Here is a 144,179-nt window from a genome sequence, read left to right on the forward strand (position 1 = left end):
CAAAGTACCGGGACCCTTCCGGGAACCGGGCTCACTTCAGCTCTCTGGTGGTAAAATAGCCTAGCAACTTTAGCCATCAAACAGTGAAATAAGAATTTAGTTTAGTCCAGTAGGCTATAGTGATTTTCCTGACCACGAATAACTTATTTAGTGAAATAACCCGAAACACGAATTTCAAAATAAATAGGCTAATGTTCGTTTAAACTCAAAAACTGAAATGGCACAGGTAAGAAGATTGCTATCCCTATTTCTGCACTAAAAGTTAGACCAAAACCGCTTTTCAGATCGCAGCAATCAGCAAATGTTTGACCTTAGGCCGAAAAACCTTTCCCAAATCAAATTAAAACTTTCTGACCGTCTGCACTAACTTTGCTGTAAATTCTCTTCTAGTGAGCCTAGAATGACCAGTGAAACATCAATGGAATCGGGAAGTAATAGGCCTACTCCAGCACCATGTGAAAAATAAAAGTTGAAAAAAGCAACCTCTAGATCAGTGGTTCTCAACCTTTTTGTCTTGGTGGACCCCTTTTGGTGCCTTCGAAGCTGTCGCGGACCCCTAAAAAATTCTATTTGAAATTTTGCTATATCGCGTCTCCTTATGTAATCATAGGCTATGTTGCATAACGTTAGGCCTACATAAGTTTCGAAGCAACACACTTAGAAGAATTTGCTCTATTCGCAACGTAATTGATGAGATTGACGAAATTATGTTATGACTTATGAACTATATGTTGGCACACAGGATCAAACATCGGTAAGCTATATGCTCATTTGATGTTTTTCTACAAATTTTATCTAAAGTTAATAGAATACTTGCGACCGTTACAAAGAAATTTTTATTTGTAATCAATATTAGCTCGTTATAATCGCAGTCATTGCAAAACTGTGAGTGGTGATAGACTGCTGACTAACGTTTGCATTTCTAAGTTAATCATTGATCAACAACCTGATGTATCAAAAGAATCAAGTTGAACATAGCCTTATATTTTTAGTTAAAAAACCAAACCTTTGTGCCACATCCTTTGAAATTTCAAACGATGCACCAGTGCGTTGCGACTTACAGTTTGAGAATCACTGTAGGTTAATACATAAACAAAGCACAAACAACTTTTAAATTTTGTAACTTATCAATAATGCTGAAAACTCGGAAACTTTCGCGGACCCCCTGAAATCGCTTCACGGACCCTTTGGGGTCCGCGGACCCCCGGTTGAGAACCACTGCTCTAGATAGAGATAATTAAGTTTTGCGGTTTTGGAAATTTTAAAATTGTGCAAGATTTGTTAAACGACCATGCTTTTGGCATAGGCCTATCAGGTTTGATCTGGTCATAGAAAAGGTAAGGAAGTGTAATGAAGAGTAGCCGTTGCCTATGATGCAGATATAATTCAGATATATGCATTGAAGAATGTGGAAACTTATTTAAGCATGTATATTATACAGGCAAGTGTGGGGGTGTTCAGAACCGGAGGCAAATTTACAATTATTGCAAGCTGGTGTAAATTCGTTAGCAAGAGAGGTAGGCGAGTGGTTAGATTTTTTACATTTGGCGTGGAAGACCTGGCTTCACATCTATGGTTGTTTAACCCTGGTAGAGTTGACGATGATGGCTATCCCTCGTCTTTGAGGATGATGGCCCTCGCAATAAAATTAAAAAGCTAACGATGAGTTCTTAAATGGCTAATGAGTCCAATCCTGGCTTTAAAAGTTCGGTTACATTTAAGATCCTTTGGGAGAGTTGGTTGTGGGTGTGATTGTCGTTCTTTTCTTTGCAATATTTTTTCTTTTAACCTTTGAGATCTGCTCTTCTCAAACGTGGCAACACGTTCATGAGTGGCAGATCTCCAAAGCACCCTATCCTCTGCGGTTTCCTCCCAGTGTGTGTACGGTAATTGATGTTACACATTTTAAGATTACTCTTCAGTGAGTCTTTATACCGCTTCTTTTGTCCACCTACCGAATGCTTACGTTTAGCCAATTCCGAGTAAAACATTAGCTTAGGAAGACGGTGATCTGGCATTCGCACTACATGCCCGCACCATCTGAGTTGATTTTGAATAGTACGGGACTCAATGCTTGTTGTTTCAGCCTCTTCTAGCACCCTCAAATTTGTTCTTTTCTCTTCCCAGCTGACATTCAGAATTTTGCGCAGGCAGCATTGTTGCAATCTTCAAGAGTTGTAATATGATTTCGGTAGGTGGTCCAGGTTTCGGAAGCATATAGTAGTGTTGTGATAACTACTGCATTTTAGAAGGCGAGCCTTGTACTTTTTTGTATGTTATTATTGTCAAATATTCGTGAGCGAAGTTTTCCAAAAGCAGTGCTAGCACAATTTAAACGATGTTGTATTTCATCCCTGAAGGTCAACGCTGTCTGAAATTTCACTTCCGAGGTAGCAGAAGGTGTAGGCTACCATCGAGAAAAAATTCTGGCAGAGCACTGGTAGCCTACGGATCTTTAAGAAGTGGTTGAAAGAGGACCTGAGTCTTGTTAATATTGACGCTAAGTCCAAGCCTCTTGTATGCTTTTGTTTGTTTGTTTGTTTGTTTATCTTTATCCTGCATTGCGGGAAAGCGGACTTGAGCGCTATGCATCGGTGTACGCCTTCCGACGTACACCTGACCCACGCTGCAGCCGACGGCAATGTCTGTTTCCGGTTGTCTACTTTACTTATGTCTTAAATTTGGTAGGCTACTACCCATTACTCGAAATCGATCACTGGGTAGAGGCAATTATCGTAAAGTTTCTTGCCTAGAGAAACAACAGCAAGTGCGGGTGGCTGGAGTCGAACATGCAGGCTTTCGACTGTGAGCCCAACGCGCTAACCACTCGCCATTGCTGCCGAATGACGGCTTGATAGAAAGCATTCAGAATCTGCTGTAGGTAATTTTCACTCAGCGCTGCTACACAGTTATCATCGGCATATTGAAATTCCATGATACTCCGTGTTGTAATCTTTGATTTACTTTTAAGGCGAGCGAGGTTAAAAAGCTTTCCATCCATGCGGTAAGATATGTCAAAGCCAGATGGAAGGTCATGGTGGACTATTACCAAGATAGATGCAATAAAAATTACAAAATAAGTTGGTGCTATTACGCAGCCCTGTTTCGCTCCAGAGTTAACCAGAAAAGGTTCAGAACTTTTGTTGCTAGTCTGGACTCTGGCAAACATGCCATCATGAAGAAGACGCAGAATACGAAGAAATTTGTCTGGACATCCGCATTTAGAAAGTACATCGCACAGGAGATCTCTTGAGACGCGGTCGAAGGCCTCAGGGAGGTCAATAAACCACATGTACATTGATTGATGTTGTTCACGACACTTTTCTTGCAATAATTGTCTGAGGGAAAATATCATGTCTGTGGTACGCGATGGCCTGAAGCCAGCCTGAGCTTCAGGAAGGATCTTCTTGGATATCAGTTTGAGGTGATTGTTCAAAATACGAGCTAAGATCTTGCCAGCAGTTGCTAATAGAGAAATCCCACGATAATTTCCGCACTCTGATCGATTACCTTTGCGTTTGTATATGATGATGATATTAGCATCTTTGAAATCAGACGGAACAATTTCATTTGTCCAGATTTTGATTAGCAGAGCTTCGGTAGAGAGTTTGTCTTGGTGAACCATAGGCATACGAAGCCGAGTAACGTGATTAGCAGTTGATGAAGGTCATGTTGGATTAAACTGCCACCTAGTTTGTAAATCTCTGCTGGGATTCCATCAGGGCCCGCTGTTTTGGTGCTTTTCATGGCCATGATGGCAGTTTTGACCTCTCCGAGAGACGGTGTCTGTGAAAGAGTCGTCCTTTCTTGTGTCATGTTGGGAATGATGTCAACCACGCATTTGTCAATAACAGCTGTGTGGTTGAGAAGCTCCTCAAAATGTTCCTTCTATCAAGATCTTATTTGTTTCTACCTCTTGGCAACTCGGAGGGGATAGTCCATGCGTGGATGGTCCGTAGACTTCACTCATTGCATTAAAAAGCCATGTGGAAGACCTGGCTTCACATCTATGGTTGTTTATGCCTGGTAGAGTTAGTTTGATAGAGTTTTAGTCACGCAGAGCGAATCAAGATATTTGAAGACTTTGTCAAATTGTTTTAATTCCTCCGTGTTTCTTCTGCTGTGTTGTTGATTTTAATTTGTTTAATATATTTCGTCTGTGTGTAATGGCATTGATGAGTAATGTCATCACTGCTATTGTGTTTCCAAGCCTTTAAAATGTTTGGATTAATATTTCTTCACTAAATATACAAGAATTACGAAAATTGCTGATCCCGCGGTAATTTATATTGTCCTATGGACCAACTTTATCTTGTCCTATGGACCAATTTATATTGTCCTATGGATAAAAAGACTCGAAAAAGCCTAAAAATCGCTACATACAATGTCAGAACACTATCTGAAGAAGCTCACTTGGAAAAACTGTTGAAAGAAATCGAAAACATAAACTGGCATATAATTGGTCTTAGCAAAATGAGAAGAACTGGCGAAGGAACCATACAATTAAAACACCACCAGCACCTCCTGTATCACAAAGGCAAGAAAAACCAAAAGCTAAGTGGTATCGGATTTCTTGTTCACACAAAGATTAAAGACAATATTAGGGGAGCTAGCCCAAGTAGTGACTACTTGTCTAGCATGGCAAAACACAGGACCATGTTGCCGAAATCAACTAAACATGCAAAATGAAAATTCAACTTCTAGACAAAAATTTATCGCGCGCAAAGTTTGACCTAGAAAAAAAGGGGTTTAAATGTCAATGATCAACAAGAAATTTAAATAACGGCAGAGGAGAGAGCGAACGGTATGAGTCATGATGAATCGAATTGTGTAGCCTACGCACTACTGCATCATGTTATTTACTAAATGCCTGGTGAACAGCCTCGTTCAATTTTCTAAGTATGATTATTGTTATGGTGTTTACGAAACCGTTAGTAGCCCTGCTCGTCTACACGAGTAGCCTAAAGGTTAATATTCATCCAATCGTACTGCCTGATGGAATACAAGTGAAACAAAGACTGGTCATTCTTATTACAGTTTTCGAACTGATAAAGCTTATTGTAGCTTTATTTATTTTGTCGTAAGAACACAACAGTTATTTTATTGAAACGCATTTATAATAAAAAACAACACAAAAGGTGCTAAGTAACCAAGTTAGCCTAAAAATCACGGTATCACCTGAAACAAAATGGGAAAAAACCTGCTTATGGCAAAACAAAATTTCTTTCTGTAATATTTCATAAGAAAACTGAAAATGGCCGAGTTTCTTGATAAATTAAAAAAGTGATATTTCGTATTTTGATGAAAGGTTTAATAACATCACAGTCCGTGTATAAATGAATAAACTGACGTAGGTTACGTGCGGCTAAATAAGAATGAAACATGGACATTTCACTATAGTTTTTATCAATTTTTTGGTGAAATTATCGAGTCTTTTTGAATGCTTTTCCAAAAATAAATCATTCGTTGAGAACAATTATTGTGGCAGGGGTGGGGCATGGTTAGCCTAAATGACGCTATTCCTACCCGACGCAAGACCCGCATCGGTAAGATCAGATGCTGAACCAAACTTAAATTGGAGATGATATCATATCGCCACCTAGGGATATCAAACTGAAATTGATGCGAATGCTTGTCGATACATCACACAGATAGCGGTATGATATTGCCATTGTGCCAACCTATCTTGTTTCGATTTCAGCAAGTCTTGTTACTTCTATCTTTTTCTAGACCTCTGCTACGTTTGGCATATAGCCTACTGTTATTGGTTGTGATGGTCAAAAAAAAAAAAAAAACTGAAATGAGGTTCACTTTTTTCTAGGTTCATTTATTGGAAGAGGTTGCGACTCCACTGGCTAGGTTATGGTACCAACACCAGCTGTTCATCTACAGGTGCAAATATTGTGCTGATATCTGGATTTGGGCTTGTGAAAATCATCACGTTGTGCTGTAGCCAACTTGCAAAAATGTCACATTTTGGATTGTATAAAGCAGGGGTGTGCAACCTTTATTACAGGAGGGCCATATATAAATATCTCGGTGAAACCGCGGGCCACACGTTTATTTAACATATGTTTTCTAGTAGTTGCAGGCACAAAAAAGTAGTTTTTTTGTTATTCATGTTAATCTTATGGCATTATTAGAGGTTATCTCCTTGCAGAAATAATAAGTTAAGACACATAAATTTCTAAAGAAAACGGCTATTCAAATTTATTGTCACACCGACTACGAGTTCAGTGAGAAATTTGCAGCTGGTTTCTTTTCCGGACGACTTTTTCCAAATTTACTTTAATGGAAGTGCTCGCAATTCGAAGTCCATTTTCCAGGTGTTCGCCTGTCAGAACGGATCGATGGGGATATTTTATGACGCCCATTTTAGAACAAATCTGTTCGCACAAATACGTTTAGCCAAAAAGAGCCATTTTTGAAGTCATGTTTTTTTCAAATGTGGAAAGTCATTTTGGTTGAGATGTTTTCGGTAAAATCAAAAAATTTACGACTTATTTCCGCAGTTCGTAAAATCGTTGCAACATGCAGCCCTTGCTTAACCAACGCACCTCGGAAAAGTAAAGTAGATCTTTATGTGTCGTGTTGAGATTATCCAGAAACTTTTGAAACTGACGATGGTTGAGCCCTCGTGCTCGAATGAAATTACTGCCTTAACAACCGGACTTAAGACATGTTTGAACTTCAAGGATTTTGCGCACAGGTTTTGCTGGTGAATGATACAATGAAAAATTGCTATGTCATCATCGGTTTTTCTCTTCCTCAAGGTAGACTTCAAGAGACCTATGAATCCAATGCCAGTTCCGGACATGGATCTAGCACCATCAGTTGCGATTCCGCATAAGCTGGACAAGTCCAGTTCGAAGTTGTCAAAAGAATCAATTCAGTAAAAATGTCAGCACCAGTAAGTTGTCGTACCCTTCATTGACTGTAATGACAGAAGCTCTTCCGTTTCGTTCAAGTCTTTGTCCACTCCTTTTCAAATATGGCCAACTGTGCTGTGTCCTTCTGGTCCGTAGCCTACTTTCATCGATCGCAAAGCTCCATGAAACAAAGTTCTTCACCTTATCCTTATTGAGAGTGAGAGTGTCACTAATATCACAAGCAAGATCATCGATAGCCTACGCCTCGCTATCGTCCACCATTTTCTCGAACGCACTCTTCATTTTAGAGCACATTTCTTCTGGGACATCGATAAGACACTGCTTCACAAAATTACTGTCAGAATACAGTTTCATAGTTTGAGCTATTCTCTGTGCAATTCTGTGCCTATGATCTACTGACGTTCCAAATAATTAAATACAATCGGATGAGCGGTGGCCAGTGGGAGATTTCTAAAATAGTTAACAGAAGGTGCAAAATGTACAATAATCCACTCTATAATGAATTGTTCGCACGTACCAGGCTAAACTAAATTATAAACACGTTTCGCGGGCCGCACACAATTCAAAATTGCCACATCTTCGCGGGCCGCACAATTTTTCTTCGCGGGCCACATTTGGCCCGCGGGCCGTACGTTGCACACCCCTGGTATAAAGGGGTGAAGTACAAAATGGTTGTTCTGTTAAAAATACCGTATGATGTTTGAACATCCCATAAAGTTTAATTTCTAAATTCATCGACGTTTCAAATTAAGATCAAATGGCAGATTACAATTTTCTTACATTTTTTTATTAAGGCAGGCAAAAATTACAACACTAAGTGAGCTACATTCGTAGCATGTATGAAAACGCGTTTAGACAACAAAAAGTTACTAGTTTTCTTTTCGTCAATGGCGTTTGAGCGAAAGATAGATGGAGATTACGCAGGAATACTGTTTGCTATGATTGCAATGATGATGATCAACAAAACTGCGCAGCAAATCAGCATGATAATTTTTTTCTAGAAAAAGAAAAACAAGAATTGATGTAAGAGATACAGAATGAAGAACATGGCATTTGGAGCAGAGTAAAACTCACGCAGACTACAAACAACAAAAATAGCTTGGCGAGAGCAAGGACGGAGTCCGGATCAGAAATAAAGTGTGACTGTTTTAACAATCTTATACATTAAATTTAACAATGGTACTGAAATTACTTTAAGTATGTGATGTCGTATTTAAATTGCAATGTCATTGTTTACGCACAGCTCAGCAGAATGATTCTTGTTTCACCAAGACAGAATGTTCCATAAAATACTTTTTAAGAACAGGTCTAAGTTTCAAACTTTATATTACTGCTACAAGTATTGATAATAACATTACCTTAAGAGCCTATGCACGACATGCACTGATGCAAGATATATAAACAATCTTATCGTAACAAACAAACAACATCCATGCATAACTGGAGTCCCGTGACGTGGAGAAATGATCACTCGTGCAAATAGCCTACGCTCGTGCACTATCCAGCTATATCCTCCGGAATGGCCCGTTTCGGCGAGTCCGATTCGGCGAGAGCCTTTTTCGGCGAGTGCCCTATTCGGCGAGTTTTTGAAATTTTTAAAAGGAAACTATCGGGTACCGTAGCCTAATTACAATTGCCGTTTTCACATCGTTTTAACGTCGCTAAACGTTGAAATCGTGCAGAAAGGAATAAAAAGAAAATGTTTGAACTATTAAATTAAAATTCGTCATGTCAGTTCAGTTATTTTTATTTTTGACCATCATATCAAAAACAATACACGTCAACATAGCAAAGGTAGAAGCGACAAAACGCGAACGTTAAAACGTGCTTGAATTCGTCATGTCAGTTCAGTTATTTTTGACCATCATATCAAAAACAATACCCGTCAACATAGCAGAGGTAGAAGCGACAAAACGCGAACGTTAAAACGTGCTTGAATTCGTCATGTCAGTTTAGTTGTTTTTGTTTCTGATCATGATATCAAAAACAATTCACGTCAACATAGCAAAGGTCGAGAAAAAGGTAGAAGCGACAAAACGCGAACGTTAAAACGTGCTTGTGACCGAAGTAAGTTATTGAGTTGAAAGAAATTTGGCAAGGTTGCATCACCTTCAGAAAAATTTAAGATATGAAGGAAAAATAAAACAAAGAAAATGTTACAAAAAAAATAATGTTTATGTCTATAAGTTAGTACTTTTGAATAGTTAAAATCATAGGCGCCTAACTATTTTTTTGGCCGTGGGGGCGAAAGCGTGTTTTATCAGCAGCAACGTAAATTCAGCGAAATGTCACGCAGATGGATGACGTAATTATGTCGTCACACTAGGATTGCTTTTATTGCCACACTCGGAGTTATCGCTACGTTCGACCTGCCGTTAATTATTATCAGTGGCGTAGCTAGGGAATGTGCCGCCCGGGGCGGATTCAGATTTTGCCGCCCCTTCAAGAAAAAGCATGTGAAAATGAAATGCGTTTTTTTATCAGCATGGCAATACGCAACGTGCTATTTTCAATTTGCGGTGCAAAGTCAGACGAACGTACCATTATCAATAGCGTAACCAGGAATTGTGAAAGGGAGAGGTTTTGACGGCCGGCGGGCGAAGCCCAACGGTGTACTCGCCGAAGACGACACTTATCGGCGGGGGGTCTGGGGGGCCTCCCCCAGAAATTTTTGAAAAATTATTTTGAATTTGGTGCATTCTGAGAGCATTTTCAACAAAAATGTGGGTATAAATATTCCTGTAAAATGGTGCTGTCCGGTGGCATAGCAAAAGAATAAGATCATGTTTTCTTCGGCATTTTTCGAAAATAAAGCTGAAGTCTTTATGTTTTCTTGTTGCTAATTCCTGACTGAGATATTTGAATGTTTGGTATTGGAAAAACTAGCTCTTTTAATGCAGTTTCATTTAAAATTAGGCAAACTTTTTTTTAGAGACATAGGTTGATTGCTTTTTTTAGCGAGATTATTACAGTTTTATTATTTATCAATTTTCTCCTTAGTTGATCCAAAAAACGATCTTACTCCGGTAAGTCACTAACTTTTATATTTTAAAGTTAACCCGAAGTTTAAAAAATGTAACGTCATACATCTTAATGAGCGTCAGACAAAAAGCTTTGAGACAAAGAAATTACTTTATTTCTGATATATTCAAGTTTTGTATAACGAATCACTGGAATCGGGTATAGGCTATAAAAGGTTAGTGCAATTTTTCACAGCTGTAGATATTGCGGTGTTTCCATCGACTGCACGAGTTAGCTGGATACCATGGATACTGAACAGTTGTAGAGCGGTCACACCCTGCTATATGAATTATGAAAGGTCATTCGAATTATAAAGCATAATATGACACACAAGTTCTTACTCATTTTAAAAGATAAAGCACCAGAATTGCTTTAACATGTCGAATTAGTAGAATCATGCTTACAGCTAACAGCTATGAAAAATTCATCAACACAAGCAATAAGAATGCAAAAAATCATTGATACTGATGAAACTAAAGGGAAAAAGGAAGTCGACGAACCTTTTCACACATCTTGTTAATGACATCCTCAACAGTTGGGACCAATTTTCTATACAGATTAACCAAAGCCAAACCATTTAATCGGTTTTCAGAGGTTGAATTTCTTAAATAAGTTTAAGTCTTCGAAGAGCAGAAAAAGATCTTTCATTGGTGCAAGTGGTAGGCTAACTGGAAGAGTAACCAGAATGCGGAGTAAAATATTAATGTTTGGAAACGTTGACTGCGGGCAAAATGGCAATGCACTTACAGCACTTTTTGGCAAACTGGTTCGGGAAGAATTGAAAAGACATCGATACCACATATACGCAGTTCAGATATAATAGCAAGGGCGTTTATACACGGCAGATCTGCTTCGTAAAATTCAAAGAGTGATTCAGTTCTCTCCATTTAGTTTTTCTCAAAAGGGGGGGTTGAAACCCCTAACCCTCCCCACCCTTTGGCTACGCCACTGACCACTATAATTTAGTAATACTGAATGCAAAAGCACAAACACTGCTGCAGAATTAAAATAATCAATTTGTAACCTTTTACAAGGCTACCCAAATTTGAAGAGCATGTTTCCGCCTCTGCTTAATAAAGGCTAGTAGGAATTTTGTAACGTATTAAAAACATAACGGCAGAAAAATTCATGAAAATTTGAAACGTTTTTAGATATTTAAGATGTTTTGACAGGGCCGGATTTAGCAGTAGGCAGAGTAGGCAGTTGCCTAGGGCGGCAAATTATTGGGGGCGGCAAATTATTGGGGGCGGAAAAATATACGAATATATTACATTGATAAATGATAATACTGTACGTGAATATAATAATTCACAACAGATATATAGGAATTAATAAATATGTTATCACATCACATACATTTATAAACAGTGCGGCAAGTCATGTATGGCAAGTCATCGCCCCTAGAGTACTTCACGTTTGGTTGGTTTTCAACAATATGTGCTGCTTAGCGCTTGTTTTATTTTTCTGTCTCGCTTAGTATGGAGGACTAGGGTTTGTCTGTGCAATTTTTATTAATCTTTGTTCGGTTTGTTTCACTGTTAGTAAATTTAAAGGAGCCTAGAAAAAATGTTTTTAGTCAATGTTAGGTTGATGGAAAAGTTGCAGGCTATTTTGTGTACTTGCCTTGATGCTTAAAGTATGTAAACCATGAATGATCTCACATTTTTGAGGATTAACTCATCTTTACTTGTTTCTACAGACTTTGAAGAAATTATTGATCTGTTTGCAAGAGAAAAAGCCCGCTGCAAGCGATTTTAAACAATTAGTTCATTATACAATGACATTCATTGATGTATTCAAATAAACAGTGCAAATAACTTTTTTGTAAGGAATTGAAAATATAATAATTTTTTTTGGGGGGCGGCACTTTTCGTATCTGCCTAGGGCAGCGCTTAGGCTAAATCCGGCCCTGTGTTTTGAACGTTGCCATTCTGTTTGCTTTTATTTTTCGTGTACTTTTGCATTATAAAAAAAAACGTCCTGTCTGAAAGTGCCGCCCCCCCCCCCCCCCCCCCTAGCTACGCCACTGATTATTATAAACAAAGCTCGACCAAAACACATGCTATGCGTCTGCGTTGGCTAGCGGTTGATGGACTGCGACTCTTTAAGCTAAGCCCAACATAAAGTTTAGCAACGAACAAGAGACGAAAAGGTTTACTAAAAGGTATACTGTAAATGGAATGAAAATACTAACTTGATCATATGCTTGAAAATATACCTGTTGAAAGCAAAATCATTCATGTTTACATCAATTCAACATCACGTCACCTTTAATAAATTTAAAAGTTGCTGACATCCGTAAACAGCCCTTGAAAAATATTTACAGAGAGACGTTTGATTAAGTTTTCGACTTGACATTGCTCCCTTTTCACTACAATATCGCAACTTATGGCTGACCAGCGTTCAAGTTTCAATTCTCTGTAATACGCCTGTTTTCGTGTTGCAGATGAAACAAAAGATGCGCATATTCCCCGCCTTTGATCGGGTTTTTATGGCAACGGACGTGTGTGCGCCATGCAGTTTGCGCGAGTCCGTTGTTGTGTTGATTATGCCGCTTGTGCGACTGTGGGCAGTGCGGTTTGTACCAGCCCTTGTTACGTTAGTTAGTGGTAACCTCGGGCCGAGACTTCAAGTTCATTTTCACAGCAACCGATTCACTGCCGCGACAATTCTCTGCAGAGGTTTCGACTTTCGAAAGCGACAGCGAGGCTGTTTGCAAGCGTCTGCAGACGATAAATCAACGTAAATATGACAGATTTTTTTGTCTGGGGTGGGATTGTAGCATCGCTACTCGTTCTAGTGATTATTTACTGCAAAGCTGTTGCGGTTTGCATTTAAAAATGTTTTCCTGCTGCCGATCGCTAGTTCATCTATTGTTTTATGCGGAAATATGCGTGGGGGCCTGGCCCCCACGGCTTAGGCGCCTATGGTTAAAATGATTAGTTTGGATCAACAAATGTGTGACCTACACTCCTACAGCTTAGATCGAAAGGAAATTATCGGGTAGGCTACCGTAGCCTAGTTATCCCGACAAGCAAAAATTTGTTCCAAGAACCCAGTTAGCCTAACAGTTCATTTTTACATTGTAGTAACAGAATGAAAAGGCTAACCAAATGTGTGGCCTATCGTTTTAACGTCGCTAAACGTTGAAATCGTGTAGAAAAGGGTGCTTTTGCTGACTAGGATATGTTGAAACTGAGAAACATCCAAGCACGTTTTAACGTTCGCGTTTTGTCGCTTCTACCTTTGCTATGTTGACGTGTATTGTTTTTCATATGATGGTCAGAAATAAAAACAACTGAACTGACATGACGAATTTTAATTTAATAGTTCAAACATTTTCTTTTTATTCCTTTCTGCACGATTTCAACGTTTAGCGACGTTAAAACGATGTGAAAACGGCAATTATAATTAGGCTACGGTACCCGATAATTTCCTTTCAAAAATTTCAAAAACTCGCCGAATAGGGCACTAGCCGAAAAGGGCTCTCGCCGAATAGGGAACTCGCCGAATCGGACTCGCCGAATAGTAGCAGACCCAAACCCTCAAGCAGACAATGAAATGGAACAGCCTTGTCACCTGTTATCATCTTATTTTAAAAAAGATTTGAAAAGAAATGAAGATTTTCGCGTTTCGCACAATTTGTATCATTTTTCTGATTCAGCCTGTGTTTAAGAAATCAAAACTTCTATCGTTCCTAGAATGTGATAAATTTATAAACATAATGACGGAAAAAAAAAACCACATCGGTTTTAAATCAGCAGGTTCCTTACGGTGAATGTAAAGTAAAGCAACTTAAACAACAACCTAACGGCAGCACACTAAACTACGTTATGTGGATTTGGACGACACAAATACATCGAAAAATTTCTCTGCAACTTGCAAGATAGCCTATAAAAACCAGCTACAAAGAAACGACTTACAATAAAATCAAACAATCTCTATGGTTAAACACATGCAAGTTTAGGTGGCCCAAACTCTAAGAAATGGACAGTCCTTATAGAAATTATGGCATAACTCAGCCAACAATTTTAACATTTCAATTTTATTTCAAATATAGCTTTTATTGAACTGCTCAGCAAACCGTAGTAAATAATAAACTGTAAACGCATGGTACACCTATTTCATGCAACAGTAAGAGCTTAGAAAATCTTATAAGGCATAAATAACATCTTGTTTGCCTAAACTAAAGGTTAAAAAGCTTCCGAGACTTGGGACAGAATCATTTAATTTTTTAAAACTGTAATTTTCCGTACCTACTATTTTGACAGTTTCTTGAGGTGACTGCGAATACAAACTAACAGTGAAGTACAAAATATTAAGCATGACTGTCGTAATAAAAGTGCACAAACAACTCTCTTCAGTCCAGCCTGCAAAAACTTGTCGTTTTTTTTATCGTTTCAACGTCTAACAAGATTGAATCGATGTAAATAAGGCAACTTTGCCAGTTAGCATCAGTGCAGAAAAAGACCGAGTATCGATCTGGGGTTGTCAATTAAACAGAGCAACCAGAAAGCTTCCAAAGATAATCATTAGAAGAGCTATCCAGCCAGTAAATCAGACCTTTTTTCCGTATTAATAAATCGTCTGTTGACGTTGAATCAATATGAAAAAAACTGACTTACTGACTGCAAATTGACCACTCTTTAGAGTGCTTCATAGATCGAAATAATGAAATCATCGCTGTGCGCAAAAATAAAAATGCACAGACATGGATGAGTGCTTGAAGCAGGGTTGCCAGATGTGGCTAAAACTAGCCATTGTGGCTAATTTCTGGTGCGCTAGACTTAAAAAAAATTGAGTTTTAGCTCCTTGCTTTTTGGCTGATTTTGGCTAATTTACAGGGAGTTAGAGTGTTAGTGGAACTGTAGAAGTTTTCAACGCTTTTATGATGTATGAGGTAGGCTTGGGAATGAATGCCTGAAGTTTAGTTCCCTAATTGGTTTGTTTTCCACATCAAGTGTTAACAAGTAGGCTCTAATGTTGTTTTTTATTTGTTAAATGAAGTTTTGTTGCTGTTGTGAATTGAGAAATTTTTAATACGGTATTTGATTGCCATAATGGATAAGTCGAAGCCTAAAGCAGTTGTATTAAAAGCAAAGCACAGAAAATACAATAAAGCTTGGGAAGATGGTTGATGCTGAAGGACAATTTTTGTTATTGCTAAGGCCCGCAAAAGTCAATAAAATCAAATTTTTTTAAGGAACTCGTCTGTCCACGAATCAAAGAATAAAGTTGTTTTCAGCACCTAGAGGACTGTTTTTAAGAAGTTTATAGGTCAAAATAAAGTCAAATTTTTGAATAAAGTTAAAATTTGTCAAATTATCGCTTTTGACAAACTTTTTGTGTTTCTCGAGAGCAATTTTTGTCAAAATCCTCGTAAAAGCATTGTAAATCAGGAACTGCCACACAATTAAACCATAGTAACCCATAAAAGCAGGAATGCCCACTTGGATCAGAAGTAACTTTTATCGCAAATTGTCCATTGCTATGTATTCAAATAATTCTTATAAAACACTTCCTCTTCACAAACGTGGTCTTTTCGAAGATCAACAGTTTGGATTTCAAGAATAGCTTACTGACATTCCGTTATACAAAAATGCCTAAGCAAGCTAAATCGTCTTCAGCAAAAGTTAGACAGATTTGTCGAGATTTTTCTGATGAAATTAATGCAACTCCCGGGGGTGATTTAAGATGCAACTTTTGCGATTTTATAGTGAAGTGCGATAAAAAAGTATTTCGCTGAAAGCCACAAGAAAAGTAAACGCCATCAACCTGGATTGGAGCGACAACAAGCATCGCAATCAAGGCAAACTTTTATTGAACAAGCCCCTTTTATTGAACACGTTTGGGTCTGAAATCGACAAAATACTATGTTTGGGTAACTGGAATCAATTCAAGGAAAAACTGTGGCCTCTACGAATAAGCAACTTTGTTAGGTCAAAATAAAGACAAAATTTGATAAAAATAAAGTCAAAAAAATTTTTTTTAGGTCAAAATAAAAATGGCCCTAGTTATTGCAAACTATGTCATTGTTCAATTTTCCAATTTAAGAAGCATAATTTACTTATGCATGAGAAGACTCAAAAGCACAAGATACGAGAAAAGGCTATGAACGTGAGCAAATCAATAACAACATTTGTAAAGACACATTAAACGAATCTCTGAGAGTTTTTGATATAAAATTCAGTGCTGCTATACCCTGCCATTGCAGCATTCGTTCTGTTGAACATTTGATTGGTATTGTAAAAAAACACGGAAAAGGCAGTCCTTTGGAGGAATTAAAACTCAATAGGACAAAATGCACTTGCATTATTAAAATGTAGTGTGTGTAGGTTTATTTGAAGAACTAATTGATGAACTCAAAATTGAGAAATATTCTTTATTGATTGATAAATCAACAGATATTTCATTAGCGAAGCATTTGTGCTTGTGTGTGAGGTTCTTTTCCCATATAACCAATAATTTGAGAACTGAATTTTTGTGTTTAATTGATGTAATTTCTACTACAGGGGAAAATCTCTTTGCAGAGATTGAAAAGTTTTTGTCTACTCACAAGATAGATCTGAAAAACTGCATTGCATTTTCTTCTGATGGAGCTAACAATGTTTGTGGGGTCCATAATTCTGTTCTCTCAAGGCTTAAAGAGAAAAATCCGGATCTATTTTTTGTGAAATACACTTGCCACAGTTTGGCTTTATGCTGTGAATATGCCACCAAGAAATTGTCTTCAACTATTGACTATCTCATAGCAGAAATTGCTCATTGGTTTCATTTCAGCTCAATTAGGCAAGATGACTTCAAACAAATATTTTCTTTTTTGAATGATGGTGGCATAGATTCAGCAAAACTCATAACCCTATCAAACACTAAATGGTTGGTGAAAGGCAAATGTATTTCTTCAATACTAACTAGATGGGAAGAATTGAAAGCATATTTTAACTTACTTGTGGAGAAAGAAAGGAACTATCATGCAAATATTATTGTAAGTATGTTGGGTGATGAAAGACATTTTTTGTACTTAACATTCATGCTTCCTATAGTATTAGAATTTGAAAAAGTCAATGCCTGATTTCAAGGTACAAATGCAGCCCTTTGCTTAGTTTTCAAAGACTTGGACTTATTGCACGGTTCAATTAAACATAAAGTTACGAAAGTTTCCCTTGGTGCCACATTTGAATGCACGTTGAGTAATGCCATGATATCTGATGTGGAAAAGAAAATAGTTAAGGAGAGATGTTTTAACTTTCTAACTAAAGCAAATGAACAATTGGAAAGAAGGTTAATGGGAAATAACGATATTGTAAAGAGTCTTGAATTCCTCAAACCTAACGAAGTTTTATGCCAAGTGAGACCAACTTTCGAACAACTGCCTAAATGCTTTAATGTATTTATTAAAGATTTTGACACAAGAATTTTTGAAAATCGGTATGAAAATCTTCTCTTTGTCAATTGGATTAGAAGAATTTAAGATGGGTGATATACCATCAGATCCTATTGAATTTTGACCAATGATTGGAAAATACGAAAATTCTTCAGGAGAAAAGACATTTAGTGCAATTTCTCAAGCCATTCTCAATGCATTTTCAATTCCTGTAAGCCAGTGGTTCCCAACCTGGGGGTCGCAGAGCATTTTATAGGGGGTCGCGAAACTGTTGCTCATTAAACAACAAAAGTGAATGTAAGTAGGACGAAGTACTTTCATTCGGATTGCTTGTAGCACAACATTATTACATCAGTATGCGTCCACTGTGATGTAATAAGCGTGACTGTAGGTCCTACAGTCACGTTTATTACATCACAGTGGACGCATACTGTGTAGGACTATTCGCTGTAAAAGTGTAAATTGAAACTCTATTAACGAAGTAGCCTTGTATATTAGACAACAGAGATCAGTCAATACTCGAGATTGCTAAAAAATAGTTAAAGGGAGCATCGTTCCACGGAAAAAAAAACGAAAATACGTTGAAGAGTACATTAACCTTGGCTTTACTTCTTTATTGACCAATGGTGTTGAGAAGCCACAGTGTGTTCTCTGCAACGTTGTTTTTAGCACAGAATCATTGAAACCATCAAAATTGAAACGCCATTTAGAAACCAAACACCCTCAACATGCTAAAAAGGATGCAGCATTCTTTAAACGCCATGAAGCTGGTCTCAAGCGGCAACGGCTTGACGCTACTGGAAACTTTCATCAAGCAAATGTGGCTGTAATTCAGGCGTCCTATGAAGTCGCACTGGAAATTGCCAAAGGAAAGAAACCTCACACTATTGGGGAAACAATTGTGAAGCCATGCTTGTTTAAAAACGGTAAAGCTGGTTCTCGGGGATGCAAGTGCGGCAAAAGTTAAACGTTTTTAGTGCTGCCTTTTGTTGTATTAATTGTTAATAGTATACTTGCATTTAGGAAAGAACATAAGTGGGGGTCGCGGTATCTACGAAATTTTTTAAAGGGGGTCACCAAAACAAAAAGGTTGGGAACCACTGCTGTAAGAAATGCGTTTGTAGAATGGGTGTTTTCTTTTGTCACCAATGTCAAAAGTAAAAAAAGAAATAAGTTGAATCTCTCTACACTGGATTCAATATTAAGAATTAAGTCCCGGTTAACTTTAAATCAGAACTGCAGCAAAGATTTTAAAATGACAGCCAAAATGCTGAAACTGTTCAGTGTTCACAAACGATATGTATCAACAATCAAAGAAACAAATACAGGGAGATACCAGAACCAGTAATCTTGGAGAACTTGCTGAGCAAGAACGTGACGTTGTTTGTATGAAATTTTAATTGTGTCAGTTGTTTTAATTGAAATGTGTTTTAATTGTTTCATATGACCATTGATTTTCATTAGCGTCGATATAGGGACTGGCTAATTTTGTTGTGTCTTGTGGCTAAAAACGCTTTCAGCAACCTGGCAACCCTGGCTTGAAGTGCGACGTACAAAAATATATCTGAATTGCAAAACAATCCAAAAAAGGATGTCGTTCATAAGGAATAATGGACTGTCGTCAGCAATCTGCCTTGAACTGTACAGTATCGACAAATAAAAGCAATGAAATGCCTATTTTGTACTTTATCGTTATTTTACATCATAAAACTCTGTTTAGATGAAAAAAAAAAATATATATTCACACAAAAAAATCGTATTTCGAATAAGTAGACACTGTCAATATTAGCAACTTCTCGGTATCAGTAAACAAAGTACGTATGAACTTCTTCAATAAACTTGAATAGACAAGACTTGGCATTAGTATGACACGCGTGTCAAGAATCCACTAAATGGTCAAAGCAACTATTCTATAATGGCAGGTAATTCTTTTTCTACAATGCTATTTTACGAATGCTGCGAGTAAACTTCCATAAAAAAAAAAACAAAAAAAAAACGAAAAACACTGAATAAATGTTACGCTTGTAGGTGCTGCAGAATAGCTACAGAAACCCACAAACGTGAAGGAATTGAAAAGAGGTTTTATTGAACTGTATCAATCAACATCACATAACAAAGTGGACAACGAGTCACAAATATTTAAAAAGGTTTGAAGAAATACGATCATGAACAAATTAAATATAATCCCAATGACCTAGCAGCGCGAGAAGGGTTAAAGACAATAATAAGAAAAGACCGCGCTCACGTTGAAGAACACTTCTGCAAATATAATATAATCTCAGAAAGGGCAGGAACAGTTTTGAGAGTACGCAATCGCCAAAAAAATTCAGATATTCACAATGACAAACACTGTGTATGAGCTTCTTTCGCACGTACAGCAAGCTGATTATCACTTGGTATCCGCAGTTCATCGCAGCAAGGAAAAAGCTATTTGAAAACATGATGAAATAATATCAGTAGAAAACCAACAAGAAATAAACAGAATAATGAAAATGGTTTTGGCACAATATGAAAACACAAAACTGTGCAGTCCTATTTCTGCTATGTGGTTAAGACAAACTTGTTATCAAATAAGATTTGAATACTTACTAAACATCTGTGCAGCAGCTTCACACTGTCAGTCCAATTATAAGAGCGATGACCGCCAAAACAAGCACACAGATAACTATGAGAAGGATTTTCTTCTACAAAGCAAAATAAATATTGCACTTACAAAATGAGACACAAATAAAGAAACGGGTTAAAGTCGTTACATCAATATGGATTGGAACTAGCAAAAAGGCGTTGACTAATTTAGGATAATCCCGAAATTCATCTCTCTACGCTTTTCCTAAAACTTAAGTTACGAAAACGTAAAAAAGAATGCAGTCATTGTTAAATTTGTAAAGGACGTGCTGCACTAAACGTCAGCTCTGGCTGGCTGTGTACATTGCCATCAAATCAACGATATGTGAAATGATGCGATAATGAATCATAGTATGTAACATAAGCAAAACAATAAACTACGCTTCCACTTGTATTGTAGAATATGAAATAATGTACAATAGTATCAACGTCATAAGTAAACGCAACGCTGCCTGGTGGGCCTGTCTGTTCTTGCCTTGATGCAATGTGTGGTTTGTTCTCTCTGGTCACTGGCAGAGTAGATTTTTATCTCTGAGACTCACATTTCCTGCAGCAAACTTAAATCGCCATGCGCTTTCTATAGACTATACTACACTGCGTTTCTGCATTATCTGTTAAACTTTTTGTATCAAGACTTCATAGAAATATATATTGACAATGACAACGTCAATAAACTTTGCCGCTGCTTGCTGGCATGATAATTTAGCAAATGCTCTACTTTATAAACAAAAACGTAAAAATCTCCCATCAAACTTGTGAAAAAAAACAAACTGGTTTTAACATTTTAACAATAAAGAAACACCGTTAGCGAGAGGTTGGCTACCGATTCTTCAGTTTAAACTGACAAGGAAACAAAATCTAGACCAACTTACAGTTCCCATATCAGTAGGTTCAGGGCATTAACATACCGTGGTAATTTTTTTTGCCACCAAATACAGGACAGCAACAAGTTTGCAAGCAATCCACACTAAGTTCAACGACCAAGCCTTGATCAAACTTCAATTAAAGTAGTACGGCAATCCGTAAAGCAGTTGAATTCGATCAAAAATTTCAAGGTGAAAACTTATCAATTTGTGTGGGTGATGAAGTTCTGACCCTACGCCATAATGTACTGCTTAAAAACCTTGCAAGGTTAAGAATTTTATCATTTCAATTTTAAATGTAATTTTACAGTGGAAAATTTTTCTGGCTGTGCCAAAACATATCAGATGAATGTAGGCGTCTGCTTGTAAAATGATACTCATATTTTGATGTGTTGGTCATCAATCTACTAGAAAGAAATGTTTTTGCTTTCCTAACAGCGATCCGCAGCACAAAAAATATTTTAGTAACGTTTTACGTGATCGCAAGGTGAAACACGACTTTCAGGATTGTATACCAATGCCTGCAAGCAGCAAGATTGCTTAAAATCGTTTCAATCGAACATTTCCATCAATGCTAGAGCAGCAAGACAAGTTCGATCGGCGAAAATCCGGCATAGGCCAAAAAGTCAAAAATAAATACCGAAAGTAGCTTTCATTTCAAACCGATTGCGTAATCTGATTGAGATTACGCAATCAAGAGATAATGTAAAATGTTCGTTGCAGTCACAGAGGACATACCTTGGAGGTCGATATCGATTCATTCTCAGGAAACAAATCAGTCCTTTTGCATTGAGTCAACGTCTTTAAGTAGTAGTCTAGTAAGCCAGTTTTAATCCGGTGATGTTACGTTACCGAAGAAAAAAATTTTTAAACTCATTCATAAGAATAAAAACTTTAAATCAATGCAAAAAGGACTGATCTTCTGACTAGATCTGTGGCCGACTCGAGATGAGGCTGCGTATTTGATGTACTTTTTCTGCTGTCAGTTTCGAAAGGCAATCAACAGAACACTTGCATTGTTTACAACCGATTTAAACTTGAATTTATTTTTAATTAAAGGGAAACCAATGTTGCTGTCTCCCAAACACGTTATTAAGGATTGGATGTACTAATAGCAGATCATCCACGGATTTAGCTAATCGAAACAATTCATTTTTTCCGCATGCAAAACCCTGATCCACTGATTAAAATGACAATTAAGAATCGACAAAGGTGCTGTAAACAGTCAGGGTTGAGAAAAACCCGGGTTTTTTTGGGTTTTATTGGGGTTTTTTAAAAAAGATGCAAAAAAAGGTAGATTTATGCTTATTTCACCTCAAAACTACTTTTTACGAATGAAGTGCCTTTCACTCACAGTACATACTTGCATAACTCAATAAAATAATGCACTAGGGCTGTTGTTGCTTGAATGTTGCATCATCCATTAATTTCAAGATCAAGTTGGATGTTGCATCATCCACTGATTTCTATACCAAGTTGATGCTACCGTGGTAGAAATCACATTATTGCATCATTTGCTTTAGATTTGAAGGCAAGGAGCATTTATGCCATCATGTTTAAATATTTTTTATCATTTATATATATATTATATATAGTAATAGATGAGCAATTGAGCGATTGCGTGGCCAATCGCTATTTAGGCAAATGTTCTGAAACAGCCATGCGTTAGAATCCAGAATCTGTAATTGGTAAATAGCCTCCTAAATTGCATTTCACGTCATATATGCAGACTACAGTAGAGTAGTACTTTCACCAGTTTAACTATAAGGCCTTCTTGCATAAATGAGTTTTAATGTAGTACCATATACGTATACACAAGTGACAAAGTGGCATTACTTGATTTTTGTGTACTGTACAGTGTACAATATCCACTGCGTTTTTAGTTTATTCTTGGAAATTTACTTCACAATCACATCCTTAAGTCCTAATTTAAAGTTTGTTTTAAGTGCCTTGTAGTGTTTTTGTTCATTTTTTTAATTTTCTAATAAAAACTGGACAAATATGATGCTCTGGGTTTTTTTATGGGTTTTTTTGGGTTTTTTTAAGTGGTTTTTCTTGGGTCGGGTAAAATACCGACAACCCTGTAAAACAGTAGATTAGCAAATTTCGTGTGTAGTTTGTTTGTGGGTAAAGCTCGCCCAAGGCCTAATAAGTCTGGCTTAACGGCAAATAGTAGAATACTCAATACAGAAAATATGAGTCCTTTTTTTTATAAGTTTTTCCATATCATGCAACGATTAGCTCTTTCGAAATCTGTTAGCAGAAGTCTAGTAATCCTATTTGAAATACAACTGTATCATGACGATCGCCATGAACTGTATGCATATGACCTGAAATCTTTCAACCTAAACCCTCATTCAAAGGTTGTACGTACATTAAATTTTATGTTGATACTTAATAGTGGGGTGCCCACTGCCCAGGCACTCAGTCATTTCAACTTGATGCAAAAGTTTCGTTTTCAGTACCAATTTGAAAGTAAGGACAGAGATAAAACAAGTTTGGTTCGAGTGTCAAGCTGTCAGATAAAAAAAATAGCCGTCAAAATTCAAGATGGCCGCCAATTTTCACATTTTTTCACATAATGCTTGGTAAGTTTTGTACTATTGAACCTAAAATGGTGATTGTGGTCTCTAAACGTAGGTTTGTATGTACGAGTAATTCAATAAAAATAAAATAAACATGATTGGAGCAAAGAGTGGTAATTTTGGTGTCTCGCTGCTCGATCAGATTCTGTTGGACAACCGGAAAAATGCATTAAAGCCCTCTTGCCACTTTTCCACGAAAAAGCTGCCACTCCAGAAATGATTCGACATGGAATGGAACTGGTGAAAAAGACAACTGAGCACCTCAACCCACACCAAGTCCCTGTGTTGGTAGTGAATCAACTACTCTATGACCAGGGTTGGAAGTCGTTAGTCAAAAAGCAATGACTATTTCACTATTCGATAGTGCCCAAAAAAGCAACGACTCTCCGCTATCGATACTTAAAAAAAGCAATGAATAGCAATTACTAAAAATATTGCATTTGCGTATTTAATGACCAGTGATGCCAGATTTTTTTTTTAAACAAACAAGTGAATCTAAAATACAAGCCTAAAACAGGCATATCAACACAAAAACAAGCCCAATAATTTGCAACCAATACCAATTAGCATAAAGCACGCAGTTTAGCAGTTCAATTTTCAATATAACCTTTGCAGTCCATACATCACGTTTGTTTCAAGAATGACATTTGTTTACGCCATTCCAAGCAATAATTATTTTGAAAAGAAAGGATACAATGTTGACTACAATAAAAACCTCGCAATTCCAGTGTCAAAAACAAGTTAAAAAAAGTTTGACTGGCCAAAAAACAAGCAACCCACAAACTCAAAAAAAATACGCAAACTTGAAAACAAAAACAAGCCCAAACTTGTGGGAACACCGCAAGGTTGGCAACACTGTTAATGACTCTGGCATGGTTTTTCTGAACTGTGTTGCTGCAAACTTTTCCTAAACCTTTAAAGTTCGAAAACCGGAAGGGGACTAGGTCGGATAGTAATCCGAAAACTAAATCTCGAAAATTCGTTTTGACGACAAAGTAAGTGAACAACAAAAAATGATTCAGCAGTTCTCCTAAATATCGATTAGTGAAAAACGAATAATGATTTCGTTGCTTGCATAAAAAAGCAGTGAATAACGTTCATTCGATATTTATTTTTAAAAGGAATGGGTATGAGCATTCGATATTCAGAAAGCAACGAATAACGCTATCGAATAGTGACAACTAGTCGTTACTTCCAACCCTGTCTATGACATCGCCAAAAAAATGCAGTGGACCTTCTCTGACATTTTTGGGGAAGACAAGATTGTGGTTATGTTAGGTGGGTTCCACATTGAGATGGATTTGTGGAGCATCATGAGAGATCTTCTGCGTGTGTCTGGATGGCCTAAAACCCTGAAAAATTTTGGGCTAGTAAAAGCAGAAGCAGTAGCCACAGCTTTTCTGAAAGCATCCAATGTAATGAGAACAAGATATGCCCATCAAGTCACTGTTGTGGTACTTAACAGCCTTCTAAAACGAGCGTACGAAGACAGTGGAACCGAGATGGCTCTTGAAGATTAGGTCATTGTAGCTTCCCAACAGAGTCCAAACGTTCAAATTCTGGCTACTCATACACAAGTACCAACAGACCATATTCATGTTCATCGGGACACATCGGGAGAGGAAGCTAGAACTCATGGTTCATACCCTGCAGAAGCTTGCGCCTCTGTTCTTTGCTCTAGACCAGTGCTCTGCAACCGGTGTGCCCGGCACACCACTGTGCCGCGAGGCGATACTAGGCGTGCCGCGGGATAACTATCATCAGAATATACTTTTTGAAAAGAAAGGAGTTTTTATGTTTTAAAAATTCACGCTTTACCACTGCAAGACAACTCAAACTCTAGTTAGACTTCCCACAGTGCATTTATGATGTTTTTGCCTCGCAACTAAAGTTTTCGCAATGGGAAGGCTGCACTAGTTTAAAAAAAGGCTGGTTAACGTGGTTAGTGTGTTTTTAGAAGTCAGACTAGGTCATTTCGAATTGTCGGTCAGCAGTGTTTAAAAAAAAATTTCGTAATATTTTCGTAATATTAAAAGCACAGCTGTTAAGTGTAGTACGGTTTGTCAATGGCGACTCTATATCTATAACAGATGAGTATTTATTTTGCAAAGAACTTCCAGAACGAACGACTGGCCAGGAAATTTTTAGAGAGACCAACGAGTTTTTCATAACCCACGGTATCCATTGGAATAACTGAATCAACGTTTGCACAGATGGTGCTTCAGCAATGGTGGGCGAAGAAAAAGGTCTTGATGCATGGGTAAAACGTCAAAATCCAGCAATTCAACTTACGCAGTGTTGCTTATAAGGGAAGCCTTGATGATCAAGAATTTGCCAACAGAGATGATAGAAACAATGAACGACTATATCCAAATTGTTAACTTTATTAAAGCAAGAGCTTTGAATTCAAGAATTTTTTCATTGCTATGTGAAGAAATGGGTCAGAAGATCAATCACTGCTATTTTACACTTCTGTGCGTTGGCTTTCTCGGAGAAAAGATCTTGCAAGACTTTTCGAGCTACGGCATGAAATAAGTTAATTTTTATTAAATCAGAACAACCATGATTAGTATAAACATCTTGAAGATAATTAATCATTGAATTGCCAAACTTGCATGCATGGCCGACATATTTGAACATTTGAATGAACTCAATATTACATGCAAGGCAAAGGTGAAAACGTACTGACATGTTCTGACAATATAACAGGATTTAAAGAGGAAATAGTACTCTGGAAAAACGAGTTAAGAAGAGGATCCCTGAAAACGTTTCCCAAAAGCAACCTAAATAGTATTGATAAAGAATTGGTGTTTGATTTGGCCAAAGAGCACTTAACTTTGTTACATGAGAAATATGATATGACCATTACTTTTTCACAATTAACACGGAACATACGAATGGATCCGAAATCCTTTAGCGGTAATGCTGAAATATCAACGCAAGACTTGACTTTGCCTGTTAGAGAAAACTTTCTTGAACTACGAAATGACAGAACTTTGAGATTAAAATTCAGCGATGTTCCACTTGATGAGTTTTGGATTTGTATTGAAGAAGAATATAAGCAAATTTCGCAGGCTGCAAATTAAAATTCTGCTCCAGTTTTTTTTCTACTTTGGTATTGATCAAAAACGATAGAAGATCCGGCAAGAAATTGATGGTGAACTTCGAGTTGTTCTTTCAAATACTGAGCTGAACATACAGCGACTGTGCTCATTGAAACATTTTTTTTTACATTTTGAAAATGTGTCGGCCGAATTGTGCCGCAGAGTTTTAAAGAGTTTTTAAGTGTGCCGTGAGTAAATAAAGGTTGCGGAGCACTGCTCTAGACCACCACAATTACGCAAGGTGGATTCCAATCTTCATTCGAGACCTGGAAGGTCTTCCACATAGCATCCGGAAAGAATTTAATATAGGACACTGGACAATAACTCAAAGCAATCACTGTTTCTCATCCTTACCTATCGATCAAGCACACGAGCAAGCCAACAAAAGGGTGAAAGGAGTTGGTGCCATTATTGGTCTCACTGAGAATCGTGACATGTTGGAACGCTGGATATTAACTGGCCCAGAAATCAGCCGTGTCATTGAGGAGTTCAGTGGTGTAAATGCTCACGATGATGAAGAAGAACTCCCTCATCATGAGGAAGGATGTGCATCTCAGCACCGATTTCTACGCCATGATAAAGACATGATGGAGGTGCTGCTGAGCAGTGGGAACCCTTTTGAGTTCAGTGGAGACATGGTTACCGGTACATTAGTTAACAAGATCTGTGAGTCGGCGGTTGCTGCTGTATCTGTCCATAAAGTCGAGTCTCTGGAACAAGAGCAGTACAAAACTTCAGACAGAGTGTGCTTGAGTCCAATGACACATCTTTTATAGCGCCGATCAAGCGCAACAACTTAGTGTTCTTTCACGAGAAGAAAACACAAAAAGTCAACAATTAAGCCGAAAATGCAGCACTTCAAATGTCACACATAGCTTTTCAGGCAAGCTTTTCTTGTATTAGACAGCCGCAGGGGGAACTTGGAGAACTTTTCATCACAAATCTTCCCCATACCCACCTGCGTTGTCTTCTGAAGGGTCCCTCAACTCTTGTAATAAGTCAGATTTTCTGGTAGGTTATATAGCACGGAAGCCAGTGCAAGTAGCGCAATGTCTGTCGACGTGGAGTTACTTGCGCCAGATGTTTATGACTTCATTATTATTGACGGTGGAGTGCTGATACACTCACTTCCTGGTACAACTGTCCAAAGCAAGACCTTTGATTCACACTTCGACAAGGTATTTTGCGCAAGAGTTCGTCATGACTTGAACCGATTGACAAGAGTAGACACTGTCTGGGACCAGTATCGTGCACTGACGATCACAAAAGGCACAAGGGAAAAACGAGGGACAGGCATCCGACAGCGCGTATCTGATACTGCCAAAATCCCAGGAAAATAGCAGAAGTTCTCTTGCAAATGTTGATAACAAAAAGGAACTGTATTCCTGTCGATAACAGAAGAAGAGTTCCCTAATGACAAGAATGTCTACATCACTGCAGGTGATCAAGTCCACCATGTTGGGGACGGTCCACCAATAAATCAATGCAACCATGAGGAAGCTAACATGGCACGTGTGTCTTAGTACATCTCCTCCACGTCCTCCAATCTTCGTCAATTGGGATGGTGTATACTGGAGATACAGATGTTGTTGTAATCCTTCTGAGAATCACATAAAGGCTCCTGAACCCGGCAGCAAAAATTTGAATCTCATTCAAAGCGGGAAAGAGAACCTAATGATCTCCCTGAATACTATTGCCATAAACTTAGGCACGACAATATGCAAAACCATGGCCCTTTTCCATGCTTTCACTGAGATCAGACAACACTTCTTCTTTCAAGTTCAAGGGTAAGCGATCCTGCTGCACGTTGATGCACGAAGTTCCATCCCTTATGAAGCAATTTGCAACTATTGCCGACACTCCATTCCAAACATCCCCAAGGTTGAAGGAAGTGGCAAAAAACTTTGTCTGTAGACTGTACTCAAATGAATCTTGTAATGAGGTCAATGATGTTGACCTCGTCCGAATGAAGGTATTCTCACAGACAACTAGGGACGTGGAGAGAATTCCCCCAACTAGTGATGGTTTGGATCAACATCTAAAAAGAAGTGTCTTCCAAGCAAGCATCTATGCAACAGCCCACATGTCCATGATGCCTGTCATCAACCCAATTGACCATGGGTGGAAGGAAGAGGACGGCAGCTGCTTCCCATTTGGACCACGATGTGTTCCATCTAAATGTGAAGTGCACTTGCACAATTACCTGCTCTTGGTGCAAATGCGTAAAGACTAAGTTAAAATGCACACGTCAGTGCAAGTGCACATGCAAGAAATAGCTAGACTACTGAACAATTTTCAATATTAACATGTAGTCTATATAAAATATACATTATACAATTATTACAATACATGGGCCTTCGTTAATTTGTTAGCCATTTTCTTATTGAATGTATTGCTTCGAATAGTTTTTCGAGCAATTTTGCAAGCCTTTTGTTATGATTGAGTTTGCTTTATGACCCTAAACCAGGGGTCGGCAACCTTTTGAACGCAGCCGGCCAGTTTTCGAATTATGTGGCTATGTGCTAATGTTATGAGTTATTCGAGTGCCAAACATCTTTTTGGTGAGGACAGTTTTGCCCTAACTGCCCTGAACTATACTAGCCGAATCTGTATTGATGTGGTGATACACATTTTGCATTCTTGCGTGCCTTCGACTAACTGTCTGGTCTGCTCTGCATTGCTTCGCTATTTCGCAGTCATTCGTACTTCTAACGCAGAACTAACAACAAGATTGTTGCACATTTATTTGGAAGTTAACTCAATATAAGAAAACATATTGCTCCAATCGTGTTTATTTTATTTTAACTGAATTGCTCATACATACAAACCTAGGTTTCGAGATCAAAACCACCATTCTAGGATCAATAATATAAAAGTTACGAGGCATAATGTGAAAAAATCTGCAAATTGGCAGCCATCTTGGATTTTGGCGACCATTTTTTTTTCATCTGACAGCTTGACACTCGAACCAGAATTGTTCCATAGGCCTTTACCTTCAAGTTGGTACTAAGAACAAAACTTTTGCATCAAGTTGAAATGAAATTGAAAAAATACACAGGCATGGAACCCCACTATAATGATTATTTCAGCCGTTGTGCTGTAGGTACAGTATCTCAGTAAATTATCTGATGGATGGCGTGAAAAAGCATTGTGTAAAGAACTCTGCGTTGGAATGTGAATAGCACGAAAAGTGTAGGCATTTCCAACGAACAACCGTGAGCGTTCATAGGAATAGTCCGTAATCATAAACAATGAGAACTGGGAGGTTACAGTTGCGTTAAAATACCGTGTTTCGATGTTAGTCGACGCGGAACTACGTTCGACGACGTTGAGATTATACCGTCAACGTGACATTACGTATCGGTACAAGTATTAAGTATTGTTGTGATGGCATAAGTATTTCAATGGGCAAAGAGATCTACCCTGTTATGACAAGGTTTGCTGTAGCGGACAGACTAATCAACAGCATGAGCAATAAGAAATATATTTCGTACAAAGCAAACAATGTCGGACATGGAATTAACACCTAACCATTTGATTCGAATCCCAATGTGTATCTTTGTTTAAAACCGTTTGACGCTCCCAGCGTACGATCAATAATGAAACATGAAGTGCAGTAGACACACTCACCAGTCACACAACCATGCACAAGACTATCTACGTGCATATCAAGCATACAAAACACTTTGTGTGTCAGTTCAGTCTGTCGGTCACATTCAACAAAGAGCAATTTAACGTGAAGGTGTCAAGACAACATCTCACCACAACAGCACATCTCTCATGCTTTTCTCACCCTTCTGGCTTGGCTTTGGTATTTGACAGCTTTCTTGGTGTCTGAAACTGCCCTTTCTACGTAGTCCACCGAGTGCTCAACGTCATATTCTATTCTGTCGATGATCTCTCCCTTTCGGGATGATAAAACAAAACTTTATAAAACAGGTATCAGTCCCTGCTATGGGGCGTGACGGTTAAAGAGAAACGGAATGAATGCGACACAGTTACCTTTCTTGCTTTTTTTTGATAACCAAGCGCACCCCCCGTGTCTTCGACCGCCTTGCCGATGTAACTACTCGCATTCGCGACGTTATATTCAATTTGATTGACCATTTCCCCCTGAAACATAAAAATTTTAAAGTAATAAAACAAGACGTTTGATTTTATATACAGCATACCCAATGCTCCAAGGCGATGGAAATGAGATCGCAAAGGCGAGCATAGGAACGCCAACAAGTTCCATCAGATGTAAAGATAAAACAAAATCACTAGTCACGTGTACAATGACTACAATGTGGCCACTGACGGATCGTTGGAGGTCTTTCAACTACAGCTCGACCAAAGAAAAGCGCAATTTTTGCATCGTTTTAACGTCAAAATGTTTTTTTTTGTATTTTGGGGTGTAGCATGATCCGGAGCATTTTACATGGCATGCCTTCGAAAAGAATACAACCAGAAATAAAATGTGACAATATTATAGCATCTATAATACATTCTACATCCACTCAATCGCCTTTGGCTCAGTGGTATGTATAGTAGTATAGCTCAGAGAAACACATTTTCTACTCCAAGCATTTGCATGAAACAAATAAAATAGTGACAACATTGAAAAAAGATTGTACAACATGCAAACTACGTCGAAAGAGTAAGGCTGAAGCAAAGAAGACCATTATTTCGGTTTTCACACATAGTGAAAACGTAATTTAGTTTTGCTTTATCAATAACAATTTCTTGTTAAGAAAGGGGCGTCCTTCACGGCTATCAGCACAAGGCTGAGCACTCAATAGTACAGCGAGCAGTTGCGATTCGCTAACCATAACGGTGTAGCTTCCACGGTAGCCATTCAGACCATCCAATCAACAATATGTTTATTTATATATTCAACAATTAACAATATACTTAACAATAACAATATATTTATAACAATTTAAGTGACATTTATGAATACCTATTTATTCTGAAAAAACAAAATATTAAATCAGATTTCAGAGAACTATAAACGTTCCACGTATTTCTTTTACAACAACTTTTGCTGCTTAAACTAAAATAATGTCAAATCCTGTCTCGTTGATTGGTTTTACATCTCATCTAGCAAGAACAGTCATTTTTACATCGCTTTAACGTCTGTGAATATTGAATCAATGTAAAAACACTGATTTGTCTGACTAGCATGTTTGTGATTTAATGATATATATATTGCGTCAGCAAGATAGTAGAAAAAATGAGAAATCGAAACTAATTTATAAGTCGTGTTGTGAGAAAAAGTATCGGACTCCGATTCAATCTATATATATATCCTATATTCTCTGAACAACAGCAATTACAAACTCTAGGCAAGCGAAAAGAAAATGCCAATCAAGTGAGGCGATGTCATTGCTGGCTTGATTCCAGCATTAAGGAAAAATGTAGAGAGAGATAAGACGAAACTTGCACTTAATATTTTAAAGCAAATATGGAAGAGCAATAGCTGACTAAATACCAGCAAAGACTTCCATAGTGGGATAAAAACTGCACCCAAGCCAACAAAAGGTGTCGTTTTCATCATTTCAAGGCCGGGCAGCATTTAAACAATGCAAAAACGAGCAACTTCAGCTTGGTGATACAGACGACATCAACATTGACAAGCAGCACATGCAAATCAGCGCAGTGAAGGAGTGTATTGAATTAAAAATGTATAGAAATGTCATATCTAAAGCTGTGAAATAGGTTCAACTTTCAATCAACAATCGTGTTACCAAACAAGAGTACAATTACTGCACGACAAATTATTAAGAACAATTATTATATCAATAATATCACCTGGGCTTTTCCCAATTAACAATTCTCTTCGGGATCCGCGCTCAGCAAAAAGCAAGAAATAAAAAAGAGTTTTTACACCTGTCAGAACTCTTGTGTCAGCTACAATTTTCCATCAGAAATACGCATTAAAACTGTTTGATTAAATAAAAACTGTGCAAGCCAACAAACATTTAGCTCTATGGCCACCACTAAACAACTCGAACTTAGCTGTTCAGTTTGTAGGTTAAATGTCTCAGTCTACCGTCGAAAGCCGTACCTGTTGTTCTACAAGCATAGCCATATCCATGAACATGTCGTGCAGTTCACGGATGCTGGTTTCTAGCTTGATAATGTCGTTGTGGCGTGCCTCAATGTCATTCAAAGCTTGTTTCGTTTGCTGGGTGTTCATTATAATCTGCAAACGTACGAACAGTTAACGAGTGGAAGTGTAAAGAAAGAGACAGACAAAACCTTTTTAAAACGCTTGAAGATTCTTTTTCCTAAAACTCCGTAGCACATTCTTACAATATCTCCAAAGTTGGGAGCAAGTCTTTTAGGCGCTGACAGTTAGGCGCTGGTCTAATAGGCGCGCACACTGTGGCGTCTGGATATTTAGGTGCGGAGCACTGTGGCGCCCGGTCATTTAGGTGCTATTCCTAATAAAGTCTGTAGATTGTATCAGCTTGGTAGCTTGCCAGAAAATTATATCATGGCTTCAGTGAGTGAAGCTGCTAAAACCGGCAATGCTTTTCACACAAAATGTTATATTGAGCAGAAAAATATATTGTTGTTTTATTGATTTATTATTGTTTTATTTGTTGTTAGTCCAAGTTTGCGTTGGTTAAAGCTTTATCAATAAATTATTCAAGCTTCCGAACATTATTGAGTTCACTTTTTAGTTAACTCTTTTGCGACCACGGACGTATACACACGTCTTGGGATTTTTGCCATGATGACCAAGGAAGTATCCCTACGTCCAAGGTTAAAAGGTAGCCTATTTCAAGCAAAAAAAATAATGTAAATGATGGCAGATCCATAGTCTTTGCCTGTCCTTTTTTAACTAATTAAAAAAAAAAAATTTGGCGGTGCAGTTATCGGATGAGGACTTCTTAAAGATGGGGACACAGTAGATTTTTTTTTCTTTCATTCATTAGAATTGGCAGTCAAAACTGGCTAGGCAACCCCTTACTTTGGAATTTCTCGATCAAAAAGACTGTAGGCTAAATTACGTAAACTTTTTGCTTAAAATTTTCCAAATTTCTCCATAATCATTCTGCTGTACCTCCTAAAGCATTGCGCGCAGAAACGAAGTAAATTTTTTCTCATGTGCAGAATTGTTTTGGCATTCGATTAAACTACATATATTTTCAAATTATTTTATCATGCTTGGGTAGTAAAGATTATAATGAAGTAGCCTACACTTTTCTGCCAATTTTTAATTTTTTTAGAAATTAGAAAAAATACCGTTTGGAAAGTTGCTAGTTGTACATACAATGTTTTAAATTTTATTGCAAAGCTTTGCATCTTCGGATAGCTGAAGGTGTATGCTTTCATTTGATGTCAAGATTGTGCGTCTACGTCGATCACATGACATGTTTTTACCGCGTAAATACAACAGATTTGTGTAAAAAATGTCTGGTAATTTAGATTAAATATAAATTACTTCTGTTCGGGATGGATTGGCCATGTGACGAGAACGCGTAAGACGCTCTACTACTGTTCACATGAATACATTTCTACAGGGCATATAGGCTACACCTTGGCTACAAGTTGCAAGCATAATGGTGAGACTTCGCTCGTTATTAAACCCAGTCCGGGTTTTGACGAAAAACTAAGTTACTCTTCACTCAAGCCTACCGCCCTCTTGAGTACAGCCTATGGTACATTTTTTACTGATGTTTAGTTATTATTTGACCTAACTAAAAGTGAACTCATACATGTTCGGAAACTTGAACAATTTATTGATAAAGCTTTTGCCGGCGCAAACCTGGACTAACAACAAATAAATGCTGAACACGCGCATTAAAAAAACAACATATTTTTCTGTTCAATATAACATTTTATGTGAAAATCATTGCCGGTTTAAGCAGCTTCACTCACGGAAGCCATAACATATTTTTCTGTTCAATATAACATTTTGTGTGAAAAGCATTTTCGGTTCAAGCAGCTTCACCCATATATTTTTCTGTTTAATATAACATTTTGTGTGAAAAAGCATTGCCGGTTTAAGCAACTTCACTCACTGAAGCCATGACCAACAACGCACACGCATTAACAAAACAATATATTTTCCTGTTCAATATAATATTTTGTGTGAAAAGGATTGCCCGACGCCCCTACCTACCTGCCAAGCTGATACAATTTACAGACTTTACTAGGAATAGCACCTAAATGAACGGGCGCCCTAGTGCTCCGCACCTAAATATCCAGACGCCACAGTGTGCGCGCCTATTAGACCAGCGCCTAACTGTCAGCGCCTAAAAGACGTGGACCCCCAAAGTTGCCGTTTACCCCAAAAATATCATCAGCTGTACCCCCACTGTAAAGTTGTTGGAAGTCACGAAAGCTTGCAAATAATCGTCAAGCCTGCTGATCTGCAAAAACATCCTTGAAAAAAAAATTGAAAAATTATTTCTAAGCAAATAAGAACAGTATTTTTCCTAAAATCGATGAATTTAAGGACAACCTTAAAACTTTCCACAAAACTTCAGGGGATCATTAAATGGCCGATTGAGAATCACACCTACGAGAGTTATACATTATAATGTATAACAGTGTATAATACAACGTATCTAAAAAGGGTCATTTTAACAACAGTGTTTCGTGTTATAACTGAATAGATATGGCTGGATTGCTAATTTAGCGACAACAAGAAACTGTTGAAAAAACATAGTTTTAACGCAAAAAATAGACCTACCCCGCCGGTGAATATAGCTGGACTGCCATCTTTGCTGTTTTCGAGCATGTTTTCAAGCTCGTTGTCTGACACTTGCCGACCAGTTATTTCCAGTTGGCGCTGGATTCTAGCTTTGCATCGATCACGATAGTCATTTTGCGTCGCGTTGTAATCCGTCATCACTTCAATAAACTTACGCGTTAACGTGGAATGCTGAAACATAAGGTAGTGTTCAATACACCACAACCAATATACAAATGCCCTAGCACAATATACAGTCATGTTCAATAGAGGTCGAGCCATCAGAATCTACGGTTCGAACCGAAGCTTTGCATTAGTGCCAAGCAGTTCAATCGCTCTCAAATATGAGTGTTATTCTTCTTGTATAGAACAAAACATAGCCTAGCGATCTATAAACACAGGCCTTGTCAACGTGCCAACCAACAATAATGACTGGAGGCCAATGCAATTTTGATTTTAAACTCAATGCAAAATATGCTTTATATCATTTTGAAATGATAGTTTTGAGAATTCAAATTGCCAAAGTGTGATCACTAGGGTCAATAAAGTCAAGTATTTTTAGTAATTTATTGAAGTGATATTAACTAAGAGTTCTAGACACAAGAAGTAGGTTTCAAAATCTTAACTTGTTAGGTCAATAGAAATCCAATTTTTAATCGATTGGTCAATTTTTCAATTTTTGACACGTCCAGTCCAAATGTTTTCCTTTAAATGCTGAGAAAAACTAATAATGCAACAAATTTTTGTTCATCGATTTCAATTTGTGTTTCGTTTAGCGTCTTAAAATTAAAAACGCTGCAAAACAATGACGACATTTCTAGGATAATGAACACTGACAGAAAAGAAAGTTAATTAAGCGCCAGTTCGACAACGCTTAAGAGCATGTAGCTATGTCTATGGTGAGACACTGAGTCGATTGTGCAGTGGCACACTTTGACAATCGGAATGGCCCGTTTCGGTGAGTTCGATTCGGTGAGTCCGATCCCTTAACGTGGGATTTTTTCAATTTTTTTTTTAAATTATCGGGTACCGTAGCCTAATTATCATTGCCGTTTTAGGGTTAGGGATTAGGGGTTAGAGGTTAGGAACTCACCGAATCGGACTCACCGAATAGTAGCAGACCCTTTGACAATAGCTCGATTTCTCTCATGATTATCAACAGTAAGCTGCTCTAGGGAGAATTGCCCACAGCCCTTCCTAGAGGCTCTTTTTTTTTTTTTAGAGGGTCTAGACGAGAGCTATGGCCTACTAAACTGAACATTATGTTACATTTCAACTCTTGTTCTTGGTGAACATGATGTTTATTGTGGAGTGAATTGCCTCATGTGGTCTCCAGATGAGACTAAATATGTTCTGTTGAGGATTTCAATGTTTTTTCGTTGATTTAATTTTTTTCCTAATGTAGCATTTTTTCACATATAAAACACAGGAAACAATGGTTCAATCAGTCAAATTTTCGTTAGGTCATTAAAGTCAATTTTTTTTAATTTTGAAGTCAATTTTTTAATTTTAAAGTCAATTTTATTTTTAGGTCTATAAAAACTTGTCCTGTAGTGATCACTGAATCTCAAATCACTGTAAAACTCCCAGTTTCACTTCTAAAAATAACAAATCTTTCTCTATTATCAATGTTGCCAGATGCTCTTCGGATTTCTAGCGCAAGTGCTAAAATGTAGTCCATATTTGTACGGTAATAACAGCACATGAGTAACTGATAACCGCACAAAATAACCACACGAACACGAATGACGCAATCTCTAGGCCGCAAAGCACGAATGACGTAAGGCCCGAATGACGCAGACATGAATGACGCAAGACCTGTATGCCGCAATGCATGAAGGACTGTTTCGTTCTAAAATCAATTGTTCTTTTGAATGCGGTAGTAATTACATTTGTCAAAGCAGCAAACTCAATTTTCATTTTTATACAAACAAAAAAAAAATTTTTTTTTATGAGACCTGATTTTTTTTTACTAAAACTAATTGTTTTTTTTTTTCATGTAGTATAACATGGGATAATAATGTATATTTTTGTTATGGAGAAAATCAAAGATGAAATTGCTACCGTGACAAATGAAATTATTACCGTATTCAAATGAACGATAAATTTTAGTACAAAATAATCAAATCTCACATCATTCATGCATTGCGGCATTCAGGTCTTGCGTCATTCATGCATTGCGGCATTCTGGATTTGCGTTTCATGCCTTGCGCCCTAGGGATCGTGTCATTCGAGTTCGCGTCATTCGGACAGCGGCATCAAGTCGCGTACCCGCCATGGCACAGAATACATTATGCATTAACAAGTTTATATAGTTAGCAAAACCGACTTTTCACAATGATTCAATAGGTAGCTAGATGGTAGCCTACTGCGTGATTTATTTTCGTCCTCGAATTGTATCTCATCTTGAGAGAGCCTCTGACAGTATATTGGCATATTAACCTCATTTAAACTTGGTTGAGATTTTAACCTGTCACACGTAAAGACAGCTGACAAGCCAACTTTACAACTGAGGTTTATCGTTGACTAAGTTATTTCAAACAACACCAAATGTAATGGCCGCCGCCGCCACGCCTTAAATCTGAAATTGAAAATCAAGTATGACTCGTGTACAGCATTGAGCAATTGAGCAATGAGCATACCTGTGTTTTTTGTATTCTCCATTCAGCAGGAGACACCAATGAATTGTCGGAGGTATTTTCAATCGTTTGTTCTATTGCTTTTAACTTGTTGCGGACTTTATTGGCGTGAGCTTTAATGCTGGCCATGCAAGCTTCCATTTCCTCTTTAGTTTCTTAAAAAGATTGGCATAAAAAATTAACAGATTGTTTGGATTAAAGAGGCAATGGTTACAGAAGGTTAGCGAAGGCAAAATAACAAGATATTTACTAACAGTGATTGGCCCAGCTTAATGATATTGTATCAATTCTTGTGGTGATGTGCAAAAGTTAATGATTTAAAAAGTATCAAGGACCCGATGATTTGTTGACATGTTAATTAGAGGTTACGTTGCACTGTGGTAAAAGCTTGTTAGCAAGTTGGCAGTTTAGATGGATTGAGTTGCTTCGAGCATCAAACGTGAACAGGTTGACTTGGTATCCTACATAAAACGCTACAAATAAGAGAAACTATCTAGTAATCAATAATTCATAATAGTTTGATGCACAGTCGCCTTGATAAGCAACACAGCATCGCGGCTACAAAAGTTTCCGTCTTTATATCGCTTCAACGTCCAGCGATGTGGATAAGGAAGCTTTTACTGGCTGGGCTAGCCGTTTCAAGAACACACGGTTGAGCAAGAGTCGCAACTGTGTTTGCCATGGCTCTGAAGCAGAAACCAATGTCTTAGCACGCCAAACAATGTTTGGCCAAAAAAATACTTTTTGACTTGAATGAACCATTCAAATTACGAAACAAAAACAGAAAATCAATGCAACAAAAACAGAAGATGGGTGATATGATAGCCATAGTACAAACACACTCTAGTATCACAAAACATCTGTACTTCTGCGCTTTTTTTTCAAACTCGTACTCTATAAGCCTTTTTGGTGTTGAAAGCATGCGTTTTAGCTGAAATACGAGTTGTCCGACAGCTGAATATAATTTTCATTGCTAGCTTTTTTTTCAATACTGACGAAAATAAATCAGCGATATTCTTTAAATCCGTAATTTTCAAAGTGGAGGGCAAAAAAAAGTACCTGGCCGTCTAAACCTCTATTTTTAAGTAATATACTCACAGTAGATAGCTACAAAAATGATGTCAATTTTGAAACGTATATTTCACAATAGATGTGTTCCTGCGCAGTTGCAATTCTACAGCAAAGTTAACATTTTTTCATAAAAAATTGTTGCGTTTCTAGTGCCAGTCATCTCAAAAAATTTACAATACGGGTTCTTTCATTTATGGTTTCGCCGTTTTCGAAGGAAATTTAATATCTTTGAAAAACCTGCAACGATTGTCACACATGGTGCTGTGCTGCTGTTCCATGGTGCGAACTTTGGAAAGTAGAAACCCATTAACGTAATCAGACCCCAATGGAAGATAACAAACCTACACATGACGCGGTGATCTACAACCGTCCCCCTGCTGAATTTGTCCCAGCGAGCAAATTAGTTTTTTTTTCAGTTGGATTCAGCGTTGGCATTGGTTTAACACCCGCACTTTGCAGACGTTGAATCAATGCATAAATCACTGATTTTCAAGCTGTTGTACTCGCAGAGACAACTCAGACAATAAAAATCCGTCATTGTAAAAATAACGAGTTTTGCTATCTGAGAAGTTGTCTTGAACTGATTTTAACACAAAACAAAAGTGGCATCTGCCTTGCGCCTTGCCAACAAAACTTGTGGTTTCTCAACTAAAATGTGTAAACGTTAAGTAGTGTTGGGGCAGAGTTTTGTTGTGCATCACAGACACAGGAAGTCGAGTAAGAACGCAGGTTTAAGGCTCACATTTTATAATTTAAACTTGTATGCACAAATCAATATCTTTAAACAAAACAAAAATTCAGTGAACATCCTTCCTTTCGGCTGTACAAATGAAGCTTAGCGTTATCTCTATGAATGCGTCAGGTTTGCTCACTTTCTTGACGGAATGGCCCGTTTCGGCGAGTCCGATTCGACGAGTCCGATTTGACTAGTCCGATTCGGCGAGTTCCCTATTCGGCGAGAGCCTTTTTCGGCGAGTGCCCTATTCGGCGAGTTTTTGAAATTTTTAAAAGGAAATTATCGGGTACCGTAGCCTAATTACAATTGCCGTTTTTACATAGTTTTAACGTCGCTAAACGTTGAAATCGTGCAGAAAGGAATAAAAATAAAATGTTTGAACTATTATAATAAATTAAAATTCGTCATGTCAGTTCAGTTGTTTTTATTTTTGACCATCATATCAAAAACAATACACGTCGACATAGCAAAGGTGTAGAAAAAGGTAGAAGCGACAAAACGCGAACGTTAAAACGTGCTTGTGACCGAAGTAAGTTATTGAGTTGAAAGAAATTTGGCACGGTCGCAACACCTTCAGAAAAATTTAAGATATGAAGGAAAAATAAAAGAAAATGTTACAAAAAAAATCATGCTTATGTGTATAAGTTAGTACTTTTGAATAGTTAAAATGATTAGTTTGGATCAACAAATGAGAACCCATTGTAGTAACAGAATGAAAAGGCTAACCAAATGTGTGGCCTATCGTTTTAACGTCGCTAAACGTTGAAATCCTGTAGAAAAGAGAACTTTGCTGACTAGGATACGTTGAAACTGAAAAACATTCACAGAAACCCTACGATACATTGCATTTTTAAGATAATGTATTCAGACGTTGAATCAATGTACAAATGAAATGTTATGCTAAATGGGTTCTTGGAACAATTCGAAGGGCTTCTGTGAATGTTTCTCAGCTTCAACGTATCCTAGTCAGCAAAGTTCTCTTTTCTACACGATTTCAACATTTAGCGACGTTAAAACGATGTAAAAACGGAAATTTTTGCTGGTTGGGATAACTGGGCTACGGTACCCGATAATTTCTTTTAAATCCAAGCTGTAGGCCACACATTTGTTGATCCAAACTAATCATTTTAACTATTCAAAAGTGCTAACTTACAGACATAAACATGATTTATTTTATTTTTTTTGTAACATTTTCTTTGTTTTATTTTTCCTTCATATCTTAAATTTTTCTGAAGGTGTTGCGACCGTGCCAAATTTCTTTCCATAGGCGCCGACTTTTCAAAAAACCTTGGGGGGCGAGAAAGGTGATAACGTCATAACCATAGCGCTATGATATTTACTCAATTAAAATAGTCTTTGATTAAGCTTAGTGTCTTGTTTATATTGACAAATAGGTCGCAAACCGAATTTATTAGAACCGCTGCTTGAAAGGATTAGTTTTACGCACGCAGTACGCCTAGTCGTAAAAATTTTGATATTGTTAGCTCATAATTGGAACTGTTGGAAAACAAGCCGATTCATTTCCTTTTCGTGCGAGTGAACAACAACGATCAAGACAGTGAAGTTATCGAAATAAAACGCAAAAAATCATGATCTCAAGCAGAGTGAAAACCCGGTATCAGTTTTATTAACCTCGTTTCGCTAATTACTTACTTTCAAAGCGTTGACAACGGCGAAGTGTTTTCTCTTCTGTTTTTTATCGAAAGTCTTTATAGTCTTTTATTGAATACAGTAGGCTATACTCGAGTAAAGGTCGAGATGTTCGCAAGTGATTTTCACCTCAAAAAGACAAGTTCAACTAACACGGGACAAGCTGTTGTCTCCAGCTCAACAATTTTCAAAATGAACGCACTAAAAATCATTGTCGACGTAGATTACGGATTGTGAAATCGCGTCGGCTTAAGTGAAAGTTTTGAATACGTTTATTTGCAGTGATTCAAACTTAATTTTCAAATTCAATGATTTCTTGTCAATTCTAAACTTTATGCACTTGTTGAGCAATATGCAAAGCTCACGAGACAAAACAGAAAGAGATCATTTTTTTTATTTTTGCGTGTAGGATATAATCGTTCTTATTATTACGTAACATTCCATGATCGTTAAAGTCGATGTCAAACCTTAGCGGTCGCATAAAACAATGATGTCAGGTTAGCTAGGTGATAATAGCGGTAAGAGACGTCGTTAATGCAGGCAATATCTGCGACCAAGACCATTAAACACCTTTTCTTTTTTCGGATTTCAATTTAATTCTCACACATTGCAAAAACAATGCGTTCTGTTGAATCACAATTGATCTCACAGCGGGAAGACCTCGTTGAAAATAGCGCGTCTAATTTAGCTGGTTTACTTAATATTGCAGTGAATAGTTACGTGACTATTCCAGCAGTACTCTACCATCTACTTTGAAATTTCCATACCGTATGAGATAGCTATGCGATCAGCTGCTGTTGTGCGGGCAAGAGCAACGTAGGCTTTTCTTGCTTTCGGCATTCTTTAAGTCCGTTTAAATTATCTAAATCTCCTTCGCGAAGTGTTTTATATTTGAAACACCACTTGTCATCACCATTTTTGTTGCCCCTCAACCATAAATTTACGGGGGGCGCCGGCCCCCCTGAAGTCGGCGCGTATGTTTCTTTCAACTCAATAACTTACTTCGGTCACAAGCACGTTTTAACGTTCGCGTTTTGTCGCTTCTACCTTTTTTACACCTTTGCTATGTTGACGTGTATTGTTTTTCATATGATGGTCAGGAATAAAAACAACTGAACTGACATGACGAACTTTAATTTAATAGTTCAAACATTTTATTTTTATTCCTTTCTGCACAATTTCAACGTTTAGCGACGTTAAAACTATGTAAAAACGGCAATTATAATTAGGCTACGGTACCCGATAATTTCCTTTCAAAAATTTCAAAAACTCGCCGAATAGGGCACTCGCCGAAAAAGGCTCTCGCCGAATAGGAAACTCGCCGAATCGGACTAGTCGAATCGGACTCGCCGAATCGGACTCGCCGAATAGTAGCAGACCCCTTTCTTGAGGCCTTCTGACAAATAGTTATGTCTGAGTAGTGTACTATGACATGAAAATGCGTGATTAAGTTAAAAAATTAACGAAATTGTTTTTACATATTTATCAAAAAATTAAAATGTTGCAAAATCTTGGAGTGTCACTGGGCTTTGTAGGTTTGTGACAAGGCCGACAATAGAAAAACTTAACACCTAAAACTTTGAACATTTGTGCTTTGTAAAAACAACGCGATGGACAGCAAATGTTGTGTTTTGTCATTAGTGTAAGTTTTTCAGCGTTAAAACCAAGCTGTTTCATTGCAAGTTTCCCCCTTTTAGCAGAAAGCAAGGGCAAAGCGACCATCAATCTGGGTTCTAAAACCAGTCTAAAACACAATGAAAGTGCTTCCTCAATGCGTGAATACACACAATGATCACGTGCCTTGGTCATAATGCGCTTGATAAGAATTGAAACTCGGTTTTCCGTGTGTCCGTATGGTACGGTAACTAAAAGTGGAGTTTTCGTTAGAATATTCACTTGAAGCAACGTGGTCTCAACCTTAAATTTCAATAAAAACTGCATTTCAAGTGTTGTCTTAAATCAGTAATTCAATTCAGTAGCTGGTTAACAGTCAGCACTCCTATTCGGTTTGAAAACGATACATGACATGTTAAGGGACGCATTTTTTACAGAGTTGGCGCTTTGGTGCGTCGCTCAAATCAAATGAAGTCGCAATGTATTGATCGCACAAATAGCTTTCACTGTGCTTTCTGTGAATCGTTCAGTCCTGTGTCTTCATATCTACAGTTGTAGAAAAAACCTTAAAGTAAACTGCAAGCAATGGATTGAGTTTCGCTTTTAGCAGCATGAAGGTTGATCTTCTTCGTCGTGTGTCACACGGCATAGCACAGAGCATCACGCGAGTTTGATTATGCGAAAGCTGAACGTTATTTTTCAGCCTGATACTGCGGGTTCGCTGTGGTAACAGCGGTTTTTCATGACCTTTCGGTACACAGTAGAGTGGTCCAAAAAAAAAATTTTTTTTTCTTTTTTAAGTGCTCATTTATTTTTGAGCTTTAAATGGTTAAAAAGTTAAGTTCCCAAAGTTCCATAGCGATTCGTTCACTGTAAGTACTGCCTAGAATTTTTCATTTTTTCAAAAATCTCAACCTTAAACCATGCGAGAGGGGACAATATATATAATATGTGATTTTTTCAGCACAAAATGTTTTATAGTCACTGTTCCCTATAAAGTAATTTAAATTAAAGGATGGATACTATAAACTACAAAGTAAAGATTTTGCATATTTGTACATGATTTTAACTCCAATTTGGACAAAAATCATGCTTGTTTGAAACTTAGAAGGAACACTGTTCACAGTTCCTAAAATGCTTCACAAACAACGATTATTGCAGATTATTAAACTTTTATTTTTGATTGATACCAAGATATTGTTTTCTGTGTCTTTCCACAACTTAAATAAACTGTTTTTGTGATTCATCCTGGGTCATCGACACATTGAAGTCACTAAATAGTTTTCCAGCTTTTCCAGCAAAGTCATTTACTACTTGATAGCCTTTGATGATATCTTTTGCAACTTTATAGCTTTCCAGAGCATCCCACAGTTCAATATCTTGATGAAAAAAAGCCAAAGCAAGCCATTTCATTTAATTTATCGAAAAATAACATAAATGATCTTGGCCATCCACCGTGCATGGTTGAAGGCACCTGGAAGCCAGAAGCGTACGCCATGCTGTGGGCTTTCTCCAAGGAAATTAGAGCAACTTTAATCAGCTCCCGATAATCATCCCTCGGTACTCGGTACTAGCAACTTTAATCAGCTCCCGATAATCATCCCTCGGCACTCGGTACCCTTGGTACTACTATTGAGTGTAAAATGAAGAAATTTTACATTTTTTTTCTTGAAATCCGCAAGAGTGGTTTGCAAACGAGGATCATCACAAACTTTATATGCATCTTTGTTGAGGCTTGACCACTTCTCCTTGAATCTTTTAAACGATGAAATGGTTAGAGCTGAAGATGAACCAGAGACAGCAGAAAATACATCACCACATATAATTTCGTGCATGTGAGGCCTACAGGCTAACCAAAGCAGTTTACATTCCATTTCCTTTTCCAGCAAGTGGCAAGCTCCATTAATAGACCCAGTGTTTTAAGCTGTAGTGTCAAATGACATTTCAACAATCACATCATTCCAACTCCAATCTTCAACAGCCTCGAAAACACGCTTGGAAATTAGAGCCCCTGTACCCCTTTCTACGTTCGAAACACTTAAAAGCTTTTCATCATTCTTACAGGTGGCAATCATAGTAATTCTATCTTCTTCCTCATTCCCGTTTATTGATGGAACAATTTTTCCATCCCAATGAACCATAACTCCTTGCCATCTTTCAACGCTTCTTTTCAGTCACTCGGTTTTGTATTCTGGTTTGAGGACTGCTATAGCAGCCACCAGCCAGCCTTTAAGAATGGATGAACTTCAAGTATCTGAGTGCTTTCGGAAGCACATTAATAAGTATCCACTATCCATCCGTATGTTTAATCGCGGGATGCTGCGATGCTTCATCCAGTGTGCGGCAAAATAATTTTCCCCTTACATTTGAGTTTGTTATAGCTTCATCATAAGTTATATACATTAGCTTATTTATTTATATGTACATTTGTACATTATCCTCCACGCATGATATGATATAAAATATGCAGTTGGTATACTTGCGCCTAGGTCTAAAATCCGACAAATATATAATTCAATATGATGGTGCATCGCTATTTGCTAGGCAGTACTAAGTATAAAGGCATAGGCTGGAAACTTTGGGAAAATGTTTTTAGGGTACTGACATATCCAAATGAGCTATGAGCATCCAACCATCCATGCTGCACTAAACTTTAATTTTTCGTAAATGTTCTAAGGGACCACCCTACCAGGATGGATTACAAAAACAGTTTCTTCTCCAAGTTGTGGAAAGACACAGAAAACAATATCCTGGTAGCAATAAAAAAACAAAAACTTTAATAATCTACAATAATAATCGTTGCTTGTGAAGCGTTTTATGAACTGTAAACAGTGTTCCTTCTAAGTTTCAAACAAGCATGATTTTTGTCCAAATTGGGGTTAAAATCATGTACAAATATGCAAAATTCTTTATTTTATAGCCTAGTAATCTTTACTTTATGGTATACATCCTTTAATTTAAATTAATTTATAGGGAACAGTGACAGTAAAAAAGTTTGTACTGAAAAAATGACATATATTGTCTCGCATGGTTTAAGATTGAGATTTTTAAAAAAATGAAAAATTCTAGGCAGTACTTACAGTGAACGAATCGCTATGAAATTTTGGGAACTTAACTTTTTAAACATTTGAAACTCAAAAATAAATGAGCACTTAAAAAAGAAAAAAAAATTTTTTTTTGGACCACCCTAGTACACAGTTCCCTAGCCATGTGCAAATGGTCACTTATAAAGTGAAATATAAGGTTCTTACTATCATCTGGTTGTGGTGCGGAAAGAATGTCACTGTGCTTCAGTTTCACTTCTTGAACTTTGGTTGAAATTACGTCGATGTATTCTCTGATTTCTTCAACCTTTGAAAATATGATTGCATGAAAATTGTATAAAATGACAAAAGCTCAATACAAGGCCGACGTACTGCTTCGTTTTGCAACAACAATGCCCACTGTGGCATTTCAACATTTTGAAAATTAATTCCAACGCCTCACTAACATTCACAAAACGAGTGTAATGCATCGGAACATGGCTTTATGACCGGCTCAAATAAGGGTAACCCAAATGACTCAATCCGTATGATGCTGTATACCCATCCTGAGTGACTGTCACAATCAAGGTGCAATGCCTTGCGATGGTTTGCTTTGTATCTTCAACGAGCGTGTTGTTTTGCTATAGAATTCTGGTGCGATGTGTTATTATCGGGTATTGACCTAAAGTAACCTCTGATGACGAAATCTGTATTATGTAACGTGTTTTCTACAACCTTCGGCCCTACGTGACCTTCTAGACACTTCTGTTGTTTACCTTTTAAATGCTACGTGACCGAACGATGGTTCTTTATGATGTAACCTTCTCGAAGTTACTGGACTGAACAGCCAACTATAAATAGTGGTGTAGTTTGTATTCTGAGATTATTATTATGGGAGTTATATTATGATGAGTTGATTATTATGATGAGTTGGTTATGAGAGATCATTGCTGAAATAGTAGCAGTTGGTAATAAAAGTAAAGATTATTGTTGATCAAAAGTTGAAGTATTGCATACGAGTAAAGCAAGTTGACGCTAATATAATTTCTGATTGAAATTAGAATCGTATGAGAAGCTGCGAGTGGATTATGTTAAACTTGATCAATAGTCGCAAGCATTGGAATCTATTGCCGTTTACTGTTACTTTGATTAATTGTTGGAAGTGGTGAACCATTCGTTGGAGTCCTTCAAGCGTTTTTATATATCATCTCACCAGTAGAACTATCCGTGAATTTAATTGACTGCTTTTCGGTTATAACCCATTAAACTACGTCATTGAATCTTTCCAAGTCTTTTTTCTGGTAAGAGATAGAAAGAAATCGTGACATTCTGGGGGCTCGTCCGGGAATTATAACCGAAAAGATTTAACCGAAAAACCGAAGAATACCAAAGATTTATTGAAAGAATAATAAATTAATGTCAAGATGGCGGATACTGTCAAACATGAGATGATTGAAGACTTAGGGAGCATGGCTGAACGAATGGGGCTGACTGGTAATGAGAAGTCTCAGTTTGTGATGGAAGAGTATCACAAGATAATGGACCAAAAAGCTCAGCGAGAAGCTGACGAAAGAGAAGATAGAAGAGCTGCTCGTGAAATAAGGAAAGCAGAACTTGAAGCTGAGGAAAAGCGAGCACAATTTGAAGCTGAAGCAGAGGAGAAGCGGGCGCAGCGCGAAGCTGAAGAGAAACAAGCGCAGCGCGAAGCTGAAGAAAAACGTGCTCAATGGCAGTACGAAACAGAAGCTGAAGAAAGAAGAGCGCAGCGCGAAGCAGAAGCTGAAGAAAGAAGAGCGCAATATGAATTGGAAAAGTTAAAACTTGAATTAGAAAGACAAAAGCTGGACATTAGTGAGCGATCTAATTCTACTAATGATAATGCTCGAGATGTTATTGTGGCGCAAGTTAGACGTCCAGATTTGCCATCATTTGTTGAAGAAAAAGATGAGTTGGATAGTTATTTGTTAAGATTTGAAAGATGTGCTACAATAGCCAAATTGGAGAAGTCGACGTGGGCTACCCAGCTAAGCATGTTATTATCGGGACAAGCTCTTGATGTATATTCAAGACTTTCACAAGAAGAAGCCATGAATTACGACAGATTGAAGTTAGCTCTGTTAAAGCGATACAATTTTACCGAGCATGGATACCGTCAAAGATTCCGTGAGGCAAAGCCTGAACGACACGAAAGCCCAGGTCAATTTATTGAACGTTTAAGAAACCTTTTGTTAAAGTGGTTTGAGCTTTCGGGGGCCGATCAATCATTGGACGGATTGGCAAACCTTATAGTTAAGGAACAATTCACAGATTCATGTTCAAAAGATCTGTCTGTTTATCTAATGGAGAGAAGTCCAAAGAATCTAGAAGAAATAGCCAGTGTGGCAGAACAGTACTTAGTTGCTCATGATGAGAAGTTGTCGACTGAAGAAACGTTGTCATGCGATAATGACGAAGAGCAAACAAATAATTTTAAAGGAGGTGCGGTTCCAAGAGAAGTACGTTGTTTTAATTGTAATGGCTTAGGTCATAAGTCTGTTAACTGCCGGAGAAAGACTAACAGAAATCATCAGGAATCGAGAAAGTGGTGCAATCGTTGCAATAGGCAAGGACACGAAGCGAAGGAATGCAAGGACAAGTCGTTTTCCTTACCTAATCAGTCTGGAAAAGATAAAGACACGGACGTTTATCGATGCGGTTGTGCGTTAATGATTCCTGAACCCACGCTTGACGAGGAGAATCCGGATGAAGATGTTTGCGGAAAAATAATACCTGAAGATCACCTGCCAGTAGTGGATGGAAAAGTTGGAGACAAAAAGGTAAAAGTTTTACGTGATTCTGGTTCTACTGGTATAATAGTGAGGAGAGATTTGGTTAAAGACAGTCAATTAACGGGAAAAACTGGCCATGTGACAAAAATAGATACCACTTCAATCCAAGGACCGTTAGCGATGATATCTATCGAAACTCCGTATTATAGTGGGACTGTGAAAGCGTTATGTTTACAAAACTCTTTAGTTGATCTGATAATCGGAAATGTTTTTGAGAGAGATTCTGAAGTTACTTGTTATTCTTGTGGCAAGAATGGTCACTTTGCTCGAGATTGTTCTGCAGATAATCAGCAACGATCTCACGATGACGGATATTACGAGCGCGAAGAACCGAGGAGAAGAGGCAGGCAACGACCATTTGGAGTTTGCTATAGATGCGGTAGACGCGGACACTTCGCCAGGGAGTGCGTTGCTGACGGCGGACATTCGGAAAATAGACGTTGCCGTGACAACCACTGCTACCGATGTGGGGAGATTGGACACATAGCCAGGAGCTGCTCTTTTGATGAAAAGGCTTGCTACAACTGTCACAGAGAAGGTCATCTCGCCAAGGACTGTCGGGAGAGGAGATGTTTCCGATGTAGGAAGATGGGTCATCTCGCTCGCCGGTGCACTGAAGATGCTGAGAACGTTGGAGACTTTCGCAGTAAACGTGACTATTGTTTTGAGAAAAGCTATCGTTGGTAGATCATGCAACGATAGACTTATGAGAACTGATTATTGAGTAATTAATTGTTTTATGGTGTGTTTTGGTATTGATTGTGTTGTTATATTGTTTGCAACAATATTCTAAGGGGGGGTGTATGTCACAATCAAGGTGCAATGTCTTGCGATGGTTTGCTTTGTATCTTCAACGAGCGTGTTGTTTTGCTATAGAATTCTGGTGCGATGTGTTATTATCGGGTATTGACCTAAAGTAACCTCTGATGACGAAATCTGTATTATGTAACGTGTTTTCTACAACCTTCGGCCCTACGTGACCTTCTAGACACTTCTGTTGTTTACCTTTTAAATGCTACGTGACCGAACGATGGTTCTTTATGATGTAACCTTCTCGAAGTTACTGGACTGAACAGCCAACTATAAATAGTGGTGTAGTTTGTATTCTGAGATTATTATTATGGGAGTTATATTATGATGAGTTGATTATTATGATGAGTTGGTTATGAGAGATCATTGCTGAAATAGTAGCAGTTGGTAATAAAAGTAAAGATTATTGTTGATCAAAAGTTGAAAGTTGAAGTATTGCATACGAGTAAAGCAAGTTGACGCTAATATAATTTCTGATTGAAATTAGAATCGTATGAGAAGCTGCGAGTGGATTACGTTAAACTTGATCAATAGTCGCAAGCATTGGAATCTATTGCCGTTTACTGTTACTTTGAATAATTGTTGGAAGTGGTGAACCATTCGTTGGAGTCCTTCAAGCGTTTTTATATATCATCTCACCAGTAGAACTATCCGTGAATTTAATTGACTGCTTTTCGGTTATAACCCATTAAACTACGTCATTGAATCTTTCCAAGTCTTTTTTCTGGTAAGAGATAGAAAGAAATCGTGACAGTGACACAAACCACTTCTTCTTCTTTGTCGTATGAGCTTTCTTCCGGACTATGTATTTGGGCATAAGGTCATCACTAATGGACTTGGACACACGTTTGAAATAAAATCCTATTATTAATTTTGTTACAATATAAACCAAACTAGAAACATAACTTGGCTTTAATCAACTTAAATTCGTGCTAAACAAACAAAACAAATATAAAATTAACTAAATATATCTACGGTAGACATAGTTCTGCACAATTCTATTCTCCTCGTTCTGCCAGTACAACTGCAAGATGAATCAGTGGCAAGGCTAGAGTACAGAACTAGAAAGCGTACAATTACCTAGGGCACACATGATTATGTAAGCGAGTAAACAAGGTGAACTACAGGCAAGCAATCATTACAAATTTTAAACAGTCTGACAGGTTATTAGAATACTTTAGGCCAAGGTCTGGCTTCTCGAAGTTAATCCCGTACCTTGCACCTTAAGAACAAGTCAGGGAGGTGGTATATTTACACAATTGAAGAAAAAAGTTAGTTTTCTTTAGAAAAATTAACAAAAATTGTGTGGGCATATGAATGAATACGAGATTCATTTTGACATACTGGCAGAGACTGGCACTGCAAGCGATATCGCTGAGCAGAGTAGCCTAGTTTCATTATCACACACAAGAAATAAAACCAAGACTTGCCATTCGCGTTAAAGCCATTAAAGGCACTGAAAAGACAAACGAAAAAAATGAAAACCTCTGAGCAACGCAGCTGCAAGCACAAAATACTTAAAAAGTTGTGTAAGGTATCTTCAGAAATCTGTTCTAATTTTTCTTGCAAACAAAACACAGAAGTGGTTTTAAATAAATGCTAAAAAAAACAGAAATCTGATCTCAAGCCTGAAATCAAAGTTTGTCGATGTGTTATTAGAAATGTAACCCCCCCCCCAAAATTTGGGGAACAAGAGACATCAAATCGTATAGATAGATTGACAAAAAGAATACAGTCTGCATGATATACAGGAAAATCTAAAAACTGTGCTGCAAAAATCTAACCAATATTAATACTCAGCAAAAGGAATTTGATTATACTGTAGAACAGCTGACACTTCTTGGTGTGACAAATTTTGCTACGAGCTCATAGACTAGGCTAGTCCATCACCTACCTGAGAAAAGAATTCTTTTATAGTACTCTGTTCAATTGTTATTGCTGTATCATCTTCCTCCTGAATGGCACCATCCATTCCCTGTAACATCGATCATCATTAAAACTAAATTAATCACAAAGTATAAAACATAAGGAGAATTACTTAAAATTTCACTTTTAACACTCAAAATCATTTTTAACATTACCAAAAGCTCGAAACAGGTTGGATGTGATGCATGATGTCAAGGTCGCATTGTGCAAAACACAACCTAACATAGAAGAACTGATAACACCCAAGCAGGTGCACCCATCAGTTTGCCTTAATTTTATGGTGGACCGTGAGTCATTGAAAAAAATTGCAAGGGGGCCATTACACAATTTTTTTGAAAAATTTTGAGAACCACTGTTATAAATATATATAAATGAAAACGAGAAATCATTTTGCCTCGATCTGAAACAATGAAGGCAGCAGCTAAAAAAGTCTTGAAAAAAGTTCAGTATTCGACAATGTGTGTTGCACAACAATATATGCCTAGGGATTTACACTTTGATTATGTTCAAAATATCTTACAAATGACAATTTCTAAGAAATTAGCCATAACCTAACTACCATAGCCGTAGTTTTATTTAATTAATTTTTTCTTAGTGATATTTTTTTAATTGTTCCATTTGAAAAAAGGCAATTAGTTTGAACGCATAAATACCTGCCACAAGTTACCCCTACACATGTCTGATGTCACCAAACTAATGGGATAACTTTGGACAAATGACATACCAGTGCATTCTTTATATAACATTTGTTAAAAAGAATGAAATTATTTAAATTTGCTACCGATACCCTTTTTTACACAATAATTTGGGATACATTGAACTGAACATAAAAGTTTATTTCTAATTTGTATATTTTTCATTTTGCAGCTAAAATTCAAAAATCTGTTTGAAATGTGCCCACCTTCCTCTGTGTGGTTGTGTAATTGAAAACAAACAAATGTGTGTATTGCCTTAAGAAGCAGTTTTTGCTTGAAATAAAGCACAACTATTTATATGATTAAAAACTTTAAAAGTAGGAACTGCTAGGTTATGTAATTGGAACTGGATATTTCGATGGTGCAGTAGATACAGCCATTCCATACTCTTTTTTTACTTTTACTGTGCATGCACTCTGTTGCTGCATGTGCGCATTCTTTGTGTGCATGCAAGAAACTGTTACATGGTCGTCACGCACAGCAGCGAAAGCTCGTAGTGACACAAGCGGCGGACATGTCCGCCGTCACAGCATGTGATGTCCGTTGTCCGCAGGAGGTACCATCTAGATCGGTCATGTTTGTCCGCCAAGGAATAACGCAGGAACTAACGATACAAATCTTCATTGCATAGCATGAACAATTGTTGCGAGAATATAATTTCCCGCGCATTCTAGCGCGCATCTAGAAAATGTGAATACTGTATCCCTTAGCTTCCATTCAAGCAGGAAAACTTTCGATTTTTACGTTGCTTCAACAATTGGTGTGTTTGAATCAGCGTAACAAAGGTGAATTCTTCGCTAAGAATCGATGGGAGTACCGGTACTTCTACACTTATCACGCGCAACTTAATTAAAGTCTTACATCACAATGTCTGGCTTTGATCTCCAAGTAATATTGATAAGGCAAGGTTGGTTACAAAGTTAGATAACACGAGTAGGCTATTACAGCAAGGTGCAGCAAAGTTTGTTAAGTTTTGGTACTACAGTAAGACACTGTCTGACTAAGACAGCCTAGTGAAACTTCGCACAGCAGAAATTAGTAGCGTTAGTGTAAAATTTTCCGACTCGTGACCAGAGCATTGTGACGCAAGAAGCCACATGACCTCGTTCGGTGGAAGTTAATCAGTTATGCAGCGTACCGTATTAAGCAGCTACACGGCGCTTTGACTCTTCAAGCGCACGTCGTTGGTCTGATGAAAGCTTTTTAGAGTCAGTGACTTTGCTGAAATTTTAAAAAGCCTTCTAAACCGTAGCTATAGTTCTCAAATGGTGAAGAATTATCAAGATAAAGTGATCAAGCATGACAATCGACGCTAAATCTGGTGTGTCCGCCGTGAGACTTAATTTGTCCGTCGAGATAGCTGCTCAGACCGGACAATAGGGTGTGGCTGGTGCCCCCATATAAATATTTTTCTGATTACTTTTTTTTGGTGGTGAGGTTCTACTCAAATAACAAAAATATGAAGTTTCAGCTAAAATAGTTGATGTTTAGGACCACCTCATCCCAATTAAAATACTCAAATTGGAGCCTATACGTCATACACTATATCGTCCCCATATACAATCGTGCAAGAATACCGATTATAGCCAATAATAAAATGGCACAGTAGCCTATACAGTATAGTGAAACTGTATGAGGATATGCAAAGTTTGTTGAAAATACCAGCAAAATACGCGATTCAGGAAAACCTAAAGGATTGACAATTACAAAGAATCAGTGGAAAAAACAATGCCATTCTGGCCCAAAAATGCTCTGAAACACTCCGAAATGATGAGGACAGACAATTTCTTATATCAATGCAGACAGACAGATTGGCAGTCATGGCTGGTGTTGACAAAAATCTTAACCAAATAAAAATGCAGCAGTAAGACGCAATGCGGCACAAAAGCGAGTGAACATTGAAGCAGCCAGGAGTACGCTGGAAAAAGATAGTAGTTTACAGCTAGAACATTTTAATGAACCCAATGAAGAGGAAAAATTTTCACTTGGGCCTTCAGCCCTTCACAAAGAAAACATCGCCGTATGAAGAAAACAGGTTAGTAATTTTAGTGAATAAGCTCATATACTGCTGTAAATAGAAAATGAATGCAATTTAGCAATATGCCTAAATCATATTAAATGTAATTTCTGTAAAAATTCACACTGTGCTCCAGGTGAATGGCTTTTAATTCCTCATGATGTGCTGAAATGTCGAAAGTTAGTTTCTTCTGCAGTAAGGAATGAACTTGCCCAGGGCTGTAAAACTATCGTCAGTTGTGATATCACTTATTAGTAGCTGCGACGGAGATGTTACCAAATTTAATCTTGATGCAACGCAATCATTCAGGCGAAATTACTTTAACTTGTACTACTGTATTCTGTATAGTAGACAACTAAAGAAATATAGTTTATAATATTCTGAATTATCAATTCTCATCAGTATGGTCACATTAACTTATTTTGCTTCTGCAGATATCGTGTTGAATGCATTGATAGCACAGTTGAGAACATTAAAAAATCATGGGTTCCTCCAACCACAGGAAACTTACAGTACATTGGGATGGAAAGCTAAACACCTCTTTGGTATCCGAATATGATATTGATGATAGACTTCCAGTTCTAGTGTCTGGTAATCAGCTTGTGCATTTAATTTTTCCAGTGATAAAGCTATCTGTAACACCTGTATTCATATATATGTTGTTTTCATCCAGGACAAGGTGGCATAAAACTGCTGGGTGTTCCCAGTTTGCCGAGGCACAGTACTGACCGAGCTGGGAAGTTGATTGCGGATGCAACATGTAATCTATTGGACCAATGGAAATGCACAGATTGTATTAAGTGCATGGTTTTCGACGTAAGTTCTGTAAATACTGGGCATTTAACGGCTGGCAGCATTTCCATTCAGGAAAAGTTTAATCGGCAATTTCTTTGGTGTGCATGTCGTCACCACATTAGGGAAGTTGTATTAAGCCATATATGGATTGATTTAAAATTGAAATATCAAAGAGTCCTGAAATTTTGGTATTTGCAAGATTCAGAGAAAACTTTCGATCATTAACAGCCGGTGACTCAACTAACTTTAATTATGCTCCACGAGACGAACGATCTCCTCAAATCATTCAATTATTCAACAAGATACTTCAAAGCAAATCTCCAGTAAGAGGTGATTACAAAGAATTATTGGAACTAGTGATTTTGTATCTGGATGGTGGAAATATGCAATTCACCATCCAAAGTCCTGGTGCTCTCCATAAGGCACGTTGGATGTGTAAAATTTTGTATTATATTGTTTAAAAATGATCATTTTTGAGGAGAAAATTATCACTGAGTTGCGGAAAGGAGCAATATTTGCAAGTCATCAAGTTGAAAAGATCAATCGGTTTATGGAGTTCGTTACTTTTACTTACTTGCCATGGTGGTATACTGCTCAGTTTTTTGAAGATGCCCCACACAATGACTTGACACTGTGGAATGCATGTAACCAACATTCTGATCAAGATGTATCCAAGTTTGCAATTCGTTCTTTGCCAAATCACACCTGTTATCTTACTGAGGAACTAGTAGGGCTTTCTCTGTTCAGCAACCAAGTGCCCAATGATGAAAAGAAGAAAACAAGAAAATTGTGGACAAATTAAACACTTTCGAAAAAGTAACTGTTTTTTTCAAAACAACATGGAATTGGATTTGGGAAGCCAATTTTGCCCACTGTCACAGAAAGTTCCACTCTTGTCTCACTTGTTGGCAGTTCAACCTGGCAATTTTTCAACTTGCTGAATATTCCAACTGATTTTTTCAGTTTTCCTGTAGAGCAATGGGATGATATTCCATCGTACTCAGCAGGAAAGGAAATTATTAAAAACATCCATGTTGTTAATGATAGTGCAGAAAAAGGGGTAAAATTGGCCACTGACTTCCTGTTTACCGCAAAAATGGAAAAACGGTATCAAAATGTGCTGCAAGTGGTGGAGAACAATCGAAACGAAGCACCTAATTAGCGACACCATAGCAAGCCCTCAAAGTCTTGGTTTTTAACGTTGTGATTCAAAAAAGTGACTTTATTTGTTGTTTAAAACATGCCAATACACCATTTTCATTGTAATGGTTTTCGTAATATTTTCGACGAGGGGGAGGTGGTCCTAAACGTTACCCGAATTACTTGAAACTTCATATTTATGCTTCTTAAGCATAACCTCACCCATACTAAAAAGTAATCTTGGTTTTTTCAAGTTTTTATAATTTGGGGGGCACCAGCCGCACCCTACCGGACAAGTTTGTCCGCCGTCAACAAAAACGAATTTCGAGGCCTGCGAAATGTTACATGGTCGGCACGCACAGCAGCGAAGGCTCGCAGTGACACAAGCGCAGCAGTTTGACAGCTTAATCAAGGCATGAAAACAACAACTCTCGGACACAGATAAAACCGCTTCTCATCACCACATTTCGGAAAATGTTAAACTTTTTCTATGGAAAAGGAAACATAGAAATTCAAACAAAAAACTTGACTGTAGGGATGCACAATACAGAATATCGAATCTTAGAGATTCGAATCTCAATGTGTTCGAATCGCATTTGCAGTTTTTTTTTTCGGATATCAGGATTCGAAAATAAATCCGTTAAATGAAAAGTGTGCGACGTTAAACAAATGTAAAGTTGATATTTTCCGTTTTGCGCGCCGACTTTTTTCTTCATGGACTGTTTGTTTCAAGCGACTTTTTTCTTCCTTCATAGGGTTTGCGCGGGTCTGCTACTATTCGGTGAGTCCGATTCGGTGAGTCCGATTCGGTGAGTCTGATTCGGTGAGTTCCTAACCTCTAACCCCTAACCCTAAAACGGCAATGATAATTAGGCTACGGTACCCAATGATTTAAAAAAAAAATTGAAAAAATCCCCCGTTAAGGGATCGGACTCACCGAATCGGACTCACCGAAACGGGCCATTCCGGGTTTGCGCAGTTATCAGAACTGCAGACACGCAGTGTGTTTCCGTGTGATTGTATGATGATGCATCGTATGATGCTTGATTTATCATATGTTGTACTCTGTTTGACATGTGATACTAATGCAATTCAATATAATGTATATACAAATATTTTTGCTTTTCGTTTGACATTATTTGGAAAAAATTGCCGTGTAATTTCAGAATAGATTCGAAATTCTAGATTCGAAATTAAGTATTCTAGAACAGGGCTTCTCAAACTATGGGTCGCGACCCCAAATGGGGTCGCGTAATGAAATTTTGGGGTCGTAATGAAATTCTAGTGCTGGTAGGTTGTAGTCTTGCCATGACGTCAATTGGCCGCAACCGTCGGTATGAAATGTCGAACGATAAAATATAACCAATCGTAACAATTGATGCATCAGAGAGAGACTGTTCACCACGCATTTGGTAATAAAATTAAGTTAAAAATTGATGCATCGTTACGCTATCATTGCACCGCTCGCATTATGATTTCAGAGTAGCCTAGCAACTAGCTTCTGAAGGAACCTAGCCGTCCTAGACTAAAGTTTAAAGCAGTTACAAGATTAATTGACTATGGATCAGTGGTTAGGTAGATTCATGTGGTAACAATGGAAGCACAAAGAAAACAATAGATAAGTCAGAAACAAAAAGAAAATATAGTGATCATAATGATCCGTGTTAATGTCATTAACGTGGATGTCCCCATAATGGGGTCGCATAGAAATATATTTTTCAAAATGGGGTCGCAGAACAAAAAAGTTTGAGAAGCCTTGTTCTAGAATATTCTAGAATAGCCAGGTATTCTGTATTGTGCATCCCTACTTGACTGGTCATCACTCATCAGAAAAGCAATTGCGAAAACTAAGACACAAAACGTAATTATCGTATGACTGTCATATAACATTTGGCTAAGAAAGTTAGCATCACAAAAATCTCTATATACTGTAATTCAAAATTTTTCACGAAATATTGGTTTCAAATTTCACATTTTCTGTTTGATTCAAATTTCACATTTCAAATTAAATTTCCTTTCCAAGGGTAAGCTATCACTTTCCTGATGAGATACAAAAAGGAAACATGAGCAGAACAATTTCAAAATGGGCAGATATTTTACGCAAATTGCAAATAATTAAAGATTTTCAAGATTTGACCAGCTTTCAATTAATCCTCTATAAAAAAACATCTCCCAAATATATTTTGAAATTTTCTTTTTGATTTGTGCTCAGCATTAAATTTCCTTTTCTCCAGGGCAGGGTTGCCAGACTGAAATTTGCAAAAAAGGCCAACTCACCAAAAAATGGGTCAACTTCAGGGCAAATAGTTAGAAAAAGCCAAACTCAAACAAGATAAAATATATTTATATAAGCATTGTAAAAGTATTTGTGAGGCAAATAACCCAGTTTGAAAACCGTATTATCACATATCATCAAAGATTTGCAAACATGCACAAGAAAAGATTCAGTAACATAATCAGCAAAGACTTTTTGGCAAAATTTTACAAAAGTTATTAGATCATTTGCAGAACCAAGAAACCTACATTATAAGCCACTCACAAACAGAAGTTCTATGCTTCAAAAAGTTTTGGGTGGCAGAAATTAAAAAAAAACATATGCTCTATATTTTATATAATTTTAAATAAACAGTTCAATATCGTCTACATCAGTGGAGCCAGCATCAATGTCCACAGTAGACATATTGTACAATGTACATGTGATCTGAGTTGAACAACTGCAGCATTTTGGTTGTAGCAACAAAGTCTTTACAGCATTTTCCAGAAATCACAAGGCGAGATCTTATTCTAATGATCGAGTCAAGGAGTTGCAGTTGCATCTTGGCTTTGTTTTCACATTAAAAACGAAAAATATTCTGTCGACCACAGCATTACTGACTGGGGCAACTAGGCAATCCAAAGCAAAATGTGCCAGGTCTTTAAAACTTGGGTGCTCTAGCACACCAATCCAAAATTGTTCAGAGTCTGAAAGCAGTCCTTTTTCCATGAGCTTTAATAATTTCACTTAAATGATCAATCAAAGCTACTGAACAGTGGCATGCTACGCTAACTGTCACAATCAATGTGCGAGGACTCGCGACGGGCTGCTTTGTATCTTGATCGAGCGTGCTGTTTTGACAGTGAAATTCTTATGCTATAGGTTATCATCGGTTATTGTCCTCTAGTAACCTTTGATTGCGAGATCTCTATTATGTAATGTATTTCCAGAACATTCATTCAGAACAAATCTGGAATGTTCTGTTGTTTTTCACAATTGCCGAGTGAAGTTTGTCATGACATCATAAGGATGTTTACCAGTAGATCTGTGATTGCAAAATCTTTATTATGTAACATGTTTTCTAGATCATTTTACTGCTATGTGCAGATCTAGAAGCTTCTTTAAACCTGCTATAAATAGTGGTGTGAATTGATGGATTATTATTATGAGAGTTGATTATAAGTTGATGATGAGAGTTGTGTTATGAGTTGTGGATTGGTAAAAGGTGCAGAAATTATTGTCGATTGAGATTTGAAGTAACTGAATACAAGCAGATGAGAATTGGTGGTGATATAAATTGCGTTCGAAATTAGAGTTATTTGAGAAGCCGTTCGTTAAAGTCTTTGAAGAATTTTCATTATCATTTCACCAGTAGAAATATTCAACATTTAATTGACGTAATATTTCGGTAATATCCCATTAAACTACGTCATTGAACCTTTCCAAGTCTCTTTCCTGGTAAGAGATAGAAAGGAACTGTGGCATTAACTATGATTGGCATTTCTGCTGTTTTGGTCTTTTCATTTTCTTTACGAGTACCGGTAAACGATAGCTTACTCTGCAAATTATCTGGGGCTCTTTTTGTACTTCTTGGATTTTTCATGACTCAAAAGATTACTCGCTTTTGGTGCTATAGTAATGTGACAAAGCCTGCAATAAGCATTTTCCGGTCTACCTGCAGCTTTCTTCACCCAAAAGTACATTTTATCCCAATGGGGTTGTGCGATCCACTCGGTGGCGCTACAACTGGGTCCTAGCAACACACTTGCAGTGATTGCTTCAAGCTTTAGCACGCTTTGCGTAACGCGCGTACAGCTGATATGGGTGGGATGGGAGTGCAGTTTTGTGTTGATGTGAGGGTAAGAAGGTGCATATTACAAAGCTTGATACATTTTAGGCTTGATTTAACGTTGTTGTGGCTATAAAAGCAGGGTCTGCTACTATTCGGTGAGTCCGATTCGGTGAGTCCGATTCAATGAGTTCCTAACCTCTAACCCCTAACCCTAACCCCAAACCCCTAACCCCAAACCCCTAACCCTAAAACGGCAATGATAATTAGGCTACGGTACCCGATAATTTTAAAAAAAAATTGAAAAAATCCCCCCGTTAAGGGACCGGACTCACCGAATCAGACTCACCGAATCGGACTCACCGAATCGGACTCACCGAAACGGGCCATTCCGATAAAAGCAAATAAGTAAACAGGCGTTTTCGAACACATTGCATGACAACACATTGCTTGAAAGCAAACAGTGTGCCATCAGTGTTCACTTTCAAACCAACACTTGCTACCTCAGGAAGAGGAGCGCGTTTGAAACGAAGATTAGAAAAGCTTTGTAACATTGAAGATTGGCAGCATGAAGAAGAGGTTGTTGATCATGCTGAATAATTAAGGATGTGCCGATTAATCGGCATCGGAATCGGCAGGTATCGGCAATTTTTGGAGAATCGGCATTGGAATCGGCATCAAAAAAAATTGCCGATTCTTTATCAAAGTTTTCTAATCAAAAGTAGCGCGAGCGCGTGGAAATACCGATCAAAGAACGGCTTCTTTGAACAACCGCATTAGCGTCAACTAGCATTCGAAGAGCGGTAGTCTAAAACTCTAAATTATGACGATTGTCCGCCATTTTGTAAACTCTTGTTTAGTAAGCACGAGATCAAAATACTTTCTTTCTTTGAAATGACGAAAAACGTTCAAAGAGAAAATCAGACCAGATAAAATATAAAAGTTGAATGATTACACAACGGTTAGAAGTTAAAGGAAAAATGGATTATTACGTTATAGTTATTAGCTTGCAGTATGCGATGCACTAAAAGCAAGTTAAGAGAAAAAGCGAGGGAGTATAAACTGCAAAGAAAATGAGAACAACTGTCTGAAAGATTCAAAACGCTTTTGAAAAAAAAACAAAAGGCGTCAATGGAAAACAACCTGTGAAGTTGCGAGTTATATCTTTTCAGACGCTGAATTGCAGTGAATTAATCTTGTCACTCAGTAAACACGTGAAAAAAGATTACCTCGTTTGCGCAATAATCACTCGATTGTTTGTTCAACGCATGAAACGGACTATGTTACAGCCAAATGCTGTCCCGGCTCTAGTCGGCATTCGGCAAAATTAGGGAGTTTTCTTTGATCTGTAGAATATACCTTAATGCAGACATTTTTAGCGCAGCAAGAAGAGAAATGATTTGGTGGCAAGCAAACAATACTATGTTTCCTGAGCTGAGCAAAATTGCAAATAAATTGCTTTCGTCACCACCATCGTCAATCGAAAGCGAACGAATTTTTAGCACAGGTGGCAATATTTTTACGCCTCAACGGAACAGACTTACTACAGCAACTGGAGAAAAGTTGATGATATTGCATTTTAATTTATGTGCCTTTAATTTTGAATATTAAAAAGCGGAAATGTTCTTTGAAATTATTGTTTAATTGTTGTAAAATTCGTATTCACTGAAAGTTGCTTAATGTAATTTACTAAGCAGAGAGAAGTGAACTCCAAGTATATTATATAGGCCTATTACGCTAAATGCGTTCAACAAACAATCATGTGATTGCGCAAACGTAATCAAACCAGCTACCCAGTAATCTTCACGTGTTTGCTAAGCAACAAAATTGGCTGCAACTCTGCATTGAAAACAATACTAATTTCTTCACAAGATGTTTTTCTTTTTTCGCCTATTGATGCACTTTGAATGCAAGGCTGGTGTGTTACTTTTTTAAAGGTTTTTGTATATTCAATACCGCAGCGTTCATTTTCTTTTACACTCTAGTCTTTTTCTCTTCTTGTTTCTGGCACCTTCTTGAATTCTGCAAGAAAAATACTGCAAACCGCACAAGATAATATTTTGCACACTGCATTAAGCTACGTTTATTTTGCACTCTGTGAGCAATGGCGATTTTTCTCTTCACTGATTTCCACTGATTTCCACAACAAATAAAACGCGTGTCTATCACCACTGTGTAGCGCGCAAGAAGCGAAGAACTACCATAAAAAATCACGCTGTCTAGAGCAGGCGACAAAGTGAACGCTTTTAAACATTTCAAAGGCAGCAACTTGTAACAAAATCGCGACCACTTGTAGAGCGCCAACTAAAAGCAGCTTTAATCATTTAACCAAAGAATCGGCATCGGAATCGGCAGATATTTAAGAATCGGCATCGGAATCGGCATCGGCAAAAATTCTGTAATCGGCACATCCCTACAGTGTATATACAACGGAACCTCATTGCAAGAGAAGGAAAGCGACTTCAGTTGCAATTCAGTGCAGCCTGGATAGCAACGACAATAGCGGAGGAAGCGCTTCAACTGGAATGAGAATTGAACATTACAATGAAAATAAGCAAGTCATAAACTACTACACTGGTTTCGATGATTATGATAACTTTATGTTATTCTTGCGTTGCTTGGGGCCAGCTGCATATGACTTGAACTATACCAGCAGCAAACTTGACCCACCAAACCAGCTCTTTCTTACTCTAATAAAGCTAAGACAATCAAAGGAAACTAAAGAGCTGAGTTTTCTCTTTCACATTAGTGAAAGCACAGTTTCATTAATTTTCAGGGTATGGATCAACTTTATGTATTTTCAGCTGAAGGAACTTAATATTTGGCCATCTCGAGCTGTTGTGGATGAACACATGCCCACACAATTTCAAAATTCATTCCCCACAACACGTGTCATTTTAGATGCAACTGAAATACCAATCAATAAGCCAAGAAAAGTTGATGCTCAAAGCATGACGTTCTCCACTTACAAGAATAAGAACACACTAAAAATTATGATTGGCATCACTCCAAATGGGCTGTTATCGTACGTAGGCCCATCAACAGGTGGATGTTCAAGTGATTGCCCACTTATCGAGCAAAGTGCTCTCTACAAGCAAGCTAATGAACACTTTTCACAAGGGGATAGCATCATGGCTGACAGAGGTATTCTTGTGCAGGATCTTTTTGCACATTATGATGTTGCAGTCAACACGCCTACCATGCTGAAAGGGAAGCACCAACTTGATGCAGATGTGGTTGTCTCGGATAGACAGCTTAGACGCATTGCATCATCATGCATACATGTCGAGCATGTTATTGGACTGAGCAAGACATATAAAATTTTGACTAACCCACTGCCTTACCAGTTGACATGTTATTGCTTTAAGTTGCATTGTAATTTACGTTGTTACTGATTGCTTTGTTGCTGATTGCTTTGTTACGTTGCCTTAAGTTCCTTTGTCGTTTTTACTGGTGTTTATTTTCAGTCTCAATTCAGTTTGCAGTTTATGTCGTCAGAACAACCTAGTTGCATTTTAGCGTAATAAACTTTTTAATAGAGGAATTGTAGATGGTTTCACTACATTTTATTACGCTAATAAAGTATGGATCTAAAAGACTTGCGCCCTAGACTCTTAGCTGCGGACCCGCAAAGTAAAGACGCTAAACGACAATGGGTGCGTTGGTACAAGTCTTTTACAATTTATGTAGAAAAGCTCGGAGAAGTTTCAGCTGAAGACAAGTTGAATTTGCTTATAAATCATCTAGACGCTGCAATATATGAACTGGTGTGTGAGACAACAAATTATGATAAAGCTATCGAACAACTGAAGCGCCTTTTTGAAAAGGTTTCTAACCCCATGTTTTCTCGATTTGTTTTAAAAACTAGGAAGCAGAAGCCAGATGAATCACTAGACGAGTACATGCAGACCTTAAAGCGATTGAGCCTCTCCTGTGACTTTCGGGCCGTATCGGCAGTTGCGCATAAAGAGGAAGCTATCGCTGGGATTTCGTCAAATCACATTAAACAACGCTTGCTAAGGACAAAAATGCTTCGCTACAACAAACTTTTGATAAAGCTCGATCCTTAGATGATGCCCAAACGTTTTGCAATTGTGTCGAAATGACTTCGAGCCAGACTCCGTCTTCACTTGATTGTGGCGCAACAGCTTTTGAAACCCGTCCTACCTTTAAAATTGAAGATTCTTCAGATAAGGAAGAAAGCTCAGATGTTAGCGCCGCGTTGGTTGAAAAGTGTAACTATTGCAGAAATAGGCGACATAGTAGAAGATATTGCCCTGCTCATGAAGTTATTTGTTTTAAATGTTCTAAAAAAGGTCATTTCTCAAAAGTTTGTCGTCTTTCCAGGGTAAATCGAAAACCTATTTATTTATCTGCTTCTACTCCACGAGATGTCATTATGAATATGACAACCGAATCTTTCGATACCCACGCAAAGGTCAACGTCCCTGTTACAGTTAACGGAGTTCAAGCCAATGCTCTCATTGACACTGGCTCTACCCTTTGTCACATGAGCGACCGTTTAAGAAAGCGTCTAAAACTAAATCTTGAAGAAAGTGAATGCCGCATTGGTTTAGCCGTGAAAGGATGTTCATCGCAAAGTTTAGGAATCTGTAACGTAAAAGTCGCGCTTTTTGGACAAGAGTATGATAATGTAGGAGTCACTGTTTTGAAAAATTTGCTCACCGACCTAGTTATCGGACAAACTTTTATGAAACAGCACAAAAGCGTGAATATTCAATTTGGAGGCCCTATGCCAACGTTACAGATCGGAGCATTAGAAGCTATTAAAACGTCTACTTCAATACAGCTTTTCAAACACTTAAGGAAGGAGTGCCATCCGATTGCTACAAAGCCTAGAAAGTATTCTCAAGCCGATAGAAGTTTTATCTCTTCAGAGGTGCAGCGACTTTATAAGGAAGGTTTAATTGAGCCGAGTCGTTCGCCATGGCGAGCACAACCTCTTGTGGTCACTCAAGAAAATCACAAAAAGCGTATGGTCATCGATTTTAGCCAAACCATAAACAAATTCACTTGTTTGGACGCGTATCCTTTACCTCTTATGTCAGACGTAATGAACAATGTTGCTAGGAACAGCATCTATACAACGCTAGATTTAAAAAGTGCGTACCACCAGGTAGAAGTTCCTCTGCAAGATCGAAATTATCCTCTAAAAAGGCCAATCTGGCAAGCCTGCTCCAGGGGTGTCACCTTTGTAATGGGGCACATACCGTAAAGGAAATGTGAGCAGAATAATTTGAAAATGGGGAAAATGTTTAACGTAAATTGAATGCAATACTATAAATGGCTGTATTTACACTATTTGTGTAAATATAGCCACAGCCATAAAAATAAGAAGATGTAACAAAACTTAGCACTTACGCTTTTCAAGTCTGCTAAACGATCTCTCATTGTGGTGCAATATTATTTACTGCTAATCAAGAAGAAACTGCAACATAAAAAGTTATTTTATGTATTTGCTCATCTAACCATTTGATAACCTAAAAAGCATGACAAACAACAGTGAAGTTAGTGGTATGAGATACTGGCAGTTCATCAGGCATAACTCTAATCTTGTACATCTACTTGAAATTCCTTGTCCAAGTTAACAGCAAAATAAGATCTTAAGCTGTAAGAAATTCCGATTTGTCACGAAAACTAGGCGTACCCTTTTTCTATCAGAGGCTCAAAATTTCTACAATCATGCAAGATGCCCAGGATTAAGTTCCTAAATCTCTGTGTAGTAAGGTTAACCTAAAATACTCTGACCTTTCATCCTACAAAAAAAGTACGAAATTATTTCAACACAAATAAAGTGGACCAGCTGTCCACTACGAATCTAGTCTCCACTCTTACTCCAGAGACTTTGATCCGGGAGTTGAGTTAGCTTTCGCTGTTTCGTTGCCAACAATTTTTAATTTTCTGTGCCACTGCGCATTGAGCAGTGCTGCCAGACACACCGAATGAGCTGACCGGGTTTCACCAAATCATCAGGCATACTGTAGTTTTGATAAAGGTCTCGATGTCTGTTTCAGCTTTTAGGAATTTGAAAATGTTTGCCTGTTGATATTTTTATGCAGAAATACTTACATTTTGTTTGTCGCAAACCTCTTATAATTATGTATAATTGTACCGTGCAATTCTCGCAACAGACGAAATAAAAGTTTTTTCTCTCTCTTTTTGCCTATTGCTCACGCTAAGTGCGAAAGTGGAATGTGGTTAATAATGGTTATGAAAGTGCGAAAATCAAGACCGTTAAAACAGTAATTAGCCTAACCCTTAAAACACAGAATCAGGACACAGAATACAGGTTCGTCCAGATAGATCAGTCGGTTAAGCTTCCGACTTGTTCAAAATCTACACCAGGGGTCACCAACCTTTTTTGCATGCGGGCCACTTTGGCACTAAGGAGAGCAGTGGCGGGCCGCACTAATAAAATGTTAGGTAGGTTGACTCTTATGCAGGGATACCTAAGTCTAATATCCCTACTCTTATGCTAGAAAAAAACGCATTTTGTACCCAGTATCCAGCGTTACATGTTGTTCATATTTATGTTAGAATACCGCAGCAACAAAATTAATCGAACAACGCTACTGCCAGGCCAAGCTCCTTTTACAACACTTTTGACTTTTTTAACAATGCCTAATAAACGAGGCCACTTGTTTTGCGCACTTATAGCGAGGCGAGCGGTTTCATCAGAATATTCATCGCCAAGCAAGAGTGGTGTTGTCACTTCGCTTCACAAAAGATATCATGCAATTAACAATTTCAGTAAACAAGGAAATGTTTGAGTTTGACACATCGCAATACAGGCAACAATAGTGACCTGCAAACATATCAGCAAAAATAGGCTCCAATAACAGGGAAATAGAAACCAGGCACCATGAAACAAACGCTTGTGGAAATCACCGAAAAATCGTAATTCTATTGTAAAATCGTAAATTCTAAAAATCGTAATTCATGAACAGTCTTCCCTCTAAAAAAGCAATGAGTTGGTTTTTCATTTTTTTGTGAGAGTTTATAAAACCGTCTTTCTTTTATTATAGACTAATGTCACTTGCGGTGCTTATCAGCGTGGCAAGAATTTGTTGATTAACAACATTTTGCAGTAGGTTATCTGCTTCGGCAGCCTACATATACTAAAATTGGAACGATACAGTGAAGATTAGCATGGCCCCTGCGCAAGGATGACACGCAAAATCGTGAAGCGTTCCATATAAAAAATAAAAACAAAAAAAACATTTTGCAGTAGCCTAACTTACTAAGCTAAATATTTTCATAATAGCCTACAATCAGAAAAAGTCTTTAAATTTATATATAATATTTTGCCAATTTATTATAAATTGAGTTAGCACACCGACCTATTTTGCCAACAAAACTTGCATAAAGAGAACACTGCTCGTGAAACACAATAACGGTGAAACGCACACTAGTGTTAGTGAAACGCACCCTATGCTCACAGACAATTTCGAAATTCGAAAACAGACGTTTTAATCAACCACTGGGACAGTGTGGCTGGACATCGCATTGGAATAACTTTAAGCAACCCCCACCTAGAGCTATAATCTGATTGGTCGGTCGGTGGAATCGTAGCCTATGCAAAGCGAAAATATGCTTCCCAGAAAGTATTTTTTGCCTTTGTGCTCTTTAACTCCTAAGAAAAGTATTTTTGGTTGTACTTGTATGCTGATGCCTTCCGCGGGCCGCAGCGATACAGCGTGGCTGCGGAATTATTTATTTTGTTGCGGCGGAATTATTTATCCATTAGATGCTGCTGAATGGAGAACAGTCTTTAAGGTACATTGCTCAATAAGCGCACACCCCGAGAACCGAACCAGCGGCGCATGATCTTGAAGTTTCTTTGTTCACGAGGTCACGTGGCACTGTTAGCAGTAATCTACCCAAACATAACTGTGGTTAGTAGCCTACTGCAACATCCCGAGTAGGGGAAAGGTCTTGACCTATGAACTGGGTTGACCCATGAGCCACCCCTTCAAAAAATTCTGTTGCACTCTAGCGTCAACTTGTACCATTTCTGAACGTGCTAATGTCTCAGAAGGTTCCATGGAAAATTCTAGGTTATATAGACTGAAAGGCGTTTTCCAGTTGTTGAGAAAGTTCTGTTATGACTGAGCCTTGCAGAGTAAATTTTTGGTACCATCGTGTGGTAAAATTGTGACTTATTTAACTCGTGCTATGGAGCACTGCGCTGCTTGTAGGTTTGCCTTTAATCAGTGCTCCGCGTTTGTGCCTTCAGCGCTTTACCTTCCTTCCTTAGTTCTACAACGGTAGCGTTCTATTGTGTATTTGTCAGTCCTTGTAACTGCTAGTTTTAGCTAGCTTAACTTAATTCTTGAGTGGCTGCCAGATTAGTTTGTAAGTTATTTAGTTTTGTATTATTATATATATCTTTCTTATTTCAGAACTGTGTTATGGATGTGTCAATTCTAAGTTTATTAAAGCCTAATTAATGCATGTTATTCTTGAGCTTGTTATGGTCAGTTCAATTTAATAAACTTAGAATCAAGAATGGATAGACACATCCCTCGACCAAAAGACCTCAGCGTCGACCCGAATTCTATTGAGGCAACTAGAGCATTCAAGTACTGGCTTCAAACAGTAGTAGATTATATCGCTACGTTAGACGAGCTTCGAACTGAACATTCACCTGCACTTAACAAAGCCAGGATTATTCGAAGTTTTCTCTCACCAGAAGTATATCCTCATGTGGAAGAAGCTGTAGAATATGATACTATCGTTACTACACTTGAAGAGTTATATATCAAAAAGAAAAACAATGTGTACGCTAGGCATCTTTTAGTCAGCCGTCATCAAGCTTCCTCTGAGAATGTGCTGGACTACTACAGAGCTCTAACCTTGTTGGCAAAGGAATGTTCATTTCAAAACGTTTCTGCTGCAACGTACCGAGATGAGCTAACCCGAGATGCTTTCATCAATGGTCTCACTTCTCCTTCTATCAGGCAGCGTCTTCTAGAACACGACGCTATTAATCTTCGACGTGCTGTAGAACTGGCCGACAGTTTAGAGAAGGCACAGATTCAGTCTAACTCGATGGGCAAGAACATCTCGATTCCTTTGATTGCTGCTGCTCAACCCACAACGTCGTCACTGAATGTTGATGCACAATGTTTTCGAAACCATGAAGAAACAAGTTCTTTGGCAACATCCACCAGGTTTGAAGCTGAGAGAGCTCGTTTTGGCGCTAAACTGTGCTATTTTTGTGGTAAATCTTTTCACAGAAGAGACTTATGCCCAGCTCGAACTAAGACTTGTTTGAACTGTGGAAAACGGGGCCATTTTGCGAAAGTCTGTCGTCAAATGCACATTGCAAAAACAGCTTCCACGATTAGTTCGGATGATTTGGATAAACAATTTCCAAGGACTGCGTTTTCACCTTCTGGTAACAAAACTAAAGTCGCAGCTGGAGCTCCGACCTGTCTTCATCGCACGGTTGTCGACGGTACTCTCGAAGGATATCCAGTAAAAGTTTTATTGGATTCAGGGGCATCTGAAAACTTCATTGACAAAAAGGTTGTCGACCTTCTGAACCTTAACCTTGAAGGAGAAATCTCTGATGTGACAATGGCCTCCACTCGATTAAAGTTGAAGACGTATGGTTGTGTAAGCGCAGCTCTTAGTCTCCTGAAAAGAGACTATCCCAATGTTTCCTTGGATGTGATGCAAGATTCTTGTGCCGATGTCATTTTGGGACAAAAATTCTTGAAAAAGCACGAAGCTGTAACTTTCGAATTTGGAGGCTCCGAAGAATGTCTGGTAGTTCCCTCCGTCTATAAAAAAATCTCTGCTTCAGCTGCAGCCAAGGTAAAACCCCCACGCCTATTCGAGTTCATGCAGCCCAATCACAAGCCGATTGCAACTCACACGCGCCGGTACAACCAAGAAGACTTATCTTTCATCAGAAAAGAAGTCCAAAGACTTTTGGCCGCTGATATCATTGAGCCATCCAGATCACCTTGGAGAGCACAAACTCTTGTAGTTAAAGGTAATAAACCACGATTAGTAATTGATTATTCGCAAACTGTAAACCGATTTACTTTACTGGATGCTTATCCCTTGCCTCGAATTGAAGAGATCGTAAATCTTGTGGGCCAGGATTCTGTTTATAGTTCTTTAGATCTCCGGTCTGCTTATCATCAAGTTCCAATTCTTGAAGAAGAACGTCCATTTACGGCTTTCGAGGCTCTGGGAAGCCTCTACCAATACAAGAGACTGCCTTTTGGCGTCACCAATGGAGTTTCAGCGTTCCAAAGAGTGATTGATAACTTTATAAAGCGTAACAATTTGCAGAAAGTATACGCCTACCTGGACGACTTAACGGTAACTGGAGAAAATGAGGAAGAGCACGATCGAAATTTGGAAGCTCTGTTGAAAGCTGCTCGTTGCGAAGGGCTCATCTTCAATGAAGAAAAATCAAAAATACGTCAACGTAACATTCACCTACTTGGCTATGAAATTTCACAAGGTGAAGTAAAACCAGATTCTTCGAGGCTGCAACCACTTTTAAACATGCCTCTTCCCAAGACTGCGAAAGAATTGAAAAGAATTGTTGGCATGTTTGCTTATTACTCTAAGTGGATCGAGAACTTTTCTGCTAAAGCTGGTCCACTTATAAAAGCCACCAATTTTCCTTTGGAAAAAGCTGCCTGCGACTCATTTGCGAATTTAAAGATGGATCTGGCAAAGGCGAGCTTAAAGTGCATTGATGAACACATACCGTTCGAAGTGGAATGCGACGCATCTGACTATGCGATTGCGGCCATTCTATCACAAGGAGGAAGACCTGTGGCCTTTATGTCTCGTACTCTCAACCAATGTGAGCAAAAGTATCCTTCTATCGAAAAAGAGGCGACTGCCATCATCGAGGCAGTCCGAAAATGGGCCCATTTTTTAAAAGGTCGGACCTTCACGCTTGTGACTGACCAGCGATCGATTTCCTTCATGTTTGACAAAACCAAACGAGGAAAAATAAAAAACAATAAAATACAGCTTTGGCGGCTCGAACTCAGTCAATATCATTACGAAATTCGACACAAGCCAGGAGTCGACAACATTGCTGCTGATGCTTTTTCGCGAGTTTGCGCAAGCACTGGCTCTCGCGAGGATCTTCGATCGCTTCATGAGTCACTTGGGCATCCGGGTTATTGCAGACTGTTCCACTTTATAAGAACAAGAAACCTTCCATACACGAGTGAAGAAACCAAGCTTATCTATCGCCAATGTCAAGTTTGCGCTGAACTGAAGCCTAGGTTCCATCGTCCAGATCCTGGTACTCTCATCAAAGCCACACAGGCATGGGAACGCCTTGCTATGGACTTTAAAGGCCCAGTGAAGGGTCCACGACCATATCTGCTTGTGATTGTTGATGAATTTAGCCGATACCCATTTGTATTTCCCTGCAAATCAATGACGTCAGAAACAGTGATCAACCACTTGGCATCTCTATTTTGCTTGTTCGGTTTCCCCTCGTACATTCACAGTGATCGAGGAACCTCCTTTACCAGCCGAGAGGTAAAGCAGTACTTGACCACACGCGGCATAGCCACTAGCTACTCGTCGCCTTATCACCCACAAGGAAATGGACAGGTAGAGAGAACTAATCAAACGATATGGAAGACTATTAAATTACTTCTTCGCTGTGATGACATTCCAGAAGAACAATGGGAACAAGTTCTACCTCTCGCTCTACATTCCGTTAGATCATTACTATGCACTGCCACCAATCAAACTCCGCACGAAAGGTTCTTCTTGTTTCCTCGGCGAGCTATGTAGGCTATGGTACTTCAATGCCTACATGGCTTCTAGATAAGGGTACAGTTCTTTTACGTAAATTTGTACGCAACAAAAGTGACCCTATTTGCAACCCTGTAACTCTGTTGTCCGCAAACCCCACGTATGCTCGCATTCAGTATCCAGATGGCAAAGAAAGTACAGTCTCCACATCTGACTTGGCTCCTTTTCCGACTATAGAGTCACCCCCAGCTACAAATAACGTATCCTTATCTCCAATAAATGAAAACTGTGATGATGCTGTTCAAGAACAAAGTCCTGTTACGAACTCTTCAACACTGGGACAAAACTTAAATACTGATCAGCCTACCGGTACCGTTGACCTGCCAGAAGCAGCGATCCAGGAAGTAGAACCCAGACGTTCTGCCAGAGAAAGGAGACCACCTAACAGATATGGTGAATGGACTGTTTAATGAACTGCATATTTTAACATGCATGCGGACATTTTAAAATTGGGACTGTTAATGTGTGAAAATTCTTAAGCACGAATCGTTCACAAACGCTATGGTAACAACTTTATCACGAGAATTCTTGTGTATGCTCTGTTGTTAATTAATTGATTATTTAATTTAGTAATCGATTAATTTATGTTCAAACTGCATCTGTTCTCACAAAATTTGGCAGGGTAGAATGTGGTAAAATTGTGACTTATTTAACTCGTGCTATGGAGCACTGCGCTGCTTGTAGGTTTGCCTTTAATCAGTGCTCCGCGTTTGTGCCTTCAGCGCTTTACCTTCCTTCCTTAGTTCTACAACGGTAGCGTTCTATTGTGTATTTGTCAGTCCTTGTAACTGCTAGTTTTAGCTAGCTTAACTTAATTCTTGAGTGGCTGCCAGATTAGTTTGTAAGTTATTTAGTTTTGTATTATTATATATATCTTTCTTATTTCAGAACTGTGTTATGGATGTGTCAATTCTAAGTTTATTAAAGCCTAATTAATGCATGTTATTCTTGAGCTTGTTATGGTCAGTTCACATCGATTTTTTGTTCTAGTACCTAAGGTTTAGATCAGTGCAAGAAGCTGTATTTCGGATATGCAATGGTAGGCATTAGTGCTGAATCTTATAGTCAGACTGTGGCTAGTAACTTGCTTTAATTTTTTAGTTTCGATGCAAAAAGCATGGTAATCAGGCTGGTCTTGACCAATGAGCCACCTAAGAGCATGACTCTTGAGCCATGGTTGATGCCATTTATGTCATAGTATGTACTGTGTAAGACTGTATAGTGTATAGGTGTATTATTTTGTTTAAGTGTAGGCTAATTTAGCTTGGTAGGCTATAACCTACTATAGTACCATACTAGCCTGTTCCTATAGTTAAAACCAACAGACCAAAGCTGTAGGTTACTAGGCCTATTTTCAAAATGTTGCATATTGACTTGACAATTTTTTAATCACTTTTTAATTAAAATTTACAGCTTACTTATATGTTATTCAAGGGCGCCGAAACGATTTTTGACTGAAGGGCAGGATTATGAATAAAAGGCACTTTTGTTGCTGAAAGGTCAATTTTTTAAAAGTTTTAAGATAAGATATAGCGTTAATGTTCATCTATCAGCTCACTATCAAGTAATGATACAAGTGGCCGGTATACAAAAAAGGGCATCATGCTATATTATAATGATGTAACTTACTGTGTTGCACAATTTTGGGCCGTGAATATTATTTAGAGCTAAAAACGAAAGATTATAATTAGGCTAAAAGCAATAGCAGAAATTGTTATATTGCAAAATATGCAGTAGCTTACATGACCTTGAAAGGGCACCATTGCCCCCCCCCCCCCCCCTCGCTTCCGGCGCCCTTGATGTTATTAGTATAAAAATCGAAACTTGTCACCTAGCAAAAAAAAAACGGGGAAACTTCACTGGCCTTGAAATGTCAATGGCTGTGCAAGATGTTCTTCAGAATAAGAAAGTAATACGTGCAGCAGCAACAGATACCAGTAACAATGTTGACCGAACCACGCTATCAAGGTATTTCAAAGAATCAACAACAAGGTAGGCCTAACACCAGAACAGGTGAGGCCATTTCCTCATGCTCAACTGAGAAAAAGTGACAAACCATAGGCCTAAGTAAGTAAAATCAGCAGTCATCACTGACTCGCTTGCTAAAGCAGCAGAAAATGCTACCACACCCAATGCTGCTGAAGATGTAAGCCTCCAGGTTGCTGCAAGAAAACCTGCTCAGATGGGACAGAAAAAAAAGAGAAATCTTTTTAAAGTTCTGTCAGAAGATTCGGAAAGTGAAGCTGAAAATGCAACTGCTCTGCATCTTGATGATAACAGTTCGAGTGAAAGTGAGGTGGACGACACGATCAATTATTCGAAAGATGAAACTACGATTAGCATTGCGGACTTTATGGTTTTTAAGTTTTGTGAGAAGCGAGACGTACACTATATTGGAAAGATCACGAAAGAAAAAGATGATGAAAATAATGTAGAGGTGTCATTTTTGAGAAAGAATCTGAAAGGAAATTGTTTTGTTGAACGTGTTGTTAAATACATTCACTCTGAGCAAATATGTGATGTCGTATTGTTGCTTCCTCCACCAAATCCTTGTGATTCCACTAAACGGACACAAGGGATCAAGCATTTTTCTGTAGATTGAACCTGCTACAACATTGAATAGGTTTTGTGTTGAATGCATAAACTGCAGGACAATTTCTTTAGCAGCATCTTATGTGTTTTATTAATCAGGATCAACTGAAGAATCTCCCCCCCGATCGAAATCTGTAGATTTTCCATTCTTCCTAGCAAAGCCCCAAATGGGATGGGGGAAGGAACATAGTCTGCTGAAATCTTTCCTCCACTTGTGCTTAGCCGAACTATTTTCCTCCCCCACCCTTACTTTGAACTAGGCTAGGAGGGGTGAAAAAACTATGGATTTTGCTAGGGGGGGGGAGGATTGTTGCAGTTGTTCAGCAAGATTTCAAATTAAGTGATCGAAATGTGCCGTGTTTTATTCCCTTACTTTGCTCCTGATGTTTAAGCTAAACGATGCAAATAAAATGGGGAAGCTTATTATGAGGCTGTGACCTTTGCGCATTTGCAGTTTGTGTAGGCTATTATTTCGTTTGTTTGGGATATATGGACAGCTTTGTCTGACGCAAATAAATAATAATAATGATCTGAATGGTTGTATATTGCAAATGAGTTGAGGCAATTTGATTGTTCTTAGCCCACATTTGGTTTCCTCCTACGCCTTCAGAGCTACGGTCTTTCGCAGTCTCTCATTGGATGCACACTGTACGTTTTTGTTTTATGAACGTTTCGCATCCAAACAAAATGACCAACCAACATCTGCTTTCAACATACAGTATATTGATGATTTATCAATTCAGTTGAATAAAGTCAATGCTGGATGTACAGTTGATCATATTTTTTTAAATCACAGTGTTTTTGCGGATGACATTTGTTGTTTTTCGCCTGGTCTAAATGGTCTGAAACACCTTATGAATGTGTGTGAACATTTTGCTTGCAAGCATAAAATCGTGTTTAATGCTGCGAAGTCTGCTGAAATGCTATTCTCTCCAGGCAATTTTAAGTTATCATCTCCACCTGAACTCATGATTTCAAATCAACTTGTTGCTTTTTACAGACAACATTACACAGTGAAGAAAGGAGCGTTCTTCCCGGCTATCGGCACAAGGAGGTCGAATTCCCTTGGCAAGAATTAGTGGTGCGATACTCACGAGCCCATCCTCATGAGCGAAACACGGTGTCTATCGCTGTCAATTCTTGCCACACTCGGCTGCCAAGAAACATAACATACCTGGGTATTCATATCAACTTGACATTAAAAGATGACAGTGACATAAACAGACCAATAGGACATCTTTATTGTGTTGGAAACAAGTTAAGGGCTACCTAAGTGCTCAATTTCTATCCAAAACTTGTTATTTCAGGCGCATTGTGTTTCTTTTTATCCATGTCAACTCTGATGTTATTTCACTCGAGTTTCCGTCAACCATTTACTTGTTGCACACGATGTCTTTCGTATGTTGCATGGCTTACCTCGCTATGCAAGTGCTCGCTCTATTCAAATTGGAAAAAATATCTTGACTTTTGATGCAGTACTTCGCAAATCTCTTTACAACTTAGATTTCACTCTTCAAAAATTTGTTACATGAATGCCCTTTACAATTCTGACGCTCTTGTCAAATCAATCGCCTATTTCTATGATGCCATTAGGTTAGGTTTGGTACGGTTAACGTCCCACATCACATGATGCATGTGAAGCCTCATTACGGCTCTTGTAGCCTACACTTGTTTTCGCTGCGGTGGACGGAAATAAAAACAAGTTAAAGAAGGGTACCGCAGGTGATCAACAAAATTGAAAAGTGTCTTGTATTAAAGTGTAGATGGGGAAGAGTCGAACACTGACTTTTCGATTCACAGCTCAGACATTTATTGATATCATTTAGGTTTATTGTTCCCAAAATTGCTTGATTCTGATGAAAGTGCTATCTTTGAATCAGAAACCAGGAGTTTTAAAGTGCAATGCAAAAGATGATTGTTGTTTTGATATTAATCATTCTTTTAATTTAGTTTTAAATTGTTTGGGAAATTTACATTCCTAAGCCGTGTGAAAAGTCTAATTAAGATTACTACGGTACTCTGACAACTATCATAAGGTATTAACAAAAGTATATTTGAATTCAAAACAGATGAAGGCGTCAATTTCAATTGTTTTTAGATTTTCCAATCTGCACTAATGTTTTCTATACAAATTAGCTAGTCCACTTCACACAAACTCCCGGAAAATATCTGAGCAACATAGTAAACTACAAAGCACCAGCATCTTCACAGGTTACATTAGCAACTGTTTGTATAAAAGATTAAACCGAAAGGCTCATACAGTTCTCAAACTTTAAAGTCATAATTGTAACAGAAAAAAATAACATCACAAAACATTGTTAGGACTTAGAAATACAACTAAAGAAAATGTTATCACAAACGTAGGATTTAACTGAAGTATTTGAATAATGGTATTTACAATAGCAAACTGGCATATATTGTGAACTGTGACATTTGAAACTAAGACATCTCATCTGCAATTCGATTAAAATTATAATAATTATTAATATTTATTTGCATCAGACAAAGCTTCAGTGTACAAAAACTTGCAAAAAAACAATAAAGGAGGCATAAGCCTCTTCAAATTTATGTTACCCAGATAGTCAATAAAATCTTACAATTAAGACAAATACTCTATGTTTTTAAAACAAGAAAATTTTGGATTTTGAGACATATGCCAACTGCACTAAGAGATTAGCCAAATACAATACATACTTTGGTATCATATTCATCAAGTAAAGAAATTCTATGTGTGTCACATTTGATACACGCAAAAACTAAACTGTAAACATTATACTATATTAAGAACAGTAGCCACATAAATAGTAAAAAACATGACATTCCCTAAACATACAAAATTAGATTAATAATTTTTAAGGACTTTACGTTTGTGCAGACTTCGTTATGAATTCATTTAGTTCATCCTTGAGATTTTCTTCCCATTTTTTCCCAAATTCTCCTATGCTCTGTTGTAAGGTAGAGAATTCTTTCATTGTGTTTGAAGCAAGGCTTTGCATTTCACCAAGAGTTGCAGATGACTTAATTCTTTCCACTTCTTCTCTCACTTGACTAATAACATATTCGATTCCTTGTCGCCCATGAATGGCATTGTTTTTCATCGTTGTCCCCATTGCATTTTCTAAAAAACCTGTGAATGACAGATTTTTGCAAGTAACGTGCCATTCTTGCTTGAGCAGGGTCGCAGAGGGGTCAGTAGGATGAGGAGTGTAAATGAGTTTTTCGTCGACAACCATGTAATCCAGGAAGTTATAGTTACGAGAAGTCAACTCAAAAGATTTTTTTGCAGGATCTAAAACCGAAAATTCAACGGCATGAACAGTTTTGGTCAAGTCCAATCCAATTAGTTTTGATATCCAGTTAGTGTATGTATTGGACCAAACGGACGATATCAGTCGCTTTGAATGTAGTTTTCCTTCCCTGTCAACACTTCTATCATAAATATCTGTTCCATAGACATTGTTTGATTCAGGATTGGGATATTTCCTTAATGCAGCTTCGACCACTTTATCCCATGAGTGTCCAAACTTGTGTTCATCAATGGAAAACCAAACCATTTTTTTAATTTTTTTTTTGATGAAATTGATTCTGCATGAAGAAAAAAATTTAAAGTTTAGAAAAATTGTAATAATTTGGTACCAGTAAGTCAACTTCAACTTGCACATGTAATTCTCCTTCATTAAATTCAGTTACAATATACTTACTAAAAACCTTAACAGCCTGTTTCATCTTATCAGGATCATCAGAACGATCCTATTCAAATAGAATTATTGATTCAACGTAACGTTGATTTTTGAAAACATGAATCGTATTTTTTTAATCACTATTACAGGGGTCCCACTCAAGATTTTCCTTTTTTTTTATGATTTTATGCCAAAAAAGTCAAAAATTTTATCCTTTTTCTATGATTTTACATCAGAACTCGATGTTTTGTAAAGTTTTTCTTTTTATATTTTAAACATAAGAAGCAATTACGAAAAAACAGTCAATGCAAGTAGTCATCAAGTCAAAGTAAACATACAGCTTTTGAGTAGAAGTAGAAAACATAATATATATACTGTAAGAGCTTGTTATACTTTAGCCTACATAATTTCAATATGGTCAATTTGTTTAGCTTAGTTCAGAGCAAGCTGCACTTTAAAAATCAAATCAATGCAACAACAGACTTGCGAAGGCATTGGAAATAACTAGTACTTCTACTGTTCTTTAGAAGTACTTCTACTAGAACAGTATAATACCTAGTTACAAATAGCTACAGAACTATATTTTAACACTAATAGGGGCTTGTCTAAAATACGAGTGGCCACTATATATGGTTAATGTAACCCAAAGCTGATCTAGCCCTATTTCAAATCTCGAACCGAGCCATAACCTCACTTAAAATAAGTTCAGGCTTTAACCCCAAACTTAAAATAAACCTCCATCATAACCAATGATCCTTACTCGACTAGTGGCCAAAGTAACCCTTTGGAAAACTATAACGGCCATTCATAGTTTAGAGCAGCCTCTTCACAACACTAAATTGGAAAATGATTGGATGATAAAATTTTCTGATAAGATGTAAACAAAATTTTCAGACATTTTCAATCGGATGAAAATTGAAAATGTGCCGTACAATTCAAATAATCAGCCAAAATCGAAATATAATTAAGTACAAAAAACCTAAGCCACAGTAAATCAGGAAAATGCAAACAAGTGAGAGAGAGATACTGATTGCAAGTCTGCACAATTTAGGCTACTTCACACTCACAGCAAGGCAGTTAAAACATTTCACGAACAAAATAGAAATGAAAGAAATAAGACTGAAAATGGCCAGTTATTTCAATTGCAAAGTCAACTTAAATTGTTGAGACAAAGTTAATCGGTATGATAGTTAGTTATGATTAGGTTAGGGATGGGCAAAATAGAATACCGAATATAGAATAACCGGTTGTGAAGCCTAACCGGTTTCAAAATGCATATGAAATCGGATAATTGAAACCGATTTAACGATCGACTTTGTACCACTTCGTCTGGTCGCAACAAATTTGCTGCAGCGAGTAGAATTGTTTATCGATTTAGTGCAATCAGGCATAGGAAAACACACGAGTTTAGTTGTTTGCATTAAAGTGATCTTTCTTGTCAAGCGCTTTGTAGTCCTCACAGTCTTGCGGAAGTACGTCGGATAGTTGATTTGTGTTAGCTTTTACTATGTCAGTACAGTGACATGGACAAGTTGTTGAGCAGTGGGATTAAAGATGCTACATGCAGTAGTGAAGATGAATCAGCAAATTTAGCTTCCCCACCTTCAGAAATAGATACCTATCTCACGTAGTTGAAATCATCCACTACATCTGTTGAAAAGGTCCTTGTTTGGTGGAAAGCAAACACAAACCAATTTTCTTGTTTATATCAGTTAGTTTCAAAATATTTTTGTGTACCAGCCACATCTGCTTTTTCAGAAAGATGTTTTCAAGTGTAGGTTTAAGTGTCACCAAATTGAGATCTCGTTTTACTGACCAGTAAAATTAACCAAACACCAGTGTTTCACATTTAGAAAGCCTAAATTTGTTACACTGCAATAAGCAATTTTTGTGATGTTTATTGTTTTTGTAAACATATAAAAATCACTAAAATGTGTCGATGGTAAAAACGGTCAATTATTCTAGAATCGATATCTGTATATATTCTATATTCGGTTTCAGTATTCTAGAATAGCTAATTATTCTATTTTGGCCATCCCTAGATTAGGTACAATAGGTTTAGATTAGGGGTAGATTAGAGTTTAGGCTAGGGGTAGATTAGGGTTTGAGCCAGAGGAGAGAGTTAGTGTTAAAATGTATTAAATTTCTAAATGGCAATTTCTAAATTCGCGTTAAAATATAGTACAGTCAGTAACACATTGCTTGCAAATGGCCTATATAGTTTCCTTGCCTAGCCCTGCACTTTTTCCCAAAACATTGCTGTCAAATTATTCTTTCACCATTCTCCCACAATAACTGCAATGTCTTGAAATCAGTGTCTACTTGTCTATGTCTAATGACATTTAAAACATGCAATGAAAGTATCTAGCTACGCTCCTTTTCTAATTCCCGCTCCACAGGCAACGCTGGACTTGATTACGCAACCACATGTTATCCTAAATCATCGCATTCTCAGTCCTCGAATTTAGCGGCGGCACACGGCAATTGCCGTGGTAAATGCCGCCGCAAACGTCATGATGGCCATTCTGCTACGGCAATAAAAATGCCGTCGCAAAATGAGCATTTAATTTGGACAAAAATTATTCAAAAATTCTTCCTGTTTGATTTACTTACAGCGGGAGTTTAATCAGCAGAAACATCGCACCAAGACCTCACCTCGGACTATTTTACTTGCTGTGAACACTCACGCAGTCTTCGAAATTAGCATATTTTTACTTTGCAAAAACGTTGACGAGGCCAAACGGCAAAAGTTGAAATTGCCTCGGCAATTGCTGTGAACGTTTATTACGAAAAAATTGTACCAAAACATGTAAAACGAGAGGAGAAAAAATAATCGAATTGTCTATCACGACCGCACGGTTTGATTTGTTGTGATGTAATAATACCAAAAGTAGTGATAAAGCGATCAACGCGATACGCACGCTGTTACGGTGATTCACGTTATTACTCATTGGGGGGGAAAAGTAAGTTAATTTTGGGTTGATTCAACGTTCGAGTCAGCACAAATCGATTTAATTTTCCCGGCGAGTAGAGTTATATCGCGTAACAACAATGCCCAATAAGAAATTTACGTTTGTTTTACATTAATTCGTCATCTAGCGACGTCAAATTATCATGAAATAACGTTAATTGCTCAATCAGGTACCGATAACAAATCAATAGCTCCCTGCGAGAAGATTGCCTCGATTTACGTATACAGTAGGCTACACTGACATAATTTCGGCACAAATAGGATACTGCGAGCAACACAACGTCTGTTGGATAAAGAACTAGTCTCGTCCTGTTGCTCAACACAACAAACAGTGTACCAGCCTCATTTTTGTAATCAAATATCGATTTCGCTTTTAAAGCATCTTCAGTTTGATATTGTCAAGAGCAAAATAATAATACACAATTCTTCAAAGGTTAAAAGTTTAGATATTATTATTATTATTTTGAATTTTTTTATTATTATTTTGCTCTTGACAATATTAAACTGAAGATGTTTTAAAAGCGAAATCGATATTTGATTACAAAAATGAGGCTGGTACACTGTTTGTTGTGTTGAGCAACAGGACGAGACTAAAGATAAGAGACAGTCAATCGCTTCAAGTGGACAGTTTGCTGGGTGGTTCACTAAAAACAGACAAGTTTTATTAGTCAATTGGATAAAGAACTAGTCAGAATCGGAATCATCGGAGGATGAGGTTGTCGCGTCGTCACTGGAATACTTGAAGACGCAAAACTGCCCGTTCATGAACGCGCGATGCCATATGATCGGAAGCATTACTTTCCTTTACTGCCGAAGAACCATTTATCCAATTTTGTACCACTTTTTATATTCGCAACGACACCGGTCAAAAATAAGCATTCGATGAAAGAATAACTTTTGCGTAACAATTAAGCCAGTATTTATAAGGTTGCAAACTTTTTACAGTTCACAAGAGCATTGTCAGCGCATAAAATAGCGTGCGTGATGCTCTGGGCTACCGCCGTGTGACACACGATGAAGAAGAAGCGCATAAAATTTCGTTTGATTAAAGCATACGGCAATTGCCGCCGCAATCCAAGGTTTGTTGATTTGGCGACGGCAATGTTTTTGCCGTCGTAGATGGAAGCTAATTTCGAGGGCTGCATTCTACAGACGGCGTCACAATCGGTACATAACTAATTGTGCTGTCATCATGGTTGGAACTTCACAACTATTACACATTAGGCCACACAATTACAGATTTTTTTATTTTTACATGCTCAGTACTCTATCACAACTAAATTTTATGATATATTTTATGATGGTGTCTAAATTTTATGCTATTTTATGATTTTTTCCAAATCAAGCAAAATTTTATGATTTTTTATGATTTTATGCTGAGTACCCCTGCTATTACCAAAAAAGCGAGATGATCACATTTCATACAACAATAACTAGGGCTCGCAAAAGTCAATAAAGTCAAAAAATTTTAAAGACCTCGTCTATCCATGAATCAAAGAATAAAGTTGTTTTCAGCATCCAGGGGACTGTTTCTAAGAAGTTTATAGGTCAAAATAAAGTCAAAGTTGACAATAAAGTCGAAATTTGTCAAATTATGGCTATTGACAAACTTTTTGTGTTTCTTGAAAGTAATTTTTGTCAATATCCTTGTGGCAGCATTGTAAATCAGGAACTGTCACAATTAAACCACATTAACCATAAAAGCAGGAAATAGGTCACAATGCCCACGGATCAGCAGTAACTTTTATCGCAAATTGTCCATCGTTTATTGATTGTTACGTATTTAAATCATTTTTATAAAACACTCCCTTTTTACAAACGTCGTCTTTTCGAAGATCAACAGTTTGGATTTTAGAAATAGCCTGACAACACAAAAATGCCTAAGCAAGCTAAATCGTCTTTAGCAAAAGTTAGACAGATTTGTGGAGATTTTCCTATTGCCAATAAACACGATGCACTTTTTATAATCCATAAAACCACTTGACTTTTCGACAAAATACTACGTTTGGGTCTGAAATCGACAAAATATTATGTTTGGATAACTGGTATCAATTCAAGGAAGAACTGTGCCCTCTACAAATAAGCAATTTCGTTAGGTCAAAATAAAGGTCAAAAATTTTTAAAGTGGGTTTGTTTTGACCAGTAACTTCCAGAAGGTACGATAATGTTAGGTCATAAGAACCTAACATCTTGTTCTGGTCAAGCTTGTTCTGGTCAAGCTTTCCCACCCTTAAACATTTTTGTGACGTCATGACTCGGCCACCAATCTATGCCATCAATCGGCCACCCCCACTAGTGGGGAACAAACCGACGATGGATTATGATGATGATGACAACCTACTACCTGACAAATTGTTGGATCTAGTTGGAGAACCTTCTAGTCTTGCACATATGCAAAATCTTCTAGAAATACTTTACATAATAAGGATTTTGAAATCAATACAGGACAGTAACTAATGATAACATTTCGTTAGAATTATACAATTAAAACAGTACGCTTGGTCAAGAACATAATGTAGTCTGTCGTGAGGCCTCACATATTGATTGTAACAGATGATTATTTTGAGTAAATACTATGGAAGTAGGCAACGCTCTACTACATGAATACATTTCTATATGGCATATGAACCCTGGCTACAAGTTGCAAGCATAATGGTGCAACTTTGCTCGTTATTACTATATTATTAACCTAGTCAGGGTTTTGACGGAAAACTAAGTTACTCTTCACTCAAGCCTACCAACCGCTTGAATATAGGCTACGGTATATTTTTTACTGATGTTTAGTGTAGTTATTATTTAATTTTAAAACTAAAAGTCAACTCAGTCATGTTCGGAAACTTGAATAATTTATTGGTAAAGCTTTCGCCAACGCTAACCTGGACTAACAACAAATAACTGCCGAACACGCGCATTAAAATACAATTTATATATGTTTCTGTTCAATATAACATTTTGTGTGAAAAGCATTGCCGGTTTAAGCAGCTTCACACACGGAAGCCATGACATATTTTTTGTTCAATATAACATTTTGTGTAAAAAGCATTGCCCTACCTGCCAAGCTGATACAATCTGCAGACTTTACTAGGAATAGCACCTAAATGAACGGGCGCCACAGTGCTCCGCACCTAAATATCCAGACGCCACAGTGTGCGTGCCTATTTGACCGGCGCCTAAAAGACTTGCTCCCCAAAACACAGACGTTATCGCCATAGGCGTAGCCAAGAAGGAGGGGGGGCAAAAGGGGCCATGGTCCCCCCCTGAATTTTCAAAGTTTGGATTCCGAAGTTAAACCCTTTGTTAAAAATATAATATAATTTGTATCAAAAGAGAGTGCTCAACTAGCTCCTAATATAATTTGTATAAATTTATATGGTTTTCTAAGACATCTGATTATTAACAACCCCCAGGACTTATTTTAGACACACAGAAAGACACCAATAAATTTTGGAAATCGTAAATCGCGCAAAGTTTACCTGATTTACGCTTCTTTTAACTAATTTGTGGAAGCAATTTCAGAATCACTTACTCTGTTGGGTTTTTGTGCAGGTTTTATGTAGCTGAGTTTTTTGTGTTCTCTAATTTTAGCCGCAGTTTTTGCCCGTTCGTGTGCAGCTACCTTTAATAAGTTAATAGCTGTTTATCTGCTAATAAACTTCATACAAATATTACCCTGAAAGTGTTTCCAGAAAGCGCTATAATCCATTATTTGAGTGTAATTTTGCAAAAAATTTTACGAGAGAGTATGCCCCCGGACCGCCCTAGAATACGCGTGCCTTCGGCACGCTCTAACCCCCCAACAGCTTTATTGCTTCCCTTGCTTAAACCACCAGGATACGCCATTGCACATCAGGTGGCGACATCTTAAATCAAACACTTTGTCATTCTCTTCAATTCATTAAATATTTGCCCCAGAACTAAAAACAAACTAAACTGAACGGCCACAAACATGCGTAGCCTAACGATTGAGTCACTTCATGTTAGAACTTAGTTTAAAAAAAGAATCACCTCCTAGTGGTATCGAACTCATATCCTTGGGAGTAAGAGCCAGACAAAAATCGCACGCGCCACTGACTCACTTGGCAAAGGCGGTTGAATTTAGAAGTTATATATTCACTTTTTTTCATTTGTTCTTTGTCTTTTGCTTACAAAGAGGTGAAAAAAGAAAAAATACGCACCAGCACGCATGCGCAGTAAAAGCGACGTAAAGATTATAAAAAAGGCATGGAACGGCTGTATTTACGGCGCCGTAAACGTAGCCACTTCCCAATCGTAAACACCTCGCTGTTTGTCATAAAATGACAATTGGCACCAATAGCAATTTAACAAAGCTTGTTATGATTAACCTGCATTACGCTATTATCATCAGGCATGGAAATTCACTGAATGCTTATAATTACCTGCTAATTCAACTACCCGTATACTTGCTTTATATCGAGCCTACTGCAAAGACTTTGTTGAGAAAAACAGCTTAATAGCTTACTAACCTTTCAACTGTCATTCCAAACAAATATTGTTTAAATGGGCTGTGGCTATATTTACACTATATAGTGTAATAATATCCTTAATAGTGTTGCCAGATAAGGAATTCTGCCCTAATTTGAGAAAAGTTTGAAGCTGTGGAAAACAAAAACTTGTATTTTGGAATTTTTTTTTAGTCCTGTGCGAAGATCAAAACCCTAATCTTATTCATAACTCTATTATTATATTGTATTTTGGTCCAGTACACATGGTACTACAGAGAAAAACATTAACATACTCGCACATGACAATTGATTGAAGAGAAAACAAAAATCACAAGGAACAGAGAAGATAAGACACAATCATAAACAGTTTTCGACATGTCGCTTAAATATTGCAATAGACATACTATTGACTACAGCATATGGTAAATTATTCCAAGTGTCGACTACTCTATTTGCAAAGAAAAATTTACGGCAGTTCAGTTGAGCAAACTGTTTATGTAATTTAAGCTCTAACCCTTATCTTAACCCTTCCTAACTTTAATCCTAACTCTGGCAACACCTGATAGTAACCATGGCATTAAGTATGGAAAAATGGCCACTTCCATTTAAGTATGTTCTACATAACATTTGCTAACTGTCTTCTAGCTGACTGGACCAGCTGCACTACAAATCTTTTTGCAATTTAAAAAAGAACCACATGTTTAACACAGTAGGAGCCTACCCACCAACTACCACCCTTCTCGTGTCATGAGCATAAGCAATCACTGTGAGCCTTACATCTGCTCATCGAAATTCCACATCAAATAGTGTTCAAACCAATGCATGCTACATATGCTTATTCTTGCAACTTTCGACGGATTATTGGGATTTTTCGAGAGAACCCCAAATGAAACTGGCAACTGCGATGTGTGTTCCTATGATATATTTAAGGCAGTGGCTATTTGACCGGCGCCGGTCTTTGAATCTGAAACACTATTTGACCGGTCATGACGTCACTATACAGTCACTTTTTTCTTTTTCTCTTTCAAAGCAAAAGACGAGAAGCGCATATAAGTTCTAAATCCAACTATCTCATTCAACTGGTTACGTGGCGCGTGCGATACGTCGCCGCCTCCGACTCTAGAGGGACTGAGTTCGATACTACCCAGAAGCGTTCTTTTTTTTATTTATTTATTTTTTAACTAAATTTTGACACGAAGTGCATTTTTGTAGTCAGTTTTTAATTATTTTTTATGTCTTTTCAAATGTGAGTAATAAAGTTAGAGTTTTTTTAATTTGCTGGAATTTGAGAATTTCTCTGGGTAATTTTCCGATTGTAGCCGTGCTAACTACTGATACGGTATATATAGCCTACTACATAATTTTTCAATTCAGGCACGTTTTAAACTTTTCAAGGTTTTGCCACCTTTTCCCGTTCATTAACGTGCTGGTAGGTCTATATCGATTTTTGTAGTTAGTATCTTTTTCGTCCCGGACGCGTTAATGACGAAAAATAAAATGATTGATTGATGTGACCGTGTTTGCCGAACAAAGCAATACATTTTTGCTCTCAACAAGTAAGTTATATACAATGCTTCTTTTAAAAAAATGGTAATGGTATGTAAATGAAATGCAACTCAAATTAAAAATTGACTACAAAAATGCACTTTGGGTCAAAATTTAGTTAAAAAAAAAGGAACGCTTCTGGGTAGTATCGAACTCAGTCCCTCTAGAATAGGAAGCGGCGACGTACCACACGCGCCACGTAACGAATTGAATAAAATGGTTGGATTCAGAACTTATATGCGCGCTTCTCATCTTTTGCTTTGAAAGAGAAAAAGAAAAAAAGTGACTGGACAATGACGTAATGACGGTCAAATAGTGTTTCAGATTCAAAGACCGGCGCCGGTCAAATAGCCACTGCCTATATTTAATGTACTGCTTGCTCAAAATGCATCGGTGAAAATTAAATATTGAATTAAACTCTTGAAAAACTGAACCTGTTTTTTTGCAGAGACATTTTATGAACATCCGATGCTGATACCTAATTACGGTATGCTGGCAAATATATCTTAAGCTGCAGTACCGGTAATTCATACAACTACAAGAATAATAATTGTGTAGTAGAATGAAACTGAATTTAAGCCAATTTTTTCACTAACATTCACCTTTCAAGAAGCTATTCCTCTATGCTTACTACAACACGCTACCCACAAAATGCACACTCACCAATTCGGTGTCCTACCGTACTTCAAGTTACGCAACACCAAATCACGCGGCACTTTCGACCTTTCTTTGGAAAAACCTTCAAAAAAGATTGCATAATATGTTCCTGAAGAAACCAAAGTTGCCAGATAAACGTTTTAGTTTTTGGATAGAAGTCCTTACTTTGATGAATTCAAGGTCAAATTATAGCAATTCACTCGTGCCTTCAACAACATTGCGCTACTTATTACCTTAATTTCAGTAATACTTTGACAAAATTACAATTATTTGATGAAACACTTGCGGGCTTAATGACTTATAGTTACAGAGATGCATTGTAAAAACGTAAAAAGATCAAAAAAAAATTAGTTGTATATAAGTTTAAAGGAAAACCTTTTTTAATGTCCCACAATCTTTCATTTAAGTTAATTAATATATCTTTATATTTTCAAGAAACTACAGAAGCGGTTTAATGAATTTTTTTTAATAATCTTGGATAACATTAAAAATCTATCAAATGTAATCAAGATCATATATGTTTATCTGGCAGCATTGGTGTAACCAAGTTGCCATGTCAATACATTAGTTTAATTCTTTTCTTGCAAAGAAAGTTGGCGGAACAAAAACTTTTATTTTGTCTGTTTGTGGGAAGAGTTAAAGTACAGTGCAAGCATTATGCAAAAACTGCATGGCCTACCGTTGTTTTAGAGGTTGTAAAGTGGCCCGGTTTAAATGATGGCGATCTGTATAAACAGGCCTTGACAACGTGCGAACTGGAAGTCGGACCGAAGGCCGATGTATTTTCGTTTTAAAGTTTGAGCTAAATTCACATTGTATCTCTTTGAAATGGTAGTTTTGACTTTTGAGAATCTAAATTGTCACAGTGTGATTACTGAGTTTCAAATCACTGAAAACACAAACAAACTAGCACCATAACAACATTACATTTCACAACAGTCAAAAAAACAGAGAAAAACGGGGCCTAAATCAGTCATGAAGTCAGCTGCTTCATCTGTTTTACTTCTCAATGAGACTAATTACAAAGCATCAACAAATTACGTTTAAAGCAGTGGTTCCCAACCGGAGAGCAATTTATTTTACTGATGAGGTTTCTTTGTAATGTAGGCTAGGCTATAGGTCAAGAAACTTTATATCAATTTGACAACCTCTCTATCAATTTATTATGCTATTTTGTAAGTTGTAACTTAGTTACATTTTTTAGGTCTTGAGGGATATTTCCATTTGCCGCTCTGATACACTTCAATGTAGTGCTGGTTTTTTGCTTACAAGCTCGTTTATCTTTTTGAACATTTTTTTCCCATCAAGACGAATTTTCTCCATTTTTAAACATTTTTCTTCAAGCCATTTTTATTACCTTCATGACACCCTTTTTAATTTTGAGGTTTACTACACGATATTGTATTGGATTTTGTTTCAATTTTCGACGTTTGTCCATTAAACTTTTTATTTCAGAATTGAACCAATAAGTTGAAGTTTTCTTGCTCTGGTCCACCTTAGGAATATTAGTGATTTGATGCATCATAGTTAACAAGGCCGAATATTGGGGCGAGTGGCCTATGTATCCTTTCCCAGCAGTAGACGATATTGGTTCAAGACGAGTCGGCGTCAGCAAAATCTCCTCTCTATCCAGGAGCGCCAGTGATTGAAAATCAATCACACACGTGGAGGCTCGACCGTCCCATTAGCTCCCACAATGGGACGGAGCCTATATTAGCTCCCACAAGGACCTGCGCATAATTAAGAATGTGTATTATCAACAAGCTGCAGTTTGCCTACCGCAAGGTCTTTTTGCATATTTTGAAATTCAACGTGGAATACCCAATTCTTGCACTAGAATACGAAGGCGACTGAATGAAATTGCTCACTACTCTCTTGACACATAGCCTAGGCTATTGCGCATGGATCCATAACATTGACTGCCAATAACTCGTTTTGTACATTTTGTTCTTATTGCTTTCGTTTTATTCACATTCACTTGTAAGTAGCCTACTTTTTTGAAGAGCGAATCCGACAGAAAGTTTATATCAGCAAAATTCAGGCTTTATGCAGTGGCGTAGCTATAGGGAATGTGCCGCCCGGGGCGCAAAATTTTTTTTCCCACGAGATTTTTGGTCTCATTGATTCTAGTCACTCTAAAAGTAAGATTTTCCGAAAGTGTTTTGAGAGATTGGTTGATTCAGATTGCGAAATAACTATTTGCCAATGAAATTGTGCAATGATAATAAAATATAAGCTTTCCCTAACCCTACTTTTTTGAAAAGCTCTTGTGCACCGCAAAAATTAATTTAAAGAAAAAAAAAGTTTGACTACGACGGGCGTCGAACCCCCGTTCTCCCGATCAGTAGGCAGAGAATGAAACCACTGAACCAACCGTGCCAACGAGAAAATGTTGCATTCACACGGTTTTAATACAAACTTTTACCAAAATATGTAAATGAGACAGAAATCTGGTGGGAAAAAAATTTTCGCCGCCCGGTCACCGAGATTGGCACAGTGAAGTTTCCGATTGTTGAGGTCTTGTTGCCGTCATTGAGAAAGATTCCGCCTGCGAACTGGAGTCGGCCGCTTTCGTTCGGACATGCAGAAGTGGGGCCTGGCTCCTTCATCAGAATGCAAGTGTGGTGCCCCGAAACAGGCCGTAGACCATGTCATCCACCACTGCCTAACCCACACGGTGCGCATGGTCTGAGGGTCCTGGACGACGAGACTGCTGAGTGGCTGATGATTTCCTGCCCTCCAATCTTGCCTGGAAAGATCTGCTCATACGCCGATGATAATTGAGAAAGAAAGGTGTGATAAAACCAGAAGTAAAAGCTGCTGTCGTCGTCGTCGTGTGAGCCTCTGGGGCCGAGGGTCTATCCTTTTCCCATCCCAGATTCACGATGCTCCTGGACTACACTGGAAGGCTACTAGAGAGCAGCCAGTCTTTGGTTTCATCATCCATGACACACAGACCTTCCACTCCGTTAGGTGGCTTGAAGATGGAACAGTCATTGATGATGTGGTCTGCAGTCTGTTCCTCGGCACCAAATTCACAGGAGGAGGAAGAGGCCATTCTCCATTGGTGCATGGTTGAGCGGAAAACCCCGACGCCCGTACGGAGACGGTTGAGGCGCACCCATGCCTGTCTTGGTAGTGTGAGGCCGATGGGGCGTGTGTCGGCGTCGGGCTTTTGCTGCTGTGATGGAGATGTAGCCTACAAGGAAGCTGAGAGCAGTGAAACTAGAAAATAAAATGTCGGAGTGGTTTGAAGTGAAAGTGGGTGTTCAACTGTTCATCCAGTTTCAGTACTCAGTCCGTTGCTTTTTGTCATAGTAAGGGAACGTTCAAATATTACGTAACGCTTTTTTTCCGAATTTTTGACCCCCCCCCCTCCCCCATGTAACGCCAACGTAACGCTTTTTTCAATCCCCCCCTCCCCCATGTAACGCTTTTTCACTACGAATTCAGCACAAAAAACTACCATTCCGTACTCGAAAGCGTTACGTAACGTTTTGCTTGAACCCCCTCCCCCCGATGTAACGCTAACGTAACGCTTTGCATAAACCCCCCCTCCCCCTCGAAGGCGTTACGTAATATTTGAACGTTCCCTAATCAATATTTTAACTGACAGATGACCGGGAAAAGACAATGGAAGGTTTTTTATTCGTTGACGATTTAGTGTTTGAGACAGTGAAAAAATAGGTAAAAAAAAAGTATGTCAGATGGAAAAATGCCATAAAAAATCAAAGGTTAAAAAGTGAATGTAAATAAATTGAAAGCAATAAAGACATGAATAAAATCTCCTAATTAGGCAGTCAACGTTACGGACCCTTGCGCAATATGTGGCAAGAGAGTAGCAAGTAACTCTATTCAGTGTATTAAATGCAAGTACGGTATTGGGTGCACAAAAGATGTTCAGACATTCATGGAAGGTTGATGAATGGGATGCGTTTTGAGCGCATGAAATGTGAATTGTGAAGGCATTGTGATTAATGAAACTTATGAGAAGCTTGGGAAATTAGGATGTGATGATAAAAGTTATTACGGAATTTTGCTATCTTAGAAGGGTATTGCACCAGCAAAGCAGTGACGGAAAGGATACGTACGGGTAGAAAAAGTTTAAACAAATATCCGGCACACTTTGTGGCGGAATGCTTTCTAGCAGATTTAAAGGAAGTATATACAAGATGTGTGTAAGAAGAGTGAAGGGTTTATGGAATCGATTGCTGGGCGATGAAGAGAATACCATTACGAAAATGCAAACGACAGAAATGAGAATGTTTCAAATGATGTATTCCAAGACAATTATTGACAAAATTAGAAATGATAAATTGAGACAGTGGACTGTGTAGTATGGACAGATTGATGTTGAGGAGTACTTGGGTGGACATCGTCTGAGATGGGTTAGTAATCTTGAACGAATGGATGAGAACAATTTGAAAAAGCAAGTTTGGAATAAGGCAGTGACAGGAAAAAGTGAGAAAAGGAAGTCCGCAAAGAAAACATGGGAAATCACTGCGAAAGGTGACCTGAAAAAAAGAAACTTGAAAATTCAAGATGCCAATGAGAGAAATGGAGGAATCACTGCAGACAACTGGACGATCCTAATTTCTCGCAATGAAGACCAGGCGTCTTTGGAGCAAAATGGAGAGAGAAATGTAGCTGAATATGGAATGTTATTCGTATTTTCTAATGTTTGTTACATGTCGCAGTTCTCGAAAGTTCTAAACCAAAGGTAGACAAATAAAATTTAATAACCACAAAAAGAGAGGCAAAATCACATGACGCTTAATTGCTACACTTCCTTGCGCATTTAAGTGCCATATGATTTTGCCTCTCCTCTGCCTTGCCGTTTAATTCTTATGCGTTTTTTTCCGATTTTTGTGTATGTTGATCAGTTTTGTAATTTCAATTTATGTAGAACATCAGTCAGTTGGTTTCTTGAAAAGGAGTAACATGAGTATGGCCGAAAACGTTTGTAATCTTTAGTTTATTATTTATGTTCTTATATTATGTTAAATACCGTGTGGTTGTTAGGTTTATTTTTTCTATGGTTCAACAAAATCACCTCTTTGCCAAAATACTTCTAAAGGTAGAAAGCAATCCAATCCTTTCAAAACTAGATCTCTTGCCTCCATCAAACAGTTTGTTTTCATTTTCATCATAGTATTAGGAAATTCGGTCACACATTAAATTGGCTACGTAAAAGCGTGCATGCAGAATTAATGGCAATTACATGATGGAATAGATAGAACATCACATGATAAAACTTTAGCTTTGTCTGAAGAATAGCCACGTTACACATTTCGAAAAAGTTGTGTACTGCAGTTTAATACAACTCGGTACCAATACGAGTAAAAACAACCTTTGTTGAAAGCAACATCAACTATTCGAGCCATTCAACTACTTAATCCTGCGACATGATAAGTCCAAGTTAAGACAGTTATTAATTCCAACGCTTCCAAGGCAAATACCACATGTCGGCCAGTGAAAAATGCCGTTTTTAAACTAACCAAACGTTTGGTAACTAAGATTTAAAACATATTGCATCAATTTGGGCATAAGAATGGTTCAGCAAAAACGCATTTTGCCAAGCCAATGCTGACATACCACGCATAGTTGACGCACTGTTGAATGCAGACTAAGTCCATTGCTTGTACATTGGTTACACGTCAACTGATGGTGAATCACTGTGAAAACTGGCATGCTTCCTGAGTTGGGAAATGTTGTCATAGCATGTGTAATCACAGCGAGCGAAATCCGTCCTCAGTACATTAATTCACAGTCTGCAAACGTCGAATCAATGTAAAAAGAACGGATTTCACTGCCCGAAATGTAATAAAAACAGCGCAGTATGAATCGGTCCGAATGGCGCGGCTCTTACTCGTGATTGCTCTGAGAGATCCAGGAAGGAAATTACACTGCGAGTGGGTTAAAACAAAAGCATTGGTATGCGCCGCGTTCTAATTATGATAACAAAACCATCATTTTAATGAGTGTTCAACAATGAAATAGTGCATTTCGACAGAAGCGGGAATAAGGTTTCTCAGAATAAAACGAAAAAGCCACTTGGTGAAGTTGGTGTTATTAAATGTGTCTACCACGGTACAAAAACACGCATATTATTATGAATCATGATGGAACGGTAAATGATTCATTGTAATGGCTAATATCAAGACAAAAAACGCTGATCGAGAGGGGGTATAACAAATTGACGATGGCCAAAAACCTGTGGCATTCTTTGCAAAATACTGCATTGCTTGAACGTGGAAACAGCAAAGACTAAGTCTGAAACAAATTGTTGCGCAGAAATAAAATAATGCTTCTATTTGCATCTTGGATAATAATAGCTGCGTTCTCTTACTATACAATAGTCTTCATAAAAGCATGCAGTTCGTAATATGACAGTTACCAGTCTTTAGTGATATCGAAAGACCACTGCCATTCCAAGATGCTGTTTTTGTCGTCGTCGGTAAATTTGCTGTTGACAATATAATGGCCCCGGGCTATCATTCCCTTCGGCGCTTCTTCAGCTGGTGCCGTGTATTCCTGCAAAGCCGCCTTCGGTCCGTAACTACCAACCATGTACGAGGTTTTGTCGACTGCAAATCAAAGAAAAACTGCTAGTGGTAAACCAAAACCTAGCGCATAAATCAACAGCTAAAACAAAGAATGTGCAATAAACCACTAACACTCATTGAAAGTTGATTAGCTCATAATTTATCTTTGGAATAACACCAATTAGACCTGGGGTTCGCAACCGGGAGTCCGTGAAATTTTCCGATTTTGCAGCATGATTGATAGTTTACGAAATATAAAAATTGGTTGTGCTTTATTTGTGTACTACAGTGATTCTCAAACTGTACGTCGCAACGCACTGGTACGTCGTTTCAAATTTTAAAGGACATCGCACAAAGGTCTAGTTTCTAACTAAAAAAAATCATATAAATGAGTTAAATCTTTTAACAACGCGATGCTGGCTATGTTCATTGTTCAACTTAAATCTTTTGAGACAGCGGATTGTTAACCAATGCTTAACTTACAAATTACGCAAACTTTAGTCAACAGTCTAACGGTCGCAAAAACTCTATTAAATTTTGATAAAATTTATCGAAAAACGTTAAATCAACATATAGCTTGCCGATTTTTGATCCTGTGTGCCAACTTCTAGCTTATAACAGAACTTCGATAATGTCGTCAATCGTCATAAGTGGGTCGCGAGTTCAGCGAATTCTTCTAAGTTTCGATTCGAAACTTATGAAACACTTAATTCCGGAAGGAGATACACCAGAATTTCAGATAATTTTTTTTTAAGGGGTCCAGTCCACAACCGCTTTGAAGGCACCAAACGGGGTCCGCCAAGACCAAAAGGTTGAGAACCACTGAATTAGACAAACGTGGCTTGTGAAACGTGTGTAAAAATTTGATGAAAATGACTGCTACCAGAATTTCAATTGAAAATACTTTTGACACACTAATGAAGGGTAGAGCAGACAAGGGAGGGTTGTTGCAGTTTCAGTGAATCTAAGAAATATTCGCACAATGATACTCGTGATAATCTCATGTAATGTTGCCACATGGCGAATTGTCATAAATCATAACCACAAAATAAACAATATAAGAATTTGTACAGTGTACTTTTACACGCAGTAAAATATTTCTATGTAGCAGAACGTTCAAGTTGTCAATCATTTTACAGAGTTCTAAGCATGTTCACTGTTCAGGCTCAAATACAAACATGAATAAAACAGAAGAAAATTGGGGTCCTACCCATGCAACACTAAGTTTCGAAACAGCTCAAGTAAATCTAAGCTTCAATACTTTCAGTAACTTAAATTTCAATGACATATTTATAGCACTGGGGCACTGGCAGTAATTCATTTAATTACAGCCATCAAACTACTTATTAATCAATAAATTAAAGGGAATACAATAACCTACCCTAGCAACTTATCCCCTGGTCTCACGTAGTGCAGTCAAAAGCACCTTTTTGATGGTCTACTTCAACTACATTTTTCATAAAATAATAATAAAATAATGATAAATAAGAATAGATACTGCAATTACGAATTACCTTTAATACATACAATAGTAGACGAAGGTGTATCTATACCAGGGTTGTCGGTATTTTATCCTTAGCCAAAAAAAAACAGGTAGGTTTTTTTTGAAAAAACCCACTTAAAAAAACCAAAAAAACCCATAAAAACCCAGAGCATCATATTTGTCCAATTTTTATCAGAAAATTGAAAAAATGAACCAAAGTACTACAAGGTACTTAAAACAAACTTCAAATTAGGACTTAAAGATGTGATTGTGAAGGAAATTTCTAAGGATAAATTGAAAACACAGTGGATATTTCTGTACACAAAACTCAAGTAATGCCACTTTGTACTACATTAAAACTCATTTATGCAAGAAGGCCTCATAATTAAACAGCCCTAGTGCATTATTTTATTGAGTTATGCCAGCATGTACTGTGAGAGGCACTTCATTGGTAAAAAGTAGTATTTGAAGTGAAATAAGCATGAATCTACCTTTTTTGCATCTTTATTAAATAAAACCCAAAAAATCCCGGGTTTTTAAAAAAACAAAAACATGCGGGTTGGGCTTTTTTAATAAAACTTGGGTTTTTCTCAACCCTGATCTATATATAATACTTATGCACTATGCAGTCCACACTAACCTTTAATGCCTTTTCTTGTGATTACATTAAAAAATCGTAAGCCTGAAACGATATCCCGCTGCACCTGTAAAAGGGTTTTTGATTACAAATACAGTAATTGAAAAAATGTGCTGTAGGGTGGGGTGCAGTAAAGTAGGGTCTGGGGAAAAGTGGGTATATTTCAAAAAAAACTTAAGTAACCAGATACTTTGAAAATATGTTTTTGGAAGATTTGGCAAACATTTAAGTCTTGTCAAAGGAGCCTAAGTGTGACTCAAATCTCAGCAAATATTTTTGGGTGTTTTAAGGTGTTTTAAAGTTCACATTTTCTTGTAGTAAGAAAGCAAAAATAAGTATACATTTTAAACTTCCCAAAATTTTAATGTTTTTAGAATATTTTGTGAAGGTTGCCGTGTCAGCTTGTTGGCAATGAATGGGACCACCATTTACCATTGGAATTAGTAATTACTTATTTTACTACTGTGCATATTTTTTACATGAAACAAAAGAATTTTGGATAAAGTGGTAGAAGTAGAAGTAGATTTTGGTCTGGAGTAAAAAGGATATACCGGTACGGCGGTACACATGATTTTAGAACTATAAACCATGTGACATACAAAATTATTTCTCTCTTTAAATATGCTCTCAAGTGAACAGCAGCAAGGCTTTCCAGCCTGCAAGTTAAAAGTTTATGAACAATTTCAACAGTTATTTCTCCAGCTGTAGTAGAAGCTTTAAAAAAACAGCACAAAGAAGCGTAGAAAAATACAAGAAAAGGTTGGAGAAGTTTTAACGTCACCTGAAAGTTGACAGAGGTTAAGACTGAACAGTAAACACTCTCACAGAAAGATGTAGAAATGAGTCGAGAAAAGAGGTTTTCATTTAATAAAAAGTACTTTGAAACCAAGAAAAGATTTTTTATGGCCAGTCAGATTCTGAGGAAGAAAACGGAGCGTGTGTAATGAATAGTGGACATAACAGAAATGAACTTGGAGTACAAACAAAAATGGAAGGTATCACACCAGCACCGTATTGAACTGAAGATGTTGGACTAGGTGGCAGTTAACCACCATATGGAGATCGAAAACTTTTAAGAGAATTTGAGGAATTTGCTGAGACTGACTTACTGAAGATCAATTTTCTTGGTGAGTGGTGATGCTCTTGCCCGAATGCAAAAAACTGTTTAATTTGTTTTAGGCCTGCTTGATTTTCATTGCTTTTCTTTGCCTGAGGAACATATTTGCTGTGTACTTTGGAATTGATTGTTTATTTTAAATGTGTGAGTCATAAGTTCAGATGAGTTGTTGTTCGGTTGTTTTTAAGGGATTTTTGAAAAATTCACAAAACATTATTTAGTAGGCATATTTGTACAAACAAGAGCATGGTTTTGTGTTATCACAGTTTGTTAATTTTTTCTATACATGGTTGTGTACCCACTTTATCACATTAAAAGACGAAATGGAGGATATGATTTTGTGTTAGTTATTTGGAAAGGAAAATAGCTCATACACCCATAAAATAGGGTAAAGTGGGTATAGAAGAAAGTAAAAAAGAAATTCCTATTGCAACTTTCGTGAAATACTTTTTTAATAATTTTTTGTGGGTTGTGTAGGCGAATGCCTCAATGTCAACCCACCAAAAAAAAAGATTGGTAGAATGGTAGTAGAAAATTTTTATAGATCATTACATTTACAACATAATGTCACAATTTTTGAGAAAATACTCAATTTACAGTAACTATAAACTTTTAAATCATAATTATATTTTCAAATGGCAGATTTCCAAGTTATACCACAAAGTACAATAGTTATATATACTGTATATATACAATACATATTATTTTTGAGAGGAAATATAATTCTAGTCTACCAGACATGTTATTTCTATTAATCTATTATTTCATAAACCATAAAAGAGCATAAACGTTGCACAAAAATATAAATATAACTTACTCGGAAAGAAATTTTCAGTTTATAAGTTGTTCCTTCCTTTAATTTCACAGGTTTGCTTTTAAGTTTACTCAAATCACCTGAACACAAAAACCCATTTGAAAAGGTTAGAAAAAGTCTTAAAGAGTCATGTAGACTTTCTTTCTACATATCACAATATGTAGAAAGAGCTAAGTTAATTTTGAAGAAACCATTATATTGCTTTTTTCCAGTTTTTGTATTATAAAACCAGATGTGGTGGTTACTTACCCATCTCATAGTACAATGGCATCTCATGATTGACCACAGCATTTTAGAGTGACTGGGTAAACGCCAGCCAGTTTCTAATGGCCGTTGTATCAAAACTGTCTGCATTGGGAGCATCTTGTCATAAATGAGCAAATAGAAAGCAGGTGTGCTAACAGTTTTTGATTTGTCAGTAGTCTACAGTATTGCAAAATTTATCTCATGATCATGGCATCAATCATACATCACTCAAAAATGGACACAATGCAAACAACAGTCCACATAATTGTGAAACTTCTTTCTCTTCATGCCACAACTCATACATAATCTCTTCACACACAATACACATATTATTATCCATAGGCGCCGACTTTTCAAAAAACCTTGGGGGGCGAGAAAGCTGATGACGTCATAACCATAACGCTATTTTACTCAATTAAAATAGTAAAATAGCTTACTGTCTTGTTTGTATTGACACCTAGGTCGCAAACCAAATCTATTAGAACCGCTGCTTGAAACGATTAGTTTTACGCATGCAGTACGCCTAGTCTTAAAAATTTGATATTGTTAGCTCATAATTGGAACAGTTGGAAAACAAGCCGATTTATTTCCTTTTCGTGCGAGTGAATAACAACGATCAAGACAGTGACATTATCGAAATAAAACGCTAAAAATCATGATCTCAAGCAGAGTGGAAACCCGCTATCAGTTTTATTACCTTGTTTTACTTCTTTTGCTAATAACTAATTTGTTACTTTCAAAGCGTTAATAACGGCGAAGTGTTTTCTCTTCTGTTAGTGGGAGTGGCTAGTCTTCTATGGAATAGTGCAGTTTTCTCATAATTGTTGATGTACATTGTACATATTGTAAAAATATATATATACATCAATACAGTGCTTATTAAAGCAAAACACGGATGACAGTTTTGAAAAATGCATTTTTTCTTTAAGCTGGAGGCTACAGTATTCACGTAATTGTTCGTTGAGTCGTATAAAGTTTGCTAAAATCGATTTCATGTTTGAAGTCACAGAAAATCTAACGGACCTTTGGATAACTCGTAAAATGAGAATAAACATTCAACCTCGCATTCGCTTTTTCACCACCACGCGTTTTGACTTTGAAGTTGCTCCTCACGCGCAGGAAGAAAAGCAGTGTGCGAGCGTGCGCATCTCAGTAGGAATTCACGTTCCAGAAAAAGCCGTACGATCAGCTGTTTTGCGGGCCAGAACAACGGTACGGTAGGCTGTTTTTCACTTTCGGCATTCTTAAAGTCTGTTTAAATGATCTAAATCTATTTGGCGAAGTATTTTATCTTTGAAACACCACTGGTATTAAGCCATTTTTGTTGCCCCTCAACCATAAATTTACGGGGGGCGTCGCCCCCAGACCCATTGGCGTAATTTTTTTTAAAAATTTGTCGAAATTAGGGGTGCTCTAAGTTATCTTATGAAAATTGTCAATATAGGCTAATCAATTGAAAACCTGACTGATGGAAAATGTTAAAACAAATGACTCAATCTAATAGTAAATTCAACCATGTTTAGCCTACGTCATGAAACGTCGAATCAACATAAAAGATAATTTTGCCGTATGTGTAATCGAATAGACTGCAGCGGTGTGTCAAACGATCAGATAGAAATGAAAACAAGTATTACATGCGAGGCGAAAGTGATCTTACATTGAATATTGAAATATATTCGACTTTAATTTGTTCACGTCTGCCTTATAATGCGGCTTGCTATAAATTCATCACATCCAAATTTGTTTCTGCGGGTCGTTGTCTTGGAAACAAACTCCGTGACAAGTTCTTCCATGTTTAATTTCTCCGCCAATTCGCGATGACTACCTATAACGGCCAAATTGTTCAGTCGTTGTTGCGTTTGAGTGCTGCGAAGGTAGGTCTTCAAGCGTCGTAATAACGAAAAGGAACGTTCGGCTTCACAGGAAGAAGTCGGCATAACAATGTAAGTTACCAAAGCTGCATCTATATTTGGCATTATATCGACCATTGACGGCTGTGCAATGAATTTCTGACGTAGCGTATTCACTGTCACAACATCACCGTCACGTTTGCAACAAGCGAACCACTGTTTGCGTTCACGCAGCAAATCCTTGCGTTCCCAGTCACCATCATAAAATTGGCTTACTTTCGTAACATCGGCTTCTTTCATTGTGGGATTCTCTAGCAGCTCTCGTAGCAAGTCTGCCATTCGGTATGATGAAGAAGGGAAACGGCTAACGATTGCATCTGACGCCGTTTGCAGAATGTTTTTGTAGACGTTTGAGTAGAAAACAGCAATTTCGTCGTCTTTCATTGTGGGATTCTCTAGCAGCTCTCGTAGCAAGTCTGCCATTCGGTATGATGAACAAGGGAAACGGCTAACGATTGCATCTGACGCCGTTTGCAGAATGTTTTTGTAGACGTTTGAGTAGAAAACAGCAATTTTCTTCGAGCCAGACAAATTGTTTTCTCTCGAACGGCACTTCTTGATGCAGTGCGCGTGTTTGTGCTTAATTGTTACGCAATAGTACAATAATGTCTGCCCTTGACATGTGCGGCGCTGCGTGCCACACACAAATGTAAAACACTGAAAATATTGCGCTTTGGTGAAACGACTTTCAAGAAAGAAAAAAAAAACGTTATTTAGCAATGCAAATTTCCATTTGAATCGGTGTATTTTGTATGCAAACCAGGACCCAGGGGTGCTCTCGCATTTATGTTGTTACCCTTCGCACCCCTGAAATGACGCCTATGCCCAGACCCACCCGGAAGCCGGCGAGTATGTTATCATCAATAATTGAGAGCAGAGATCTGGCTATCACTATAAGCATGATGCAACGTAATTCTAGTCACTGGATAAGATTCTTTTTACCCAAGGGAGATGAAAACTGTTTTGGTAATGATTAGTTTTACCTACACACAACTTATCTTGACAGCTGTTTTGTGGACCAACAAACACTACTTTAGTAACCACGGTATTTTCTTACATAAAAACAGTAAACTAAAATAATTTGTAAGCAAACAAAGTAAATTTTACCAGTAAGATCAAGTATTATATCATCTCTTCCCTCTACCAACACGGTTAACTTTTTGACCAAAACATTGTTTCCTCCTTCATCAAGTTGATCTGCAATAATAGATTTATAGAGCTTCGGTAGAGAGTTTGTCTTGTTGAACCATAGGCATACGAAGCAAAGCAACGTAATCAAGTTTAACATCTTCAAGTTTATTACATTTATAGAAACACAAAACTATGCAACAAATTAAATATCGAACGTTTTCTACATTACAAGACGTCCTCTTCAGGAACAACATATATACAATTGAACTACATCTGAATAAAATACAATGGTTTACTAAAACTACAGTATAAACAGGAAGAAACAAAAACTGCACAGTACTTCTGACAATGCTCAAACTCAAATCTCTACGAGAATCAAAGGTAACTGTATCAAAAGGTGTTGAACAGATCACATGATGTGATAGAAAGGCAAGGTGTGAAAAAACTAATTATATAAAACTTGTTTTTAATACAGAGAGCAAGAAAGATGAGCCGCAAGCAATAAGCATACAATTGTCTGTTCAAAGGTGGATTGTTACGTTTTATGTACAAGGCTTCTAAGATTTTGGTTTGATACTCAAACTTGCCTCTGGACGTAATCTCAAATTGTTTGATAGAAATGTTGTTTTTGCATTCTGTACATGAAAAAATGTGATCTTTAATAGCATTTTTCTGTATGGAATTCAAATTCAAGTGTTCCCAGCTCTAGTGGATAAATGTTTTGTTGACATAATACTGATGTATGTCATTTAGAGACGTTTAGAGATTTAGAGACTAATATGTATAATATAAGCTAATTCCTTTGATATCACATATATGCCAGTGTGGAATTTTAGAATTCACCGAAAAAAGCTTTCTCCCAGCTGGGATTTCTCCGAAATGCAGACCATAGTGGACTCATACTGTTTGCCAAACAAAATATTTCTGACTAGTAACCTTTCTGTCAATAGCCTATGATACCACAAACTCATAACTCAGAGAGCCCTTGTGAAATTTGATTTGCAAGTATTTTTTATAGTATCCTATTCTATATTATTATTGACAAAAACATTAAACATCAAACAATCAAGGAGTATATAATAATCATTATATTGTACAATGTACATTGTACAATTAATTGTACATAGCCAAAAATCGTTGCTGATAGTGATATGAAAAATGTTTGAACAATTGTCCTTCAGTTTTGTTACTTCCAGCAATGATATTCTGAATGTCTAAGTGAGCTTTTAGTTTAATTTGGAAAATGCTTTATTGCAGCGCGGGTTTCTTTGTTGTGATTATTATATCACAAAACAACTAAGCAACAATGAAATGTAACAACTATAAATATTATGAAACCGCTTTGAACAGTTTTGTGTGATCAAAATCAGCCTTGGGCCCTTGGCGTTTGAAGAAGTTGTTTCTTGCGACACTGAAGAAACAGTACCGTAGCCTAAAAATATCAGTATCAACCAAAAAAAGTGATAACAACATTATTGCTATCACTCAGCATATTGGCAAAATATTAGTAGGCCTATATCAGTAATCTCGTGAAAAATAATAAAATCAAACCTTCAGCTCCTTTCAATAGATCTTGTTTGTACTTTTGAAGACTTTCATCATCCGCATCCAAATCTTGAATGGTTTTTAAATCAACTTTTGCAGGAGCTTTATACCCTGGAGTGACTTCGTCATCACCACCAACTTCAAGTTCCTTCAGTTTCTCTACAGGTACGTCATCGCCATCAGCCATTTTAATATACTTATTCTGATTAATATGACTAAATATAGATACTAGCAGAACATCTGTTAGGATCCAGCCTACATAACATCACACATGTTCATTGTCAAAAAATGTAAAGAAATGTCATAAGAAAACTTCCAATAAATAAAGAAAACTTCCAAACAATGTGTTTCAAAAGCTTTTTGAATGAGCAAATACTATGAAACATTGCACAAGTTTACAGTTTTCAAGGCACTAAATGACAATAAAAAGTAAAATAACGCTTTTTTCAATAGTTGTATGCAAATAAGGTAAAACTTAGCATTTGATATAATTCCTTGCAAATACCAAAGTTGCTTCTTTTTGTAACACTAAAGCATCGGCCAAAATATCGGTATCGGCCAAAATATTGGTATCGGTACATGTCTAGTGTGAAGGATATTTTGCAGTTTTCATTGTATTGAAAAGAGTCCATAGGCCATCACAAATTTTCTGTTTTTTATAACGGTAATGCAAGCACAATATTGCTTTTTCACCTTTCCTAATTGAATTAAAATTACATAAATTTACAGCAAATATAAAAATGAATACTAGCCTACCTAAAGGAACCATAAACAGCAAACAAACACTAAGAAAACAGAGTCAAATACTACCTAATAATAAATAATGATAATCAGTTTTTATTGCAACAATATACAGTACAACCATAAATGATCAAGAATGCTATTGCTATACAACAGCAAAGGAAAATATTAGTCTTCGAGTGGGCTGCTTCCCACATTTAGGTATGCCCTTAGGTGTCTTTGCCGAGACACAGCCGCCTGCTCTGAAGCATTGTCAAACTCACATCCTTACAAACATCATGCAGATGTTCTTACCACTAGGACATGCAATCGCTACCTAAAATATACCGGTATCGTATCATATAAGCACATTACAAAAAGTGCTGCAAGGTACATTGTAATCGCATAGTGGTACAATAAAGCAACCACATAAAAAACACCTTGGAGACATCATATCAGTTAGTGCAAGTCATCATATAAGTCAGAGCACAACCTTCATAGTAAACAAAAGACATACTAAAATGAAATGTTTACATGGTACCCGACATTTGGGCGAAACCCTCTTGGGCAAGACCATGTAGGCGACGGTCGAAGTGGGCGACGATAGCGAAGGTTTAGCCGTTCGGAATGGTGGTGACCTATATAATTTAGTATTTTATTATTAAAAATGGATGGAGAATCAGCAGCAGCTACTTATGACATATGCATTTCGCCAGAGATGTACGTATACGCCACGTATACGTCATGACTAGGGAACTGTGTTCCGAAAGCTCGTGTAATTCGATATTGCCACAACTAACTCGCAGCATCAGGCTTAAAAAAATCGTTAGAATCTACGCAGTGAAGACTGAAGAACCGTGTGAATGTTTGGCACCTAGCAAACAAAATTAGTTTACGCTAGTGTATGCGCTGACGCTAACGCCGCCAACTTTTTTTACAAGTTACGTTGACACATACGGCGTCAATATTTTTTGTATGCGCGTTAGGGTGGCTCTTATTTGGCAAAAAATGAAAAAAATTTGAATTTTGTGTGGGACACCCTTTGAAAAGGTGAGGTTGTCAGAAAAAATAACTCTTGCAAAAAATTTTTGAATTTGAAATTGATTTAGAGGTGGCCCTCCCCCCCTAAAGTTTTGCGCCCTCCTCCCAAATACCAAATCTGCATATCTCAAAAAGTGCTTGAGCTAGAGATACGGTTTTTGTGTCAAAAGATGCAGAAAGCATGATTTCCTATCTGCTTTCTGAACAGTGATTGCGTCTATCTTGAGTAGAAAAGCAGTTATTAGAAAAAACCTGTTTTCGGTATTCTAGCACAAAACAGTGCTAAACAAGTATTGTGGCCCAAGCTATTCAATAAACAAAGTTCATAAACTAACCTGTAAAACTGGTAAAGCAATAAACGAAATAAGTATTTCTAAACTTTTATGCATTCATGCATAGCTAAAATGCCCGTTTTTTGTCATATTCCTTGGAGAAACTCTTGAGCGTAGAATCCGCTTTCAAGCTTCAGGTGCTATGCATCGCACTTGTTGCATGGCGAAGGCGATTTATGCAAAAAGCTTGGTCTGCATTTATGGTATCTGTCCGAAGAAATGGTTGAACTAGCCTTGTTTGACTCTCGATTGTCTGTGGAAAGTAAAAAGCTAATGGTGGCAACCATGTTAAGTGAAACAGCAGAACGTCCACCATGGAGACGAAGCATCAAAGTACTGTAGATGCGTTTCTTAGCAACAAGGGTCTAGAACAGTATTGCACCTCTAATTCAAAATGGCTTCAGCTGTTGGGTGAAGAACTGAAGATGAAGCAATAATTATACTTTCAAAGGATCCTGCTCATTGGACTGAAGATGGTGCATTTATTCAAGCTTTACACATGGCGAAGGGACTTTCAGTAGTCAATGACAGAGCAGAGTAGAGGAGTTGCTCTAAGTCTAATCCCGGATTTTAACAAACTCCCAACTGATGATGAGTACCAACTTCAGTTTCTTTTGCAAGTTGTTACTGAGCACAGGAAACTGTTGAATCCAAATTCCAACAAGAACAATATTGTCGATTCTTCTTCGTTTAAACCTTCTTTGTTACTCCAGGGGTCAAGGGGCTCTGTCTTTTACCACCCTTGGGCAGTGCCGATGCGGTTTAGATGCTTGAGCAGGTGTCGAGCAGCAATTGCATTGATTCGTCATCCAGTTCAAGCAGACCACGCACACCATTTGGCGCAGTTACAGATGGTGTGGTCTGTGGTTTGTTCCTCTATGCCGCACTCACAGATTGTGGATGGAGCCATCCCCCATTTGTGCATGTTTGAACGGAATAGTCTCACTCCAGTAGCCTAGTACGCAGGCGGTTGTGCCACACCCAGGCCTTCCTTGGCAAACTATGCATTCTGGTTGGATGGGGGCTGGTGTCAGAGATAAAACTTTAGAGCCTTGAGGAGTTCTTCTTCTACTCTGAGCTCCATTTGTTGTCCTCCCAGGTAGCCGCGCTGATGGATTGGTTTTCAGCGGTTTTCATCAGGAGTTGTGCGTCACATACAAATGGGTGTCTCGATTTCAGTTGCCGAGGATGCTCGATTGCTCGCTCACAGACTTGTAGAGACTTGAGTGGAGCAAGTGGTTGGGGTTCGTAGTGCAGAGAAAGAGACAGGATGGCTTCTTCGCGACAAAACTCAGCTGGTTGGTTGCCTGCAAGGACAGGGAAATTGTCCGATGGTGTAGGTCGCAGACATCCTGTCACAATACGCAAGGCAATATGTAAAATATTGTCGATAATATCGCTTCTTGCAGTACTGACCAGAATTACATTTTGAAATGAACATCGTTACCAGTGTTCCCTCTAAGGTGCAAAAATTAAGAAAAAAAACGAAATTTTATAGACGGTTTCGTGGTCACAAAAAAGGTTGTAAAATCAAGATTTTGTCAAATGCGTTTTTTTCTAAATAACTGCTTTTCTACTCAAGATAGATGCATTCAATGTTCAGAAAGCAGATAGAAAACCATGTTTTCTGCATCTTTTAACACAAAAATCGTATCTCTAGCTCAAGTGGTTTTCGAGATACGCAGATTTGGTATTTCGAGGGAGGGCACAGAACTTTAGGGGGGGAGGGCCACCCCTAAATCAACTTCAAATTAAAAAAAAATTTGCAAGAGTTATTTTTTCTGACAACCTCACCATTTGAAAGGGTGTCCCAAGCAAAATTCAAAAACTCAATTTTAAGAGCCACCCTAATGCGCGTACATCACTGCATTTCGCACTACAGCTGTACAGCATCATTAGTGCCTTGATTACAAATAAAAAAAATTATTTGACAACTACAGACGAAATCGGTTAATAGTATACTGCTTAAACGTATCAATCGTTTATTGGAATCAAAACCTGAAATCCCAAACCAAATCCAATCTGATGTTAAGTAAAAACATCGGTTAAGCGCATACTGCTTAAAAGAATAAGTCGGATAAAAGCATCAGGATTTGCTTCTAGTTTGCATACTTCATTCATTTAATCGTATGATTATACCCGTTAGCGAAAAGAGAATGTCTCTTTTTTGCTTCGCATTATTGTCTGCAATGTTCAAAGGCAAAATGAAGCAAAGGTGAGACAGACGCATGTGCTCAAAACAAAGACAAGTGTCTGTAATCCCAGCCATAATCTTATGTGCTAGACATCACACTACAAAGAACCAATTTTCGCACAGCTGGGCTTCATCAAAACAAGCGCACACAAAAGGAATAATCACATTTAAGAAGTTTAAATGCTTTTGATGTCATCCGTCGGCGACTGGCCTTCCAAGGAATGGACATGAATAAATTATTTCGGCTTAAGAGGGAAGTGTTGGAAAGCATGTCCAAAAGTTTTTACCAGAAAACTTTGGAGAATTTTTTTTATATTGCTGAAAAAAAGTAGCCTACTGTTGTGAAATGCAGTGCATAATTTCATTTGTGCAGTTTCGTTCAGTTGAAGAACATTGCAATATAATTATTTTACCAGACAGCGCAAAAGACTTGAAAAACAACTTTGCGATTTCAAAACAATGTGTGTGAGCCGTGTTTTTCTACCATACCACTATTTTCCTAGGCCACGTTCCATACTCAAAACTACACAGCTGATACGAGCTAAAAATAGTATGCTTAAATCAAAAACTTCAACGGTCAAAGTTCGCGTTGTGACGTCACAGAGATCGGGAGATGAAAACAAGTCCGATTGCCTCAGTTTGCAGAAAAATGCTTTGATCATACCTGCTCAGCCAAGTCAGCAAAGCTGGTCTTTTTTACATTGTTTCAACGTCTGCAGATGATAAACCAATGTAAAAATGACCAGTTTTGCTGGGTGGAACATACAGCGTAGTGTTACGTAACGCAGAACTAGTAAACTCTGAAGTTTAACCAGAATTGTAAACAGTTGTAGGAAGCATCAGTTGTAATGTGCGTTGCAGCCTAGTCAGCACAGACATCTTCCCAACAATTACGTCCATTCAAAATAAACCTTTTTTTAGTAAATTGGTTAAACGAATCAATCGTATAATCGTATCAAAACGTCTGGCAAATTAGTGATTTGATTAACTGATTTCGTCTGTAATTGCAAATAAAAAATTTAGGACTGAGATGTAATTAATTATTATTATTAAAATAGCGTCGGCTGCATAGTCAAGTGGTGAGAGCCCTGGAACGGCAATCGAAAGGGCGCCGGTTTGACACCACTCAAGAGCATGCGGCTGTGTCTTTGGCAGGACACTTTAAGGCATGCCTGAAGGTGGACACGAAGATTGGCTGCCTTGCCTTCCCGTTCACTTAATCTAAATCTTCAACCACCAGGTGTAAGCCTGGATACGACAAACAAACAAGGCAGTGGCTATTTGACCGGCGCCGGTCTTTGAATCTAAAACACTATTTGACCGTCATTACGTCATTGTCCAGTCACTTTTTTTCTTTTTCTCTTTCAAAGCAAAAGATGAGAAGCGCGCATATAAGTTCTGAATCCAACCATTTTATTCAACTCGTTATGTGGCGCGTGTGGTACGTCGTCGCTTCCTATTCTAGAGGGACTGAGTTCGATACTACCCAGAAGCGTTCTTTTTTTTTAACTAAATTTTGACCCAAAGTGCATTTTGTTGAGAACAAAAATGTATTGCTTCGTTCGGCAAACACGGTCACATCAATCAATCATTTTATTTTTCGTCATTAACGCGTCCGGGACGAAAAAGATACTAACTACAAAAATCGATACATATAGACCTCCCAGCACGTTAATGAACGGGAAGACGTGGCAAAACCTTGAAAAGTTTAAAACGTGCCTGAATTGAAAAATTATGTAGGCTATATACCGTATCAGTAGTTAGCACGGCCACAATCGGAAAATTACCCAGAGAAATTCTCAAATTCCAGCAAATTAAAAAAACTCTAACTTTATTACTCACATTTGAAAAGACATAAAAAATAATTAAAAACTGACTACAAAAATGCACTTCGTGTCAAAATTTAGTTAAAAAAAATAAATAAAAAAAAAGAACGCTTCGGGGTAGTATCGAACTCAGTCCCTCTAGAGTCGGAGGCGGCGACGTATCGCATGCGCCACGTTACGAGTTGAGTGAAATGGCTGGATTTAGAACTTATATGAGCTTCTCGTCTTTTGCTTTGAAAGAGAAAAAGAAAAAAGTGACTGTATAGTGACGTCATGACCGGTCAAATAGTGTTTCAGATTCAAAGACCGGCGCCGGTCAAATAGCCACTGCCAACAAACAAACATTAAAATACAACTTTGAAATGTGTAAATTAGTTTTTTTGTAATCAAATTGTTAAAAGTTAAAAGCAGTGCTGCCAGACCTTTTTTACATTATAAAGTACTAAAATTCGTATCATCTTTGAAACTAGTTTACTTGTGTAGCTTTAATTTTTACACAAATTGTTACAGTTATAATATAGTCTTTCCCCAAAATTTGCTTTTTAATACAAACGTTTTTGTATTTTTATCACTTTATCAACCTTTTTGATGAAATAATAACTGTATTTAAATTAAAAAAACTTATTTCACTTGTAACTTTTGTAAAACGTTTGGAAATTGAAGCTGGAATTGATCGATCAAAGTTTATTTGAAGAGAAGTACCGATAGTATGTCTGAATTTTATTATATTTAATTAGGCCAGGCCTATATCTGTATTGTTTTTACTTTTTTTCAAAAATCCGTACAGTCACACCATAGTTAATAACTATGGTCACACTAAGCCGGTTGACCTGTAATTTTTACCTTGCTGAGTCTTTTATAACATCACAAATAAGTTTTTCAATGATAGACGCTCAGGTTGAAAATTCAGGAATCTTTTCATTTTTTGTGTGTTGTATAATTTAAATCGCCTTTGTTGCACTAGCAAATATTAATTGTAGTCCTATTTTTACAATCAACAAAATAAAAGTTTTCTTCTCTATTTTTTTTAGCTAGGTTTGGTTTGGTGACTGCATTTTTAAGGTAGTATATGTTCCAAATACTGCTTATCGATGCATATTTTAAACCTTTCGGTTTTGTCATCTTTTTCTTTTGTTGGTGCCAAATTCGTGTGTTTGTTTATCGTTCTCCACATGTTTGCGCCAGCAATAAAAAATTGAATGGATCTGGCAGCTTCTTCCTCATTTGTCTAGCCTACCATCTTGGCAAAAATTTACTTTGTATTCTATTTCCAGCATTAATGGAGTACTATTAGCAGCCTATAGACACCAACCACTTTTTTATCATCAAAAACGTGACAACAAGTTTAAACACATCTGTTGCATTAGTATTTGTATGGAGAGATTTGCAAAAGACCATCATTTCATTTCAATTGCTTCTCAAATCAGAAAACGGAACGTAGGTAAAGCAGTGATTCCCAACCTTTTTTGATACATTCCTGTTAATATTCCTCCCCAAATACAAAAAAATGTTGACAGAATGGCCAAGACAGCAAAGCTTCGTTTTGGATGATTCAGATTTCATATTGTATGTTGAAGTACTGTCCTGCAATCCTAGTATCCCCTTTTGTCGCTTTCTTGCATCTTTGAATAAGCATTCAAAGCATTCATAGGTTATTTCTGGTAGCTTTGCACAGGCCCACTTGGAAGGTTTTTGACGCAGTGCTGGTTACCGAGATTCACAGAGTGAAGTTTTCAGATTGTTAATGTGTTGTTACCAGCAGTGCCGGTCTTAGGGTATTTCGGGCCCTGTGCGGAATATGCTTTGCGGGCCCCAATGACAATTATCCAAATCATCCAATTTAGTAGCGTAGCTAGGTATTTTGAAAGGAGAGGGGGGTTTGACCACTTTGACGGCCGGCGTGCGAAGGCTGACGGCGTGTGCACCGAAGGCGACCCCCAGCGGCAGAGGGTCTGGGGGGCCTCCCCCAGAAAATTTTGAAAAATTACTTTGAATTTGGTGCATTTGGAGAGCATGTTCAACAAAAATTTGGGTATGAATATTACTGTAAAATGGTGCTGTCCGGTGGCATAGCAAAAGGATAAGATCATGTTTTCTTTGGCATTTTTTGGAAATAAAGCTGAGTCTCTATGTTTTCTGCATTTTCTGAATTGCGGGCCCCCTAATTTGCTGGCCCTGTGCGATCGCACAGTTTGCACATTTCAAAGACCGGCACTGGTTACCAAGGAATTACTTCATCCATTAGCCATTAAGTACCGTTGAATGGAGAGCAGTTCTTAGAATGCGTTTCTCAAGCGCACACCCCGAAATTCAAACCAGCGCCGCTTGATCTTGAAGCATTTTTGTCCATTTTTTCCCTCTTTTTTTATAAATTTATAAAAAAATGATTAAGGTTTTGCCACTGTGCCACATTTTAAACTAACTGATTGTCCTGCTTTGGTCTCATGCACGTTATAATGTCCGCTTTTGTCGCTTCTACCTTTTCTGAACCTCTGCTATGTTTTTCATATATTGTTTTTTTTGTTGTGATGGTCGGAAATAAAAACAAACTGAGCTGAACTGTTTCGGAGCCTATGAACAAAATCTCAAGCAGATTTTTAGTATGTTTCAAATTCATTTTAAAGTCGGCAACACTGTGTCTTGAGAGGTAAGCTTAGCGGCGGCGCCGCCCTATCCCTAATCGGCCATTCGGCCGGCGACCACTCTCTGGGCCCTGGGGCAGAGACAGATTGCACGCACGGTGTAGTGGGTTGGGGCTGTCTGTCTTATATATGCTTGCAAACCCAGTCGGGACAGAGAGTTTGTTTGCTATTTCAGCTAGGTGTCAGGTGGTGGTTTTCAAACTTTTTTGATCCTGATCACAGAATTCCGGAATCCACTACAGCACATTAACTTGCTCTATCATTTTTTTTAAAATTATTGTCGTTGTAATAACTTTTTACTTGAAACTGTGCATGGCCGAAGTTATTTTAAGTGAGCTTTAATGAACAAGAAACCCGTGAGCTTATTTATACATTGCATGCAATGTACAAGGGGTACCTCTAAATACCCAATGTCAGGCATTGTCAGGCATTGTCAGGCATTGTCGGGCATTGTCGGGCATTGTCAGGCATTGTCAGGCATTGTCAGGCATTGTCAGGCATTGTCGGGCATTGTCGGCTTCTCGGGGGGTTGTGGAGCATTTCTAGGGGTTGTCGAGCATTTTCAGGGGTTGTCAGGCATTGTAGAGTAGCTACTTTCAGGCGTTGTTGGGAATTTACAGGCATTGTCTAGGATTTCCAGGCATTGTCGATCATGATCAATGGTTGACGGGTTTGTTAGGCATTATAGAACATTTTCAGGCATTGTCAAACATTTTCAGGGGTTGTCGAGCATTTTCAGGGATTGTCAGGCATTGTAGAGTTAGCTACTTTCAGGCATTGTTGGGAATTTCCAAGCATTGTCTAGGATTTTCAGGCATTGTCTAGGATTTAAAGGCATTGTCGATCATTATCAGTGGTTGACGGGTTTGTTAGGCATTATAGAACATTTTCAGGCATTGTCGAACATTTTCAGGCGTTGTCGAACATTTTCAAGGGTTGTCAGGCATTGTAGAGTAGCTACTTTCAGGCATTGTTGGGAATTTACAAGCATTGTCTAGGATTTCCAGGCATTGTCTAGGATTTCCAGGCATTGTCGATCATTATCAGTGGTTGACGAGTTTGTTAGGCATTATAGAACATTTTCAGGCATTGTCGAACATTTTCAGGGCTTGTCGAGCATTTTCAGGGGTTGTCAGGCATTGTAGAATAGCTACTTTCAGGCATTGTTGTGAATTTCCAGGCATTGTCTAGGATTTCCAGGCATTGTCGATCATTATCAGTGGTTGACGGGTTTGTTAGGCATTATAGAACATTTTCAGGCATTGTCGAACATGTTCAGGGGTTGTTGAGCATTTGCAGGGGTTGTCAGGCATTGTAGAGTAGCTACTTTCAGGCATTGTTGTGAATTTCCAGGCATTGTTGTGAATTTCCAGGCATTGTCTAGGATTTCCAGGCATTGTCGATCATTATCAGTGGTTGACGGGTTTGTTAGGCATTATAGAACATTTTCAGGCATTGTCTAGGATTTCCAGGCATTGTCGATCATGATCAGTGGTTGACGGGTTTGTTAGGCATTATAGAACATTTTCAGGCATTGTCGAACATTTTCAGGGCTTGTCGAGCATTTTCAGGGGTTGTCAGGCATTGTAGAGTAGCTACTTTCAGGCATGGTTGTGAATTTCCAGGCATTGTCTAGGATTTCCAGGCATTGTCGATCATTATCAGTGGTTGACGGGTTTGTTAGGCATTATTGAACATTTTCAGGCATTGTCGAACATTTTCAGGGGTTGTCGAGCATTTTCAGGGGTTGTCAAGCATTGTAGAATAGCTACTTCCAGGCATTGTTGGAAATTTCCAAGCATTGTCTAGGATTTCCAGGTATTGTCGATCATTATGTCAGTGGTTGACGGGTTTGTTAGGCATTATAGAACATTTTCAGGCATTGTCGAACATTTTCAGGTGTTGTCGAGCATTTTCAGGGGTTGACAGGCATTGTAGAGTAGCTACTTTCAGGCATTGTTGGGAATTTCCAGGCATTGTCTAGGATTTCCAGGCATTGTCTAGGATTTCCAGGCATTGTCGATCATTATCAGTGGTTGACGAGTTTGTTAGGCATTATATAACATTTTCAGGCATTGTCGAACATATTCAGGGGTTGTCAGGCATTGTAGAGTAGCTACTTTCAGGCATTGTTTGGAATTTCCAAGCACTGTCTAGGATTTCCAGGCATTGTCTGAATACGCCAGATTCCGACTCCAAAGCCATGTTTCACACTGCGCATCCACGATTATCGTGTTTTTTATTTCCATTATCTTGAATCGTCATATAATCATAAAAAGCTCTGCATTTTACTTGGTGTTTTGACTAAACATGGGCCAACTCAAGATGCGATTTTTTTAAATTGCGAACTGCAAAATTGGAATAAGAAAGACATTAGCTTATAAAAGTTAGACTTTCCACTCTATCTTCATTGTGAGATTCAGTTTGTTTTTATTTCTTCGATGCAGCTTGAAAGATGTCGCGACCCAGTATGTCCTTAGCCATAGAATAAACTAATTACAGTTAAACAAGGTCAAGCGGCGCTGGTTCGGCTCTCGGGGTGTGTATTTGACTGAGCAACGCATTTCAGTTTAGCTCTCCATTTAGTGGCACCAAGTAGATGGAATAATTCACCGACAAGAACACTTCAACACCGACAAGAATTCAAGCGAAAATTCCACTCCGTCAATCTCAGTGACCGGCTGGTTCAAAGCCTCTACAAGTTCGCGAAACTGTCAGGATTAAGCTCTCAAAGAAGCTTTCCCAGTCCGAGGATAAAGATCAATCAATCAACTACCCAACAATAAAATTGAAGTATAAGGTGAAATGTGCATTGCATAAGCTATATACGAAAGGTGGGGGCACCTGAAATGGATTTTCGAAATTTTACTTTAAGCTCATACAATATACTACTATACAAACTTTTAACAAATAAATTATTGAAATCCTTCTGTAGTCGAGAAAGAAAATATATTTAAAAAGTAACTTTAATTTTAAATCAAAATTTGTCACTCAAACTTCTAAAAATCTATTTTTAACTTGATGATGTTGATCAATTACGAGGTGTGCGACTTCATAAATAAATCATTATTGGGCCTAAAAGTGCATCAAAATGCGATCAAAACAACGTAAATTTAGTCAAAATTTTCTGGGGAGCAATCCTCACAGACTCCCTGCTAAACTAGCTTCATTTTCCGACCTCAACTGTTACATTGTCTATTATATTTTACAAATCTTGCTCAAAGTGTGTTTAAACCGCAATAAAAAATTGGACCTGGGCTATACGTAGATGTCAAACTTTGTTTTTCCTATCGCCGGTCCGCAAGGCTATTTTTATTTAAAAACGGTTCGTGAGAGCAAAAAGGTTGGGGACCGCTGCAGTAGACTATTTCGATTATCATGCGTATGGTGCTGATACCATACTCAAGTCCTACTTTGGATGGGGGTGAAATACCACAGGGTGAGAAAAGTCAGCTTCTATCGTAGCCTATAACCAGAAAATACAGTATGGCAGCTCATCTTCGACTATTTAGGGTAGGCCTATAACAATGTAATAATGAAGTAGCCTATGGCAATGCATTAAAATCAATCAATTGAGAATTAAAACAAAGTTCCTCAAACCCAGCCTTTATGCTGGCGATTTTAATTGCCACCACGTTCACTGGGGCTACAACACCACCAACACAGACGGAGAAAGCCTGGCCTCATGGTCAGCCAATAATAACCTCACCCTACTGCACGATCCCAAGGGTGCAGCGAGCTTCTTCTCCGGGCGCTGGAACACTGGTACAAACCCCGACCTGGCTTCGTGAGTGATGACCCCGATAATGGCCAACCGGACAAACGTGTGCTAGAGAAGTTCCCCAAGTCCCAACACCGACCCTCGCTTATCACGGCTCCAACGCTCACAATGCCTGTCCCGAGCAAGCCTGTTAAGCGATGGAACTTCAGAATGGCTAACTGGGAGTACTATAGCCTCCTCACCAACGAAGCCAGGCAGTATCTTCCATCACCACACACCAAGAACGTGGAAGAAGCTTACTAGGACTTTTGTGATGCAATAACATCAGCGGCAAAACACTCTATCCCCCGCGGCCGACGAAAGAACTACATGCCGTGCTGGGACAAGGAGTGCGAAAGCCTCTTCTCCGACTTCCTCCACGCCCCTCAGGGCAATGACACCAACAGTTCAGCCACAGCCCTGTTGGCAAAGCTGGACTCAAAGAGGAAGGAGCGCTGAACAGAAGCCGTTGAATCAATCAACTTCACGCACTCCAGTCGCATAGCATGGAGTACATTGAACAACCTAACTGGCAGATCACATGCCTCTCGTCAACAACGTCCCGTTTCAGCAAATTCCATCGCCTCACAACTTGTGGAGAACGGGAAATACAAACCGAGAGACCGTGAATCAGACAGATTCGTCTTACAAGAAATGACGGACCTCTGGAGGGTAACAACCCCAGACGGAGACAACATCTCGGGTGAGTTCACCACGGACGAATTTTCCGCCGCCCTCCAGCACATAAAGCCAGGTAAAGCCCCGGACCCTGACCACCTATGCCCGGAGTTGATACTCCATGCTGCTGCCTCCTCAAAGTCCTGGTTAAAAGACTTCCTTTCCTGCTGCTTGCGCCACCTGAGAATTCCCAGGATCTGGAGAAGAGCCCTTGTGGTTGCAGTTCCTAAGCCAAAGAAGCCCCCAGGGAACCCGAAGAGCTACCGCCCAATGTCACTGCTCTGCATCCCCTTCAAGATCCTCGAGAGACTCATCTACGCCCGTGTCGAACCAATAAAAGATCCGCAGCTCCCCGGTGAACAAGCTGGCTTCCGACACGGACGATCAACCGTAGATCAGGTCACACTTATGACCCAAGACATTGAGGACAGCTTCTCGGCTAAGAAGAAGGCTGGCGCCGTGTTGTCAATCTCACGGCTGCCTAATGCCTATGATACTGTATGGCATAGCGGCCTGACTTGCGAGTTACTCCGTCTGCTCCCTGACAGACACATGGTTCATAATGATGATGGAACTTGTGCAAAACCGCAGTTTTACCCTCACAACCGGTAGCGGTCGTCGAAGCAGACTATGCCGACTCAAAATCGACGTCCCACAGGGCTCAGTCTTGGCTCCTGTCCTGTTCAACACATAGCCTACACCTACGACATGCCCCCACCATCTCCACGAAATATGCTTACGCAGACGACCTGGCACTCCTGCACTCAACAGGAAACTGGCAGTCAGTGGAGAGGAACCTCAGCCAAGACATGCAAACACTATCAGCATACCTCCAGAAATGGAAGCTACAGCTCAGCAAGGCTAAGACAGTGTCGGCGGCCTTCCACCTTAACAACTGGGAAGCACAGCGCGAGATAAACATCAACATTGACGGGGAACGCCTTCCCTACTTGCCGAACCTACTTATCTCGGCATAACCCTGAACAGGTCACTCACGTACGGCCGACACTTGGAGTCACTGCGCAAAAAAATATCTACACGTTTCGCACTTTTGAGGCGATTGGCGGGTTTCTGCTTGGGAGCTGGTGCCAAAACTCTTTGTACAACTACCCTAGCCCTTGTTCATTCCACTGCTGAGTACTGCGCACCAGTCTGGTGCCGTAGTTCTCACACCCACCATATTAATACCGCCATCAACGATGCGCTGCGTACTGTGACTGGATGCCTGCGTCCCACCCCGACAGACTAAGTCTACCTATCCTAGCAGGCATCCAATCTGCTGAGCAACGTCGTAAAGGAGCCACGATTCCTCTCGCTCGCCGCGCTCTGGACCCCGACCATCCCCTCCATGCAACATTCAAGCGACCACCACCTATAAAGCAGCGACTGAAATCAAGACGCCCCTTTGTGCCTGCCGCACAACAACTACTTAAGAACGAAGAAGAACTTGGGTTAAGTGGGGAACACTGGACGAACCACATGTGGAACACGGAGTGGCAAAACTATATACCTCCACGCTCCGTGACTTCATACCCGACGCCGATCCCCGTCCACCGGGGATGTCCCTCGCAAGGCTTGCGTGGATCAGGCTTAACCGCCTGCGAACTGGCGTCGGCCGCTTTCGTTCGGACATGCACAAGTGGGGCCTGGCTCCTCCATCAGAATGCGAGTGTGGCGCCACAGAACAGACCGCAGACCTGTCATTCACCACTGCCTAATCCACCGGCCTCCACACGGTTCGCATGGCCTAAGGGTCCTGAACGACGAGACTGTTGAGTGGCTGATGACTTCCTGCCCTCCAATCTAGCCTGGAAAGACCTGCTCATACGTCGATGATGATGATGATTCAAACACGATGAATGTCTTTAGCCAATTCACTTTCTAACTTCGCAATGTTTGCAAAAACATTGAAAAAATATCAGGCAGTAGTACCATTTTTGGTTACTGTTTAGGTACCACAAATGGGAAGCCTCTGCTCCACATTTTTATTTGAATTTCGTCTGCCACGAGAGCCAAATTATCCTTAAATAGTTGACTCTCTTCCTCATGGTAGACCCCAATTTTATCCGCTCTGCCTACAGGCAGACCGGGTATAAGAGTCAAGTACCTGCGCCGAGGTCGCGTGAGGGAGACGTGGGCGCCGTCCGGCGGTCAATTACTGCCGGTTCCAGCGTCCACACGCGACGGGTCGCCCGGCCCGTCGCAGGCCATCTTTCTGGACAATGCAGAAAGAGCCTGTCTCCCTGGCCTGCTCCGCCATTCTAAATTTGCGGACGGGTCATGTAACGTTTTCGATCCACACTGTCCCTCCACAGGTACCTCGACTCCCCAGCCTGGCCCCCGCGACCTAAGCTGGTGGACTTACCCCTCCGGGTGCATCGTCACCCCTAAATCACGCCGCTCCCCGCCGCCGCGGGGTGTGGCAGGCCGGTTTCTGAAAGTCTTCGACCTGGCTATGTTTGTTTGTGCTCTCTCGCCGTGTCAATTATTTGTACCCGTGCGCTGTTGATGCGAATAAAACAGTTTAACACCTTAACTACTGCACTGATGAGACCGGGAGGTCGAAACGGTGTGCACTGTCTGCAGTTAAAGCAATATTTTAGATTATCACACACTACCTTCTCCCGATATGCTGCTCTTTCCCGCTCGGATCAACCTCGCGTTGCTTTTAACTCATCGATAAACATGATTTCCCGATCAACTCGATGCAACCTCCAAAGTTTCATCCCACTATTCTATATTTTTCCTGGTAACGTAGCCTAGTCATATCTATGCTTCGATCGCTAGTCCCCCCGACCCATCTGGGCGAACCTGCCTCAACGTCTGGCCAGTGCACATCCGTGCTCGTTGGTTCAACGTCAACACTTTTTCGGTAGGTAAAGCATACAATATATTCCCACTTGCCATTACACCAATTAATTGAGCCTTTGCTCCAGATTTTATATAATTTTCGTCTCCCACGAGTATTCAAATCGTCCTTGTAGCTAAGCTTCTCTTCCTCGTGGGAGACCCCAAAGTTTATCCGCTCTGCCTACGGGCAGACCGGATGTAGGAGTCAAACGTACCTGTATTACGGTCACGTGATGGAGACGTGGGCGCTGCCTGGCTTTATAAAACTTCTGTCGCCCGGCCCGTCGTGAGCTGACCTTTTTGCGTTTGCAGAAAGCAAAGCCCGTCTCCCTGGCCCGTTCCGCCATTCTAACTTTTGCGGACGAGTCGCACAAAATTCTCGATCCACACTTTCCTTCCACAGATACCTAGACTCCCCAGCCTGGCCCCCGCGACCTAAGCTGGTGGACTTCCCTTCCGGGTGCATCGCCACCCCATAATCACGCCGCTTCCCGCCTCCACGGGGCGTGGCAGGCCGGTTCTTTAAAGTCTCTGACCTGGCTATGTTTATTGTGTTCTTCTCGCCGTGTCAATTATTTTGTACTCGTGCGTCGTTGATCAAAATAAAACAGTTCATCATCTAGGCCCTATATGCACCAACTACAAAAGTAAAGGTTTTCAAATTCCTTTCTTCAGAAACATCATTACAGCCCAGTGGGCTACTTTGTAACCAGCATGCCGTGGCACAGTAGTGTGCCGAGCGGCGGCACTAGGTGTAGCCAACGGAATGATAATTGATTTTGAGATGTTTCTATTCTTGGACTAAAAAACCTTCTTTGAAAGCTTAATTCTTGTAGTTTCCCATAGCCTACTTATAGAGGCTTTGAACCACCGCCGCTGGCCCGGTCACCTAGATTGGCAGAGTGAAGTTTCCGTTTGCTGAAGTGTTGTTATTATTCCATCCAGTAAGTGTAGCTGAATGGAGCTCTTCTTCATGATGCAATACCTTCAATAGCTTGCTCTCCTCCATGATGAGACACCCACCCCATGACTATAACGCACACCTCCAGACCATCAGCACTCTTGATAACGCACCAAGGCCGATCAACATAGCAACTGTTTATTATTTTTTGTTTTTATCAATATAAATTTAAAAAATTTTCCTTGCTCTTTTTTCCTCTTCGTTTTTCTAAATATTGAAACTCTTCGAAGGTGTTGGATGGATGGATGGTCATTTTATTTTTGTTTGGATGCGAAACGCCGAAACATACATAAAACAAAACCTGACAGTGTGCAGCCAATGAGAGAGTGCGAAAGACCGTAGCCCTGAAGGCGTAGGGCAGTGGTTCTCAACCGGAGGTCCGCGGACCCCAAGGGGTCCGTGAAGCGATTTCAGGGGGTCCGTGAAAGTTTCTGAGTTTTTAGCATGATTAATAAATTACGAAATTGAAAATTTGTTTGTGTTTTGTTTATGTATTAGCCTACAGTAATTCTCAAACTGTAAGTCGCAACGCATTGGTGCGTCGTTTGAAATTACAAAGGACATACCGGTAGCACAAAGGTTTGGTTTCTTAACTAAAACATATCATATACCTACACTAAATGACTTAAACCCTTTAAAAAAAAAGACTCTGTTGGCTATGTTTAAATTGATTCTTTTGAGACAACAGATTGTTGATCAATGATTAACTTAGACTGCTGACTAACGTTTGCATTTCCATCACCACTCACAGTTTTGCAGCGGCTATGATTATAACGAATTAATGTTGATCTAATGTCGATTTACAAATGAAAAAAGGGAAAAATTCTCTTTAATGGTCGCAAGTATTCTATTAACTTTTGATAAAATTTATTGAAAAACATCAAATGAGCATATGGATTAGGCTACTGATGTTTGATCCTGTGTGCCAACAGATAGCTCTTACCTTCATTCATATACGTCGCATGATACACCTGTTTTTTCCGTGTTTCTAGATGCCTCTAAAGCTTTTGATAAAATTAATCATCACACATTGTTTAAAAAAATGATTGAAAGAAGAGTGCCTATGCAATTTGTCCGTTTGTTACAGTATTGGTACAGTCATCAAACTATGCGTGTAAAATGGGGTGGCCACCTCTCTCAGCCTTTTCATGTTTCAAATGGGGTGAGGCAGGGTGGGGTTTTGAGCCCTTACCTCTTTGCCCTCTATGTTGATGATCTATCCAAAAAGCTTAACATGTCTAAAGCGGGTTGCTATGTAGGGAATGCATTGGTAAATCACATTATGTTTTCTGATGACCTTTGCTGCTTTTGTCCCAGCCTTGTTGGTTTACGTGAATTGATTGAAATCTGCCAAGACTTCGCAATGCAACATGACATTACTTTTAACTGTAGAAAATCCTTTGGGGTGTTATTTGAGCCCAAACATTTCGATCTGTCTGCTTCCCCAAGGATTATTCTTGACCAAGAACCGATTGAGTTTGTTGAAAATGTTAAGTATTTAGGTGTGCATATCACGTCCTCATTATCAGATGACAAGGACATACTGCGACAAGTTAAATCTCTTTATTGTACTGCAAACAAATTAAAAAATAAATATAGTAAATGTTCACGGAGAGTAAAAAATGTGTTGTTTCGCTCTAACTGTACATCTCTTTATGGTTGTCAACTTTGGCACAATTATCGCCGTTCTTCTATCAATCAGATTAGAATTGCATATAATGACTCATTTCGAATTCTACACAATATACCTCGCTTTACTAGTGCACGTGAATGTCAAGTCAATGCAAATGTTACAACTTTTGATGCTCTATTGCGGAAAACAGTTCATGCTTTTGTGCAACGTTGTTACAAGTCTCTCAATTCTCTTATCATAGCATTAATGTCCTCAGACGCTTTCTATAAAACGACATATTTTAAGCACTATAATGATATGTTGCACATGTCATCCAAGTGACTCCTTAGGTCTTGTCTTTTTGTGTTTTGGTTTTAATATGGACAACCTTGTCTGATGCAAATAAATAAATAACATAATTTCGTCAATCTCATCAATCATCAAGTGCGTTGCGAATCCAGCAAATCCTTCCAAGTGTGTTGCTTTGAAACTTATGTAACATATGATTCCATAAGGAGACGCGATATATCAGCCTACCAAAATTTCAAATATAAATTTTCAGGGGTCCGCGACCGCTTCGAAGGTAACAAAAGGGGTCCACCAAGACTAAAAGGTTGAGAACCACTGGCGTAGGAGGTCGTCGAGTCTGCACTCTCTCATTCAAATAGTTATACAAAAGAAAGTAGGCCTATTGGGTTTTTAAATCTTGTAGCAAATTGACACAAAAAAGAAGAAGGAAGGAAGAACAGAAAAAAACAAATACAGATACTACAAAAAATAATAACAATTAACATAGTCAGGTAGTGGATGTCGTTTCTATAGCTCTTGATTATTGAAGAAGTGTTTTTTGCACATTTTACTGAAAAATTTGAAGCCTTTTTTCATGTTTTTTTTTCATATTTTGAGGTAAACTGTCCCATACCTTGATTCCTGTTTGATACCTTTTATTTGTGAAAACTGAGGGAAAAGAACTACACGTGTGCTCTCTACCAGTGCATAAGTCGAACTGATTAAACTTAACATAAACACGTTGCAGTCAGCGCAAGAATGTAGCTTCTGGAGAATCGGACATTCCTCGCGCTGATTGCAACAAGCAGTGCTTCCAGCATATTATTGCAAATACTACAACACCTCCCCCTTAAGTTCAATGACACTACAAAATACAACACCAAAATTAATACATTCCACCAGGCAGGTTAAGGCCAACTCGGATCTTCAATAAGTCGATTCGGTCTCTTAACCTGTCTGCGCGGTCGAGCAGGCAAGTCCACGTTGACACTAGCGGAAGGTCTGACATTGTCCGGCGGCTCGATGGGCCAGGGGATAAACGCAGATATTCTCCGTCGAATGAATCTGCGGTTTCTAATTAACAATCGGCCGTTAGCAGTTTTAACAGTGTATTTCCGGTAGTCGTCCACAGCGACTATTTTCCCATAAATGTCCCACAGTCCGGTGTTCGAATTTTGTACTGCGACGTGAGTTCCGATCGGGAATTCAGGAAGACGATGAGCACGATTGTCGTAGTAGGCTTTGGTGTCTTCAATCGACATCTCTTTTCGCGTTTCAGCTTGTTGCATCTCGCTCTTCCATTTATGAGAGAAGGCCCGATGATGTACTGGAAGGGTATCTTGAGTCGGTCGTCCGTACAGTTTCTGAGCAGGTGACAATCCGTCTTTCCTGCATGGCGTATTTCGATACTGCATCAAAGCTTTTGCTAGTTGATCTTCGTCGAGGTAGCGATGCGTCCATGAACGACGAATTAACTTTTTCATGCTCTTTACGGTTGCTTCAACTTTCCCATTAGATTGCAGATAGGTTGGAGTAGAAGTACGATGCCGCACTCCCCATTCATGAAGAAATTTGGAGAATTTCTCAGACTTGAATTGGGGTCCGTTGTCAGACCAAATAACATCTGGTATTGCAGTGCGAGTAAAATAGTCACGTAAAGCTTTGATGATCACAATAGACGTAGTGTTATGCCTCATGAAATAAATTGACGGCCAGTCTGTAAAACAATCTACCATAATTAGATAGTGTTGTCCATTAAATTCAGCTAAGTCAATCGCTAGTTCCTGAAAAGGGCGAATGGGTTGATTTCTCAACACCATTGGCTCTTTGCACAACGAGGGGAGGTCATCTTGACATTTTTGACACGATAAAATTACGGTTTCAATGTCATGGTCTATGCCGGGCCAATAAACGGCCAAACGAGCGCGTTCCCTGGTACGGGTAACGCCTTGGTGAGATTCGTGTAAATTAGCAAGTATCTCACTTCTAAGTTTTTTCGGAATGAATAATCGACCACCATATACAATAAAGTCATTGTCAACTGCTAATTCATGTCGTATCTTCCAAAAGGGTTTTAACGCATTAGACAATTGAGATTTATAATTGGGAAATCCATCGACGATGATCTGCTTTAGTTAGCGATAACATTGGTCGTTTGATGCAACTTCCTTGAGATTGACAAGCCTTAAATTTAAATCTACGCAAGCGTTAAGTTCTGCAAACCTGTGCATAGATTGGATACCGTTTTCTGCTATTTCATCGTCTGGTGTTGGGTCCGACACGGGGCTACGAGACAGGGCGTCGGCGGCTTGATTCGATGCACCTTTTTGCCAGTGAGCAGTGAAGTTGTATTCCATGACCTTCATCCTCATGCGCTGTAACCGTGGATTCTCGATTTCATCTAAACGCTTGTGGTTTAAAATCGAAATTAAAGGGTTATGATCAGTTATGACGTCAAAATGAGGTAGGCCTGCAAGAAATTTGTGGCATTTTTTTATCGCCCAGGTGACACCCAGCATTTCTTTTTCGACTGTGGCATACCTAGTTTCTGTATCCGTCAGAAAGCGCGATCCGGCTTGAACCGTACGCCAATTGCTGTCACTGCATTGTTGAAGTAAAAAGCCTAGACCACTGTTCGAGCTGTCAGTCTGCAATCGCGTTGGTTTGTTAACGTCGTAAAAAGCAAGAAGTGGGATTTCAGACAACGCTTTTCTCGCTTGTTTAAAACTTTCAGTAAATTTCGGAGTCCAGATAAATTCGTTTTTACTGCTAAGCAGAGGTCTTAAAGGCAATAAGTACTTGCTTACAGTTTTGCTGTTGCTAGACAACTGGCTAGCGAGACCAAAAAACGAACGTAAGTCAGTGACGTTAGCAGGTATTGGGAAGTCACTAAGTGCATTACACAAGGAGCTATCAATTTTATAGCCTTCCTGGGATAGTTCGAATCCAGCAAACTTAATGCGTTGTTGACAAAATTTGAACTTATCCTTATGAAGAGAGATCCCTCGTTCTGCACATCTTTGAAGAAATTTTCTTACTCTATTGATGTGATCGGTTACTTTAGAGTCAAATATAATAACGTCATCTACTACCTTTCGACAGTTGTCTAATCCAGAGAAAGCTTCATCCATTCTTCGATTGTAATGTTCAGAGATTGAGCAAATACCAAATGGGGCACGTAGAAATTTGTACCGGCCAAATGGAGTGATGAAGGTCGTTAGCAGTTGGCTATTGTTTTCTAAAGGACACTGGTAGTAACCCTTTAAAGCAGGGGTGTGCAACGTGCGGCCCGCGGGCCAAATGTGGCCCGCGAAGAAAAATTGTGCGGCCCGCGAAGATGTACCAATTTTGAATTGTGTGCGGCCCGCGAAACGTGTTTATAATTTAGTTTAGTCTGGTACATGTGAACAATTGATTGTGGAGTGGATTATTGTAATTTCGCACCTTCTGTTAACCATTTTTGAAATTTTCCCCCGGCCACCGCTAATCCGTTGTATTTAATTATTTGGAACGTCAGAAGATCAGAGATGGAGCCCTGCTATTGTCTCTGGCTTTGTCGCCTTTTTATTTGATCTCTTGCTTTAGACCTTTTGTAGAGCCGGCTTGCGTCAAATTTAGCAGTTGCCTAATGTAGGCCTAGCCTATAGGCCTACAAGCAGTTGGATCAGAACAACTTCAGCCTAGCGGCCCATTTCTTGCCAAATTTTTTGAACCAGTCAAAATAGAAAATTTGTTAAAATTAGAAGTAAAAAAGTAGAGGCATTGGAAGAAAAAAAAATTGAAAAAGTGGCAATTGAAAAGGGCAAAACAAAACAATTGAATGAACTCAATGCAAGACTGCAGCAAAAAAACAGTATGCGAATGAGATGTATGGTCACATAAAAGGCTTTATGAACATATTATGACTTTGGAAAGCCACATACAGACAGGAAATCTTTTCCACTTTCCAACTTTGAGAGACCATGGAATGCATCCTGAGAAGAAAATTGAATTTGCAGACCAACTTGAAAACTTGTTGTAGGCCTATGAATTTTTGGCTCGTTTCAAGGACTTTAAATCTCATGAACATTTGTTTGGTATATTCTCTTCGGCATTCAACACAGACATTGACAAAGCACCAGGTGATATCCAATAACTTGAACTGATTGATCTTCAAGAGAAAACGGATTTGAAAGCAAAGTATTTAGAAATGAATCTTGGCGATTTTTACCGAAAACATCTCAACCAAGATGACTTTCCACATTTGAAAAAAATCCATGGCTTCAAAAATTGCTCTTTTTAGCTCAACGTATTTGTGCGAACAATTTTTTCTAAAATGGGCGTCATAAAATCTCCCTATCGATCGGTTCTGACAGACGAACACTTGGAAAATGGACTTCGAATAATTCGCTTTATTGCTAGCACTTCCATTGAAGTAAATTTGGAAAAATCCGTGGGGAAAAGAAGCCAGCTGCAAACTTCTCACTGAACTCGTTTAAAGACTGTGTGACAATAGATTTAAATACCAGTTTGCTTCAGAAATTTATACGTCTTAACTTATTATTTCTGCAAGGAGATCCCCTAATAATACCATATGAATAACAAAAAACTACTTTTTTGTGCCTGCAACTACTAGAAATCATATGTCAAATAAACATGCGGCCCGCGGTTTCACCCAGTTGTTTATATCTGGCCCTCCTGTAAAAAAGGTTGCACACCCCTGCTTTAAAGCATCAAATGTTGTGAAAAAACGTGCTTGTTCTGCATCAACGTCGGCTACAGCTTCAGCCGGCGAGGAAGATGTACAACGTTCACGTCGCACAAATTTATTTAACTTGGAGAAATCAACGCACAATCTAATATTATCCGAATTCTTTTTTGGTGCGACCACGATAGGTGCACACCATTCTGTAGGTTCCGTCACGGCCTTTATAATGCCTTGAGATTCCAAAAGCTCTAACTCTTCTTTTAATTTATCTCTATAAGCATAAGGCACCACCCTAGGGGTACTCACACAAAATGGTTGCGCTTGATCCATTATGTTGATGCGAAATTCTTCCCCTTTCATTACCCGGATCTTTCCATCGAAGACGGTTGGAAATTCTTCGACCAAGTCTTCCAGTGTAGTGTTCGTCGTTGCTTTCCGTGATACACTATTAATCTGCTTAGGATAAAACGATGGTAGAATTCGTAAAGTTTTAGCTGTTCTCCACGAGATTAACATGTCGCCTGGAATAGAAGGAAAAATGTGTAAAATGTCTTCAGTAGTTACCTCACCCAGCGTCAGCTGTACTTTGAGCTGGCCAATCTCCTTCAGTGGTGATCCATCGACTGTGTATATAGTTCTTGGTGCCGTGGTGCGGCCCATGTTCCGTGCGTCTTCTCCGAGCAAACGTAAGGTCGTTTCGTCGGCGGCCGAGATATCCGCTCCTGAGTCCGGCAGCACGGTGATTTTCGCCGATCCATTAGGTGACCTAACTTCCAAATTTACTCGTGGTGCGCTACCGATTCCACGTAGTGAACGCGTCGTTTCTTGAAACGTCATCAATTTTAGAGCTTTATCTGCCTTATTAGTGCTTAGTAACTGCAATTTATTACCAGATCTTGCCATGTGGTTCTTACATTGAGCCGAGAAATGGTTAAGTTTGCCGCACTTAAAGCAGGTTTTATTGCGAGCTGGACAGTCTTTTAAAGTTTTATGCCACGGGCGGCCACACATGCTACAAGTTAAGCTTTCTTTACTCGCCGTTGTCCCTTTAGCCGTCTGAGTAAAATTTCTTTTGTTCCGCTTGTAGGCCGAAGCGTGGTTTACTCGATCTAATGTAAGGTCTGCTCTTTGCCGACGGGCAGATTCGCGAGCTCGACAAATTACTACGCATCTGTCCAATGTTAAAGGCTTCTCTCGCAATAACTCTTCGACGGTCTCTTCAGCGTGAGTTCCTTCCACGATTTGATCCCTCAAGGCTTTGTTTGCGCATTCTTCATTGCAGTAATTACAGGTTTTCACTAAGTCACGTAACGATACTAAATAGTCATCGAAAGACTCTTGCGGTCCCTGCAGACGTTTTTTTAAATTTCTGCGCTCCACAGTTTCGTTTATAGATCCCTTCACATAGGCTTTCAATGCTTCTATGATACGTCTAGGGTTTTTCTCTTCGTCTTCTCTCAACCCCAAGTTGCTAACGACGTTGGCGGTTTCTCTTGAGAACGAAAGTCTTAGTACATTGTAAACTGTAAGATTATCTTTGGCGGCTAACCCAGACACTGCTACATAAGCGTTCCATTCTTCTTCCCAAGCGTTGAAAGAAGCGCCTCTGTCAACTTCCAGGTCTAGCCTAGGGACGTCGCTTTTTCTAAACGTGTAAGCCATTTCACTTTATTTTTTTAAAAAGGATCCTGATCCTGTTCGCAGCGCCATGTTTGATACCTTTTATTTGTGAAAACTGAGGGAAAAGAACTACACGTGTGCTCTCTACCAGTGCATAAGTCGAACTGATTAAACTTAACATAAACACGTTGCAGTCAGCGCAAGAATGTAGCTTCTGGAGAATCGGACATTCCTCGCGCTGATTGCAACAAGCAGTGCTTCCAGCATATTATTGCAAATACTACATATTATTGCAAATACTACGCATTTTAAACTTTTTTGAAATAATTGGGTATTTGCCTGTTTAGTATAAAGTGAATTAGAGCTTGAACGTCGGGTGTTATACGAATGAATAGCTGATACATGTGTAAAGAAAGTTTTGAAGTTTTCCGGTAGTTTATTATTATAAAATTTGAACATAAATTTGCTTATTTCCAGTTTAGGCTATAAGTAGAATTAACTAGAATTAACAATGTCTTCTTAAGTAACTTAAATAAGTAGAATTAACAATGTCTTCCTGAACCAACAATTTGCGTGTACTGCAATGATAACAAAATTGAACAGGTTCAAAAATTCAATTATTTGAGCTCAATACTGAATCCAAGCACCCGATGTGAAGAAAAAATTAGACGACGCATTGCATTATCAAAGTCAAGTTTCAACACCATGGTAAAAATCTTTAAAGATCGAAAGCTCTCCAAAAACCTTAAAAATTCGTTTGTTAAAATGCTTTGTTTGGTCAATTTTGATGTATGGATGTGAAAATTTTGACATATCATGGAAGCAAGTTTGTTTCCTATCTTGACTCTTTGTTGCTAGTGTAGATATTTTAGTGTAATGTTTACTAAATGTTTATTCATCGACTTGGCTGAGGGTGGCTGCTTGACTCGAAGACCGTCATGGTCACTTCGCAGCTTCCCGTTGTGATTTACTTATCAACGATGCAGTGTACAATTGTACATTTGTTATTTTTCTTTGTTTCAATTGTGTTCGTTAAGCGTACTGCATCATTTAATAATTTTGCTGTTATAATATTGCACAACAAAATAAACCAATCAATCAATCAAACACTAACGGCAAAAACAAGAAAAAAACTTGAAGCTGCAGAAATGTGGTTTTACCGAAGAATTTTTAAAATTCCATGGACAGCTTTTCGAACCAACAGAGCAGTTCTCCAACAGATGGGCCAGGAGCAGCAAATACTGAGATCTTTAGAAATGCGGCAGCTGAAGTTCTTAGGTCACATTATAAGGAAAGGCGAACTTGAAGATTTATCTTTAAGTGGAAAAATTCTAGGAAAACGGTCAAGAGGAGCACAAAGATTCACATTTTTGCACAATTTTCAACCACTTATCAAAAACCCTACTAAAATTTGGCAAGAAGCACGAGATCGATCAAACTGGAACATCATTGTACATCGAGGGCTGTATCAGCTATGATACCTAAAGAGAGAGAATTAACAGTTAGTAGGCTATTTTATTTTCTTGATAGAGTGGCAGTAATTTAGTTTTCATTTTAATTATCTTATTTTGTCTAACTTGGATTCTATTCAAGTATTTTGTGGGTGCGCATCCCCAGTTGATAATTCCATATTGTAGGTGCGAGTGTAGCCTACAATGCTATAATAAATATTGATGAGAACTTTTCTAGAAGTGAATTTTCTAAGTTTACTCAGTACGCCTGAAGAAGAGGATAGTTTTTTCGAGATAGTTCTTGCTTACCTTTGTGTCATATTTTAAGCTGATTATTCTATTTTGGTGTCAAGCACGTCATAACTTTCGCGTTTTGTCGCTTCTACTTTTTCTAGACCGCTGTTAAGTTTGGCATATATTGTTATTCGCTGTGATGGTCAGAAATAAAAACAAACTGTCCTTAAAATGCGTTGCTCGTACGTACACCCTGTGAGCTGAATCAGAGAGCCTTGCGGTTTCTCTCGTGCATAAAGGGGGGGGGGGGGGGGCGCTTAACCAACTGAGCTATCGGGACGGACCGCAATCTGAACATACTTTTAAAAAAGCGACTCGCAATTTGAAGGCAGACTAGTGATTTGAGAGGATGATTTGATTTTCAGACGTCAGCATAAATTGTCGGTCGGAGGTCCTATGAAGTTAGTTCTTTATGGGCCTATTGTTTGTTTTCCAGATTTGAATATGGAGAACTGCTTTGAAGTAGCCTACATTGCTCAAGCTCATATAGTTACATAGCCTACTCCAAAAATTAAAAAATTACTTTCGTTTGATCTTGCTGCTTTTTTGTTTATTTTACTAAAATATGATATTTATCCACAGACCATTCGGGGCAGACGTTTTCACCATTATTGAAGAACAAAAAGATTAGGCTTAAGTTCTATTTGAGCCTCATACTAAAATTCCGAGGCAAGGTTTGTCAGGCTGTCTTTGTTGAACTGACGGAACTCAAGGATTAAAGTTGTTTCAATACGCTATACCAATTGACTATTTTTGGATTCCTGTTGAAGAAGATATAGCCTAAGCAAACTTCGGAAGCAGTTATTACAATTTGCTCCTGTTATACACTAGGCCAGGGATGGCCAACTTCTCATCGATTGTGATCGACTAGAAAATTTCTTAATCACTAGCGATCAATCGGTCGGTGATAAAGTCACTAAACAATTTTTTTCCAGTGACACCTTTACTGTAAATGCATTTACATTTATCACACATCTACCATCGTCAGCACAGAGTAGTTTATTTATGTTTCAGTTAATTTGGTTCTTTACAATAAAACACGAGAAGAATAATTATGTTCTACAAGTAAATTTACTTTAAATTTCTTCTAAATGAGTCAGTGAAATATTAAAGTCATCATGTTGTAGGTACTTCAGCTTGCCGTTATCATTACATCAGGTGTCTAAAGCAATCGTCCAGGTGGCGGTCGGTTAGCACAGCACGTTGCTTTTTTTTGATTACGTTTACAAATGAAAATGCAGATTGACATAAATAAGTTGAACCAAAACTAGAATGGATGTGTTCCGCACATCTTTTGATATTGCACTATTTTGCATCAACAACAAACCACCAGAAATCATCTTCGGATGCTCGAACCTTCAATGTCTACATTTCCACTTCAATCGTACCTACGTACCTGTTTCCAACAAAAATATTTCATTTATTTTGAGAGAAATTAGTAGAGAGTAGACACAATTAAATCCGACTTGAACGGGTATGAGACGTAGTCGACTATTTCTTCGATTTCATGAAAAACACTAAATCGAAATTCAAAATCATCAAAAACAATTTTTATTTTTCAGCAATGGATATTTTGTTTCTATAGCCTACTTACTAAAGCTCTGACTGGATTTATCTACCAAGCAAATTATCTGAGTCGATCGAGAATGTTTCTCTCCGGAATATTGATGAAAAACATGCTTTTTAGGAATGTTTTTCTTCCTTGTATGACTGTTTGTTATCGAAAACATGTGTTAATGTATGTTTTTTGCTGTGTATTGTGGATAGTGTGTAACATCGACAATGCCTGATAAACCTGGAAATGATCGACAACCCAAGAAAACTTTCGACAATGCCTAACAAACCTAACAACCACTAAAGATGTTCGACAATGCCGGGAAATCCTAGACAATGCCTGGAAATTCCCAACAATGCCTGAAAGTAGCTACTCTACAATGCCTGACAACTCCTGCAAATGCTCCACAACCCCTGAAAATGCTCGACAACCCCTGAATATGTTCGACAATCCCTGAAAATGTTCGACAATGCCTAACAAGCCTGTCAATCACTGATAATGATGGACAATGCCTGGAAATCCTAGACAATGCTTGGAAATTATCGACAATGCCTAAAAGTAGCTACCCTACAATGCCTGACAACCCCATGCAAATGCTCGACAACCCCTGAATATGTTCGACAATGCCTGAAAATGTTATATAATGCCTAACAAACCTGTCAACCACTGATAATGATCGACAATGCCTGGAAATCCTGGACAATGCTTGGAAATTCCCAACATTGCCTGTGCGGGAATTTCATATGAAGGGTATGATGCGGGGATCGCCACACCTGAATGTAGCTACTCTACAATGCCTGACAACCCCTGAAAATACTCGACAACCCCTGAATATGTTCGACAATGCCTGAAAATATTTGATAATGCCTCACAAGCCTGTCAACCACTGATAATGATCGACAATGCCTGAAAATGTTCTATAATGACTAACAAACCCGTCAACCACTAATAATGATCGACAATGCCTGGAAATCCTAGACAATGCCTGGAAATTCCAAACAATGCCTGAAAGTAGCTGCTCTACAATGCCTGACAACCCCTGAAAATGCTCGACAATGCCTGAAAATGTTCGACAATGCCTGAAAATGTTCGACAATGCCTGAAAATGTTCGACAATGCCTGAAAATGTTCGACAATGCCTGAAAATGTTCTACAATGCCTAACAAACCCGTCAACCACTGATAATGATCGACAATGCCTGGAAATCCTAGACAATGCCTGGAAATCCTAGACAATGCCTGGAAATGCACAACAATGCCTAAAAGTATCTAAGTTACTCTACAATGCCTGACAATCCCTGAAAATGCTCCACAACCCCTGAATATGTTCGACAATGCCTGAAAATGTTCTATAATGACTAACAAACCCGTCAACCACTGATAATGATCGACAATGCCTGGAAATCCTAGACAATGCTTGGAAATTCCCAACAATGCTTGAAAGTAGCTACTCTACAATGCCTGACAACCCCTGCAAATGCTCAACAACCCCTGAACATGTTCGACAATGCCTGAAAATGTTCTATAATGCCTAACAAACCCGTCAACCACTGATAATGATCGACAATGCCTGGAAATCCTAGACAATGCCTGGAAATCCTAGACAATGCTTGGAAATTCCAAACAATACCTGAATGTAGCTACTCTACAATGCCTGACAACCCCTGAAAATACTCGACAACCCCTGAATATGTTCGACAATGCCTGAAAATATTTGATAATGCCTCACAAGCCTGTCAACCACTGATAATGATCGACAATGCCTGAAAATGTTCTATAATGACTAACAAACCCGTCAACCACTAATAATGATCGACAATGCCTGGAAATCCTAGACAATGCCTGGAAATTCCAAACAATGCCTGAAAGTAGCTGCTCTACAATGCCTGACAACCCCTGAAAATGCTCGACAATGCCTGAAAATGTTCGACAATGCCTGAAAATGTTCGACAATGCCTGAAAATGTTCGACAATGCCTGAAAATGTTCGACAATGCCTGAAAATGTTCTACAATGCCTAACAAACCCGTCAACCACTGATAATGATCGACAATGCCTGGAAATCCTAGACAATGCCTGGAAATCCTAGACAATGCCTGGAAATGCACAACAATGCCTAAAAGTATCTAAGTTACTCTACAATGCCTGACAATCCCTGAAAATGCTCCACAACCCCTGAATATGTTCGACAATGCCTGAAAATGTTCTATAATGACTAACAAACCCGTCAACCACTGATAATGATCGACAATGCCTGGAAATCCTAGACAATGCTTGGAAATTCCCAACAATGCTTGAAAGTAGCTACTCTACAATGCCTGACAACCCCTGCAAATGCTCAACAACCCCTGAACATGTTCGACAATGCCTGAAAATGTTCTATAATGCCTAACAAACCCGTCAACCAATGATAATGATCGACAATGCCTGGAAATCCTAGACAATGCCTGGAAATCCTAGACAATGCTTGGAAATTCCAAACAATGCCTGAAAGTAGCTATTCTACAATGCCTGACAAACCCTGAAAATGCTCGACAAGCCCTGAATATGTTCGACAATGCCTGAAAATGTTCTATAATGCCTAACAAACCCGTCAACCACTTATAATGATCGACAATGCCTGGAAATCCTAGACAATGCCTGGAAATTCCAAACAATGCCTGAAAGTAGCTACTCTACAATGCCTGACAACCCCTGAAAATGCTCGACAATGCCTGAAAATGATCGACAATGCCTGAAAATGTTCGGCAATGCCTGAAAATGTTTTACAATGCCTAACAAACCCGTCAACCACTGATAATGATCGACAATGCCTGGAAATCCTAGACAATGCCTGGAAATCCTAGACAATGCCTGGAAATTCACAACAATGCCTAAAAGTATCTACTCTACAATGCCTGACAACCCCTGAAAATGAATCCTAGACAATGCTTGGAAATTCTAGACAATGCTTGAAAGTAGCTACTCTACAATGCCTGACAACCCCTGCAAATGCTCAACAACCCCTGAACATGTTCGACAATGCCTGAAAATGTTCTATAATGCCTAACAAACCCGTCAACCACTGATAATGATCGACAATGCCTGGAAATCCTAGACAATGCCTGGAAATCCTAGACAATGCTTGGAAATTCCAAACAATGCCTGAAAGTAGCTATTCTACAATGCCTGACAAACCCTGAAAATGCTCGACAAGCCCTGAATATGTTCGACAATGCCTGAAAATGTTCTATAATGCCTAACAAACCCGTCAACCACTTATAATGATCGACAATGCCTGGAAATCCTAGACAATGCCTGGAAATTCCAAACAATGCCTGAAAGTAGCTACTCTACAATGCCTGACAACCCCTGAAAATGCTCGACAATGCCTGAAAATGATCGACAATGCCTGAAAATGTTCGGCAATGCCTGAAAATGTTTTACAATGCCTAACAAACCCGTCAACCACTGATAATGATCGACAATGCCTGGAAATCCTAGACAATGCCTGGAAATCCTAGACAATGCCTGGAAATTCACAACAATGCCTAAAAGTATCTACTCTACAATGCCTGACAACCCCTGAAAATGAATCCTAGACAATGCTTGGAAATTCTAGACAATGCTTGAAAGTAGCTACTCTACAATGCCTGACAACCCCTGCAAATGCTCAACAACCCCTGAACATGTTCGACAATGCCTGAAAATGTTGTATAATGCCTAACAAACCCGTCAACCACTGATAATGATCGACAATGCCTGGAAATCCTAGACAATGCCTGGAAATTCACAACAATGCCTGAACGTAGCTACTCTACAATGCTTGACAACCCCTGAAAATGTTCGACAAGCCCTGAAAATGTTCGACAATGCCTGAAAATGTTCTATAATGCCTAACAAACCCGTCAACCACTGATAATGATCGACAATGCATGGAAATCCTAGACAATGCCTGGAAATTCACAACAATGCTTGAAAGTAGCTACTCTACAATGCCTGACAACCCCTGAAAATGCTCGACAAGCCCTAAAAATGTTCGACAATGCCTGAAAATGTTCTATAATGCCTAACAAACCCGTCAACCACTGATAATGAGCGACAATGCCTGGAAATCTTAGACAATGCTTGGAAATTCCCAACAATGCCTGAAAGTAGCTACTCTACAATGCCTGACAACCCCTGAAAATGCTTGACAACCCCTAGAAATGCTCCACAACCCCCCGAGAAGCCGACAATGCCCGACAATGCCTGACAATGCCTGACAATGCCTGACAATGCCCGACAATGCCTGACAATGCCCGACAATGCCTGACAATGCCCGACAATGCCTGACAATGGGTATTTAGAGGTACCGATGTACAAGGTGTGCCTGCTTTAGCTCTAGTTCTTGGCTTTATATTAGGTAGGAGTGGTCTGATGATTAAGAGATTGATGCACTTAATTTTATATGAAACCACATGTTTCCTTCTAATCTCAATTGACATTCAAATCACCAAACTTTCACTTTACACTGGTGACACTCCTGTAGCACACCAGTGTGCCCGGATAATGCGAGCGGTAAGGTTACTTTTGGTCCGCACGTTACAGCAATGATAGCGTAACAATGCATCAATTGTTACGACTGGTTATATTTTATCGATCGACATTTCACACCGACGGTTGCGGTCAATTGACATCATGGCAAGGCTACAGCCTACCGGCACTAGACTAAATTAAACTATTCCATTAGGACCCCAAAATTTCATTAATCATCAATCACTCAAGGGTTAGACCTAGATTCAAATAATCATAATGAAGACCTTGCTAAGGTTGTCAGAGCTATTATATTAAACTTTCTCAGTTGAGAAATGCTTTAACAACAAAATGAAATGCTTTTTGAAATGAAAAGGAAATGCTTTTTCAACACGACACGTCGCAAAAGGGGAGGAAAGCTTCATCAACACCATCAGGACATCATCATCTACCAGCTCATCCATTCCATCACCCACCAGGACAAGAAACAATAACTTAAACTGGATATCAAACCTCAATCGTCTTAGGCTACTGTGTGATGTGCAGTCTAACCATAGAAAGAGCTCAACACCTGCTCTCCTGGGCCACATTGAAACGGGCTTTTGCCTGAGGATGGGTTTCTTTTATGTCCGGTTTTCTTTCTCCATCCTATTATTATTATTATGACTGCTCATCCACATCAATATTGGAACTGGCAAATTCAATCCACAACACTTTTCATTAGGCTGTCATTAGTTACTACATGTGTGCTTCTCTCTGTTTTGGTTTTATTTTTTGCTATTTGTTTTTTTGGGTTTTGTGGCCGTGCTAACTACTGATCAGTGCCGGTCTTAGGATATTTCGGGCCCTGTGCAGAAAATGCTTTGCGGGCCCCAATGACAATGATCCCATTCAGTGGCGTAGATAGGTATTTTGAAAGGGGGGTGGTTTGACGGTCGGCGGGCGAAGCCTGGCGGTGTGTTTGCCGAATGCGACACCTAGCGGCTGAGTATCTGGGGGGCCCCAGAAAATTTTGAAAAATTACTTTGAATTTGGGGCATTCTGAGAGCATGTTTAACAAAAATTTGGGTATGAAATTACTGTTAAATGGTGCTGTCCGGTGGCATAGCAAAAGGATCAGATCATTTTTTTTGGCATTTTTCGGAAATAAAGCTATGTTGAGTCTGGATGCAACCTATTTCGTCCCCTGAACAATTCGCACCCCGATTTCGTACCCTAACCCTGGTACGAAATAGGTTGAATCCTTAAACATTTCTAACCCTGACGTGATTGCATGGCACGAACAATTGTTGAGAGAATATAGTTTCCAGCACATTCTAGGGCGCATCTAGAAAATACTAATACTGTATCCCTTAGCTTCAATTTAAGCAGAATAGCTTTGGATTTTTAGGTTGCTTCAACGTTTGATGACATTGAATCAGCATAATAATGGTGAATTCTTTGCTAAGAATGGATGGGAATAGGCTACCTACTTCTACACTAATCAGCGCAATTTAGTTCAAGTGTTACATCACAATGTCTGGCTTTGATATCAGAGTAGGGGAAGGGAAGGTAATTTGATACGGAAGGTAATTTGATACACCCCCCCTACAGAAATGTACAAAAAATATTAGTCAAAAATATTGTCATTAGGTGGAATATCTGTGAAAATAATGCCTAAAAAAATTGCACCATGCAGCTAACTCGTGCTTTTATGGCATAAAATTGTAAAAGTGTGTTTTTTGAGTATTTTCATAAAATTTTTAACTCATGATTATTTTCGTCTGGAAAATTAAAGAAAAGTTCCTGAAAAATGAAACCAAACTCATTTGACAGCTCATTGATAAGGCTTCAAGGGCACGTCACGTTTTTTCTGCAATGTGCATCCAAGCATTCAAAAATCAGAATTTTATAACTTTTTTTGAAAAAGGTAAATTGATACAGTATATTATATTCTTTTTTGTGACTGTAATAAATGTTGTCATTGATCTAGTTGATTTAAATAAGTTATTCTTTATTAACAATACCTGCTACTTTGGGAAACAACTATTATATAGGCTTTCATAAGCCTACACGCTATCTGCTGTCAAAAAATGAGAAAAGCGCAAAGCACCCTCCTTGAATAAGAACTCCAGCCAATGATCCTTCCCATGTCCATCCCGCTGCAGAAGTTTCGCCGCACACATAGGCCTCAGCAGTCATCCTTGCACCCAAGCACGCCAACTACATATTAAATTTTCATTTATTGCTTTGCTGTCAAAGGGGATTTCTGTATTAGTTTTACTGTATCAAATTACCTTCCGGGTGTATCAATTTACCTTCCGTGGAAGGTAAATTGATACACTTGAGTGACGTTTTTAAAATTTCAATTAAAAAAAGTAACAAAAATAGAAAAGTGAAAATGTTTTTAAAAAGTGTGTAAGGGATCAGACTTTCATTTCAGCTTAAAATCAATAGTTTGTGTCAACGTAATTTTCAGTTAACAGGCAAAAATGTTAAAAGTGTATCAAATTACCTTCCCTTCCACTAATATTGATAAGGCAAGGTTGGTTAGAAAATTAAATCATATGAGTAGGCTAAGTTTTGGTATTACAGTAAGAAAGAAAAGGCCCAGGAAAAATTTTATAAGTGAGAATAAATACGATGAACCTACAGTACTTGCTCTCCATCACTTTCGCTCACATGACACTGAAAAATAAACCTAAGGATAAAAGCCTAGTGAAACTTTGCACAGCAGAAAACAGTAACGTTAGTGCAGAAGTTTTCCGACTCGTGCCCAGAGCATTGTGACGCAAGAAGCCACACGACCTCGTTCGGTGGAAGTTAATCAGTTATGTTGTGCATTGGGCAGTTACAGGGCGCTTTGACTCTTCAATGGTCTGGTCTGATGAAGGCCTTTCAGAGTGAAGAATTATCAACATAAAGTGATTAAGCATGACGATCGAAGTTAAATCTCGTGTGTCCGCCGTGAGACTTAATTTGTCCGCTGAGATAGCTGCTCAGACTGGACACGTTTGTCCGCTGTCAACAAAATCGAATTTCGACCTATTTCGTCCCCTGAAAAGATCGAGAGAAATTTTGAAATGTCTGCCGCAACTCCGATCAGCAACTTCGGCTAAAAGTTGTTTTTTTCTCGATCTTTTCAGGGTACGAAATGTTCAGGTGACGAAATAGGTTGTTTTTCTATGTTTTCTTGTTTGCTAATTCCTTCGTTGAAATTTTTCATTGGAAATGCCAAAAATTACTGCATTTTCTGAGTAAATTTCGGGCCCCCTAATTTGCGGGGCCTGTGCGAGCGCACGGTTCGCACAACCAAAAGACCGGCACTGTACTGATATACAGCCTACTACATAATTTTTCATTCAGGCACGTTTTAAACCTTTCAAGGTTTTGCCACCTTTTCCCGTTCGTTAACGTGCTGGTAGGTTTATATCGATTTTTGTAGTTAGTATCTTTTTCGTCCCGGACGCGTTAATGACGAAAAATAAAATGATTGATTGATTGATTTATTTTTCTTCATATAAAGGGTGGATGGAACCGAAAATGGTGTCACACAATACGTATATCTCCTGATAAAAGCTTGTACGGGATCTTGCTCAAATGCACATTTATACTTTTCGACATTGTGACAGCCACACGCACCAAAGCTTGAGAAATCTTGTTCAAAAGCTATTTTCAATTGTTCGTTTTGTTAAAAGATATCAAGTTGAATGCTTTGTATGCAATTTGTTTTTAAAAATATGGTTTTGTTTGTGTAGGTTACCTGAACACAGGCAACACTCCCCTTTCTTTGATATGATGACTACAAGTGGAGCAAGAATCCACAGTGGCTACAACCCTTCACACCTCAATCACGTTACACAACACCTTTGTCAGTGGAGAAGTAGGCTACTTTAGAGATGGAATCCAGTGGTAACTTTAAAGCTTAAATTAGAAATGCTGTATTTCACTAATGTGGTTTACCCAATCTATATACCTTTGCCACACATTTGTGCGACAAAACAGTAAAGAAAGAAGATATCAAGATGTTTTCGCATTGATTTGAAGGCTAGGCCTACTGTGTTACGAAGAGTGTTTTTTTATTTAGACATTTTCCTAAACTCCACATTTCCAAATAAAATTACTATAAAATCTGGAGACGAAGGAGCTTGGACTCCAAAAGATACGGTATAGCTTTGAAGCTGCCTTCTTTTACTGTAGTTGGAACTACTCGTCGTGAACTGTTTCAGTTTTCTTGCAATCTGGTATCTGGATTATTGAGATCTGCAATCAGTTAACTTTATTGACTGAAAACACTTGGACTTCAAATGAAACAGTGAACTTGATATTCACCGTTTGTTTACTAATTCGTGATGCCGTTCATAACTTACTCAGCAGAATGCGCCCATTTTCGTTAAAAGATTTCCAATTACCATAGAATTGTGTCAATTTGTCTGCTATTAAGGTAATTTTTTAGAACTGAAACAATGCTGAATTCTTGTTTTAAAACATCACTTTAATGAAACATTTGTGAATTTGTTGCATACGTAGCTTGGCTTGTTGGGACTCCTGAGAAAGCGAGATGACTCAATATGTTATCAATAAGGCGATTTTTTGTTACTAATGTTACTTTTTTTGGTTGTACCAATTAAAAAAAGAAACGTAGAATCAAAATTTCATGGTTGTGGGGTCAATATTTAAGAAGTTATAAAGTTACCAAAAGTCACTTTTTGTGTTTTTAGGTTACGTTTCATTTGTTAGATCACTTTATTTTGCATACTTTTTTACCTAATTTCCTTATTTATTTATCTTTCATCTAAAGATGTACCGATATATCGGTATCGGTGATATCGGCCATTTTTTGAGTATCGGTATCGGCAAAATTTGGCCGATACTAAACACGTAAAAAAAGGCGTTTGCTGCGGATTTTCTACAGAAGCAAAGATATAATTTTTTTAAAGTAGTAACTAACGTCACATTGATGTAGAAAAATAACAACCTGTTCAAATTTTTGATACGTCACACTCCCATGACTTCTTGCGCGCAAGTTTTAACATTGGTTGCTTAGAGTGATTCTTTATCACTTAAACAAAACATTTTGTTTCAGCAGTTTTGCGTTGTTCGATTCTTAAGTTGTGTAAGGAGACTCAATTTCTCCAATATTTATCATTTGTATTTCTTTTTTACTCTCAGCAGAGTATAAAGCTTGTAAAAGTTTTTCATCCATACAACGTCATGAATTAAACTATTTATCTCAAATCGGCGTAATAACGTGACATCATCTAAACGTAGCAGACATAGCGAAGAGCAAGTATCACCATAAAAAAAAAGCTTACTAAAAGCAACCAGCAACGTAAGCAACGTAAAAACGATGCAAAATTATACATTTTTGCTACCTTGGTAGTCTTGGCCTGGCAAAAGTTTCTCAACCAAACGACAAGCGCCCTTAGGGGTAGAACCTTTGACATACTGATATCCAATTGAACGAACCCGAACCATCAGATGTTAGGTTGTCCGTCCAATTGTGGCCATTTCAGCATTCAGCCAAAGAGTTGATTATTACTTTAAACTTTTTTTGGTAACTACACAACAAACAAGAGCAATAGCAGTGGTGGGAAGTTGCATTTTTCCTTTGTTCCGAGAAACGCAACCTTGATGACGTCATAAACAGCGTAGCTTCTGATTGGTTGATGGTTCGTGGTTCAATGGTATATCAGTATGTTAAAGTGCCTACCGCCCTTAGGTTGCACATTACTTGTCGTATAGTTTTTGCACGACTACACAAATGACTTGGTTTACATTTTACATCTTATTATCAATTATGATTGCCTATTTGGAGAGTTTGCGCAAACTCTTTATTAATTATTCAGAAACCCCAATTATGATATAATGTTTCTTTCCTTATACCCCAGCTCTCAATCACGGTGGCCTTTCATTACTAAAACCTACTATTATAATGATACAACATTCAGTTGGGATTGGATTCTTGAATCTTCAAGTGTCAAGGACTTCCAAATCCGTCCATTGTCACTCATAATGACGTAATAATGCTGTTACAGACGGTTGTTCGCCTGGTCAAACGTCATGTAGAAACCGTTCGGGTCTACTGAATATTACGTCATGGAAATTCCTAAAACATGAGCCAAAATTGCACCATCGTCCGTAAGACTCGTGTCAGACCGGTTTAAACCTGTTTCAGTTTGAGACCTGTTTGGACATGAAATATTGCGTCACACGAACTGCTCTCGTGCCTTTGAGTTATCACAAATTTTTCTGATTCATTCTCGAAGTTGTTTGTTGGAAGTCGGTCGCACATTTAACTGGTTTATTTGGTGCTTGCTAGCTGGACAAATTCTCCGTCTTTTATCCAAGTAATCTGTATCGTAGTGACAGTTTAGAGGTGTACGGCGTTGCACCAGTCATTTCGATAGCCGCGGGCTAATTTTACTGGAATACACTTTGAATAGACGTTTCGAAGGTGTGTTTATTTTTCGGTCATTACGTACAGACAAACGGATCCGGGAACTTTATGTTACAATTTTCCCACGAAGAATTATGGTTTACCGCTGTGACCATAAAAAATAAAAGACGAGTTCTTGTCAGTTGGTAGGTCAAGAAGAAATTAAAGCAAGAAAAATAAAAAAAACGATTTTGTTAGCTGGTAGGCCAAGAAGCACTTGAAGGCATAAAAATAAACGACGTGTTTGTTGTCAGCTAGTGCAGAAGAACTACTTAGAAGTACAAGAAATAATAAAAGAAGATTTGTTGGTTGGTAGTCTACACTCTTACAGAAGCAAAGAAAAGTAAAGACAATTCTTCTCAGTTTGGTACAGAAGAAAAATAACTTTGACATTCATTGGCAAGAAAGAAGATTAAAAGACAATCCATCTGTGCTTGTAGATTCAAGTGGAAGAATCCAAGCAAGTTTTGTGGACTTTAGGACTTCATACTCGTACAGCTACGGTATCGTGCATTTAAATTCTTTTTTGTATTTTTACGGTCTTTGCAGTTAAGTTTTTTATAACTACTGTAGCCTAATAATTTGTGTGTTTGTGTAACTTAATTTTTTTAATTGTTAAATTTAGCCCCAACATTTAATATGTCTACACTCGGTGGCGACAAGGACTCGACCGCCGTAGACTCGACTGATTTTAAGCCTGATGATGTTCTTTGCGGTCGGGCAGGCCATTCTGGGGAGGGACCCAATAACGATGAGGCTAAGTCAGTTCGAGAGGCCCGGCATCTTAGACGGGATATTTTGACTCAAATTGGGAAACTTTCTGTGGCCCTAGGTTCTTTGAGTGATAAGCAGGAACTGTTAATTTTTAGATCTAAGTTATCTACTTTAGAAGAGGAATTACGGCATTTCCATGCTCTTTTGACTAAAATCTTTAACTCTGCAATCTTGGCAGAACTTCGTGATAGGGTAGATCCCGAATTAACTCGTTAAAAAATAACTTTGAACAAAAAGAAAGTGAGTTCTCAGATATGTTGGATGCTGACATACATCCTGAGGATAGCGCCTCAAATGCAAGCACTAGGATGTCTAAGAGTTCGTCTCGGATAGTTGCACAAATTAACCTACAGCTAAGACGAGAGGAGCTCCAGATCCAAGCTGAGGCCAAAGCAAGAGCTGCTGAGGCCATCGCGAGAGCTGAGGCCATACGAGCTGAGGCTGCCGTGAGAGCTGAGGCCGAAGCGAGAGCTGCTGAGGCCATTCGAGCTGAGGCTGCCGCGAGAGCTGAGGCCGAAGCGAGAGCAGCTGAGGCCGCCGCGAGAGCCGAAGCGAGAGCTGCTGAGTTCGCACTCAAAGACGCTCAGTTGAGGGCTGAACAACGTAAAGAGGTAGTTTTAGCTGAATATCGATCAGAGGCGGGCTCCCGGCGTAGCTCTAGGAAGAGC

The 144,179-nt window shown here is 38.5% G+C and overlaps 4 protein-coding genes and 1 non-coding gene across 7 annotated transcripts; 2 read left to right on the top strand and 3 right to left on the bottom strand.

Moving 5' to 3' along the window:
• Positions 1-7,664: 7,664 nt before the first annotated feature.
• On the bottom strand, positions 7,665-65,594 carry LOC145783270 (syntaxin-1B-like). Of its 2 annotated transcripts, XM_082595096.1 has the most exons (9): positions 65,531-65,594; positions 51,427-51,507; positions 46,123-46,222; positions 37,804-37,955; positions 35,162-35,353; positions 32,522-32,659; positions 30,475-30,585; positions 19,885-19,979; positions 19,421-19,722 (listed from the first exon to the last, which is right to left on the bottom strand). In XM_082595096.1, the coding sequence occupies exons 1-8, from the start codon at positions 65,558-65,560 to the stop codon at positions 19,905-19,907; spliced, it is 879 nt and encodes a 292-aa protein (XP_082451222.1). In that variant the 5' UTR covers positions 65,561-65,594; the 3' UTR covers positions 19,421-19,722; positions 19,885-19,904. The 2 variants fall into 2 exon arrangements, with proteins under 2 accessions (XP_082451221.1, XP_082451222.1); XM_082595095.1 differs by lacking the exons at positions 19,421-19,722; positions 19,885-19,979; positions 30,475-30,585 and adding exons at positions 7,665-7,887; positions 30,266-30,376.
• Positions 62,674-63,556, top strand: LOC145783553 (uncharacterized). The gene has a single exon (XM_082595453.1). The coding sequence runs from the start codon at positions 62,674-62,676 to the stop codon at positions 63,541-63,543; it is 870 nt and encodes a 289-aa protein (XP_082451579.1). The 3' UTR covers positions 63,544-63,556.
• A 1,669-nt stretch (positions 65,595-67,263) lies between the features above and the next one.
• On the top strand, positions 67,264-67,370 carry LOC145783732 (U6 spliceosomal RNA). Its single transcript, XR_014290951.1, has one exon. It is a non-coding gene; the product is annotated as a U6 spliceosomal RNA (small nuclear RNA).
• A 9,234-nt stretch (positions 67,371-76,604) lies between these two features.
• On the bottom strand, positions 76,605-87,952 carry LOC145783153 (PRELI domain containing protein 3B-like). 2 transcript variants are annotated; one of them, XM_082594944.1, is made up of 2 exons: positions 87,895-87,952; positions 76,605-78,157 (listed from the first exon to the last, which is right to left on the bottom strand). In XM_082594944.1, exon 2 carries the CDS (start codon positions 78,124-78,126, stop codon positions 77,434-77,436), a length of 693 nt encoding a protein of 230 aa, XP_082451070.1. In that variant the 5' UTR covers positions 78,127-78,157; positions 87,895-87,952; the 3' UTR covers positions 76,605-77,433. The 2 variants fall into 2 exon arrangements, with proteins under 2 accessions (XP_082451070.1, XP_082451071.1); XM_082594945.1 differs by lacking the exon at positions 87,895-87,952 and adding an exon at positions 79,855-79,872.
• Positions 87,953-93,024: 5,072 nt separating this feature from the next.
• LOC145783425 (rho GDP-dissociation inhibitor 1-like) lies at positions 93,025-103,567 on the bottom strand. The gene is made up of 5 exons (XM_082595298.1): positions 103,323-103,567; positions 101,748-101,837; positions 98,488-98,564; positions 96,557-96,620; positions 93,025-94,475 (listed from the first exon to the last, which is right to left on the bottom strand). Exons 1-5 carry the CDS (start codon positions 103,501-103,503, stop codon positions 94,282-94,284), a joined length of 606 nt encoding a protein of 201 aa, XP_082451424.1. The 5' UTR covers positions 103,504-103,567; the 3' UTR covers positions 93,025-94,281.
• Between the last annotated feature and the right edge of the window lie 40,612 nt (positions 103,568-144,179).

The sequence above is a fragment of the Aplidium turbinatum genome, chromosome 14, assembly GCF_918807975.1.
Source record: "Aplidium turbinatum chromosome 14, kaAplTurb1.1, whole genome shotgun sequence".
Classification (NCBI taxonomy): Eukaryota; Metazoa; Chordata; class Ascidiacea; order Aplousobranchia; family Polyclinidae; genus Aplidium; species Aplidium turbinatum.

Coding starts and splice junctions, on each gene's coding strand:
- LOC145783553 (XM_082595453.1), top strand. CDS start 62,674: ATGAGAATTGAACATTACAATGAAAATAAGCAAGTCATAAACTACTAC.
- LOC145783270 (XM_082595095.1), bottom strand. CDS start 65,560: ATGAGAGATCGTTTAGCAGACTTGAAAAGC. Junction 51,508..65,530: donor GTTTAGCAGACTTGAAAAGC/GTAAGTGCTAAG, acceptor TCGATGTTACAG/GGAATGGATGGTGCCATTCA. Junction 32,660..35,161: donor CAGCTATATTCACCGGCGGG/GTAGGTCTATTT, acceptor GTACGTTTGCAG/ATTATAATGAACACCCAGCA.
- LOC145783153 (XM_082594944.1), bottom strand. CDS start 78,126: ATGGTTTGGTTTTCCATTGATGAACACAAGTTTGGACACTCATGGGAT.
- LOC145783425 (XM_082595298.1), bottom strand. CDS start 103,503: ATGGCTGATGGCGATGACGTACCTGTAGAGAAACTGAAGGAACTTGAA. Junction 101,838..103,322: donor TCTATTGAAAGGAGCTGAAG/GTTTGATTTTAT, acceptor CTATTATTGCAG/ATCAACTTGATGAAGGAGGA. Junction 94,476..96,556: donor CACAAGAAAAGGCATTAAAG/GTTAGTGTGGAC, acceptor TTTGATTTGCAG/TCGACAAAACCTCGTACATG.